Raw genomic sequence first — 144,179 nt, forward strand, 5'->3', positions numbered from 1 at the left:
CACTTTCTTTGAGTTCAGAGCTCTTTGTTCTAAAGCATCCAACTGGTTGTATCGCTCTTCAAACTCTTGCAACAACTCAGAAGCAACAAGACCTTTGTTGGGATGATAAACCCACTCACTAAATGTCTTCTTCATAGCAATACCATGATCCTCCAAGAAATATTCATATTTGAACACTTTCTTGAAAACATTCTAGTTAGAGTCTTAGACAAACAAATCTGTCACTCTAACTCGCAAAGCAGGCATGATAAGTCGTAGGAAATAGTTACTCTAGTTGGACGGAACTCCGAAGAAGCGCATCTGGCTTTCAAAGGATTTAAGATAGGCTAAAACATTGCGGCCATCAAAAAATTTGCACTCACTAAGCACAACCTCAATTGCCTTGGTTGCACCATGCGCATGCTCTTGTTCTTGATGCAACAGTTATCATTGATCCAATTGTTGCTAATGTAATTGTTGTTGCTGCTGCATAGATAATTGCATATGTTGATTCTGCATCATAATGGCTGAAGAAAGAGTTTGCAATAAAGTCTTCATCTCATCGGTTGAAAAGGAAGAAGCAGTCGATGAAATGGGTGGACTATTCGAAGAGTCTCCCATCTTGATGATCAGAAGTGACACTTTCACATTGGGTTACCAGATGTTGCAAGGAATTAGCGCGGGGTTTGTGAAAGTCACTCATCGAAAGGACGCTTTGTGAGATGGGAGCAAAGGAAGATGAATAGTAATCAATTCAAGGTAAATACATCAAATCTGAAAGAGGATGCTTAGATTGTCAATCAAGATAAGAAGCAAGGAATGTAAAAGTGAAACTTCGATTTTAAGTCCTAGGTTCTCTATCACAACATCAAAATCCCTTCACAAGATGATACTATAAGAGCTTTTAGCACATACCATAATACTCCATTGGAGGCAAGGTAAAGAGAGTAGGGAAGTATGTTCAAGGAGAAGGGAAAATAAGAACATATGTCGTCTTAGGGTGAGAGCACGGAAGCAAAACACAGCTACTATTATGCAAGCTTTCCACGAATCTTTGCAATTTAGAGTTCAAATACAAATCTCTTCGCATGTACTCCTTGCAGTTTTCTCTCATCATGTCAACTATAAAACGGGTCTAACTTCCTTTGTCTTCTCCTAATCATGATTGCCTCTCGTCAAGAGCAAATTCTTCTTCATGCTTTTTGTTTGACTGTATCTAATCGCACTAGATTCTAATGTCTTGTTTCTAAGGAGTTCGATGTTGAAACAAGACATCATCTTCAGAGATAAGGCTATCATCTTCAGAGATAAGGTTGATGTTGTTATCACCTTGCAATAGCACATGTGCAACAACCAACTCGTGGCCTCAAAAGCCTAACAACTCATATCCATGCTACGGAGGCCATTTGTGAGATTGAAGAGTGTCCAGAAGATGAGACAACGAAGCAACCAGGGAGAGAAGAAGTAGCAAGATCAGCACGTCCTACTGCTGGAAGGATCAATGGCACCTGCAGGAGTCAAGCCGATGCGACAAAGAAACCGCAAATCAGCTGCTACAAATACGCAAACATAGCATGTGTGCTCTTGGAAATAGCACTGGCCATGGTGATTATAACTCAAGTGTTGACAATGTACAGGTTGAGGAAGGCAAGGGTCCAGTTTGAGAGCATCAACCTAGAAGCTCTAACGACCGTGGTACAGCCAACATCAACAGTCATTATCGATAAGCATGAACTAGATGTTCGACTCCTTCTAAGAGAGCACCATGGTGGTAGTTGTGGCAGCATCTTGTGAGCAATCTCGGTTTGTCAAAAAAATGATCTACCCTCCAACTCCTCCCCCGTCTCTTTTGAACTTGTTATCCATGCTCTTAATTGATGCAAAACTTGTACTTTTTCCTAAGAAAAGCTTTCAATCTTGGACATCAGTGTTTACGTCAATCTTGTCGCCTCCAAAAAGCTTATTAAAGCATTCAATTTTTTGCCCCTGACTTACATCACGGATGATGCTTTATCAATACCTCTGCTTTTGCTTTACATTAGGATAAGAGCGCATGATCATTTAAACACTTTGATTGCCTTATCAATAAAGTCACATATGCCATTATCCATGGGTATAAAACACTATCCGATGACACGAAGTGCAATAGCAAGTTTGCAATGATAATTCACATCTCAATAGATGTCAAGAAAGGCCATTGTCCAAGGTATATGTAATCCCAATAAGCTTTATCAATACCGAATGTATCTTTTTACAATGTGGCAAGTTGTTTTACTGTGAAAGAAAGATACATGATATCAATGCTCACATTGAACACAAACAACATACTTCTTGTAGAGCTTGTTTTATCCTGACTAGTATTGCAAAAAGAACATTGACACTTTAGCCAAAATCGGTTTCCTTTCAGGATATCTTGTATCTGTATAAGCAGGATGTGTAATATGTAGAGGAACAGTTGTCACATCATAGCAAGTCTCCACCATCTTCATAAAGAATGCAAGTGTCAGATCTAGCAATATTCCACTTAAATGTCCCTGATATGAGCAAATAACTTTTAGCTTTTGTAGGCTAATAAATGTTGAACCAATATCACATATGAAGAGACATATTATCTACACTGGCAACATCTAAATAGCAAGTCACATGGAGAAAGTCCAAAGCCAAGTTGATCTTTTCCTTCGATCCTTGAGTCTTCAAAATGCATACCTTCTTATAAACCTATTTTTCAATGCAATGTGCCCTATCAAGAATATGCTTTGGAAGAGAATTTCATGCCCATCATTCATGCGGTTTGCAATTAAAAACCATGTAATGCAATCATTCAAATGTTGCTTCCACACAAAAATTTATGAATGCACTGGAAATAATGTGCCTAGCCTAACTATATGTGCTCATGTGTCATGCAAAATGCAAAAAAAAGACACACACAACGGAAAATAGATTCCTAATAACGCTAACTGATGTGCTCAAATTCTTGGCAAAAACTCCACCCTCAAATTTTCAATGGTGGACGTGTAGTGTCACGACACCATCCCCCTGGGAGGAGTGATGAAAATCCTTCCTAGAATTGGAAGATGAAGGGTGAAGGGCATGAAGCACATGTGTGCTGCGCTTTACTTCATCATGAGCCAATCATAGAAGTTTGTGTTATACTCCAAGTGGGCATTACAGTCCATGTCATGAGGTCTAATGCCTACATGTGTAATGTAGGTTAGAATATCGGTGAGGAAGTCATCAGAGTTCATCGTGCTAGCAATATGTAGTTCTTCCTCAGTCTCAGGATTCGATCAAAATAGGGGTGTGCCATGATATATTCCTCTAAAGATTGTTTGCATGTGATGGCCAAGACTCTGAATGAGGTAGGAGCCACATAGGTAGGGTTGTACTTAGTGTTTTTGATTGCATATCTTTGCTCGACATTGGTCATGATTTGGCAACCCTCTTGTTTCCATTGGAGATGCGAAGCATACCATTTTCACAGAAGGGAAGAGTCAGAGTCACCTAGCTTTGATATCTCTTCTAACTCATGAATTGCAAAGACTTTGCTTTTGCAATAGGATGTGATCAACTGTTGTGTGCAAGCTTGCTCTCGAGAGATCTCACTGTCAATCAATTCCTTGGCTACCTCAGAAGAATCTTGACGAATACGAATTCTTAGTCCTCCCAAGTGCATGGCAAGGAGCACACTTTCATTGCTGATGTCCTATGTTAAGGAGGCCTAAGTCCATCCATTCATGGTTTCTGGCTAGTGTGGTGAATGTGGCATCCAAGCATCTGTTAATCCCAACACGAAGAAAGTAAAAGGAAATAAAAAAGATGCAGGGAAAAGGCAGAAAAAAGGTAGCTCGGCTGAAGAAGGAAGAGGAGAAAAGGTCAAAAGCGCAAGGGCAACCTTAAAAATCCAAGGCACTGCAAAAGGGGAAAGGTGCATTTTAAAATACAAAGGCACACCTTGAAACCTTGTAAAAGAGTGCCAAGCAGTGGAAAATCCGGAAAGCTAAAATAAAAGACAAAGACAAAGGCCAAGGCAAGAGAAATGGAAGGCAAATGCGCACCAAGAAAAGGGCAAGACAAAACTTGTGTAAAAGAGTGCAAGCGCACCGCGGTTTAACTCAAGGAGCGCCGGGCTCTCACCCAATGCAATTTGTAAATATAGACGGGCGGTGGAAAGGAAGCTAGGAAGATAGAAGGATAATGGGAAAAAGGGCCTAGGCTACGGCCGGCCATGTAAAAAAGGGAAAAGGGGATGACCACCCAAAAGGGATTTAGGGTTTTGTATATAAAGTTGAAAAGTGAATGAGAAGCTCATTCTTGTGTGTGGCCAAAAGTAGCTCTCCTCTTCTTCTTCTTCTTCTTCTTCTTGCTTGCTTGAGCTTGTGCTTGAGAGAGGGAGTGTGAGAGTGTGAGGGAGTGAGTGTGTGAGGGTGAGGGACCGCGGGATGGAGAAGCTCTCCATCTTCTCCTCTCTTATTCTCTTCTCTTCTTTTCTCTTCCCTTGCTCGCGGTGATGGAGCTTGGAGCGTGGAGCTTGAGGATGGAGCTTCCTTGAAGCTTGCACTTGGATCGTGGAGCTACCGGAGTGTGCGGGAGAGGAGGTAACTTGATCGGCATGGAGGTAAGCTCACTACACTCGTAGACATGGATGGCGCGTCGGCTATGTGAGAGGTAGCCACCATTAGTGCTCAGCTTGGAACGCTTGAAACAATAAGCGGTCTGTGGGTCTTGGCGGTTGAGTGAAAGCTCCCACATTTTGGTTCTATTGTGCCGAGACCAACGGATTCAAGCCTTAAGCGCTTGCATGCTTCGAATAGAGTATCAAAGTAAGGGTTTTCCCCCGAACCGGTGCTTGAGATAGGTAGGAAGTGAGGGGGTTGACGATGGTATTCGATCTCCTTGGGAAGTAGGTTTTTTGCTTTTTTGAGGTTTATGTTGGGAGATGGAGTAGTGTAGATATTTATTTTGTGATTTGGATGCATTAGAGTAGGAGGAAACAAAGAAAAACAAAGAAAATAAGCACTAGGGTTTACTGTTGCAAAACAGGCAAGAATCGTGCAAAAGTGGTAAAAAACTTGCTGGTGATGCCTAAGTTCGGCAAGTGAGCCATTGGGGGCATCAATACCAACCCGGGAAGGGGTATAAGGGCCAAAAGTGGCAAGAAAGGCCACATTGTGCATTGCAGGGTTTCACGAGAGCAAGAGAGAAGAGGAAAGCTTGGTGAGGGGATCCGCTTCAATCTTGGCATTAGAGAGATATTTGGCCAGCCCAGGTAATTCTACACCTTCCCCTACAGTAGTAGGATGGATCTGGATCTACTCGACAAGGGGGAAGGCCTCCAGCACCTGACACGACGAATTTCGTGAGAGTCGACGAAAAGACGTGCGGTGCCCGGTGCGTCTGAGTAACGACGACTCTGGTCCGAGGCCCAGAATCGGCCCTTAGATTGCTTGACTCGACCGGATTGGACCCAAAAATGAATGAGGCAACGAATTAGAAAAACTCTGAAACCCCAAAATTGACCCCATAGGCTACATAGAGCGAAAGGTGCATCGTAGATCCACCACTGGGCTGAAACTTCGAGCAAGTGGTTCAAGATTTGGCTGAACAATCCTCCAAGCTGTGCATGGTGTTTACCGTAATGGCCTTGCGGGTCAGGGAGGGGATCGCCTCCCGGACCCCCGCAAAGGGGGCTCTGCCCCCTCTGCATCCTCCCCAAGTAGGTTGGAGAGAAAACGCGCGCCGTGACAGGCCCTCCAACTTAGACCCTCGAGCAGTAATGGCCCTACGTGTGCATGGATGCTCACTTGAAAAGGAGCAACCAGAAGCTCGCACCCGAATAGAGGCAAACAGAGACCCTAGAACCTTAACTGGCCAATCTAGCCATCAAGGGCAAAAAGGCCACACTACAAGGACACATGTACATTGTGTTCAAACTACGTCTAGTCAAAGCAGAATGCAACATCATCAAGCTACCAATGCGGAGATGACTAGACATGAAAGTCCTGACGATGGATGTACCCTGATCAGCGCTGCACAGACAACCCAAGATCTCCGTGGAGAATCCATGTCTGACTGTGCAGCTAGGGACTCAAGGGCATGTATCAGAAGGCTTGAAGCTGTAAACCAAGACCCGGATGATGAAGACATAGTACCACCTGCTTATCTTAGGGTCAAACTCACTGCAAAAAGAGAGCATAGTGTTAATGCTCTCATTGATGAAGGAGCAGATTTCAATATCTTGACTTACGAAGCATGGACTCTACTAGGTCAACTAGAGCTCAAACCGACTGATGCAACTCTTAAGCCTCACGGGGAAAACCCACAAGCACTTCTAGGGAAGTGCAGAATCCTTGTAACTATTGAAACAGAAAGCTTGCCAGTCTTGTTCTATGTTCCTCCAAATAGCGAGAATTATGGAAAGGAAATCCTCCTAGGAAGGCCCTTCAAAAAGGCAACGAAGTGTGAAGCTGACTATATAGCACAGAGGATACACCTAGCACTACCAAGTGTGAGGATAATCACGACTTTTAGCAAGGGTGACCTCACCAAACCTCGAGGGAAGGGCAAGGAGCATTCTGACATACGAAGCAAGCCTAGTAATGAGAGCAGGGAGTTGTTGAAAGAGTTGATATAAGTGCAGGTTGAATGGAGAGAACCAATAAAAAAAACTGAGGCCATACTTGAAACAAAGAGTTTAGGAGATAAGCCCAAGGATAGGGCTTGGACTCACAAATATCGTAGAAGATCACGAAAGAAGCCCAAGCCTTATAGACGAAGGCATCCATGGAGAGCTTGCACGACGCCACGATGGATATCCAAGGCGTTGCTTCATGCTCAAGGGTATTATGCAGGCAATCGATGGATTTGGGTACCGAAACCCCCTGCTAAACCACCTCGGTCAGGAGCCCAAATTAGGTCAAAAGAAACGAGGCATGGGAGGATCCCTAAACAAAAATCCGAGTCTCGGACCAAAAATATTGAAGTGATTGCGCCCCTCACGATTGAAATCAAGAAATCGAACATGACCCATCAAATACTAGATCCTCAGCCTAGCGTTCCTAGCAAGCAGATATCAGAGGGATCCGTCGAGTGTGCACGAGGTCCACTAGTGGCCAAGGAGCCTTTGACTTCCCAAGGGGACAAGGAGCACCACAGGCACAACGTCACTCATGATAGGGCTGATTGCTCAGCAAAGCTAACGATGGAATCCTCCAACAATCATAAGCAAATCATTCAGCCAGTGCTAGGTCTGCCTAAGAGTCCTAGGTCCCCTACATCCTCTCTTCCCAAACGGACCCAGGAGGCACAATGACAGCTGTCAATGGCAGGGGCTCACTCCCAATTTCTGTCTCCATTAAAGCTTCCAAACACCCAAGAGGGAAAACATGACACTGGCCGTAGCTCTTGGCCCAAGGATACTCCGTGTGACCCAATGTGACTTGATCAACTCAGGATCGATCTACACAAGTGAGTATTCAGAGGACAACAAAAGATACGACCACGTCCGATCGCCCCAGGGACTCCACACTGCGATCCACCAAGAGTAACCAACCCACTCGACTAAAAGCCACTGCTCCCAATCAGGGATCGCATCAGTCACAGCCCTCGACTGTGACCACACCCCTTGTAGAACATGTCCCTAACACTTCATCTGAGGAGGAGGTGCCGCAACCAGTATCCTTGACAACTACAATCCGTCCCAAGCACCTAAAGCCTAGGCTCGAGGACAAACCCCTCAAAGATGTGGCCAAGGAGATGATGCACCAAACCACTCAACCTAGCAAGGCTATTCAGCGAGCCGCGGCTATGTTCCATGAGGACACACTAGAGAAAGGAAATGCTAAGGCCCAACCAGGCACAACAATGGTTGAACTAGTCCAAGGACTTGAACCATTGAGAGATATGCCTTCACTGACCAAGAGAAAGAGGAGAAAACAGCGCAAACAACAGCAGCTACAGGTGGTCCTGGACCCTAAGAGCATTGAAACCAAGAGCACTGGAGAGCTGGGGAATAAAGCATCATGTCCATCCACCAATGAACCCATTGATGTCTCTCCTAATAGCAGTGAAACCTCAGACACATCCGTGTGCTTTGAAAAGTTAAAACAATCGTTGCCATCAACAGTTGCTTCCAACACTCAATCCACTGACAATAGAACTCTCATCGACCAATCAAGAGTGAAGATAACGCTGCCACAACAGGGCGACGAATTCATACCAGTCACGTCCAAAGAGAACCATGACGCAATGATGAAGCCTCAAGAGAAACATGGAAACCCCAAGCGCATGAGCACTCTTAGCATTGATCAATCTTACTCTTCTAGGCCTGAGCCCCCAGCTATGCTAAAGCCCAGGCAAACTCCTAGAACCTTGCGTGAGATGGCAACCGAGCAAGCCCTCGTCGAACATAGAGGTGTCAAAGAATGCCTACCTGAGTTGGATGCCAAGCTCAAGGTGTTCGCAAGTGTCTATGTCCTGGCAGACATGCGCGCATTCCCTAAAGAGCAGCTCAGAGACTACTTGCCCTTTCCTTTATCATGGGAAGAGTAGGAACACCTTGACAAGCACTATAGCAGGCTCCTACACGAACGCTTGCTACTCATCTCGGGCGAGGAAGCCGACGAACTGCGCTTAACTGTCACATTCAATGAGGTGCTTTGCCAACCGAATCTCTTAGAAATAGAGCAACTAAAGCAACTGTCAGCAGGCCGAAGTTGATTTGAACAACATTGGTGTGAAAGCCGCGTTGCAATGGCTAAAGTAGGAGCTCAGATCATGACAGTCTCTGAGGAGTGATTGGCCAAATGGCGATCCCAAAGAGACCCAACCTATGTGGCACCAACTTCCCTTCAAGTGCTAACTGCCATTCGGAGCAAGGACTTGCCTGAACTAAGCCAAGAAAACCCTCTGCTTGATAAGTTCTCACTGAGGAGGAGTTACATGTCGCCAGTAGACTCGAACAAGGTTCCATGCTACTCGATGTGGTGAAATATCTATCAGTATTGAGTAAGCTGCCACTTGTACTAGATGCGCGTGCCACGCTTCAGTACAATCCCGAGTTCTACAATTGGTTTCTATCCTCGTGAAGTGACAGGGATTCGAAAAAAATGTATATATATAAACAATGATTTTTGTGTCACCCTGTATAGACATTATCAACACACAAGCAATAAAAAGTCAAGCATAGACATAAGAATTGGGGCCAACAGGCTAGGCTAGGCCGGTCCCCCTTTCACCAGATCATGTCCACCTCCAGGCAAAGGGCATGCACCCTGCATTGCCACCATGGAAAGCCCTGACCAACATCCCTAATGATGTAAGCAGGGCGCAGTCCCTCTCTACACACTTTTCCCTTTCCGGCCTATCCTTCCAAGGATGAGCCCTCCAAAGGCAGGACCACCAACCGATGTAACTCGGTGTGAGTCAAGATCTGCTAGTAGTTAGAGGCTAGAGGGACACCATTATGAGGGCCATCCCTCTACAACGAGTACAACATGTTCCGCGCCTTCTCTTCTAGTCATATGTGTTTGACAACCCACACTGAAATTCCTCCTATGCGAACAATCTTATTTCGTATCAAGGCCTCACCCTTGGATTGCATCTTGCAGGCCCCCAGAAGGAAAACATGGAGAACCATGGATAGCTGGCATGCAGAGATGCTCTTCGCGGACGACGGGAGCATGTGGCATGCACCCCTCCACCGGTGCGCTATGTACCCACTCTTAAGAGATATGCAAAGAAATGCGGACCTAAACGGCACCGTCCCGGACGAAGGCCTAAAAATCCTTGGACCAGGAAAGTCAAAGCTCAGTTAAGCGTGCAAGTTGTGGCAACACCAGTTGCACAAATCCCCCACGAGCGCTCAAGCATCAGATGCCCAAGGACAAGAAAGGCGACCAGGGAAGGACAGGGAAGAGTTTGACAAATTATTTAAAGGCATTTTGGAAATGGTGGCAACCCGGGACTATACCATCCATGTCCCGGCCGGCATGTGCCCTGCCCAACCTCACGACAATCCTGCACCAGCACCAGCCCAGTCGCCCAACCAATTGGACTCGCCCCGCCTAGTAGAAATCGACTAAGCCCTATGATGTACAAGCAACTTGACAAGTTATCAGGACCTAACTTTTTGTCTTTTGATGGGTGAAAGGGAAACTCCCTACTTGTGCAACTTCCTCTACCTATCGCTAATGTATGTTGCATCTTTGACAAACGATCGCATGGGCAGTGCAATTAACATCATAGCATTTCGAAAAATCATGTTTTAACATAACTACATCTGTTGAATTACTTAACAAAGTCAAGCATGTGCTCTCACAACGCGACAAGTGGATGCAGGATAACACAGGTCTTCGTGCAAACATGTTCAACGCCTGGGTCATCACAAAACCACGACCGTGCACTAATCGCAACAAAGTCATGCTACTGAATGCGAACAATCACCCTCGCAAGTGCCCACATCGCACGAACCCACGCGTAGTCATGGGCTACACTCTCTTCTTGGGTCACGCTCTACACTCACGACGGGAGGCGTTGCAATCGTACCGATATCGCAACAATGGCTCCCCTAACAACACAGCTAGGGCAAATTCATCACGGTCATATCCATTTTCCGAGCCTCCGAGGCTTGACATGTCTTGGCCCACTGAAAGGCTCATAGCCCCCGCATATTGCAATGGTTGTACTATGGGAAATAAATAAATAAATAAATAAATAAGAACCCACGAGCACATCATCGCACCTAGGGGTCCTCAAATTAGGTGCATCCAGTGACCTTGGTCGGCTGGCTCCGTCTCTAGTCCCCTAGCCCCCTAGCATCACCCACAATAGTTCAGGGCACATCAAGAGCAGGACAGCCCTAGGAAGCTTGTCTCGCCTCTGGTTAAACCTGTCACCTTGAACCATTCCCACAATTCCCTCTCACACTCTGCCTTAGAACCATGGCAACCAATTGGGGCACGCACTGCACGAATGGCCATGAACAGTACCCTGTTCTCATCCACAGGCCCAATGTTGCCTACCTACGGCTCGAACACTACCCCCGTGCCCTATCCTGCTACGTCTACAATCACAATGCACAAGATGGCGCACCAACCTTCACATGTATTTCTTTCCACCATGGACCACTCTGCTTCATCCACATGACGTTATGAGCCACCAGGCCACAGTCTTCTACCTACATAATATCTAAGTATGCACGGACACTCACATAATATCTGCACGAAATTCTATACACAGTTTGGGTCCTCAAGTGCAGGACAATACTCCAAGCTTGCTTAGAGTTTGACATGTCTCCCAAACTCATCCAAATATGTCTTGTGCACGCTAACACAACTAGCACTACCCCTTAGGGAGAGACCACCTGAAAGGTTTTCCAATTGCAGGTATTAAAGACTCCAACGAAAGCACCGTCAGCTCGACATCAAAGCTCCACTCTAAACTCTTGTCCTTCACTCCCTCATGCCAATCACCAGAGAATCATCACGTCCAAACTCCACCAGGAGCATCCCATGCACACCAACCCTCGTGCTAGCTATGAGTGGCCATTCCCAACAAAGAGTCACCCTATCACCCCCTACAACAATCATATCACCATGCCACTCGGAACAGCCAGTGCCCCACCGACCTTCATCCACACCAACCTCAGAACTCCCCCAAAGCAGACCACAACCGTCCTTGACACCCACGTCTTCGGTGTATGCTGCTGCCTGCTACCTATGACGGTGAGTGCCATGGGATTGGCACTCATCTAGGAGCGGGTAATGTTAACCCCAACACGAAGAAAGCAAAAGGAAATAAAAAAGATGCAGGGAAAAGGTGGAAAAAAGGTAGCTCGGCTGAAGAAGGAAGAGGGGAAAAGGCCAAAAGCGCAAGGGCAACCTTAAAAATCCAAGGCAGCTGCAAAAGGGGAAAGGTGCATTTTAAAATACAAAGGCGCACCCTGAAACCTTGTAAAAGAGTGCCAGGAAGTGGAAAATTCGGAAAGCTAAAATAAAAGACAAAGACAAAGGCCAAGGCAAGAGAAATGGAAGGCAAAGGCGCACCAGGAAAAGCGCAAGACAAAACTTGTGTAAAAGAGTGCAAGCGCACTGCGGTTTAACTCAAGGAGCGCCGGGCTCTCACCCGTGCAATTTGTAAATATAGATGGGTGGTGGAAAGGAAGCTAGGAAGATAGAAGGACAATGGGAAAAAGGGCCTAGGCTACGGCCAATCATGTAAAAAAGGGAAAAGGGGATAACCGCCGAAAAGGGATTTAGGGTTTTGTATATAAAGTTGAAAAGTGAATGAGAAGCTCATTCTGGTGTGTGGCCAAAAGTAGCTCTCTTCTTATTCTTCTTCTTGCTTGCTTGAGCTTGTGTTTGAGAGAGGGAGTGTGAGAGTATGAGGGAGTGAGTGTGTGAGGATGAGGGACCGCGGGATGGAGAAGCTCTCTATCTTCTCCTCTCTTCTTCTCTTCTCTTCTCTTCTCTTCCCTTGCTCGCGGTGATGGAGCTTGGAGCGTGGAGCTTGAGGATGGAGCTTGCTTGAAGCTTGCACGTGGATCATGGAGCTACCGGATTGCACGGGAGAGGAGGTAACTCGATCGGCATGGAGGTAAGCTCACTACACCTGTAGACATGGATGGTGCGTTGGCTATGTGAGAGGTAGCCATTAGTGCTCGGCTTGGAACGCTTGAAACAATAAGCGGTCCGTGGGTCTTAGCGATTGAGTGAAAGCTCCCACAACATCTAATGTAGGTGACTAAGTCGTCCCCCATATTTGTGTCTAGGTTCAAGGCCAATGTAAGGATGGATCTCTACTTATAGGAGGATCTAAGGCTTGCGGGAGGTTGGGGTTTGGTTGGGGGTTTGGTTGAGCTAGATAGCTCAACTATTGATGCCTATCTTTTGGGCTATTCAATGGGGTGTCTATCGGACATTTTTGCAATGGATTGGTCCTATGGCTCAGTTGATATCCTGCTCTCGACATGTGGAGCAGTTGGGACTCTGGAAGTGTTAAGTTGAGTTGGCCTAGGGCGAGATATTTGCTACTTTGGTTGATATACTCATTGAGGTTCTATAGATTTGATGATTTTTAAGGCAATGGATTTCTCATTCCTCGCTGGCTCATTGCTTTGTGGAGATGGGCTAGAGGGCCTGGATTGAGGAGCTCCCATACCGCTCCTAGTCTTGGGTAACCAAATCTAGTTGTTGCCTCCGTAGTAGCCTTGAGTGTGTAATAGGTCTTTGGGTATTGTTGTCTGCTTTAGTAGCACTAGCTTTTCCTCTCCTAGGCATAGAACATGATGTTATATGGTCATGGGTTCATGAGGCTTGGCTTTTGGGTGGGTGTGGTTGTCATTTGGGCACCTTTTGAGCTGTTGCTTGGTGGTCTTGGATGTGTCTCCTTTCGGTTGCATGTGGTTTGTCTTGGTAGGGTGGGACAAGTTGTGAACCCCCTCTTTAGACCTTGCATTAGGTTCCTCTACCGGTGGCATTACAGGCTTTAATGGAGCTGCACTGCCCTTGCTAAAAGCCGTCACTATCCAAACATTGCCAATGGTGAGGTGAATGCACTGCGAGTCATAGTCGACATTGTAGTGTGCTTGTTTCTTGAATGCGTGCCCTAGCATCGATTCCTCACCAGTAGCCTTGGTATTAGGCATCACATAGAAGATCATAGGTAGGCTTTCAGTCTCGATAGAGACCACTATTTTGCACTTTTCTAGTAATGAGTAGGATTGTCCCCCAAATGGGCTAAGTTTGGCGTTGGTAGGCTACAATTGGGGCTGACCAATAAGGCCCCAATGATCATGCATAAGGATATTATAGTCAGCTCCCTCATCAATGAGTGTATCAAAGGCATATGTCATGTGACTAGTGATTGATATGAGTAGGTATGCAAGTGCCACTTCATCCTCTTCCTCTTCCTCAATCTCAGTAATAATGGCTACTTTACACTTACACAAAGGTTTAGCATTGGAGGCTCGTGTGGTAGGTGTACTACTATTGGTCGATTACTAGAGCTCCTAGCCATCATGCTGAGTGGTGATGATGGTGGGACCCTACTCTTCGGCAGCAGCTGAGATGATGTGATTTTTTGGGACTCACCAGTTGCCTTGGTAGCCTGCTTATAATCCTCCTCTTCATCTAGGAAAAACAGTAGATCGATGGTGGCTAGCACATACATCCAATCCCGCTCTTCCTCGTGGCAAGGATATACTTTGTTAGTGGCCCATAGGATTTGCTAACTTGTTAGTCTCCTTTCAACATAGCAGAGATGGAATCTAGGTCATCTGGAGTAGTCTTCCAAGTGTACATCTTGACTCTTACAGCCTTCAATCTGTCACCTAATGTGGGAGCTTTCGCTCAACCGCCAAGACTCATGGACCGCTTATTGTTTCAAGCGTTCCAAGCCGAACACTAATGGCTACCTCTCACATAGCCGACGCGCCATCCATATCTGTGGGTGTAGTGAGCTTACCTCCATGCCGTTCGAGTTACCTCCTCTCCCGCGCACTCCGGTAGCTCCACGCTCCAAGCTCCATCACCGCGAGCAAGAAAAGAGAAGAGAAGAGAAGAGAAGAAGAGAGGAGAAGATGGAGAGCTTCTCCACCCCACGGTCCCTCACCCTCACACACTCACTCCCTCACACTCTCACACTCCCTCTCTCAAGCACAAGCTCAAGCAAGCAAGAACAAGAAGAAGGAGAAGAAGATGAGAGCTACTTTTGGCCACACATAAGAATGAGCTTCTCATTCCACTTTTTGACTTTTATACATGCCCTACTCCTCCTTGGGCGGTCATCCCCTTTTTACATTACCAGCCATTGGCCTAGGTCCTCTTTTCCTATTTCCTTTCTATCCTTCTTGCTTCTTCTCCACTGCCCGCCGTCTATCTTTACAATTTGCACATGAGAGAGCCTGGCACTCTTTTACAAGATTTCAGGGTGCGCCTTCGTATTTTAAAATGCACCTTTCCCCTTTTGCATTTGCCTTGGACTTTTAAGGTTGCCCTTGCGCCTTTGGCCTTTTCTCCTCTTCTTTCTTGAATCGGGCTACCTTTTTTTCACCTTTTCCCTGCGTCTTTTTTATTTTATTTTGCTTTCTTCGTGTTGGGGTTAACATTACCCCCCTCCCAGACAAGTGCCAGTCCCATGGCACTTTTCGTCGAAGGTAGCATGCGGAGCTTGCACCAAAGACGTGGGTGGAAGGGACTGTTGTGGTTTGCCTTGGAAGAGTTCTGATGTTGGTGCGGATGAAGGTCGTAGGTGGCACTTTGCTGTTCTGATTGGCTGGTGATATGATTGTTGTAGGTGGTGATAAGGCTACTCTTTGTTGGGAATGGTCACTCATAGCTGGCACGAGTGTTGGTGTTCTTGGGATGCTCATGGTGGATTTTGCTCGTGATGATTCTCTGGTAGTCTTTCATGATGAAGTAAGGGACACGAGTTCAGAGTTAAGTGTTGATGTAGAGCTGACGGTGCTTTCGTTGGAGTCTTTAATACCTGCAATTGGAAAACCTCTCATGTGGTCTCTCCCTAAGGGGTAGTGCTAGTCTTCTTATCGTGCACAAGATATATTTTGATTAGTTTGGGAGACAGGTCGAACTCTAAGCAAGCTTGGAGTATTGTCCTGCACTCGAGGACCCAAACCATGTATAGGTTATAGTGTGAATATTAAGTGAGTACACGTGCGTATTTAGGTATTACTTAGTTAGAAGACTATCGGCCTGGTTCCTTGTATAGCAATGGGTTAGTGAAGCAAGGGGCTAAGTTAATGGAAAAATTTGTCGATGAAGACAGGGAGTACACTTGAAGATTGCTTGAGACATCATTATGGTCTTGTCAAGGCAATGTAGCATAATTGAGCTCCTTGTTGATGTTTGAGCTTTTGGTAGCTAGTAGCTACTTGTAGTGCTTGAAAAGTATGGTGTACTTTTCCATTGTCTTTCATGCCTTGCTTACCACTGTTGATTGTAATGGCATTGAGATGGAGTGCAAAAGAATTGTGCAAGTGGTTCAGGGTGACATGTCTAACCATAGGCGAGGCGAGCTCCCTAGGTATGTCCCGCCCTTGATGTGCCCTGAACATTTGTGGGGGATGTACAAAGGGCTAGGGGATTAGGGACGAAGCCAGCCGACCAAGGTCACTGGATGTACCTAATTTGAGGACCCCTAGGTGCGGTGCTGTGATCGTGTGTGTGTTTTTTTTTCCTTTTTTTTTCTTTTCTTTTTTCTTTCTTTTTTTTTTGGTGGAAAAAATGAATACAATCAATGCCATACATTGAGGCTATTAGCCTTTCATTTGGATTGAGAAATGTTGGGATCCAAAGGCTATGAAGAATGGATATTACAGAGATGATTGTGTCACCAGCCTTGATGCTAGAGGAACTATTGTTGAGATGAAGAGATACACTTGAGATTTTGCGAACCTCTTTGTAACATGTGAGACATCGAACAATTGAGGTAGCACTTGGAGTGAGCTGTGCATGGACAAGGGCAGAGCATCTTGCGAATTGAATCCTGGATGATGAAGAGACGTTCGCCCTTGTTGAGAGCATGGCTCATGTCCGAATATAGAGTTTGGCCAAGAAGGAGGAGGTAATTGATGATTATGCTTTGGCCATGCTCAGTTGCAATATGTGCTTTCTGCAGAGGTGTCCTTGGGTTCTCGTCCAGTGGCACTTCCGTCATGGCTTTTGTTTCTTGGTATTCTCACCACTTCCTCCATAATGGTTCTTTGTGGGGTTGGTGGTCTTGTGGTGACTTGGATATTAAACGCTTCTAGGCATTGACCTGTGTCATTCTGCATTCGCTTGGAAAGGCATGAGAGTACATGCAAGTCACATGCTTCAACCATAATGAAAATGTCCAGCTAAACAAGACATCGCTAACCTGAATCCCTTAGTTTTGACTTGATGCGTATCACCTACACTTGGTCATCATTGCTCATGGGGTGTGTTGGCCTTTGCTTCTTTTGGTATTATTTACACAGTCACAAAACATGTTGTTTATTTATGTACATGTTCATGAAACCATGCCACTCCATGAGGATAAAACCAATTGTAGAACTCAGGATTGTACTCGAGTGTGGCAATATCTAGCTTCTGTGGTAGCCTACTTAGCAATAATAAATATTTGGCAACATCAAGTAGCATGGTGCCTTGTCCGAGTCTACTGGAAACATGTAGCTCCTCCTCAGTGAGAACTTTATCAATCAAAGGGCTCTCTGGGCTAGTTCTAGCTAGGTCCATACCTCGAACTGTAGCTAGAACTCGAAATGAAGTTGGTACCACATAGGTCGGGTCTCTTTGGGGCCGCCATTTGGCCAGTCGCTCCTCTGAGACTGTCATGATTTGGGCTCCAAGTTTGGCCATTGTAGCGCGATTTTCAAACCAACATTTTTCAAATTGGCTTCTACCCTCTGATTGTCACTTTAGTTGCTCTACCTCTAAGAGATTTGGCTAGCAGAGCATTTCATTAAATGTCACGGTTAAGCGTAGTTCGTCAGCCTCCTCGTCAGAGATGAGTCGCATGCGTTCATGTAAGAGCTTGTCATAATGTCCGTCAAGATATTCTTGCTCTTCCCACGATAGCGGATAAGGCAAATATTCCTCAAGCTGCTCCCTAGGGAATGTGCCCATGTCTGTATGAACATAGACATGTGCGAATAATTTCAGTTTAGTGTCCCACTCGGTCAACCACTCTGCCACATCTCTATGTTCTATGAGGGCTTGCTCGGTTGCTATCTCATGTAAAGTTCTAAGGGTTTCCTTAGGCTTTAGCATAGCTGGGGACTCAGGCCTAGATAAGCAAGATTGATCAATGCCAGGATTGCTTATGCCTTCGAGGTTTTCATGTTTCTCCTGAGGCTTTATGGTAGTTGTGTCATGGTTCTCCTCGGATGTGACCGGCGTGGTCTTAGCATCCTGTTGTGACAGTGTTGTATCCACTCTTGATTGGTCAATGCGAGTTTCTCTATCTGTGGATTGAGTGTCACAAGCAACAGTTGACGGTAATTGTTGCTTTGATTTATCAAAACACATGGATGTGTCTAAGATTTCACTACTGCTAGGAGAGATGGCAATGGGTCTATCTATGGATGAACCAGACGCTTTGTTCATCATCTCTTCAGTACTCTTGGTCCCAATCTTCTTATTGTCTGCAGTAGCTTGCAACTGTCGTTGTTTTCGTTGTTTTCTTCTCTTTCTCTTGGGCACTAGAGGTGTATCCTTTAAGGACTCAGGATCCTGAACTAGGTCAGTAGTTGATGTGCTTGGTTGGGCCTTAGCATTCTCTTTCTGTGGCATGTCGTCATGGGATTTTGCTACGGCCTCACTAGGTTGAACAACCTTGCTAGGTTGCGAGGGTTCAACTACCTCTCTTTTTGGAGAGTCTAGTTGTCCAGCTAATTCTCCTCTATTTAGCCCCGCATTCGATTGCATTGAACAGTTGCTCCTGGTTAGGTATTTGCTCTAGATTTTTGTCCTTATCTATTAGAACATGTCTCCATTGCTTCTTGTCAAGGTGATGTTGTGTTTAGAGCTGTTGTTCTCTTGCTCTGGAGGTTTGGGTGACTCTAGTGTAGAACCATGAGACGATTTAGGGTTTTTGTCATGTAGGCTTGGAAGAAACCAATTGAAGAAGTCAGGGTTGTATTGATGGGAAGCATAGAGATATAGGATTTCAGGGTCTTGAGTGAGGCAGAAGACATATGCGCTGACATCAAGTACCATGCTCCCTACTCCTAGCCTGCTAGCCACGTGTAGATCTTCTTCTAGAAGCACTCTATCATACAAGGGATTTTTTTGGACAATGGTAGAAAGCTGGACATCATGGGCAGTTGCCAACACTCTCAATGAGGTCGGGGCAACGTGTGTGGAATCATGTATTGATGTCCAAAGGGCTTTCCTTTGCTCAGCAAGTGTCATTAGTCGATGGCTAATTTTGGTTGCCAAACTTTGGTTAGAGTACCAATTTTGTGCAAAGGTACCTTGTCCTTTCCCTTTTCATTCGATTGCTTCAAGCTTTTCCTTGTTTGTCTCACATAGAGCTGTATAAAATGAGGGTATCAAGCGCAATTCTCTAGATATGGCTTTTGGGATGTCCTTCATGACTTCTTCAACAGTAGAGCTGCATAGCAAAAACAAACATGTTGCTGCTCATACCAAGTCAGTGATTCAGCTATGAGCTTTGTGTGCTCTGGTGTTGGCCTTCCGATGTCCACATGGACGTATGCATGTGTGATGGCTGTCAGCTTGTGATCAAGCTTCACCATCCGCTTCATCTCTGGTTCATTGGTCAGATGCACCATTTCTTTGGCCAAGTCTTTGAGAGATTTATCCTCAAGCCTAGGCTTTAGGTGCTTTGGAAGGATTGGAGGTGTCAAGGATGTTTGTTGTGACATCTCTTCCAAAGGTGAATTACTAAGGACATGTTCCGCAATGGGTGTTGTCACGGCCAAAGGTTGTGACTGTTGTGGTCCCTGATTGGAAGTAGTGGTGGCTAGTTCAGTGGACTGGCTACCATTGGTAGACTACGGTGTCAAGTCCTTAGGCAGATCAGAAGTGGTCGTATCTTTTGTTTCCCTTTGCGCATTCACTTGTGTAGGTTGAGCAGCGGCACGAGGCTGCTGCTACTGTGCTTCCTGTGTCCATTTAGGTGAAGAGGATGTAGGAGATTTGGGACTCCTACATGGGCTTGGCACTGACTGTGGAGAATTTGCTCATGATTGTTAGACGAAACTGCCATTAGCTTTGTTGAGCAATCGCCCTTATCATGAGCAATGTTGTGCCTGTGGTGCTCATTATCCTCTTGGGAAGTCAAAGGCTCCTTGGGCACTAGTGGACCTTGTGCACGCTCGACAGTTACCTCTGATATCTGTTTGCTAAGCACGCTAGGCTGAGGATCTAATTTTTGATAGGTCATGTTTGGTTTCTTGATTTCAATCATGAGGGGCTCAATCACTCCAATATTTTTGGTTCGCGACTTGGATTTTCGTTTAGGTTTCCTCCTACGCCTCTTTGCTTTTGACATAATTTGGGCTTCTGACAGAGGTGGTTTAGCAGGGGGTTTTGGTACCCAAATCCATCGGTTGCCTACATAATACCCTTGAGCACGAAGCAACGCCTTGGATATCCATCGTGGCGTTGTGCTAGCTCTCCATCGATGCCTTCGTCTATAAGGCTTGGGCTTCTTTCATTGTCTTCTACGATATTTGTAAGTCCAACCCCTATCCTTGGCCTTGTCTCCTAACGTTTTTGTTTCAAGTATGGCCTCACTCATCACTGGTTCTCTCCGTTCAACCTGCGTTTGTATCAACTCTTTTAACAACTCCTTGCTCTCATTACTAGGCTTGCTTGGTATGTCAGGATGCTCCTTGCCCTTCCCTCGAGGTTTGATGAGGTCACCCTTACTAAAGGTTGTGACTATCCTCACACCCGGTAGTGTCAGGTGTATCCTCTGTGCTACATAGTCAGCCTCACATTTGGTCGCCCTTTTGAAGAGTCTTCCCAAGAGGGTTTCCTTACCATATTTAGCATTATTTAGAGGAACATAAAATAGGATAGGCAAGCTTTCAGTTTCAATTGTTGTAAGGTAATAGCACTTCCCTATAAGTGCTTGTGGAGGTCCCCCATAAGGGCTAAGAGTTGCATTAGTCGGTGTCAGCTCTGGTTGGCCTAGTAGGGTCCATGCCTCATAGGTCAAGACATTAAAATTTTCTCCTTCATCGATCAGAGCATCGATAGTATGCTCTCTTTTCGCGGTGAGTTCGACCCTAAGATAAGCACGTGGTACTATGTCTTCATCTTCTGGGTCTTGGCTTGTAAATTTAAGCCTTCTGACAAATGCCCTTGAGTCCCCAACTGCACGACCAGATGTGGATTCTCCACTGATGTCTTGGCTTGTCAGTGCAGGGATATTCAAGGAGCATCTATTGTCAGGACTGCCATATCTAGTCATTCTCACTATCGTAGCCTGACGTTGTTGCCTTCCGCCTTGACTAGATGTAGTCCGAATGCAACACGTATGTGTTTTTGCAGTGTCGCCTCCTTGCCCTTGTTGGCTAGATTAGCCCATTGAGGTTCTAGGGTCTCAATCTCTCTCGGTTCGGGTATGGGCTTTTGATTGCTCTTTTGCGAGTGAGGATCCATGTTCGTGTAGAGCCATTACTACTCTAAGATCTAATTTGGGGGACTTGTCACAGCGCGCGTTTTCTCTCCAACCTACTTGGGGGAGGCGCGGAGGAGGTAGAGCCCCCTCTGCGGGGGTTCGGGGGGATAGTCCCCCCCGACCCGCAAGGCCGTTATGGTAAACACCATGTGCAATTTGGAGGACCGTTTAGCCAAATTTTGAACTAATCTTCTAAGTTTCAACCCAGTGATGGGTCTGTGATGTGCCTTTAGCTCTACGTAGCCTTTGGGGTCAATTTCGGGGTTCAGGGTTTTTCTAATATGTTGCCTCGTTTGTTTTTGGCCAATCAGATTTTAGTTGCTCAACGTTTTGCATCTAGGTCTCTGGGTCTCGCTGCTGCCTACTTCAAGCTGCCAAGCGGCTGTTCCCTACAATTCCATCTATTCCATGTGCCAGAATCAAGTTCTGAGTGTCAAAATGACTTTCGACAGTTTGCGCTGCTGACAGCCGGGTCAGGTCAAATTTTTGAGAATTTGATAAAAATTTTCACTCGGCCGAGCTAGTCCCAATTGTAGGGGGTCCAAGTGGGTCACTCAGACGGGCCGAGGTACATGGGCCGAGGGTCGAATTCAGGACTCGGGCAGGGTAGACTCGAACGGGCCGAGGCACAGACTCGGACAGGTTGGCTCGAACGGGCCGAATGGTCAATTCGGACGAAGTCACTCGGACGAGGTCACTCGAATGGGCCGAATATGACACGTGGCTGAGGGTCGAATCCTATGGCTCGGACGGTTTGGCTCCAACGGGTCGAGTAGGTCTAGGTCGAGGGTCGATTAGGGTTTCGGGCCGAGTGGGCTGAGCGAAAGAGGGCCAAGGGCCAATTCTGGGACTCGCCCTAGAAGCGGCTGCTCGGACGAGCCGAACGTGGCGCGATGACAACATCGAGATGTCGATCTTACTCAATTCGTGCAATTTACCCAATCATAGCAAGCATAAATCTCCAAATCCTATCTAGGGGGATATGGGAAGGGATTCATATACCTGAATAGAGCAGTAGGCTCATCGATGGCGAGATCAGAGCGAATCGTGCGATGGCTCTCTCTCTCTCTCTCTCTCTCTCTCTCTCTCTCTCTCTCTCTCTCTCTCTCTCTCTCTCTCTCTCAAATAGTCACAAATGAGCTCTCCCTTGGCCTCTTGGCTCTTATGCCCCTTCCCGGGTATGGTTTTGATGCCCCCAATCACTCACGTGCCGATCTTAGGCATCACAACCGAGCTTTTTACCATTTTTTGCACGATTTTTGCCCTATTTTATAACAGTAAACCCTAATGCTTATTTTCTTTATTTTTCTTTGTTTTCTCCTACTCTAATGCATCCAATTCACAAAGTAAATACCTACACTACTCTATCTCACAACATAAATCTCAAAAAAGTAAAAAACCTACTCACCAAGGAGATCGAATACCATCTTCAACCCCCTCACTTCCTACCTATCTCAAGTACCGGTTCGGGGAAAGCCCTTACTTCGATGCTCGATTCGAAGCACGCAAACGCTCAAGGCTTGAATCCGTTGGTCCCGGCAATGGATCCAAAATGTGGAAGCTTTCACTCAACCACCAAGACCCACGGACTGCTTATTGTTTCAAGCGTTCCAAGCCGAGCACTAATGGCTACCTCTCACATAGCCAACGCGCCATCCATATCTATGGGTGTAGTGAGCTTACCTCCATGCCGTTCGAGTTACCTCTTCTTCCGCGCACTCCGGTAGCTCCACGATCCAAGTGCAAGCTTCAAGCAAGCTCCATCCTCAAGCTCCACATTCCAAGCTCCATCACCGTGAGCAAGAAAAGAGAAGAGAAGAGAAGAGAAGAAGAGAGGAGAAGATGGAGAGCTTCTCCACCCCACGGTCCCTCATCCTCACACACTCACTCCCTCACACTCTCACACTCCCTCTCTCAAGCACAAGCTCAAGCAAGCAAGAACAAGAAGAAGGAGAAGAAGAGGAGAGCTACTTTTGGCCACATACAAAAATGAGCTTCTCATTCCACTTTTTGGCTTTTATACATGCCCTACTCCTCCTTGGGCGGTCATCCCCTTTTTACATGACCGGCCATTGGCGTAGGTCCTCTTTTTCTATTTCCTTCCTATCCTTCTTGCTTCTTCTCCACTGCCCGTCTATCTTTACAATTTGCACAGGAGAGATCGTGGCACTCTTTTACAAGATTTCAGGGTGCGCCTTTGTATTTTAAAATGCGCCTTTCCCTTTTTGCATTTGCCTTGGACTTTTAAGGTTGCCCTTGCGCTTTTGGCATTTTCTCCTCTTCTTTCTTCAGTCGGGCTACCTTTTTTCTGCCTTTGCCCTATGTCTTTTTTATTTCCTACTCATTAGAAAATACACAATGCTTTTCATGTAAGTTTGCTAAAACCTTACATAGGACCAAAACCAAAGGAACCCATTACTGAAGATCCCCCAAAAGTTGAAGAAACAGAGCAACTCTTGGAACCTGAAAAGATTTTGTTTCTCAAGGATCTAACCACGAGAAGTGGCCTTGTGACACGAAAATTCTTACTAAAATTCAAGAATCTACCCATAGCAGATGCACAATGGGTAGATGAAAAATTCATGAAGGATTACCCAGATATTCTACAGCAATATCAAGAAGCTTTTCAGCTGAGGACAGCTGAATAAAAGTCAGAGGGCTGTCACAACTCTATAGAAACAAAATTTGTATCCTTTTTCATTAATTTGTCTATATAATGATTTATTAAATTTATTTCCTTTGCACTAATTAGATATAAAGAAAAGTGCATTGGAGCTGGCCACTGATGAGTGGTCACAGGTTATGGTGGACCCACGCGGTGGGTTAGAGAAAAGATAGTTCACACTTCCAGCTATATGGCCCGATTGGGCGCCTGTGACTAGAACTCACGCATATCAGGGTTAGACTCGCACACAGAAAGGATTGATGCCTTGAAGTGTGGGCTAGATCCACCAGAACAGACAGTTACAATCAACAAGATGGCATGTATCATGAAATGCTCGTATAATGTGTATGTGTGGGCTGAAAGCTTGAAATGCACATTTCTTTGCATAGGAAAGTCACATGAAGATTCGGATACCATTTTTGCGATGTACACGGAAAAAGCTTTCATATGACACCCATATTGGGGGGGTCCCTAAATTTTAGGAGATTTCTAAATTTTAGGAGGTCCCTAAATTTTAGGAGCCTCGAATTAGCCTAAAAATACTAGTCCTAAAAAATACGAATGTCAGTCTAAAAATAGTAAGTTCTGTACTCTGACTGTGCTTACTAAATTTGGTTGTTTCTATTCTTGACAGTATTCAACCCAAAAAGGAAGGCCATAGAGAAGAGACAAGTGTCAAGACACTTATCACACAAGTTTCCAAGTGTCCCACCACTTGTCACATCTCATGACATGTGGCTGGACACTTGTCTTGTGCTACTCCACTTTCCCCTTTTGTACTAGCTCTTCCCTATCCTATAAATAAGAGCTCGTTTTTCTTCATTCAGCATCATTTTTCTTTGCTGTAAACTCATGTACAGCACCCACAGATAGCCAGAAACTGGCCCCATCCATCCCCATCATCATCCCCCACTTCTCCATTATCAAAATCCTCCATATTCCCTCTTCTATCACTGCTGTTTTACAGGACAGCAAGCCTGTAAATTCATTACAGCACCTCCTTTTCAAGCTCTTTCTTCCATTTTAGCAACAAGAAGCAAGCCCTATCCATGTACTATTGTTCAACGATGGAGAAGGCTGATTTCCCCTTTTTCTTCTCTCATACTGTAAAGAAATCAGTTCTTATCATTGCATAATAGATAATGCATGTGTGTTTGTACATCTTTGCATGATCTTGTGAGAGTGAGAATTACTTCTTCTCACTCTCAGGTTGATTGTAACTGAGCTCTTCCCTAAGGGACTTGGGTTGAGCAGAAATACATTCCTTCAGGGGCGGGGGGGGGGGGGGGGGGGGGGGGGGGGGGTTGCCCATCTTCAACCCTCAATCTTGTCTCCATTACTTTTACATTTTCATGGCTATAATTTTGTGAGTAATTTTCATTTTCAGCTTTAAGTGTTCATTCTCTTTTATATTAAAATCTCAAAAACAAGCGAATATCATAATTGTTAAGCATACTACGTTGTTCGGGGCGTTTACATAACATTTGATCTCAATCCATGTAGTACGGCATATATACATCCATGTTAAGACAACATTACTGAGGCTATGGCTCAGTTGAACCCCAATTAGTTTAAGCTGTATGAATGAGTGTTTGCTAAACAATTTGTCTAAGGCTCAAAAATGCACCTTCAACATGTATAGAATATTCAACACCTAGTTAGTCCACATAGACCAAAATGCCTTGTTTTGAAGCTTCATGAAGATTCTTCTTTCAACTAAAAGTCTTTGTTTGGAATCACTATGGTAGTAGAATAAGTCAACCCCAAAATAGTCCACACCACCCCTTTGTTTAGGACGGAGAAGAGCAATAATCTCCACCCAAATCCAAGTACATCACCTTGTGCAAACTATGAGCAACAATAAATAATCTATTTGCCATGTAAAGAACATTTCACAGTAGTACAAGGATGTCTAGATCTATCCTCGTCATGCATATATCCACTTTACCCTCTTCTCTCCCTGTGGACTCTGTGCTTTCTCTTTGCTTCTCCTTGAGTTTATGGTAGCATACTATACTTTCCCCCCTACTGTTTGCCCCAACCAAGAGCAACTTGGAAGCATCCAGAATTTGCGGTTCAAACAATTGAAACATGAAGAGTGCACCTAAGGAAAAGGACATAGAGTCAATCCCATTTAGACTAGAGAAAACCCTAATGTGGCCTATGTGCTTTCTTATCTAGTTGTTGAAAATGCTAGTCTTTTCTCTTCAACCATCCAATAGTTAGAAATAAGTAACTAGAAAACATGGTGGAGATGTAAAGAAATTGCACATGCATAAGGGACTTCCTTCTCTAAACCCTCACGGAAAAAAGACTCCCTATAGCCTTGCGAATCATGGAAGTTAGACACTAAGATTCTTGAAGAGGAATTGCGACTCAAAAGGACCTTAATGATTTTCAAATTCCAAGTATACGGTTAAAGGACCAAAGGTTCCCAAGGAAAAAAACCAAAAACAATTTAAGGATACTAGGAACTACCAAAGGACCATAGTCTCTTCAAGGGCTAACATCTTCCCCTAAGTTCATGGCAACTCCATAAGACAATGGAAACTTAGGCTAGAAGGTTGATACATGAGACAAGTTCAAAGTTGCATAAGTTGCATCTCAAGATATTTTTTATATATTAGAAAAGATCATTTGTGCTTGTTTATTCTAATTAGAATTTGCATTAAATCAGGTTGAACTTGGATATGCACTAGGCCTCTCCCAAGGCTAGTCACAAGAGCCCTTCACCAAGGGGCTATTGTTGTCCCCTCTAGATCCTAGACCAACTCTAAACAAGAGAGCTCTCTCCATAGGGATCAGATGTTAGCTAGCAGATGATGAGGGTGCTAGGGGAGCTCTTGCCATAAATCTCTTAGACATCTAGGATTAGTCTAATGCTTGCAAACTCGGGATGGATGTCCCAGAAGGCCCTAATGCTACCGAGGGGCAGATTGGTGGTATTATATTTTAGTGGATTTCTATATACATGATTAATGTGATGTAAATGAAATAATTTCATCCAATTTTAAATAAAAATTCTTTTCTCAAAAGATTTTCTTTAACTTTCTTTCATATTATGTGACTACATTACATGAATGGACCTTGTGTCTAATGGGCTAATTAAGGAACCTATTTTATGTGTCGAAAAAATTTTGCTAGGTAATTAGATAATTAAGTAATCCTAGCACAAAAAAGGCAAGTCGTAGGGCAGTTCCCTAATAGATTCGTCCTATGATTGGATGGTCTCAATAAGTTGAGAGGTTCAAAATGATAGATTAGACACATAGGAACAGTCGAAATGTTGACTGTCATAGAAATATCAACTTAGAGCCTGATCTTGATTGTTTTAGGGGGCTGGGTTGAGACTTTGCCTTATGGGAAGAGGGCTCAACACGCTAGCCCCCCCCCCCCCCCTCTCTCTCTCTCTCTCTCTCTCTCTCTCTCTCTCTCTCTCTCTCTCTCTCTCTCTCTCTCTCTCTCTCTCTCTCTCTCTCTCTCTCTCTCTCTCTCTCTCTCTCTCTCTCTCTGAACCAAGTGCAACACATGTCTGCTTCGATTCGAGTTAATTTGCACTAACAATTGCACTTGATTGATGCTGAATAAACTATTAGGTGACCTTAGCATTTTTAGGAACATTATTTCTAGATTAATCCTCATGGGAATGGGACCGACCTTCCCTTGTGAGGTAGGCTCAAGTAATCCTAGGCAGCAACGTCTATGATATTCTAGGGGAATTATGGATGGCGTCAGCTAGATTAGTCTCTTGATGGATGACTAAAATCATCGTATCAAAGGAGCATTAGATAGGCACGTTACACATTATATTAAAGCGTAATAGAAATTGTAGTTACTAATGCTTAGGTAGAATTCTTTGCAAGTCCTAGGTTTCTTTTAATAATTGATCTAACGACCTCTTATACAAAATTATATATCACTAATTAATGGTGGAATTTTCTAGAGTGATGAAGACTAGCATAAATTTTTAGTATTCTAAGCTATGTTCACTTCACACATGTACTCTTTGAATTAAGTGAATTCAGTGGATGGAAAGTTTCAAGATTGTTTACTTATTTGTTTTTGAAGAATCTAAATAAAACCCTACCCTCCACATTATATATATGATGGATTCAACAAAATTGCTATGTTTATGAGCAAGTGATTTGAGCTCTTATGACTGAGTGTGCCAATATCTTTGACCGATCTCACACCCACAACTATCGTAAAACAAAGGTTACCTATACCTTCATTCTCAATGCAAAACCTTAGATATCTATGTTGAACCTCTAGTTTATAAACCCATTGATGTATCTGAATAACATGGATAAAGCCTTCTATTAAAAAACCTACTTTGATAAGAATAATCCCTACCTTGATGTATCACCTTTTTAAATATGTCACCATTTTTCCTTCCATTTGTGCATCCCTTGCGCAAGATCAACATTTTCTTAATTCTTTTTTGAGTCTTTTCTTATAGATGTGTAAAAACTTTAAACAAATCCTTGAATAAATTATGCAAGAGTTAACTATGTTCATTGCAAAACTAAGGTGTTGCACCTACCTCTAATCCTATCAAGATTTGGGAGAAGAAATTTATCCTTATGCAAGTAAAGGCAACCGAATTTCATGGCAAGGGCAAAGATGTAGAAATAGATGCTGAAGTTTGGATTGAGATGATGAAAGATTATTTTCTTTCTGTTAAAACTAGTCCCACAAATCAAGCCATGATAGCCAAGATTAATCTAATAAGGGAAGCTCAACTATGGTGGAAGCAATGGTGCAACGGTAATGGGACATCCCAGTTGGCTATCACATGGGAGCAGCTAAAAGAAGGATTGTGCACAATATATCTTATGCCATCATATTGCACCATGAAAATGAATGAGTTATTTACATTGTGCGAGCTACAATTAAGTTTGGAAGCCTATTATTCTTGGTTTATAATAATTTAGAAGTATGCCTCACCTATGGATACAACTCAGTGGTGTCAAATTCTACCATGTATTGAAACCTCTATTGGATATTCAATTTGAAGCATTATGATCTACAAATCTTCAAAATACCCTCCTCAGAGCCAATGCTCTAACTAGTTCAAATAGCGGCCAACGTCTTAAGGATAATTGCCTCTCAATGAACACCAAGGAGGACTTTCATGATCCGAAGGACCAAAGGAAAAAAGTGCCACAAGTGTGGAGAGCTCGGGGCACATTTTGAGGGGATGCCCCAATCACTGATGCTTCCATTGCAATGAACTAGGATACATCCAAGCCTATTTCCCTAAGTTGGATCGATGAGATGTGAAGCCAGTAGAGAACTGAAGCCACACAGGTTTTGTATTTGGTGCATCCCAAGAATCACATAACGATGAAGACCTAGAACCCATTATAAGCCTTGAAGATGAACATAACCCCTAGAAGAATATTTATAAGATGCAATAACCCTTATACTTGTAATTGGCCCTACTCTTCTAATGGCAATTGAGCCACGATGCATTGCAATGAAATTGTCTTTGAATTCATTGTATCACTCTCGAGTTTCAATGCTTGTGTGTAATCAAAGTATCATAGTGGAAGCATGGTGGGTCATAACCCACAAGTTCTATGATATAAATTACTAAAGAATAATACCCCCTATTTCTTTCAAGATGAGGATATCTCGATTCCTTTAATGAGGAGAGGATTGCATCATAAACATTGCTACGCTCAGCAATGATATTCATGTTGAGAGAGAGAGAGAGAGAGAGAGAGAGAGAGATGAGAATTTAAGAGGCAAGCCAAAGCGAGATCTCAAGTGTTGAAGTAACACTCATGTACCATCTTCATAACCCTTCTATCATCTCCCCTAGAGAATATACCAATATCTCCCCATATTGGTTCTTATTCTTCCCTCCCAAGTGGATTTTCTCCACTTCATTATCAATTCCCTTGTCTTAAAATACTCTATTTTCGAATTCCCACTTAACCTAAAGGAATTCCACTTTCCAAATCCATAATAAATTATATATCACCCCCTATATTGCTCCCATATACTTTCAGAGGAAGGGCTATCTTACTTCTTTGAGTCGCGTATCCCTTTATTGTGCAAAAAGTATTCTACAAATCTTAACCTTCCTAGTCGAGCATCACCTCCTCGCATTGTTCATGCCCTTGCCTAGCAATAGTCAAACATGTGATTTCAAGCCCATCGAAGAGCGCAAGGAGCAAGATACGCAACGCAGTTGTAGAGTTTGTGGACCATGGCCTCAAAGCAAAGAAATATGGGAGTGGGACCTAAGGTAGCACACATGAATACACTACAAGTAGGTCCATGTTCTCCCCATCATGCTCGTAATATGTTTTACATATTAGTCAAAAATGTGTTGCCACTTCGTGATAAGTTAAGTTACGCATGGAATGAAGCCACTAAGTTTTTGAACATCCTATGATCTCTCGTAACTTCAATAGAGGTGGATCATATTCTACGAGGGGTTTCCATAAGGAACATCCCCTCCCATGCTAGGAATCGAGTTAAATCATTGCATGATAAATTTATAGATATCGATATGAATGTTAGTGTTGAAAAACGATAGTATCAACTAAAGATAGTGAAGATTAGATAGCATGAAAAAATGTTAACATGATAATTAAAGAAATTGAGATTCTTTACGAAAGTCGGCAAATCCAAGGAGTACTATACCCTAATAATTAAGGGTACGGAGATATTGAACTACTTTCAAAGATGGATACATAAGTTAAACTCAACCAAGTTTACGTCCTTTAAAACTGTGGCATAATTAATATCATTTAGGCTAAAGAGGACCTTGATGTGGCTTACAACCTTTCCTATTTAGCCCTTGAAAACACTAGTCTTTTCTCTTCAACCATCCAAGAGTTAGAATCTAGTAACTAGAAAAATATGATAGACCACATGCATAAGGAACTCCTTTCCTAAACCCACATGGTAGAAAAACTCTCTAGATTTACAAATCACGCACTAAGCCTTCCCCAAGAGTGATCACGAACACCCTTCAGCAAGGGGCTATTGTTGTTTGCCACTCTAGATGCTAGGCCTAGCTTTGAACACGAGCTCTCTCCATAAGGATTAGATGTAAACAAGATAACAAGGGTGCTAAGCGAGCTCCATAAGGCTTAGCTTTGAACACGAGCTCTCTCCATAAGGATTAGATGTAAACAAGATAACAAGGATGCTAAGCGAGCTCTGGCTACAGATTCCTTCAATATCTAAGACCAATCTAATCCCTATAAGCCTAGGATGCCTCTCTCAAAAAGCCTTGATGTTAATTCAAGACAAACGGGTGGTATCACCTTTGGACGAAGTCTTATATAAATGATTAATCTATCATTAATAAAACATCAATTTCAATTTTAGAGTATTGTTTTCCTAAAAAGATTGTCTTCAAATTGTATTTCTATTATATATCTAAATCTAAATCACATTAACGAACCTGGAGCCAAGTAAAACATGTTTTTATGTATCAAATTAAATGTGCTAGACAATTAGACAATTAAGCAACCTCCTCACAAAAAGAAAAGCATAAGAGCAAATCCTCCACAAACCTACCGTATTGGTTAGGTGATGTTAGTAAGCCGAGAGGTTTTCCTCAAAACAATAGATTAGAAGAAAGTAGAAAGGGCCGAAATGTTATCCATCATATGAAAATCATCTTAGAACTCCACCTCGTATCGTTTCAAGGTGTGGAGTTGAGACTTAGCCTTACAAGCAAATGGGTTGACACATTAGCTTCCCCTTGTTTCTCACTCTTTGAACCGAGTGCAACATAACTTCACTTTGGTTCAAATTAGTTTCCACCAACTACTACCTATGACTAACATAAGAAAAACTATAAATTGGCCTTAGCATTATTGAGAACCTTATTTTCAAATCAATCCTCCTGAGAATGGGACAAACCTTTCCTACAAGGTAGACTCCAACAATCCTAAACAAGGTACACGATATTCCGCAAGTTCCAAATAGCATGGCCTATGTGATGGACTACAAAAATTGTACAATCAAGGAAGCGCTAAATAGGCACATTTTACAAAAATAAAGCACACCAATAGCAAACACTATGGCCAACAGACACATCAAGTCCTTGAAATAGTTTAACTCGATATTCTCAACACCTATGTGAGATTACAGGAGCTAACTTCCACCAAATATTGTTCAAGGAATCTTGCATTCTAACACAAAAAGTAGGTTACAATATTAACTAAGGGTACCACCTCACGCATTGACAAGATTTATATAATCACATCTTATCAAACAACGAGCACACAAAATAGTGTACAAATACATATGTACTAAATCGATATGCCCATTGGAGACTATTGGTGTAATTTAAACTACTACAACACCTTACACAATCTCATACACTAAATACATGTATAAAGTCTACTAGTGTAAATACTTTAAATAGTCTCATTCATTAACTGCATATATAGACCGCATCAAAGACGTGCCCACAAAGTTCTCAACATCTAAAATGAGACAAGCACCTCGTCTCACTTTAATTCATTTGCTATTCCATCTTTGAACATCATTCACGAGAAGCTAGCAAGCTCTTCCGCTAAGCCATCTTCCCAAGCTACAGTAAACACAAATATTTGGCCCATTAACACAAATATTGTTAGCACGCTGACCATCAACCATTCAATCTCATGAAGGTAATCAATATTTCAGTTAATGAATTCTATTGTGCTCAGCCTTCTGAAGAGTTACTACTTGATGTGTATAAGCGCCAAAGGTTATTACTTAATTTTGAAGTTCAATTTAAGAAACAGGATAGCATTAGAAATCAGCCAACTAACATGAAGCAAAAGCAAAGGAAAGCATTCATTGCATATAATTCCACTATCTCACCTAACATGGTCCAACAAAACTGTACACATTTCAAAATATGACAGATTATTAGAAAAACTTGTGCAATACACCTTGTATGTCCATACTCTTTGCGGCAAGTGGGTCTCCTCTGCCAAGCTGAATGGAATGCAAGCATAGCATTCGCAAAAAAGGCTAGCTTTCTAGCCAGGGCTTTTAACACCATTAATTTGAAAGCAGGTGATTTCCATTAAAATTCAATCTCAAAGATTGCCCACTATTTAACTTACAATGACAAAGAATTACTGTATCACAAACAGCAGAATGGAACTAAAGTACATCCATAAATGCCTCGGTCTGCCCCGAAAGTGTCGGCTCTGTCTGTTGCCTGCACACACAAGTCAAGACTTGGATGATTCAAATTGGCTCCTCCCAATCATCAATTTGCATGTATGTGCTTAATGCTGCATCTGCACTAGCATCCTGGTTAGACCTCCACCATTCCACACAAAAAGGAGGTGTTCATGTTGCAAGGTATCATCTGGTGCCAGGTCCTTTTTGCCAACCATATTTGTATCAAAAAGAGGTTATGTGACGTCCGGTTTCATTCATCATCCAAGTCCATTGCTAAGACGAGAAGGGTGCCCACTAGAAACCTGATAGACCAATCTGATACAGTTATTAATTTATGCTGGCATGTTCTACTTGGAAGTCCACTGAACACTCTGCTGGATTCCTCGATAGATAAGACCCAAGGATCTCCCAATCAGGATGACCAAAAGAAAAGAAATTCCCTCACTTAGCTTTGTGACAATAGTTTTCAAAAGAGGACCGGCAATATCTGAGAACTCCAAATACAAACTGTAGTAGTATCTCCTGGCACGGGAAACAAGTTAGTCTGATTAGCCTTAAAGCTATAGCTATAATGTCCCTTTCTGCTTATTGCTCTGATTTGCATGTCGTCCAAAAACTAATTAGAACCTAAACCTTGCTAGAAACATGCAAACTCAATAAAATATACACAAAATCTAAAATAGCACTGGTCTGCATGTTGAGAACTTCAAGAAATAAAAAGACTAATTAGAAGAACAGATGGACTGCCATTGTTACATGTTTCCACAATGTCAAAGGCAAAGCTGCATCAAATTCTTGGTCCACTTCCAATTAAAATAGAAGGCAATGGAGAATGTTTTCAACTTTGCTTTGTCCACCATGGAATATATTATGAAATGTGCACAAAACTAGATGGAGGTATCAATATGCTAGCTGCCGATGTTAAAGGACACCATCAATGGAGACACATAAATTGGTCGATCCTTATCAAATAAGATTTCAAGTTTTGCTTTTTCTCTGTTTTATCCAGGTTGCAAATCAATCAAGAAACAACCGTTGTGCCTCACTTTAGTCCTCTGTGTTAAAATCATCCCTTTAAATAAAACCATGGTACATTTTTTAAAAAACCAAGGCACATCTTAAGCTTTTACAGTGTGCCATTGTTAAGCTTTTACAGTTGAAGTAACAACTGTTATGGAGATGCTTGATGGGAGCTTTACTACTGGGCAAGATGTTAAAAAGAAACTCAATTGCCAAGTAGAATTTTCTCCCCAAGAGCTAAACAGTCCCAACTAAAACAATTGGCTTGCAATGATCAAAAGTCAATGTTGAGACATCATCAAATAGAAACTTGAGTAACATGAGCTAGTAACTAAACACACCTACTTACAGATTTCCCTTACGCACACCAACTGAAAAGCAAGTTGCAAGTCTGGAATCAATCAACATGTACTACGTAGCTAAACAATAATGAACTGTCATTCAGTGAGTCAGTCTTCCATACAGCTTCCTAGTGGCATTTTCTCATAGTTCAGAATTCAATCACTTCGGCTACATTATCTTTTTATCAGAAGAAAGTTGAATATAAATATGGATCACTTGAACCCACTTTCTTAATGCATGTTGGTGGAACCTTCAACCACCAAATCAAATAAAACATCACTAGAAGACTACATTACAAAATGAAACTGCAGATCCAAAGAATCAGAGGAGAAAAAATTACCAGCCTGATAAACTCCTCAGTTCCTTCATTCTTCGAACAGGTATTCTAGATTGAGAAAGGACCAGATCCAAGGATTTTGTCCTTTCCCTTTTCTCCATGTGTTTTCTGTTGGATCTCTTGCTAGCTTCATCCTTCTCAGAATAGCAAGTCTTCAAAGTCCACAAATCAAACCGATCCTCAAACATTGCAGTCACTGATTGGAAGTTATTGCTTATCCAGCTGTGTAATGCGACCTAAACAAGACAAAGCAGCTCTCTCTCTCTCTCTCTCTCTCTCTCTCTGTGCTTAAATTAAATGAGAATATTTACATCAAGGAAGAGATCTACTAAGAGAGTAATCCTCGAACACGAGCCAAATGACCATGGATACCCAAGGCTGAATCAAAAATAAAGACATTATTGTTAGGAAGACGTGAAATTTTATTGCTTTGTTTAGCACTTGATTAAAAATCAAATGTGCTAATGTCACTTGGTGCAAGTTAATTATTTCACAATGTGGGACCCAAGACCCTGAGATATTAGTAGGTGTCAAAGGCAAAAGTTGTAATAAGTTATGCCTGACAGGTACTAGGAGGTACGCGATATCAGATTGGGGGCCCATACTATTTTATTGGCCACTAATATCAATAGTGACATTAGAGATTAGGCATTAATTAATCAACTAATTAAAGCCATTCTAAGGGTCAGTAACTACTTAGGCATACTTGGAAGACAAATTGGCCTAGCCATTTTAATTATTAACTGGTGAAATTAATTCTCTGAGTACTAGAGTTACTACTAAATTAATTTTTAAAAATAATCTTTTGAAAATTAATTTAATGAGCTAGAAGCACATGTGATGCACACGACAGTTATTTCAACATGCCAAGGACCCCGAGAATGCAATGGGTATCAAAGGCAAAAGTTGTGGTAATTTATGCAAACTAGATTTTGTTGGTCAAGTAGAATTAGATTTAACTAGGACAATTGTTTGACCAATAAGTATTAGTGGTGACACTAGGGAGTAGCATTAATTAATTAATTAATTAATGCTAATCTAAGGGTCAACAAAGATTAGGGACCACTTCAAGTTGCAAATGGCCTAGCCACTTTATTTACGGACGGGTGCATTCAATTGTGGGCAAGGCCAAAAGAGCTAAATTTAATTTTCAAAATTACTTAACTTTAAAATTTAATTAAATGGTTGGATAATGCTAGAAAATGAGTTTAGAATAGGCTTGTTGGTCTGTTTTGACAACGAGAGGCACATGGATTAGCGGAGGAGATCAAAAGTTTAAGGATCTCAATTATACTCCTTCCATTTGTAATATAAGATAAAGAAATCCCACAAGGGATGCTAGCTTTGGGGTCAACAAGGTGTCCAATAAGCAAGTTTAAAGCAGTTAAGTGTGAATTTTCAGTTTGTGTGAATATTATGCTTGCTGTAATTAGTACTTAATCAGGTTATTTACCACTCTATTCAAGGAGAAAGACTGGTTTCAAGGTTCCATTGTTCGGATACCATCAATTACCTCGAATGGTGAGTCCAAGGCACCTAATTGAAGGTCAAAAGCTTTGCTCTAGTACTGAAATTGTATTGAGTTGAGCATTACAACAAGAATATCTTCAAATAGTGAGATGAGATTAAGCAAGGATGATACCTCTCAATTTGAAAATTCACAAAGTAATAGGGAAAATACAATGCCTGAGATCTTGGACAATACACGAAGCATGGGCAGCAAGCTAAGAATAAGGGAATCGGATAAGAGGTGGGTCCTTCTAGGTCTCTTGAAGTTGATGACCAGCGAGAGAAAGAAGAATTTGATGACCAATTTAAAGATAAGCTCAAGATAGTAGCTGAAATGTTTATGCAATTGGCAAAAGATACTCAATTCATGTGCTTCTTGAACCCCTTAAAGAAACACAACACAGGCAAGAAGAGGATATCGTCTTCAAGAGCTTCAAGATAGCACAAAGTGGCAAGTTTAGCAATGCATATATGCAATCACTATGTTTGGGATTCATGGTATTAACGTCGTTATGCAAATGCTTCGTATAGTGCTAATCATGAGGGAAATACAATTATTAATGCATGCAATGTATGAGAAAATGTATCTTGGTATGGTTGATAAAATGCATATTCCCCTGTACAATCACATTGCAATGGTCCAAACTATACAAACAAGAATGTTTTCCAATGCATTTGGTGCTCCTAGCATGTCACGTACACAAGAGGGGCTAGTCAATTGAATGCAACATTGCATATTAGTTAAGTTGAAATTGCAACAATGTAAAAGTATAAAGCATGACAATGCTTAAAGGGAAGACAGGCCTACAATCTAGTGGAGGTTTCGAGGCAACTAAAATTGAAAGTAAAGTTTTAATATACTTCTTTGTAAAACTTTAGCATTGTCTCACCATTAGATGCAAAATGGATGGAAGAGGATGACTTCACACGCCATCCATTAGATGCAAAATGGATGGAAGAGGACGACTTCACACGCCATCCTCAATTGTTGCAACTTTACCAAGATGCCTTTTAGTTAGAGCCGACTTCACTTCAAGCTCAGTCAAGTGCAACAAAGTAGGGGTCCAGAGCATTGCCTAATGCTCAAGGGGAAGGTAGCACTTCCAGTCCTCCAATTCTGGATAGCTCTCATATGTAGTGGATCTCGGATGTATTCAGCACGCATCAAAGGTACTTTGCTCACAGTATGTCTGCAATAGGGTCACTACTCCGTGTACTAGTCACTATGAAATGTATGCAGATAAGTATGGTTGTTACCACGGCTCTAAGACTATACTTTTGCATCACTTTGAAATCAGTTGATGATTAGTTTGACATGGACTTTTCCCTCACTTTTGAGATGAAATTTTGATCAGTTTCAACTTGGTTTTTTATCAATTTGAAAATTGTTTATGGTCATTGTTGAAACCAGTTTTACATCCATTTTTGCGATCAGTTTGGGTCACATTTGCACCAGTCTGTGATCAATTCTCAGATCAACAAATGATCGGTTGATGATTAGTTTGGCATGGACTTTTCCCTCACTTTTGAGATGAAATTTTGATCAGTTTCAACTTAGTTTTTTATCAATTTGAAAATTGTTTATGATCACTGTTGAAACCAGTTTTACATCCATTTTTGCAATCAGTTTGGGTCACATTTGCACCAGTTTGTGATCAATTCTCAAATCAACAAATGATCAGAGTATGCTCAGTTTTCGATGGTTTATAACTGATTCCATGGATACTAGCGTGTTAGTAAACACCATTGACAATTTCAGCCAAGCTTTATATCGAGAATATACTTTACTATGACTATGAAGTTAGAACAGTTGAGAAATATGAGTTATGGATGCATCCAATGGGTTTCTAGCAACAGTTCTAGATTGGTTTTCAGTTTTATGTTACATATATGCTAGCTGGAAATTTTCAATAGGTTTGGGATATATGCCATGGTTGGACAACAATGGCCTGTCAAAAATAACAGGTATGCTCTGATATCATGTCAAGTATAAGAGAGATGCTTTGATACCATGTCAAAATAAGTGACAAAGCAGAGAGACAATAGAGTTCACACGGAGTAACAATGTGCGCAGCAAAAATTGAGAGAGGAGAAACTCAAAAACACATGAAGAACACGGTGATGATACACTGAATTATACTATGAGAAGAAAAGTTGATACAACACAGCCGAAACTCAAAAGATAGTCTGCACAATAAAGGGAGCAAAATGCAATCCTCCAAGCAGTGGACTATCAAAGTAATCACCCTAAGGTAAAGGACAATTGTCAAGGTAGTGAACCGTAGTCCTTTGATACTGTCGGAGATGTGAAAGATTATCACAAGCTGTTGAGGAAGCAAACCACAATCCTCTAATGCTAGGAACTGACCTGGGCAGCAAAATGCAAGTCCCAAAGTGTCAAAGTTATCAAATGCAAGAAAAGCAGCCCAAATGCTGACGCCAAGTGAATAATAATGATGCCGAATGACGGAGGATGAGCTAGGCTGTAAAAACGCAAGTATCAACAGCCTCTATGACAGACGAGTAACGCGAGGTGATGGAGTTCTTTAATGCTGGGAAGTAACCTAGGCAACAAAATGCAAATCCCAAAGTGTCAAAGTTATCAAACGCAGAAAGAGCAGCCCAGATGCTGACACCAAGTGAATAATAATGATGCCAGATGATGGAGGATGAGCTAGGCTGCAAAAACGCAAGTACCAACAACCTCTGTGACAGACGAGTGACGCGACGTGATGGAGGAGGAGCCAGGCTGCAAAAATGCAAGTCCTAGTAGCCCCTGTGATAAAAGAGTTACACAGGTGATGGAGGAGTCAAGCTACAAAATCGTATGTCCCAATAGCCCCTGTTATAAGCGAATGACGCTAGGTGGAAGATGCTCCAAACACAAGGCTTGATGTTGGAATAGGAAGCATGAAGTAGAAAAGGAAGGGTGAAGGCAGCCACAAGCCACGAACTGCAATGTCTACTTGAAGGGGTGTGAGGGCAATGGAAGGCATTGGTGAGAGATGTGAAGGATGTCTGATCATGGAGAAAGAGGGGTGAAGAATGAATGAGGGGACTGCCTATTTATAGGCATAGGCTGTCTAGGGTGCCGCACCATTGTGTGGGCGCCTACTCAAAAAGTGGCTAAAATGTGGACACCAGCCCTTTTGGGACTATCAGGTGCAAAACCCTAAATCAAGTCTGTAAATTAAACAAGTGGTTTCTAAACATGGCCAATGTTCTGATTGCAATGCCTCATGGAAATTCCAATATAGTGGGCTTTTCATTTGCCACAATGTGGTGCAATTGAGGACGATTGTAGTAATTTCAAGGGGGTGGCACATGTAGGTGTCAAGGTAAAAGTTGTAATAAGTTATGCTTGACAAGTACTAGGAGGATCCGATGTCAAATCTAGGCCTAGACCAATTTATTGGCCTCTAATATTAGTGGTGATATTAGAGATTAGGCATTAATTAATTAATGCAAGTCTAAAGGTCAATAACTACTTAGCAATATTGACCTAGCCAATTTACTTATTAGCTGGTAAAATTAAATTTCTAAGCACTAGAATTATTATTAAATTATTTTTTAAGATTAATCTTCTATACATTAATTTAATAAGTTTGATAATGCTAGAAAATAGGATTAGAAAAGACTCCCACTTGGCAAAACTTACCCATGAAATTGGAAAAAACGTTTTTCGGGGTTGGTGGAAGTCTATTCCAACCATTGTGAGAAAGGAGCTTATTAGAGCGCAAGGAGATACTAACGATGTGATTTGCAACCACCATGGACCAATCCTAGAGCAGGTAACAGCAATTTAGAGCCCTCCAAGAGCAAGTAACAGCAACCTAACGTCCTTCTATTGCAACTAACAACGTACAGTAGGGGGCAACAATCTTTCTGATAGTCCTAAGCAATAAGTGACCATTTTCATGGCTATTTAAGCAAGGCAGCAACTATTTTCTAGCCTTTCTTGGGATTAAACTCTGAAATTTCTCTCTTTCTAGCATTCTCCCTCATCCCCCAACTATCTCTCAAGTTATATTAGCAAAATCAATCCATTTGAGTAATCATAGGTGGAGATATTGAAAAATCTATACTATAAATCCTAATTTAGAGAAAAAATTAGGGTTTTGACAACCACAAAATACATGCTCAAAATTGAGGGCCTAGGACTTAAATTCCAATAATTGAAATTGAGAAATTTCAAGAAGATTCAAGAGGCCAATAAGCCGATATCAAATTTGGAGCTAAATTTGTCTTTCAAAGAATAGAGTAAAGGCCAATCTCCAAGCAAACCAAGGGGCAAATTGGTTTGGAGACTTGTTGTTAGTTTTAACAAGAAGAGGCACTTGGATTAGTGGAGGAGATCAAAGGATCTAAGTTGTACTCCTTCCATTTGCAATATAAGATAAAGAAATGCTGCAGGGGACACAAATTTTGAGGCCAATAGGATGTCCAATGTCCAAGATTAAAGTGGTAAAGTGTGCATTTTGAGTTTACATGAATCTTATGCTTATTGTAATCAGTGTTTAATTAGATTATTTACCACCTTATCCAAGGGGAAAGGCCAGTTTCAATTATGGATGTGCCAAATATGCCAAATAGTAATCCATCAGAGAAAATGGAAAAGGCTTTGTTAGATGACACATGAATTAGGTGTGCGATCCCCAATACATGTATAGTATTTTTAGTTGAATATTCATTCATACTAAAGAATTAGTCTTTCATATAATAAAAAAATTCCACTACTTAACTACTTAGTCTAATAGAATACTCCACATATTTGTTGATGTATCACCATATTATACCTCATATTTGTATTAATGTAATATGTTATACAAATCTTATATTTGTATTAATGCAACGTAGCCCTAATTTATACCCTAGCTATAATCTCTTCGTAGACTAAGGTAGGTCCAAAGGCACATCTTTTCTATGATACTCATAACATTTTCTTAAATTCTAACACAAGGCAAGAGATGAAAAGATGAATCAGAGTCTTGTCACATGTAGTGCAAAAGATACAACCACCACGGGACATCTTGCAAGCACACAACACATCCCTAGTAGGAAGACCCCTAATAAATAGCCTCCATATGAAACCTTTTTCCTAATAAGCAAACTTGGACTTCCACAAATGAAGAATCTATACTGGTACTTCCCTTTGCTATCCTAAATATGCCATACTTTGTTGGCTTTCTCAATGACCCATCTCCTGTCCTCAACCATCTTATGGTAAATCCTGCTACTTCCCTCTGATATCCTAAACATGCAATACTTTGTTGGCTTTCTCAATACCCATATCTTATGCTCAAATATCATATGGTAAATCTAATAGCTAACCCTTTTATAAAATTGTCTAGTTTCAAGAACAACCAGTTCTACGAAGGGCAAAAAGGCTGAAAATCACACAAATGAGTATGTTGTTGAAGCTGCTCTTGCACGGTTGACTAAATCTGGTTGCACCTCTAGACACTTGGAAGTATTGACGAATGCAATGGAAAGAATAAACACAGAGCTAACCAAAAATGACAACATTACGTATAGTCTACAACCTCAATCTAGCCATCCGATGCGAGTCTTTTCAAGCCAACCTAGCAACCTAGAAAAGGCCAACACTTTTGCTTGTAATAAATTAACCTACTTCCATAGACCAGAAGGATATCAAACTGTAAAATGAAAAACCTCTTCCAAGAGTCAATCAAATGATCAAGAGAAAGAAAGGCATTAGTCTCCTTAATTTAAAAATTTTGCAATATCAATCCAAGGATGACTCTACATACATAGAGCTTGCAAAAGAGCCACTCTCTAAGCTATCGTATGGAAATTGACAACCAACAAAGCAGCTCCACCCAATCATTTTGAATAAGTAACATGCTTTTAAGATATCCAGACTTGACCAAAATATTGTTGAGATAGCAAACTCAACACGTGCGGACATTGCTAATGGACCGCTTGACTAGATGGGTCTGCACGTCTACACTTAGCATGTAAGTAGTCGTTATGATCCTCACATGGCCACTAACTTATCACTTATTATATTTAGTTTGTTATACCTACCTACAACTGGCATAGTTATAGCGCCAGTCGATTAGTATAGTCAATTATACATTGTTTAACTTAGTAGGCCACTTTCCTATATATCGTATCTTATCTATACTTTGTGTACATTATATTGTCTGTGGAAGATCCAAAAAAAAAATTAGCAAGAAAACGTTTTGGCCTCCATCTCTCTTCTTGTGTTCTTGAGTGAGCTTCCTCTTGTGTGTTTGGTGCCGCAACTCAAGCAAGTCTCCCCACCATGTGATTCTTAACATGGTATCAGAGCAGCACCACTAAGACAGGCTGGTTTTGAAGGTTGAAGTCTCCATCGCTCTTCTTGTGTTCTTGAGTAAGCTTCCTCTTGTGTGTATATATGTGTTTACCACAGCAACTCAAGCAAATGCCCCACCATGCAATTCTTAATATGGTATCAGAGCGACGCCACTAAGACAGTTTGGTTTTGAAGGTTAAAGTGAAGGAGAAGAAGCAAGGATTCGAGCAAGCAAGCAACAGGTAAGAAGCCCTCCATTTTTCCACTCTTTCTCTTAGTGCATGTGGAGACACCGAAAGAAAGGCATAGCCAAAATCTCTGATTGCTATGAGATTTGGTGTGTGAGCAGTTTCACGGTATACTGTAATTTCAGCTGTATCAGTCGAAAGTGGGTGCATAGATTACAGATTTCAAATCTACAAATTTTAAGGTGTTCACTAAGAAACAAGCATAAGTTTTATCTACAAACAAGTTGCAGATTACATATATTGTTGAGCAGCCACTAAAAAAGACTGCTTGGTGTATTGTTGTGTACTTGTGAAAAGTTGCAGAAGACTTCTTTGTTTTGTATTATTTTTGTGATAATGGTCCCATCAAAAGCTGAACAAAAATAACTACCCATCATGAAAGTTTCAGGTGATGAAAAGGAGCCAAAGCTGAATAACCCTACAACTGCAAATGAATTAAGGACGTAAAAAGAATGAAATGCAAAGGACAAAAATGTGATGTCTTGGTTATCTGCAATCATTGATAATACTATCTTAGGGCATATCGAAAATGTAGAAACTTCACATACAGCTTGGGCAATTTTTGAGAAAATATTTTCAGTAAATACAAAGTCATAAAAGATTCAACTCAAGCAAGAGTTCAATACTTTGAAGAAAGGAAAAATGTCCGTCAATGAGTATGTTTAGAAAGTGAGGAGCATTGCAGATACTTTGGCAACAATTGATACAATGCTTAATGATGATGATTTCGTTTCAACTTTGGATGGCCTTAATACTGAGAAAGCCTGAAAATCATTTGTCACTTCTCTATATGTACGGAAGCCATTTTTAGATTTTGATGAGTTGGTTTCTCTCAAAATCACTGAAAAGATTAACATACAGAGTGAATCATCTAAAAGAAGTAGTAAATAGGTCTAAGATTTTTACTTAGGTTTAGAAAGAAAATATAGTAAATTCTCTTCAAAAGGCCGCGATACGTAACGTGCTCGTGATAATCAACAAAACATGTTAAATTAGCAATTAGGTAAAATGATGGTTTCACGAAGCATGGAAACTTTATAGGTAAAAGAAGCTCTAGAGGAAGAGGTGGATGGTAGAACAAAGGTTCTGAAAATTCTAGTATTGTTTGTCATTATTGTGGCAAAATAGGTCATATTGTAACCCATTGCTATGGTAAGAAGAATAATATTCTTAGTTGTAAATTATACCAAGAAAACTATGTATCGTCTTCACAATAGATAGAAGAAAAAAATGAGAGTCTGATTATTATGCAGTATATGATAAATGTTATTATAAGAAAGAGGACACATGATGATGTATCATATGTCGATTCAGGTGCATCTAAGCATATGACCAATCATGCTAAATGGTTTATAAGAGATGCAAGATTTGCAAAATCTAGATTATATCAGACGGTTGATGATTCGTGTCATCTGATTTTACACATTGAAAAGATTTCCTTGTCCTTGCAAAATGCCCACACAAAGAGTTTCTCAGATGTAATACATGTGCCATTAATCACAAAGAATTTAGTGTTTGTTGGCCAAATGGTAGAACAAGGATTACACGTTCGATTCATTGCAAAAGATTGTTTTATAGAAGACTTTAATAAGAAGTGTAAATTGGTTGCAAAAAAAAATAGAGATAGCTAAATGTTTACTTTAGATGCTGGAATTCATGCAATGAATGTTGCTATGTATGCTAAACGTAAGAAAACTGGTTGGAAAAATTGAAATATGACATAAACGTATTGGACATGTAAATGTGCAGAGAATGAAACTAATGCAATCCAAAGAATTCATTATAGGGTTACATACTTTTAGAGTTACAAAATTCCATAAAGTATGTGAAGCATATCAATTTGGTAAGCAGACAAGACAACTCTTTTTGCATGACAGAGATGTAAGTAAAAATATACTTAATGATGTACATATAGATGTGTGGAGGCCTAGTAAGAATATATCTCTATGTGGCAGCAAATATTCTCTCACGTTTATTGATGATTGTTTAAGGAAGTTATGGATATTTCATAAAGGAAAAGAGTGATGTATTTGAGCACTTCAAAACTTTCAAGGCTGCTATTGAAACAAAAACAAGCTTACTAGTTAAATGCTTAAGGTTAGAAGAGGAAAACAATATCTTTCTGATGAATTTAGTGACTTCTTGAGATCTCATGAAATAAAGAGATAGTTTACTTACATATATACTCCACAGCAAAATAAAATTATAGAAAAAAAAATAGTCATATTGCAAAAGTTGCATGGGCATTGATGATTGAAAATGAAATACCAAAACATTTTTTGTCAGAAGCTGTTTATACTACTGTCTATATTATGAACAAAGCTTCCACAATTGCAATTCATGAAATTACCCCCGAAAAATGCTTTACAGGCAAAAAGCCCGATGTGTCACACTTGAAAGTGTTTGGCTATATTGCATATATTCATGTACTAGATAAGCTTTGAAATAAGCTTGATCCAAGGGCTGAAAAATGTTATTTTATTGAATACTCTTTAGAGTAAAAAGTGTATTGTTGTTGTAACCCTATCATAGGTGAGTTTAGAGTGAGCAGAGATGTTATTTTTTATGAGATGAGCAGTTACTATGCATCTAGTGGTGATGTATTGAATGATGATGATGATGATAGTTATATGCAAAAAGAAAAGCAAAAATCAATGAGCATTAGTGAACCAAAAACACCATCTGATACTATATCTACAATTAGTCCTTGGTTTGGGAGACTAAGAAGTAGCCCCATATCTTCAAGTGCATGTACAAGTATTGCAGGTAAAGAAAAAGGGAAGAAGAAAGTGTCAAATGGTAATGATACGTCTACTAGTCATTTGGGATTTTATGGAGATTCTAGTAGTTCAAAGATTTTGGATGATGAGCTTGGTATTCCTTTAGTCAAGACACCGGGTATACAAAGAGCACATTGTAATGTAAGGCTCCACTCAATGATCCAGTGGTGCGTAGGTCTAGCAGCATCATATATTCTATTAAAAGATTTGATTTTAAAGATTATGCAACTCACCATTATGCTTACATAGTAAAGGTGGTTGAGGAGATTGAGCCCACTTATTTTCAGGATGTTGTTGGTCATACTTATTGAAATGTAGCAATGGATAACAAGATGGTTGCATTAGAAGCCAATAAGACTTGGGATCCGGTATCATTGCCTAAGGGTAAGAAGGTTATTTGTTGCAAGTGGGTTTACAAAATCAACCATAATGTAGATGGTTCGATTAGTAGGTATAGGGCTAGGCTAGTTACAAAAGGCTATGCTCAAATATATAGCATCGATTATGAAGACACATTCGATCCACTTGCTAAGATAGCAACTGTTAGATGCGTTATTACTTTGGCAACAACCAAAGATTGGATTTTGCAACAAATTGTTGAAAAATAGCAGCCAGCTATGGAGAGAGAGAAAAGAGACAATGACAGCAAGAGAGTGAGCTGAAGCAAAAAGAGAACTGTGTATTTGCTAGGAATGAAAGATAGAGTGAAAGTACAATTTATATTTAGGTCAAGGGTTGACCTAACCAACCTTCGACCAACTAACTAGAGTTAGGTTTATTTTACTCTAGAGCCTAGTGTCACTACTTTAAGTTTCTAAGACACTAGGTGTACACTCCTTACATTAACACTTTAATAAGTGTCCACACCACACAAATTACATTAGGCACTACCCATAGAATCGGTAAATTCTAACACCCCCTTACAGTGCCAATGTGATGAAGTACAAGGATGGTCAATCACCAAAGGCTAACAAGTTTAAGGACTTTTGAAAAGCCTCAAACTTGTCACGTGGTAATGCCTTGGTGAAAATGTCTACAATATTTTTCTGTGTGAATACATACATCAAGTTGATCTCTCGTGCATAGCATCTCTCTCTGACATAATGGTAATGCACCTCTATTTGTTTCATGCGAGCATGAAACACAGGATTTCATGCTACTCCAATAGCACTCTAACTATCAAAAAGAACGGGTGTAGGACCCTCCAATGGTAAATGTAGATCAACCAACACTCCGCGCAACCATACACATTCCACTGTTGCCGTGAAGCCTGCCTTGTACTCAGTCTCACAAGACGAGATAGCCACTGTAGACTGTTTCTTGTCAATCCCATCAATGCCACAAGCATGGTTATTTCCAAGATACACCTTTCCATAACTACCTGCATTAAACATAGCAAAACACTCCAAGCAAGGAGTTACATGGAAAGAGGCACCAGAGTCTACAATCCAAGTCTGAGTGACACCATCATCAACTGCCAAGAGTGCATCAATCACATCAACCTTGGTAATCTGTATATCCTACATGTGACATACAAGGGCATCATAATCAACTGCACATAATACATCAGCCTCTGTATCTGAAAGCTCTTCTATGATCACGCTAGAGGCCACATTGGCCTTCTCTTTGCCTTTGGTTGTCTCCAACGCATCTATCTTTTCTCCCTTCTTCTTTTTATCTCCTGCATTTTTCTCTCTCTTGTTCCTTCTTGTAATGCCTACAATTAGGTTTCTTGTGGCCCTTCCAACCACAATGATAGCAAGTAATGTCACTCTTAACCTTTCCCTTGCTCTTGCTCCTGTTTCTGTGTCCTGCATTTACATTTTTCTTTTCAGCCCTACCTCTTACATTATAAGCTAAGTTGTTGCCTTCTCCACTAGATATACGTCTAATTTCTTCATTCAAGATAGAACCCCTCACCCCATCATATAAGAGATTGGGGTTATTGCTGAGTGAAACCACTAAGGTTTTCCATGAGTCCGACAGTGTCACGACCAAAAAGATCGCCCTCGACTTATCATCAAAATCCAAATTTGCATCTTTGAGCTGGTTTAGAATCCCTGTAAATGCACTCAAATGGTCAGCTACAAGCTTTGACTCATCTAGTTGCATATTCACCATTGCACATTAAATGCACCTGATTAACAGGTGTGGTGATCTCATAAGTAGTTTTCAACTTCTCCCATATTACATAACCTGTGTCTAAACCCTTAATGTCTGTCAAAATGTCGTCAGTGACACGCATCTTTATGTAGGCCACAGCCTTTTTATTCACTCTGGCCCAATCTGCATCAGACATTAGTGCAGGTTTATCTTCCTGCAAAGCATCCTCACAATCCTTTAGGAACAAAATGCCTTGCATACGGTCTTTCCAAAGGTCAAATCCATGACCATCAAACCATTTAATCTCCATCAAACTCTTCATGTCTGAACTGGAAGAAGTTACAGCCATTTTATCACGAACACAAGAGTAAATGCACTAATTTGCGAAAGCACAAGCTAAACCAGTAAAATACCTTGTTGTTTTTCCTCAACCAGGAATAAATCTCTACTATTTGTACATTAACCAACCACTGCACGGGCAAAAGATGCAGAAATTTACCAAATTCTGCGCAAATCTCCAAAATTTCAAGTCCAAAATTGCATGAATGTCAGTCAATCTGACCAAGCTGAGTAAAGCTCTGCCAATACATGAAAAGCCCCAAATTTCAATGCCAGGAAATTTTACCCAAAAAATATAAAATTTCGACAAAATTGGCAAAATTCCCAATTTAATTGAGATCACCGCTCGCAATGTCTACAATTTCTAACTCAATAGTCACTAACAAGCATAAATGATGCCAAATCTGGGAAAAGCCCCAAATTCTGTGGCCAATTTTGCACAAATTTTGAAATTGTGCCTCTGGTATGTGAGCTCCCGCCAAGGAGAAGAGATTCAAGAAAAGATTTTTTTTAATATTTGGGGTTTACGAAATGACGGCGAGAGGAGGGGGGGGGGGGAGTCCATTGACCCGTCACGTCGCATGTCCTACTCGCTGCCTGCTACCGTCAATCGCCCGCAGACGCAGGTCACGCCTAACTATGCTGGTCGTGGCACGTTGTCTTTGGTGTCCGCGTGCCCTGCAGGTCGCGACTGCTGGTTGTGCTGGCGCCTGCCACTGTCTCGTCTCCCACTGCAGGCCAATCATGTCATGCCTACCACTGCCTCATCGCATGCACGCCACGCTTGCTGCTGCACGTCTGCATGTGACCCCTAGTGAGCTTGACATGTTCGTGAGCTGATTGTCACCTGTCAGTCAGTGGTCTCGGGAAGCGTGCACAATCTGTGCTCTGATACTAGTTGTTGGAGCAAGAGGGCCATAGCTAGGAGAGATAGAGGTCGATCCGGAGTGAACGAGTGAGTGTGACGGCTAGAGAGAGTATGAGCAGAGTGAAAAGTCGAATCGATCAAAGTGTACCAACAATGTCTTGGTACACAAAGAATAAAATGTATTTATACTTAGGGCACATAAAGGGTGTGTTCACATGTACAATGTGCGTGTACTATACACAGAGGTTACTGGGCCTTTATATCCCAACGTACCATGCACGAGGAGCCTGTTTGAGACCATAAAAAGCTTTATGCAACTTGCATACCATGTGCTCTTTCCCTTTAACCACAAACCCTGGAGATTGTGACACATAAACATCCTCATGCAAATGCCCATTCAAGAATGCTGTCTTAATGTCCAACTGATGTACTTTCCAGCCATAGCAATCACAGATCTCACCGTACTCATATGGTATGTGGAAGCAAAAGTTTCTTCATAATCTATGTCCTTCTTCTATGCATAGCCCTTTGCTACCAACCGTGCTTTGTACCTGTCAATTGTACCATCAGCCTTGCGTTTGAGTTTTAAAACCCATTTTGTGTCAATGGCCTTCTTGCCAAGTGATAAATCCACAAGATCCCATGTAGGGTTAGTGACAATAGAGTCTAACTCATCTTGCATGGCCTGCATCCAATGTACATCTTGCTGAGCTTCGTCTAAGGAACTAGGCTCACCATCATCCAATAGTGAGCTCATAAATACATGCTCAAGACATTCTTCGTGCATGGGTCATACAAGCGATAGCCCTTGCTCTCCGAACTGTAGCCAATAAATATGCATTTTACACTTCCCACGAAGCTCTTTCGGAACATGTGCATAGGCAATGCAACCTGTTGGGAATAAAGGGCCATCGTGCCTTGTATATGTGCACGGGTGTGAACATACCCTTAGCACATTTCTACTTTTATATATATCTATCTAAAACCTAAAGAGGTACACACAAAAAGATTGTATCCAAGAACATCATGCATCTCTCTCTCTGACTCTCGCTCTCTACTCTTGTTCACGTTTTGCTCTCTACCTGACATTTTCATCGCAGGTGCGTATCACTCACTTCAAACTGGTCTCAGAGCTGCAACTAAGGTGTTCGCACTTCTCCGAGTACGTGCAGGTCAGCTCGTTATTGTTCTTTCACTGAATAGACAGGCGACAGCTCTTGCCAAAAATTTGGAAATTTGTCCAGATTTGATGCGAGCAAGACACAATAGTGATATTTGTCTCAGAAATCGCAAGAATTAGTGACATTTTGCCTCCTACATTTGGGGCTTTGCATGTACATGTAAGAATTGGGCTGAAATTTACACAATTTCTCGACATTGATGCACATTGGACCCTGTGCAATTTGAGGCTTTTGCTGTTTGGACAAAATTTGTGAGCCATTTGGTCATTTTATGTACATGCGAGTTTAATTCCATGCAATTTTGGACATCTAGCACTTGGAAAAATTTGGGGATTTTGCTGAAATTGCTCTATTTTGGCAAAATTGGCCTATTCTATGCATGTCAGAGACAGTGCAGATGTATGGTTGATCCTTTCAGCACAAAAATTTTGGGGCTTTTGGCCGTGCGTGCCAAATTTTGTGCCCGTGGGTGCATGCACAACAGAAATTGCAACTAAAATTTAGAACTTCTCATGTAATGTGATGTATTTGTCCTTAGAACAGCTATAATCAGTTGTGGAGTGATGTAGCACAAGGTTTAGTGCTTCTGAAAATTTATTTGCAGATCTGAAATTTCTGCTTTTACGTGGTTATTTATTGCTGATTGGTACTTGTTTATACCTTGGTCACTTGTGTGACATTTTGGGCCTACATTTGCTGAATTTTTTGGTCACGTTTGGGCTGAAAATCATGGCTGGAAACAGTGACAACAATTATCTCATGCACATTAAGAAGCTTGAAGGAGCACATAACTTTGCAGTTTGGCAAAAACAGTGCTATAATATCCTGTTGTAGAAGAAGCAGGCAAGGCCAATTAAGACCAAAGGGGAAAAGCCCGCAGATATGGAACAGGAAGACTGGGATGAGTGAAATGAGCTTGCGCATTGATTTCTGATGCCTTGCTATTTAACATTGAAGGTTTGGATTCTGCCTATACTATTTGGACTCGATTGGAAGAACTGTATGGCCAGAAAAATGCCACAAGCAAAGTTTACTGGCTGAAAAAGCTCATGGATTTGCGTATGAAAGAGGGTACAGCAATGTCTACTCACTTGAGCGAGTTTAACTCCATTTTCAGCCAGTTGGTTGCCTTGAAGTTCTTGATTAATGAAGAATTTAAGGCTACATTCTTGCTTTGCACTCTGCCAGAGAGTTGGGATACATTCAAGACTGCTATGAGCAATTCTAATGCGATACTTTTGTATGCTGATGTAGAGAGTGCTCTACTCATGGAAGAAATGAATCGGCAGAACAATGCATCCAGTAAGTCTTCCAGTGCTTTCCATACTAGGGGCAGATCACAACAGAAGGGCAAATCTAATAGCAAGGGACGCAGTAAATCACATAGCAAAGATGTTGAATGCCATCATTGTGGCAAGAAAGGTCACTTTACATGTGACTGCTACAAATGGAAGAAAGAGAAAGGTAAGGGCAAGAAGACAGGTGATAGCAAGGAAGAGAAGAAAGAGAGTCAGGCTAAGAAGAGCAATGTCAAAATTGAAGAGGTGAATGTAGTCACTCATGACAGTGACAGTGGGAATGACGTACTCTTTGTCTCTTCACATGTTAGTACACATGCTTTACTTGCACATACAGATGATAACATGCACACTTGGATTCTAGATTTAGGTGCTTCCTTTCATGTCACCCCCTCATCGTGAGTGGTTTTCTGACTATACAACAGGTTGACATGGTGTTGTCCATCTTGGGGACAACTATGCATGTAACATTGCAGGCATTGGCAGTGTGCAGTTGCACTTTCAGCATGGTTCTGTCTTTACACTTCAACATGTACGGCATGTACCTCAACTCAAGAAGAGCTTAATTAGCACAAAGCAGCTAGATGACGATGGATTTCATACCACCTTTAGTAATGGGAAATGGAAGATTTGTAAGGGATCTAGAGTGATTGCCAGAGGTTGTAAAAGTAATACCTTGTATCCTCTCCATGTATCTAGTGTGCGTGACCATGTTGTCGCTGTGGCCGAGCAGCCAAGTGTCTCTTTGTGGTATGGCCGGTTGGGACACATAAGTCAAACTCGAATGAAAGCGCTTTCTCATTTGGTTTAGTTGCCTTGTCTTCGTTATGTTGATTTTGAGCATTGTGATCATTGTGTTTATAGTAAATATGCACAGGCGTCTCATAAGAAGAGTCTTTCATCGAAATCTTCCCCTCTAGAGTTTGTACATTCCGATGTATGTCAAATGCCAGGTTATCTTTAGGGGAAAAGAAATACTTTGTCAACTTTGTTGATGATGCTACACAGAAGGTATGGATTTACCCTATTTGTAGCAAGGACAAAGTGCTTGACAAGTTTCAAAAATTATTGGCATTGGTTGAAAATCAAACTGATAAGACATTTAAGTGTCTTCGCTCTGACAATGATGGGGAATATGTGTCCAAGGCCTTTCAGACAATTGTGACAGCAAAGGGATAAAGAGGGAGCTCACTGCCCCTCATAATCCACCCCAAAGTGGAGTTGCAGAGCATAGGAATCGGACCATATAGGATAAAATCTGTACTATGCTGTCTCATGCTGCATTACCCCCTGGCTTTTGGGCAGAGGCTGTTATGACAGCTATTCACTTGATTAATCGGTCACCGAACAGGTCTTGGGAGGGGGATTCCTCAGGAAGCTTGGTCGGGCAAGCCACATTCATATGCTCACCTGAAAGTGTTTGGTTGCAAGACTTTTGTGCACATTCGTAAAGAAGAACACAGCAAACTTAAGCCAAAGTCCTCTAAATGCATTTTCCTAGGATATGGTAACGAGGGTGAAATGGATTATAGATTATGGAATCCTGAGAAAAGGAAAATAGTACGCAACAATGATGTTATCTTCGGAGAATATCGCATGCATAAACAGCTCGAAAAGACTGAGAAGGCCCGTAAGGTTGTATTCCGGAAAGAAATACCTTTTGGACAGCAAAATGTGCCTGCTGTAAAGCAACAAATACTTGCTATACATGAATCTGCAAATGCAAAAAATAATGCTGGAAATGATCAATCGGCCATTGCCCATAGCCACTGAATCTGCAAGAACAGCCAGGACAGCAAGCTGTTAATGCTGATTTGAAAGCTGAAATGCCAGGACAGCAAGCTGAAAATGGAAATTTGCAAGCTCAACAGCCAATAAACAATGATAATTGGGTTAGAAGATCGTCTAGGGCTACTAGACAAGCACATAGATTCGTTCCTCATGAAAACAATGTGGTTGATTATGTCATGTTGACAAACTATGGTGAACCGTCTTGCTTCAAGGAAACAATGGACAGACAAGACAGCAAGAAATGATATAAAGCCATGTTGTCAGAGATGGAATCTCTTGAGAAAAATGGCACTTGGGACTTGGTGCGATTGCCTAAAGGGCAAAAAACCCTTCCATGCAAATGGTTTTACAAGATGAATGTCACTCAGCAAGATTGGTTACGGAGTACAAGCAAGAACATGGAGTTGACTTTGATGAGATCTTCTCTCCTGTAGTCAAGATGACTACATTGAGAACCGTTTTGGGCTTGGTTGCAGCTGAAGACATGGAACTCTACAGATGGATGTAAAGACTGCATTCTTACATGGTGATCTGCATGAAGACATATATATGCAGCAGCCTGAAGGGTTTGTGGCAAAAGGGAAAGAGAAGATAGTATGTAAACTCAAAAGGAGTTTGTATGGGCTGAAACAAGCACCAAGAGAATGGTATCATAAGTTTGATACATTTATACAGTCTCAAGGTTTTCATAGAAGTCAAGTGGATCATTGCTTGTACACCAAGAAGGCAGCAGATGGCAACCTGATTATCTTGATTCTGTACATTGATGACATGCTGATTGCGGGTAGGGATACTTATGCGTTGGACTCACTGAAGCAAAGTCTTCATGGCAACTTCGATATGAAGGATCTTGGTGATACAAATCACATTCCTTGCATGCAAATACTCAAAGATAGGTCAAAAGAATTACTCTATCTATCTTGACAAGAGTATATCTCCAAGGTTTTGCAGTGTTTCAATATGGAGGGGAGGAAAACAATTGGGGTTCCATTGCCTCCATATGTGAAACTCAGTGCAGAGGACAGCCCTACATCTCATGATGAGACGGCTAAAATGGCCAAGATACCATATGCTTCAGCTTTTGGCAGTTTGATGTATGCTATGGTTGCTACACGTCTTGACATTGCCTTTGCAATGGGAGTGGTTAGTAGATACATGGCAAACCTTGGTAAAAAGCATTGGAAAGCAATGAAAGGTATTATGAGATACCTCAAAGGCACAAAGGATTTATGCATCTACTTTTGAAAGCAGAAGGCATCTATCGTTGGCTTTACGGATGCAGACTATGCTGGTCATGAGGACTGCAGAAAGTCCGCTTCTAGGTATGTGTTTACTTCACAGGAGAAGCAGTCTCTTGGATCTCCATGCTACAAAAGTGTGTTGCATTGTGTACTACAAAGGCAGAGTATATGGCTGCCACTGAGGCATGCAAGGAGGCTTTATGGCTTTCACGTCTGGTTGGAGAGCTTGGCATTACAGAGTTACTTGTTTTCCATTGTGATAGTCAGAGTGCTGTCATGCTAGCACAGAATCCTGTCTTTCATGCAAAGACGAAGCACATACAGATGAAGTATCACTTCATTAGAGATGTACTTGACAGCAAGAGCATTGAGCCTGTAAAAGTGCATATACAGATGATAATCCTGTAGATCTTCTCACAAATGGTCTTATAACAGAGCGGTTTGCTCATTGCCAATAGATGATGAAAGTTGTATAGGTATATGTATTTCAGCTTTGTACATACCTAGACTTAGCTGATTTTCTTCTCCTCTTAAGGCACATTGCCTTTAGGTGGGAGGTTATTGGGAATAAAGGGCCATCATGCCTTTTATATATGCACAGATGTGAACATACCCTTAGCACATTTATACTTTCATATATATCTATCTAAAACCTAAAGAGGTACGCACAAAAAGATTGTATCCAAGAACATCGTGCATCTCTCTCTCTGACTCACACTCTCTACTCTTGCTCACGTTTTGCTCTCTACCTGACATTTTCATTGCAAGACATTGCACCACCACTACGCATCACTCACTTCACAACCAACTACCCGAAAGTAGTCTACTTTGGGTTTCTTACCATGCCAAGCTTCGAACAGTATGATCGTCTTCAGTGCCTTAGTGGGTGCACGATTCAACACATGATTCGTAGACTAAACGCCTTCTAGCCAAAATTTATGAGATAGCCCCTTGCTTTTTAGCATACAACGAGTCATCTCCATAAGAGTCCAATTCTTCCTTTCAACAACACCATTTTGGTGAGGAGTCATTCTAACAGTGGCTTGATGCGTAATGCCATGATCAAGCAAATATATCTCAAAAGCACGAGACATGTACTCCCCCCCTCTATTTGGCCTTCAGTCTATACACCCATGTATACCGAGAGTAGTCATCAATAAATGTAACAAAGTATTGATGACCTCCAAGTGCACGTGTCCTCATGGGACCACAAACATCAGAGTGAATAAGCTGCATTTTTCGGACAACACGCACTACACCATCCTTTTTGAAGGCAAACCTATGCATCTTGCCCAAAATACATCTCTCACATGCATGAGGAGGTGGAGTCTCCACTGAAGGCAATGCATCTACCATATGACACCTCTGAAGGGTCATCAAACTCCCAAAGCTCATGCGCCCATAGCGGGCATGCCATAGCTCCATATTTTGCTTAACGCGTGAAAGAGTAGTGACTGCTAAAGCATCATGAGACTCTCTGTCATATGTATCCAACAAAAATAGACCCTTATGCAGGGTGCCGGACAGCCTAAGTGCATAATCCATCTCTCTGTCTCTAACAATGCACTTGTCATCCTCAAAGATGACCGGAAAGTCATGCTTATTAAAAGCAAAGATAGACAACAAGTTCGTTGTCATGCCAAGTACAAACAAGACATCTAGAAGCATGAAATCACATCTGCAGCAGTAATAGTGACTGTTCCAATGCTACATACATCATAACTGTTGTTGTTCGCACATGTAACACGCTTCCCAACAGGGGCTGAATGCAAAAAGGTAAACAAACACTTCCTACAAGTGATGTGCTTTGACGCCCCACTGTCAAAATACCATGTTTGTTGCGTTTCAGCAACATTAAATGCTGAATCAGTCATTGAAGAATCATAACTGAATGTGAGAAATGCATAGTCCTCCCTCTACAAAGTTGGCTGAAGTATCATCATCAATGGATTTGCTGGCTGATGTTTCTTGGATACCCAAACTAGAGTTCTTTTTCTTCTCTTTGGCGAATCTCTTTCTACATTCATCGATATAGTGACCGGGCTTCTTGCAATAATGGCATTTTCCCTTCTTTTTAGTCTTTTCTATGTCTTGGACAACCTTATTTAATGGCTGTCCAACATCACCCTTTTGCTGTTTTTTTACATTTTGCTTGACTTTGCCTTTGCCTTTGAACTTGGAAAGAATAGCCACATCACCTGAACGCAATGCCATATTCTTCGAGTATGTTCCTCTTGCAGCAAGAGGCCTTCCAACTCCACAGATGTAAGGGATTGCTACCCCCCCCCCTCAAAGACAATATCAAAGAGGTGTGGAAACCAAGATATGACTCTCGAAGAGAGTTCAGTGTGATGTTTACCGATTCAACATCCTGAATGACCTCATCAACATTGAGTAGTTGCTCCCGCAAATCCTGTAAGTAAGTAAGATGCTTTGTTATGCTATCACCTTCATCCATGGTCACAACCAACTCTCTGCGGAGATAGGATATTCTGGCCTCATTGCTGCTGCAAGCATACGCTCAAGTACATCCCATGCTGATTTTGAGGTCTTACAAGACCGAATGTGTGGAATAATTGGCCTTTTCACTGACAAGGCGATCAAAGAAAGTGCCTGTGCATCTTTTGAATCCCATTTCCTCTGATCCTCGGTAGGAGAGAGAGGAGGGGCAGCAACAGTAGCAGCACCAATACCACCACCACCACCAGCAGCAACTTGTCCTCGAGCGTTATGCTGAGATGTTTGAGGTGCAAGACCTTCTGGTCGCTGCAAATCACCTGTAACATAGTCCCACAAGTTCTTCGCCACAAGAAGGTTACGGACCATAAAACTCCATAGTGGGTAGTTTGAGCCATCAAGTCTGTCCTCCTAAGTGAGGACACCAAGGATGTTGCAGTAATCATTATTCCCCTAACGTGCCATGCTGTCAATGATAGACAAAAATCTGCAGCCAAATACTTCAATGCTAAAGTATAGAGTATACTCCTCAGAGTACCAAAATCCCCCACGGGATTAAGAAACAAGTACCAAATTGTCACTCAGATGCCAAAGTTTGCACAATGCCACCCAAATCAGCACTTAGCTAGTTAATTACAGCACTCTACTACTGTACCACACCCGCCTTGAAATGTGTGCCCACAAAAGTACAAAATACAGCGATTGAATGCTGATTCTTATCAAAATTTACGGAATTTTTCCAAAATTCTCTGCCCAATTTGACTCTAACAGCAATTAAATGTTGTTGTACTGCTTGTTGCTTGCCTTGGAGTGCGTGTCACGCAAAAGCCCTAAATTTCTTTCTAAAATTCAAAGAAATTGAAGAAACTTGTACCTTACAATTGGAATTTCTATAGAAATGTCACCTCGAGATGCGTGTCAGCAATGAACAGCAGCTGAAATCTGCCTCATGATGCGTGCCGGATCCAAAAAACTGAAAAGCCCCAAATTTTCTTGAGCCAATGTGGAAGAAATTGCGCAACGTCTATGAGTTTGGTAACAATTTGTGCAAAGGGCCTCCAATCAGGCAAAAGCCCCAATTTTTTGGTGGGAATGTCCAAGAAATTTAGAAATTTCTTTGAATTGGTTGTCAATTCAAACTCTAGAAGCAAAAATTAGCAAAAGCCCCAAATTTTTGGGCAGCATGAGCTGGGATTCGAGAAGAGATGACTGAAATAGAGTGCAAATTCCAGAAATTTTGAGAAAACCCCAAATCTAAAAATTAGGGTTTTTGCACTTTTTAGGGTTTGCAGAAATTGGCAGGCAGGACTGAGAAAATGGTGGGCAGAACTGAAAACAGCAGCAGCTGTTCCAAGTCAGCAGCTCCTCAGGCTGCGTGTAGGGCTGCGTAATGGTGGGCAGAACTGAAAACAGCAGCAGCTGTTCCAAGTCAGCAGCTCCTCAGGCTGCGTGTAGGGCTGCGTGTGGGACTGCGTGCAGGGCTGCGCACAGGCTGAAAACAGCAGATCTGGAGCAAATGACTGAGCTGGGCAGATTCGGAGCAAATGGACAGATTTGGAGCTGATGGCTGAACTGGACAGATCTGGAGTAGACAAGAGACGGCTCAACTACAGCTCCTCCACCTCAGCAGCACCTCACAACAGCTGAAAACTCTTCCTCGAGCTGAGAACCAAGCTGGCAGCAATAGGACCTTGGGCAGGATGGCACCGGCTGATGGTGGCTGAACGGAATCCGCACGTACGAGCTGCTCCGATACCAAATGTTGGAAAATGGCAGCCAGCTATGGAGAGAGAGAGGAGAGACAATGACAGCAAGAGAGTGAGCTGAAGCAAAAAGAGAAGCGTGTACTTGCTAGGAATAAAAGATAGAGTGAAAGTACAATTATGTTTAGGTCAAGGGTTGACCTAACCAGTCTTCCACCAACTAACTAGAGTTAGGTTTATTTTACTCTCTCTTTTTTTCTTTTTGCAAGTAAAATGTGGCTGATTATAACACTCAAATTAACTGATTACAACGGAGTGCTCAAGCTCAACAGACTAGCTGGAGCAAATGCAGAGTCACCAATACATCATGTATACAAGCCTCTCAAGGCGGTATGGGAGCAAGAAGCCATTTTGTTGGGGGGGGGGCAAACGGGGCTGTCTATCCGCATCATGAAAAATAGACCCTGGCCGCCCCAAGTGCGCATGAAGTGACATTGGAGCTCCTTACTCGCCTTGGACTCACCCTGCACCTGATCCCATCGACCACGGAGGGAGTGGATGATGGAGGTCCAAAGCTCTACTAAGGTCGCATGTGCTGAAAGTCTCTCTCCGCCGAAAGCCTCTTGACACCGCGCCTTCCAGATATGCCATCCCGTAAGACTCCCTATGATCTCCCATACCTCCGAGCGGTCTCTAACTGCCGGCCAACAGAACGCTCCCAATGAGATACATTCAAGGCTGCGTGCTATACAACGAAGGATGCGGCATGCTCCTCTCCACACGAGTTGCACCTCCTCACATGACCAAAGGCAATGCTTTGAGGTTTCCAGAGGCTACTGTGTGCAACGTTTACAACCTCCCTTCTGAGCAAGCCAACTTCCCACCGCCAAGTCTCCATGTACCACCAACCATAAGAAATACGACACCCTCCTCGGCCTCCAGCTATCCCATAGGCGGCGCCAGAGGTCCGTCGAATGGGCTCCGTGATGTTGTGCTCCGCCCAGTGTCTGCTACGTGATGGCATCTAGTCCATATCCTCCTGCATCAATACATGTCTGCCAATCCTGGCAGTATACTCTAGGAACCTGGGTGGCTTCTTGGCGATTGCAGAGGCCGACCATAGCCACTCTCCTGGATCCACTCCAACTCATCAAGTTTTCTGCCCTCCTAGATCCAAAGGCGCCACTCCCTAAGCTCCTTCCAGAGAACATAGGGGTCCAGTCGCCATGTCTTCCCCTGAAGGCCCACCACCCGAATCCTCCTCCATCAAAGGGCGGCAATCCCCTAAACTTGTTGCCCTCTGAAAAGGGTCAAATGTCCCCCCTCCTGAACGGCGAAGAAAGTCCCCTACAGGGCACCGCCCACTCTACTTGCCACCTGAAGGGGGATGCCTGCTGGTAAAAACCTAGTTGCACATACCTCCTCTGGCTCTATTGGCTCTCGTATCGAGGGAGCAAGCCACTCCGGAGGTATTGCTGCATCTATCTCCCTTCTCCTCAACTCCACTCCTCTCTAGCAGCCTGATACTTGCTGCAGCACCTCCTCATCCGCCATCCTGTACACCTCCCACCATTTCTTGATCGTACGAGTCAGGCCGGCCTTCCACCCAGCCCACTGAATGTGGGGACGCTCACCTATCTGTGCTCCTTCCTGATCTTTGACCTAGGGGATCCAGATTACCGGTTGACAGTCTATCTCCTCCTAGCAGGCTAGGGGCCTCTGGATTACGGCCTTACGAAGACCCTGCCACATGCGGAGTAAGCTATGAAAAAAAGGTGATCTAGGGGGGGTGATCTGGGCTGACGTGAAGATCCATCTCAGGGACGACCTCCACTCACCGCCGAGCCGTGGTCTAGAGTCCTGAAAACCCTCTTGCAATAAGACCTTCCAGATCTACCCGCCTAGTGTGAGACCGCAGATAACTAGCTTGCCCAAAATGGCCATACTCTGGTACTCTAGGTCTATGATCCCAAGCCTTCTCTCTGACCTATGTCGTATGATGGTCACCCACGCCACCTTGGCCCTGTAATCCCTGGAACCATCAGACCCTGACTAAAGGAAATTCTGCACTAGGCGGCGAAGCTACACTAGGCAAGATGAGGACAAGCACCAACATAAGGCGATGTACCAGGCCGTCGCTAGGAGGACCTGGTTAACCACTAGGGCTCGTCCGGCTAGTGACAGGCGAGCCATGCTCCAATAGGTCACTTTCCTCTGAATAGAATCAAGAACAAGAAGAAACTGCTGGGCAAGAGTGATGTCAAGTTCCACCTGCAACCCTAGGTACCGGACGGTCTGCCCTCTACTCACCCATCTAAATCCCAGGTGGACGCCCCACTTCGTGCTAGAGTCCGAGTCTGTGGTGAAACCACGGTTTAGGTATGATAGTATATAAGCCTCTTTCAATGCCATTGGAGTAAAATGTGAAGTTGAGTGCTGATGTTGGGGATGAGACTAAAGACCCTACTATCTTTAGGAGGATAATAGGATGTCTCATTTACATGAATATTAAAAGGCAATATTTAAATTATATTATTGGCCTTGTCAGTTAGTTTATACAAATATCTAGAAAACCTCATTTAGATGTAGTTAGATGCATATTGACCTGTGTGAAATCCACTTTGCATTATGGACTTTTTTATGAGACAGGTAAGGATATATATGTATTTGGATATATAAATGTAGATTGGGCTAGTAGCATGTCTGATAGAATATCTACCATCGGATTCATGTTTTCCCTCAATAGTGCAGCAATTACATGGAGTAGCAAAAAGTAACCTACAATTGCTTTATTATAACAGAGACGGAGTATAGAGATGTTACTATGGCAACATGTGCGATGGTATGGCTACAAAAGTTATTGGGTGATTTGGATATGCAAGGAGACAGTCCAGTTGTCATTCACTGTGACAACATGAACAACATACAGCTAGACAAAACACATTGAGGTGCATTATGTGAGAGAGGAGGTACTTGGAGGAGAGATTGACTTGGTATTTGTTACCACACAGCATCAAATAGCTCACATTTTCACAAAGGCATTGGATGCATAGAAGCTTCAAAAGTTTCGAAGCTTACTTGGAGTCATGAAGATACATGGCCACTAACTTATCACTTATTATATTTAGTTTGTTACACCTATCTACAGCTAACATAGTTATAGCGCTAGTCAATTAGTATAGATAGTTATACACTATTTGACTTAGTAGGCCGCTTCCTTTATGTTGTATCTTATCTATACTTTGGGTACATTGTATTGTGTATAGAACAAGAAGAAAAAAACCAGCAAGAAAATGTTTTAGTCTCTATCTCTTGTGTTCTTGAGTGAGAGCTTCTTCTTGTGTGTATGGTGTGTGTGTGGCGCAATAGCTCAAGCAAGTCCCCCCACCACGCAATTCTTGACAAATATTCCCTTTCTTTTCCCACAACATAAAGTGGATGAACTCCACTGATTCCAAGAGAGAGTTCTTGCTCCAAGAAAGTAAGGGTAAAAAATATGAGACCATACTAATCATCATTAGATCTCTCTCTCTCTCTCTCTCTCTCTCTCTCTCTCTCTCTCTCTCTCTCTCTCTCTAGTCCAGATATCATTTTGTACCTACTCAATTTAGTTCAACATAGCATAAATGCTAGCTTCACTGGGACTTTTGAAATCTCCCAGACATTTGTATGCAACATTTTGGTCTCTCATAGGCCAACTTGGCATGTTGAAGACGTTAATATAACTTTCTCTCTCTCTCTCTCTCTCTCTCTCTCTCTCTCTCTCTTTTTCGTAAAAGGTAATTGTATTAATTACGAAAAAAATACAAGATTACTGGATTACAAGATACATGATGACACAAAGCCATCATGTGAAGAGGTTTTCTCTTTCTCTCTCTCTCTCTTTTTTCTGATTACAAGATACACGAGGGCCCTAGGCCAACGTGTGGGGAAGCCCCGTAGTAATGCATTGAAAAGGTTACACCAATCATGGCAACGACCCAGAGGCAATTGCCATATGCCACGGATGCAAATCCTCCCGAGGGAGCAAGTCGGAGTGTCGGATGATATCTAGCTGCCAATGCAAGAGCCCTTTAAGCCTGGCAATATGTCGGGGTACATTAGAGGCCGAATCAAAGAGAAAAGCATTGCGTGTGGTCCAAATGTGCCAGCATCCCCAATATCTGAAAAAGTGAAATAAGATCTTCGCATGCAACTGTGGCGGTGCGGGATACTTCGGGTGCACAAAAACCCAGTCGAAAGGAGTTAGCGAGGATCCCACCACCGTGCGCCAAATGTGCGACAAGAGTGACCAGATATTCTTGGCGAGCGGGCAAGAGAGAAAACGATGTCGGGCCGATTCCGCCGGTGTGATACAGAAGAAACAATTGCCATTCGAGATACGACGCTTGGCAAGGGCCGAGGCCAGAGGAAGACCACCAATCATCACCCGCCAAAGAAAAACCTTGCATTTGAAAGATGTCTTATTTAGCTAGCCCTCCATCAGCGTTTTGTGCCACCATGACAACGATTTCCGCAGTCCCCAAACAGTGTTAGCTTTCTCTCCCAGCCATTGGTGATCTTGAACAAGAAGATGATACACCTGATTAGTAGAGGCCTTTTCCAGACTCAGGCGGCCTGCAAGGTCCCAGTCCTGCCAAGGGCGATCCACAGTCAAGGCAGTAAAGGATTGCCGACCCTGAAGCTTCGACGAAAGCTGCTCCCATAAATCACGGTATCCACGTTCTCTCTCTCTCTCTCGCGTAAAAGATAATTATATTAATTACGAAAAAAGTACAACATTACATCATTACAAAATGCAAGATGGCACTAGGCTATCGTACGTAGTCACGATGAAGGTACAAAGAAAGTAGAGTGACTAAAGGGAGACAACTCTCTCTCTCTCTCTCTCTCTCTCTCTCTCTCTCTCTCTCTCTCTCTCTCTCTCCGCGTAAAAGATAATTATATTAATTACGAAAAAAGTACAACATTACATCATTACAAAATGCAAGATGGCACTAGGCTATCGTACGTAGTCACGATGAAGGTACAAAGAAAGTAGAGTGACTAAAGGGAGACAAAAGTAACTATAGTGTGCCAAGCAAGCAAATCCTGTCTAGGGAGAGTATCTCTTAACTCAATGAAGTCTAGTTGCCAATAAAGAAGCCCTTTCAAGCGGACTATATGACTTTGCACCCCCGATGAAGTGTCAAAAGATAAATGCATTATTCATCGTTCATGTATGCCAACAACCCTAGAAGCGTAAGAAAGAAAACAGCACTTTCACGTCAACCTACATGGGGTCCACAAGCATGGGATGTCCATAGACCCAGTTCTTCGGAGACATGGATAGCCCAACCACTCAGAACCAAATGGTCAATAGTCATAACCAAACCTTCTACGCAACCAGGCAAGCAAGGAACCAATAGCGGGGGGTTTCGACCCATATCTGAAAAAAGATGCAGCAACCATTGGAAATTCTTTGCTTGGAAAGCGCCAAGGCAAGAGGAAGTGCACCAATTAACATTCATCAAATGAAGACCTTGGATTGGAAATGCATTTTGTTAAGCCAGCCTATCATTACATAGATTTCTACTAGGCTGGGCTTTTTTGCAGACCCCAAGTGGTATTGACTTTTTGCACAAGCCAGCCCTTATCACAAATCAGCAAGTGAAATATTTGATCTACCGAAGCACAACCCAAAGTAGCCAACCATTAATCATCCAATCCTACCAAGGGCCCTCCGGGTCCAAAGAGGAAAGATGTTGCATGGCCCATAAAGAGGTGGAGATGGCATTCCATAAGTTGCAATAGCTCAAGGAACATGAAAGTAGTGCCGAACCGACCTAAAGGATATAACAACCCCCCTAATAGGTAGAAGAGCATCAGCAACAATGACAGGCCCCAACTGTACCATCCTATTCAACATCGGCCTTTGTTTGTCTTTGCCTTGCTAGGAGAGAAGCTTCGAAACCACCAACACTTCCACTTTCAAGGAGTTTGCCACCTCTCGATCGGGAGGTGGCTGCTAAGAAGATTTAACAAGGACCAATCTCCATCTCCAAGAGTGGACCAAATGATTCAACAATACGTTGAGCTAACATAAGCATTACATACTGAATTAGCCACTTAAAAAGCCCCAAAATGCTTAATTAATGAAAACACTAAATCGGTGCGCGGTTTGAGAAAGTTTTGAAATGGTGCACAATACGAGGTCCCGAAACTTTCTATAAATAAGCAAGGCACCCTCCACCTTAATCTCATTTTTACAAGTTTCAAATGTTAGAACTTTATTGTCCACACCTTGTTCACGAAGGACATCAAGCTACCCCAAGCTTTCTTCACCCATCTGACGCCTGTTTCCAACCTCTACCTCGTAGTCTATACCACTTTCTACATTTTATCGCAGCATTTTACTACAACGTTTTACTGCGGTGCTTTACTGCGACATTTTATTGTTGTTGTACTGCACCATTTTACTATTGCCATTTTAATGCAGTAATTTACTATTGTGTTCGACTATGCCGTTTTACTGCTACCATTTCACTACGGTGATTTATTGTTCCGTTCTATTATGGTGTTTTACTGCTGCTGTTTATTATTGTGTTTTAATGTGGCATTTCACTATTGCATCTAACTGCTTTGTCTATCACATATCTGACATCTACTGCATTTGCTACTATCACATATCTTTGGAGACTGCTTTGCTGCATTTCGCAATCTATCAGGAGTATGATACTCTCTCTCACTCAGCCCCTAGTGTCACCATCATCTGCTTGGCATCAGCATCCTTCTCCATCAAGCTGCACCTTCACTTGCATTTTTCATGTTGGAGGCCTACTCCTTGCCTGGCATCATCATCTCCAAGTTGATGTCAATATCCTAGCCTCTGGTGACAGCCTCCATCAATCGAGCATCAGTGATTTCATAACTCGTCTATCACAGGGGTTGCTGGGACTTGCGTTTTTGCCACCTTTCTCCTCCTTCATCGCCTGGCATCACTCGTTTATCACAGGGGCTGCTGGGACTTGCGTTTCTACAGCATCGCTCCTCCTACATCACTTGATGTCACTTGTTTATCACAAGAGATGCTGGGACCTACGCTTTTGCAGCTTGGCTTCTCCTCCATCACCTAGTGTCACTGGTCTATCTCGAAGGCTGTTGGGGCGTGCCTTTTTGCAGCCCAGCTCATCTTCCATCATTTGGCATCATCATTATCCACCTGGCATCAGCAACTGGGGTGCTCTCCTTGCGTTCGAGTTTTTAGATCTCCTTCCGTGATCCATGAGTTTTTGGATTTCCTCTCTCATAGAGGGGACTTAAGAGAGAGACGTACTCTCTTTGCCCTTAAAGGGGGCTCCTACTTCAACTTCAGAGCGGGCCCTTGCACCTTCACCCTTAGCGAGGGTACTTACTCATCTTGAAGTTCATCACCCACCATTTACTCTTTTGGGATGGATGTCTTTGGACAATCATTTCTTCTATTGATACCCAAGATCTTCAGGTACCACCTAGATTGGGGCCTTGGAGGTTCAACCACGACATGGTGACAAGACCTTCGAATTCCTTCTAGCATGGAGTTACGGAGCTGGTGGCTTTTGTTTCAAGGTGGAGTCAGGTTCTATAGTTCATCCCGCCTACTGTTCCTTACTACAAGTTATCTTTCAGGTGGAAATCTTGGATCTTCGAGATCCTCTTCATTGTATCTTTCTTCATCCCTTTTTAAGCCTGAGAGGGGGTGTTGAGAAACCACTTCTTCAATTCACACACTTCATTTAGGATTTCGCACTAATAACCCCAAAAAGGATTGGTGTCCATGTTTTGGCCAGTTTTTTAGTATCCTCCTACACAATGGTGCGCCACCCTAGACAACTTGTGCCTATAAATAGGCAATCACTTCATTCATTCTTCACCACCCCACTACTCTTCAATCATTCTTCACCACCTCCTTTAGTCACCACCACCACTCCCCTTCTCTCACCACCCCCTTCCACTGCTCTTACACCCCTTCAAGAGGACATTGCGGTTCATGGCTTGTGGCCGCCTTCAAATGTCCTGTTCCAACATGACACCTTACGTTTGGAGCATCTTCCACGTGGCGTCACCATCATCTGCTTGGCATCAACACCCTTCCCCATCACGCTCCACCTTCACCTACGTTTTCAGGTTGGAAGTCTTTTCCTTGCCTAGCATCATCATTTCTCGGTTGGCATAACCAGCATTAAATGCTGACCGGCCTGATGCATTATTTGCATTCTTTTCTGCCTATTTATTCAAGCTCCTCCTCCACAACCAATCATCACTTGCAAATCCAATGCATGCCCTGGGGAGAGAGGGAGCCGGTGCCAGTGACCACGTAGCCAGTGACTCACTATTGTACGTGATTGTCTCATGTTTGGTATATGGATTCCATATCCCAAGCACATCTCTAAGTTCTTCTTTTGCAATGTTCCTGTGTTTTGTCTTTTCTCTGTCTTGTATTCAGTAATCTATTTCAGCATTCTTTCATGATTTCATTGCTGCATCCACTTCTGAAATGATATCAGATTTCAAGATCTATGCTCCTGTTGTTTTCCACTGATTACAGGTCTTCTACTACTGATCACTGATTTCCCCTACCCATTGCCACCTCCTTACAGCCTGGTGACACCTGTCTACTGCAAATGGCCTTGCTTTCATCCTTTGCAATCTGCATTTACTGCATTAATTGCTCGTACTTCCTGCATTTTGTCTCCAGCAGTCTAGCTTTTCAATTTCTGCATTATTTTATTGTGGTACTGCTGCATTTAATGCTTTTTTTGTTTGTATTTTGACTCCTACACACTGGACAATTGTATTTTCAGGTTTCATCAGCTGTAATGTTCACCTTCTAGCTATGCTTGATCAAATTTTGTCCTCTTGCAGCTGTTATCTTGTGATCAGCTATCTCTACATTCTGTGTGTCTCCAATCAGAGTAGTTTATGCTGTGCTTTGGCTATACTTTCTCTCTCCTCTTCTTTTCCTTTATTTTCTCTTCTGCTATTCTACTAATGACAAATTACATGGCCCTAATTACCTAGCATGGAGTGCTGTTGTGAAAGCATGGTTTGTGCAGAAGCAGTTATGGTACGTTGTGTCTAGAGCTTGTGAGCATCCTGAGCGTCCCACTCCTCTTCCAGCTGATTTTAACGAGAACAACTATGAAGAAGTTGTGCTCACATGGGATAGTTATGATACCCACACATCTTCTGCTCTTCTTCATTGCATCTCCAAAGAAGTTCTCCCAATGGTCACCTCCAACAGGACTTCTACCACGATTTGGGCGAACCTTCAAATGTTGTATGAGGCTCTGTCGCCTATGCATATTGTTACCCTTTATGGAGAGCTCCAACAGATGAAGTTCGAGCCGAAGGATAGTATTCAATCATTCTTGCTTCGGGTTACATAAGTACAGGATCAACTTCGACAAATGCACTCTGCCCTTCCAAAGACTCACCTTGTGGGTAGTGTGCTCTACAAACTCCCGCCAAAGTTTAATGGCATGGCCAACGCTTTGAGAGCTGGGACATCAACAGTCATTGATACCCGTAAGTTTTCTACAAATATCCTCAATGCTCCTTGAGCATGCGACGTCCTTGATGTTACGGGGGGGCTTCCATCACAATCCGGTGCTTCCAATGAGGCCTTTGTAGCTTCAAAGAGGGGTAACAGGAAGAAGTCGAAGGACCAATGTTATCATTGTGGTAACAAGAGACATTTGCGCAAGGCTTGCAAAGAGTTGGCAACTTCAAGGAAGAAGAAGGAGAAGAAGAAGTAGGATACAAACTCCTCCGTTGTGTCATCCGCCACCTCAAACTTCGACTCAGATCCTCTAGCCCAAACCAAGGCCAAGGCTCAAAAAGGGTCATCTTCTTTAGATTAAGAGAAGGGCTTGGCAGCCCCTCCTTCTTTTCCTTTCTAGCGCACGTGAAGCGGTCATCCCTCACAACTCTCCAATGCCAAAGAGGAAGTGTGAGAGGGTGGTGAGGTGGGGCCTGTGAGCCTCATCTATATAGGTGCAACGGTACACAAGTTCTAGAGAGGGACTTTCCTAACGCATCAACCAAAGTCTGGCGAGTTTGAAATCCTCGAGCAAGGATTGACTTCCAAGTTCATGAGGGGTTGTTACTTGATAGAGAGCAGGATTAGCTCCTAGTTTGAGCTCACGTGAGGAGACACTTTGGCGGTCTTGGCCAAAGGCGAGAAATCCATGTTCACATATGCTCAAAGACATTTTTGACAAGATGATCATGTATGCCACTACGTGGCATTGATGAAAAACACAGAACAGTGATATGATTCTTCTCTATTTTCATATACTAGTAATCGACACCAACAGTGAGGTTCTCTTCATGGCACCTTCATGGTTGCTTGATTACCCGCTGCTTGGGTATCCATGGTTCTATTATTATGTTCATTGTTGTATAGACTATGATGAGTCATTATCATTGTATCAAATCACCCATGAATTGAGAGAGGGTGCTAGCAATCCAGTTAGTGTTCGGAATAAAGGTCTTGTGCCTTTTAAATGTGCTCGGGTGTGAACACACCCTTAGCACTTGTACTTAACACGTATATATCTATCTAAAAACCTAAAGGTACACACTCCTCATTGTACCTGAAAACGTGCTCACTCTCTACTCTGCTCTCTCTCACTCTCTCTGTCTCTCTCACTGCGCGTAGGACAGTCTGTCTCGATCTGCGGTCCCTACAAATTGGTATCAAAGCTGCGGTTGAGGCATTCGTGCCTCTCGGAGTTCGAACAGGAAAGGCAAGCAAGAGAGTCATTGACGTGACGTGCAGGCAGTGGGCAGCGGTAAACGGCAATCAGTCGCAGCGAGACCAGACGATTGATTGCTGGAGACCAGGCGACAAGTGCAGAGACAGCTGACTGGAGCAGGTATAGACCAGGTGCGCAATGGACAAAGTGTGCAGCAGAGGTGACGAGGACCACCGAGCACGCGGCGTGACGGACTGGGTGACCAGGTGTCGTCGTGAGTAGGCCAGCAGACGTCATCATCATCACGCAACGCGACAAGAACTTCACGGCGGGCAACTTCACACTAGCGCGGCCAGTCTTGACCTAACGGGTCAATGTCAGACGTGACGTTTTTTTTTCTTCTCGTAATTGTTCTGGCAAATTCTTGGGAAAAAAATTCTCTTCTTCCCTTTGCTGAGCATTCGTACGCACAAGCACAAAAGGTCAGACTTATGCAATCTTGACCCAAAAATTTGGGGCTTCTCTAGACAGAGTACTGTTCATGCAAATTTAAGACATTTGCATCAGAAATTGCAGACATTATGCGCATTTGAATTGGGAATTTTGCCACAATTATTGAAATTTTGCTCATCTGAGTGAAACTTCTCAACATTGGACCCATAAAATTTGGGGCTTTTCCCAGATTTGGGGATTGTGATGCAGGACAAGCACATTTGTAACAGAAAGTGCAAGAATTTGTGACATTTTGTCCCCGACATTTGGGGCTTTTCATGTACATGCACAAATTGGGCTGAAATTTATCCAATTCCTCAACATTCATGCACATTGGACCCCGTGCAATTTGGGGCTTTTGCAATTTGGGCAAAATTTGTGCACCATTTGGTCATTTTATGTACATGCAACTTGCATTCCGTGCAATTTGGACATCAACACTTGGTAAAATTTTGGGGTTTTGCTGAAATTGCGCTATTTTGGCAAAACTAGCCTGTCCTATGCATGACAAAGGAAATGCAAATGTGTGATTGATGCTTTGAGCACAAAATTTTGGGGTTTTTGACCATTCGCGTCAAATTTTATGCCCATGGGTAGATGTACAACAGAAATTGCAGCTGAAATTTTGGGATTTCTCATGTAATGTGATACATATGCCCTTGGAACAGCTGTAATCAGTTGTAAAATGCTGTAGAACATGGTTTGATGCTTCTAAAAATTTAATTACAGATCTGAAATCTGTGCTTCTACATGGTCATTTATTGTTGATTGGTACTTGTTTGTACCTTGGTCACTTGGGTGATAGTTTGGGCCTGCATTTGCTGGTTTCTTTGTCACATTTGGGCTGAAAATCATGGTTTGCAGCAATGATAGCAGTAATCTCATGCACATAAAGAAGCTTGAAGGCGCACATAATTTTGCAGTTTGGCAAAAGCAGTGCTATAAGGCCCCTACGATGCTATCTCAAGCTACATTACCCCATGGTTTTTGGGCAGAGCCTGTTATGACAGCCGTTCACTTCATTAATCGATCACCAAACAGATCTTTGGAGAGGGAGTTCTCCAAGAAGCATGGTCGGACAAGCCACCTTCATATGCTCATCTGAAAGTGTTTGGCTGCGAGGCTTTTGTGCACATTCGTAAAGAAAAACGCAGCAAACTTGAGCCAGAGTCCTGTAAATGCATATTCCTAGGATATGGTGACGAGGGTGAAATGGAGTATAGATTGTGGGATCCCGAGAAACGGAAAGTAATATGCAGCAATGACGTTATCTTCCGGGAAGATCGCATACAAAAATATCCCAAAAAGATTGAGGAGGTCCGTAGGGTTGTATTTCGGGAAGAAATACCTTTTAGACAGCAAAATGTGCCCGCAATACAGCAGCAAATACCTGCTGTAAATGAACCTGTAAATGCAGGAAATGATCAGCTAGCTATTGCCCATAATAAGGAGCCATTGGATGTGCAGGAACAGCCAGGACAGCAAGCTGTTAATGCTGATTTGCAGGCTGAAATGCCAGGACAGCATGCTGAAAATGGAAATATGCAGGAACAGCCAGCAAACAATGCCATTGGGTTAGGAGATCGTCTAGGGCTACTAAACAACCTGACAGGTTTGTTCCTCGTGCAATTAATGTGGCTGATTATGTCATGTTGACAGACTGTGGTGAACCGTCTTGCTTCAAGGAAGCAATGGACAGACAGGATAGCAAGAAATGGTATAAAGCCATGTTGTCAGGGATGGAATTTCTTGAAAAAAATGGCACTTGGGACTTGGTGCAATTGCCTAAAGGGCAAAAAACCCTTCCATGCAAATGGGTTTACAAGATGAATGTCACTTCTAGTTTCTCGCCAAAGTACAAAGCAAGATTGGTTGCAAACGTGTACAAGTAGAAGCATGAAATTAACTTTGATGAGATTTTCTCTCCTGTAGTCAAGATGACTACATTGAGAACCATTTTGGGCTTGGCTGCAGTTGAGGATATGGAGCTCATACAGATGGAGGTAAAGACTGCGTTTTTACATGGTGATTTGCATGAAGACATATATATGCAGAAGCCTGAAGGGTTTGTTGAACAAGGAAAGGAAAAAATGGTATGTAAACTCAAAAGGAGTTTGTATGGGCTGAAACAAGCACCAAGAGAATGGTATCATAAGTTTGATACATTCATGCAATCCCAAGGCTTTCATAGAAGTCAAGTGGATCATTGCTTGTACACCAAGAAGGCAGCAGATGGCAGTCTGATTATCTTGGTTTTATTTGTTGATGATATGCTAATTGCTGGCAGGGATATTGATGCCTTGGATTCATTGAAGCAAAGTCTTCATGGCAGCTTTGACATGAAGGATCTTGGTGATGCAAACCACATTCTTGGCATGCGAATACTCAAAGATAGATCGAAAGACTTACTCTATCTATCTCAGCAGGAATATATCTCCAAAGTTTTGCAGCCTTAAGAGGTAAACACTCGTCATTGGACATGAAAACGTACTCACTCTCTTCTCTCCTCTCTCTCACTCTCTCTGTCTCTCTCACTGGGCGTAGGACAATCTATCTCGATCTCCAGTGCCTAACCGGTCCCTACACTTAGCTCATATCTGAGTTTAGGCTATGCCAAGCATTATTGAGTCTATTAGGTATTTTTCAGTGGTCACTATAGTCATTATTTATGCATTTATTGTTGGCCCACTAACATTAAAAGTTGGTCCACTTGATGCATTATTTACATTCTTTTTTACCTATTTACTCACGCTCCTCCTTCACAGTTAGTCATTCATCACTTGTTTGCAAATCCAGTGCATGCATTGTGAAGAGAGGGAGTCAGTGCCAATGCCCACGCAGCTTGTGACTCACATTGTATGCAAATGTCTCGTGTTTGGTATATGGATTCCATTTCTTGAGCACATCTCTAAGTTATTCTTTTGCAATGTTCTTGTGATTCTCTTCTCTCTTTTTTTTCTTGTGTTCAGCATTCTATTTAAATGCTTCCATTGTTGCATCCGCTTTTGACAAACTTTTTGTTTTCAACATACGGAGGCTGAGATGAATCTTCATTTCAACATTCATTGATTGGAGATTTCTGCACTCTTCTGTCTCTTTTCTCTCTCCCTCTTCTCTCGTGTTCATTACTTTAACTCTTATCCATGCACTTCTCCATTTGTTGCACTCTAACATCTTGTACCCTCATCTCTTGCCTGTGAGCCTCAATCTAAGATAAACAAGGACATTAGGAGCTATGACATTGTCTTTGTCCATCATTTTATATGCTTTGGGTACTTAAGATGGAGAGTACATTAGTGCATTTCTTTCTAGGAATTGTAGGCTTTCATGGATACCTATTTTATGGCCCTAGCTAGTCAATTACCAATTGTAGCCTCGATTTGCTTATTTATAAAGATTCTACCCTCACATTCATCCATCGCATGATTGTGATCATTCAGCCAACCCTCCTCATTCTCTTTCATCCCCCTACTACTACCTAGTGTTGAGCTAAAACACGCTTTTCAGCTGATTAGTAATCTTAAACAACCCCAAAACACACTTAATTAATGAAAAACTGTCATGAGAACATGCATTTTTGAAACCTCACTTAACATGTGGATTAATTTTTAATCGCGTGATTAAGTAAATGAAGCACATATGAGGTGCAATTGGGATTAAAGTAAATTTACGAGCCCGGGACCCGAAAAAATCACGAGATGTCAAAGGCAAAAGTTGCTATAAGTTATGTCGCACAGGTACTTGGTGGTATCTAGTGTCAGTTGTTAGCCCAGGTCATCCATTTGGCCATAAGTGTCAATTGGTGATACTAGAGAAGTGGCGTTTAATGCTACCTAACACCAATCTGATGGTCAAAGATGGCACAAAGACACTCGAAAATGGAAGTTACCTAGCCAATTTAATTATTGGCCAGTCAAATTATTTCTCACGGCACCAAAATAATTATTAGATTAATTTTTAATATTTTAAGACTGAAAATTAATATTTAATTATACAAAATGCTGAAAAAACCATTTGAGAAGACTGCCACTTGTGAAAAATGCCCATGCAAGACTAAAAAACGTCTTTAGAGGTTGGAGAGAAGCATTTCTATAAATTCAGTCTGCAAGAGAGAGGGAAGAGAGGCTGCTGGTCTGATTTGCAGCCATTGGAAGACCTTCTGAGGTAGCCAAGGGCAAAAGAAGACCAATCAACAGCGGGAGATAGCATCTACAGACTGTTGAGGCAGGGCAACGGCAGTAAATGACTGATTTTCTTCAATTCTTTGCATCTACATGCTGTTGTGGCAGGGCAACAACTGCACTTTATTGATTTTCAGTCATTCTTCACAACAAAACTCTGAATTTTCTCTCTCTACAGCTTTCTCTCTCATCTCCCAGCTGTTTCACAGCCTTGCTCCGAAGATCTCAGCATTTGGATCCTTGGAGGCTGAGAAATTACAAATTTCTCTGCTATAAACCCTAATTTACAGCAGAAATTAGGGTTTAGCAGCAGCCTTGGAAAGCATGCTAGAAATTGAAATCTCCTAAACTTAGATTCAACAAGGCTAAAGGTGAATTTCAGCTGAATTCAAGTGGAGGACTAGCCAACCATTGAATTTGGGGCATTTCCATCGTCTATGAAGTGGGTGTAGGCCAATTGAGTGCCTGAATCAAGGGGCAAAATAGATTGAAGACTTGCTGGTCACTTTGGACAGCAAGGGGAGTTGAAATACCGAAAGGGATTGGGAGAATCCCATTGTAAGTCAACTTTTTCTTCAATAAAGCTAAAGAAATAACGAAAGGGGCACTAATTTTGGGGCCAATCGGGTGTGCATTATCCAAGATCCGTAGATAAATTTGTATTTTCAAATTTGCATTTATTGTTTGCTACTGTAATTAAGTTGTAATCAGGGATTTACCACCCTATCCGAGGAGGAAAGCTGGTTTCAAAAACCCTAAAAAGAGAGCAGTTCGAGAGATTTTTAGTGGTCTCCCAAAAACCCTAACTCTTTGGGACACCCTTCAACATCTATAAATAGACAAGCTGTCCCCATTCAACCTTATCCCTTTTTGCAATTTTCTCACCCTTGTGTGCAAATTTCAGCCATCAGTTACCTCCACGTGGCTATCGAGCCTTTGTGACTGCTGTCACCTCTCCATCAGCTCTTGCAGTGCCTTGGCGCCTTCCTCGAAGTTGTAACCCACTGTTTGGCGCCATCTTCCAGGCTGCACATGACATCCACTTGCCATCCCAACATGTCCACCATCTCCTCGTACATATGTTTGACCCACATCAGCCAGGCGTCAATCTCCACACCCTCCAGCTGCCTGCATTTGGGCTCCCTCTGCCAAGCGACAATGTGGCTACTTCCCTCTCCATCAAACGACATCCTTCAGCTTACGTTTGCACCCTTCTGAAGCCGCTTGGCATCATCTCTCTCTTCTGCAGCTGTCGCCTCAGTCGCTCAGTCTCCTCAACCTCTTAGCATCAGTGTTTTGCATATTCCTCACTCCACACTCCGACTGGTGGTCACAGACTTGGGATCACTCTCCGATGGATATCACTCTCTAACACTTGCTCTGCCCTTGAGTATCTATACACTCTTACATTCATTTACAGTATCCATTCACTTCAAAGTTATGTTCTTCTCTTCCTTCTTCTATTTGTGTTTGAGTTTTGAATTTTGCATTTAGGGTTTGAGTTTTGCTTTCTATGTCTGTGTCTATGTTTGTCTCTTTGTGTTTCTGTTGTGGTCATACACTCTATATTTCCTCAGTACTATAAACCCTAGTAGTTTTCTTCACATGGTATTAGAGCCGATGCTCTTGTAAAGAGTATCCTGCAAATATTATGGAGAGCTTGGTTTTACACGAGGCACACAATACGACTCACAACTGAATCACACTGTCACAGACACCTTCTTCTCTAGTTCCTATGACGTCCTATCAGGCTTCTCCATCACTAGAGCCCCTGAGACCGCATTATGGACTCAGTGAGGAGGACGACACTCCACCTTCACTATCACCTTCTTTTTCTACTCCTATTCCATATTTCACCCACATGACACAGGAGGACTTTGAGGAGTACTATCGCAACAAGTACGATGATGTTTACATCTCTCCTACCACTTTTACTACCACATTTGGACCGGTTGGGGAGGCTGGCCACCTCTCCGATCATGGAGAATATACGACATTCGGAACATCTCGCGATCCATCTTCATCGTCTCATCCAAGTCGAGAGTTAGGTTTGTACAATCCTTTTGAGTTGCATGAATCAAGACCCTTGCTTGTTTCTTTTTCTGAGGTACAAGATTCGGATGGCTTTGCGTATGTGAACTTCAATCGAGGGGGCTCTCGAAGCAGACGTAATTCAGATGCACCTACAACTTCTATTTCATTTAAGCATGTAACACATACTTCTCAATTCCCTCCAATCCCACATCACACCTTGATCACCTCTCATCATCTTTCCAAAACATTGGATTACACTCCACATCCCCATCACACACAGTCAGGGTTGAATCTTTCATCTCCACTCCTAGCACTTTCTCCTTCTCTGCCTCACCTAGGATGACTATAATGGGCATCCCCCTCACTACCCCCGAATTAACATCTCATATGACCGTTCAGACGCAAGGGTTTCCATCCTCAACTTATGGTGCTTCATCACACTCTCCTTGGGTTACACCTGCGCAGGGATTCCCATCTTCTACTCCATGTGTTCCCATCCCACCTCCTTGGGTTCCTCATGCGGCTACCATGCCCATGCCTGATCGACCCATCCCTACCTATGGATCCACCTTGCACACTCACAGTATGTCTGGTGGGCACTCTGGGGCCCATTTCCAAGTGTACTCCACTCCCCCATCCTACCCACATTACACTTTCCCCCATTATCTATCACCTAGCACTACCACTCCTATTGCAACGGCCAAAAATACCTTCACAGATAAGACTCGTTTTAACGTGTCGAATTTTACCACTTGGTCAAATTTCATGCAACAAGTGCTCGAGTCTCAAGGTCTTTGGAACCTCATCATTGGTCTAGAGCCTATGTCGTGGACCCTCGACTAGCTCACCCTGACTACATCCATCAATGGAGAGCCCACAATGCCACAATCAATGTTGAGCTGATGCAGGGATTGCTTCTCCTGAGTTCCACTCTCTGTTACAACACTTCCCGCTCGCGTCAAAGCATTGGAGTCACCTTCTCAACCGCTATGCACCCAGAGATCGTAGTCGGCACATAAATCTCAACTTTGAGCTTCAAGATTTCTCTATTAAGGGGATGATCTGAAAGTCAAGTTCGTTGAATATAGGTAGTTACTCACCGAGTTCGCCACTATTGGCTCTCCGAAGCAAACGACAATCAAATTATATTCTTCTTGAATAATTTGCCCGAAAAATGCTTAAATTTCATCCAGTACCTCATCTCACAACCTAGACTGCCAACCTTCTACAAGTTTGTGTATCAATTCTTGCATTACGCAAGGCTGCATGATCAAGTCCAGAAAAAAGCCTCATCACAACCTTCTATAAGCTTGAGTGTCAATTATTGCATTACATGAGGCTGCACAATCAAGTCCACGAGAAATCCTTATCACAGCCTTATTCAAAATAGAGGGGGTTGGTTGCCTCTTCTTTGGAAGGGAAAATCAATAGTGGCAATAACTCGCAAGATGAGAAGGCAAGCAAATCCAAGAGTGGCAGCTCTTCCTCAAACGGAACCAAAGAGTCAAGACCTATCTGGCAACAACTCCCTAAGAAAAATAGGTTTTGCACACACTGCCAGAGATCCGGCCATATGGACGCGTGGGGCTGACTGTTGAAGCCTTGCGACTTTCAGCCATTGCACCCAATTTATTCCTTCTCTCCCATGTTCATTCAATCTCATCCTTCTCTCCGTGTTTGCTTTCCCTTTCCTTTCCACTGCACACTCTCACAAGGTATTAGAGCCTGTGTGGGAGCTGTAGTTTACAAAGAGGTCCACACTGTCTGAGAATCCAGCAAGCTTTTTATCAATTTTCAGGGCTGTAGACCTGCATGTTCAGATCAGGGTTGCATGTTTCCTCATCTGCCATAGCTGAACATCTTGCATTTGATCAGGACAATGTTCTTCCCTGACTAGCAACCCCATTTATTGTAGGAAAGACCTGCGTTTTGTGCAGGTTACCCATTGCAGAGCTGTATTTTTTTGCTTTACAAGTTATCATGTCAGGCTAGATGGCCTCTTCAACAAGCAGACAGACACCATTCATGCTACATTTGTGTTGGAGCCATTGTCATCTGAGCTGGATGACTTGTGTACTGCAAGGATGGGTCTTGAGCAACCTGCATTTCTAAGCAGGAGTACCCTGAAGTCTGCATTTTTAACTCAGCCTCATCCCTCCCTACTCACTAGGCAGCCTGCCTCCTGCATCAACTCCAAACACAGGCATCAGCAAGGCGTCAACTCAACTTACATGGGCAGCACCTATTCTTCAGCGAGATGGCTTCTTTCTTTTATCTGGGCAGTCCCTCTGAGTGCTGGGTGGCCTCAAATCAAACCTGAGCAGCACTTTCTACATCCCAACATCATCCATCTAGGGCTGAACTCTGCATTTCTTACAGAATGTGCTTCTTGTTTTTTCTGCCCTGTATCCAGACTCATTAAAGGCTGTGTTTTCTGCATCTTGCAGAGGAGCATCATTGCCCAGCATCTCCTCACCTCTCCCACCTCAGGCACTCCCCATCTACCCTACTGACGTCATGCTTTCTGCTGTACAACAGATTGACGGAGGCGGAGAACACCCAGTGCAGTAATAAGCATGTTTTGGGGCTATAATAGAGAGCTAATCAATATATAATGCATTTTTTAGCTTAACATAGGGTTGATACACGAGTAGACACCAATAACGAGCATGGCATCCACTTCTAGAATAGGTAAGCAAGATAGGAAAAAGGACTAGCTAAAGAAGCAAACTCCACCAAATCCTTCTGAAATAAACATAATGATCTACCAATGCCACTCCAAGGTTACGGTTTCCAATACTTCACACAACCCACGAGACGTATGAATTTTGGGGCTGATCTCTCCTCCCTCCCTCCCTCCCTTGTTTACTACACGTATTTTTAGGTGTGAGTCAAGAGATACTTTGACCTCCAATTCACTCATTCTACTAGTTCCTGAGGTTTAAATGAATAACACCTGCCCTAACATGATTTCAAGGGTAAACAAGATCCTCCACATATAGGTCTTAAGAATCTGCATTAAATAATTTGAACTGTAGAGCAAGAAAAAAACCTCATTTCTGAATCTCTCCAGCATGCGTGTTGAAGAAATGAGGCTTTCATCTATATTTGACCATTCACTATCTAGAACCATGTTGCCTGCAGATAGAACTTCCAAATAAAGAGCTGCTACCGAGTCAGCCACAGAGATGAGTATATCTTCTAACAAACCGTCGTAATGTTTCTCCATAATGTCGATGCTGCAGACACTGCCATACCTGCATTTAGCAGAATTACTGTCTAACAAGCCATAATGCTCAGGATTTAACATTTCATGTGATGCACTAGCAAGGCAAAATATATAATAAATCAAGTACCATTTCTTCTTTTAGTCAAAAGAATAAAGTTTCATCTCATTTGTCATCATTTATGATTATTTCAAACTGATTCAGAAAATACTTCTCCAGGCTATGGCTTTCCCCAAACATTAGAGTGAAAACTCACTACATCTCTTTCGGAGAATGCAGAGACAAATAGTGAAACGAAGACAAGTAGTGAAAGCATAGGAAACAGGCATCCAAACCTTTTACCAAAAAGCAGCTATACGCCCCAAAGAGTCAAACCACATTGAATATGAAGGCGATGAAAATAGTGTGACTACATCAAAAGAAGTTTTACAACAATAGGAGCAAAACAGATGTGAATCACTGCAAGTCCATGGACACAACAGCAGAGGCTTTATCTTATAAAATATAAGCAGTAGTAACTACTATGAGGTAACCTATCCAATCACAGAACAAACAGCACTGCTTATTTGGAGGACGGAAACTATTTGACACACACAAAGTAAAATATATCTGGTTCAGAACACATACACTGAAATACATCCGGTTCAGAACGCATACAGAGAAGAAGGTTCTAATAACTTCCAGTTAATAATCCATGAACTGAAACTAAAGTAAGTAGGACAAAATGAAAGTTAGTAACACCACGTTTGACATAAAATATAGTTAGAAAAGAAATCTGACTCCACCAATTCTGATACCTGGGAGATCTGAAGCAGACAAAATACAGATAATCAGCATAAAGCTCAACTTTTCCGGTAGCTTGCAAACGCCGCATCAAAAACACCTTTCCTTCAAAATTTTCCAGATAAGAATTGAATGCTGAGTTCCACTGTGAGTTTACTGTCTCTTTTGACAACTTTATTTTAGAATCTGTGGAATCATTTGAACCTGCTAGACCAATCAGCACCTCATCACCCAATTTCTCCATATTTATTTTCCCTCTGCTGTAGGAATCATTTATGGGCTCCTCACAAACCCATGTCTTACAAACTGGTATTACCAAGCCACAGAGCATTTCAATAGCATTCTTGGTCCAGTCTGACTCCAGTGAACCTCCATTTTGTCTCATTTTGCAAATCTGCTAGGACCACTGTATAAAAACTTAATCAGTAGTCAGAACACTTTCAGGAGTAAGTTACAGGACCTACACCTAATCCATTACTTCTAAAATATCTCTAGAAATATTACGCTGTGGCAAATCACTGAACCACTTCTATGAACGTGTCATCAGAAGCAGCCTATGTGCACTGAAAACTTTTGAGAACAGCATTGTGATGGTATTTGAAGAAGACATTGGATACCAAGAGAACAATCATTTGAGCCTTGGGGATTAAAGAAGAAAGAACACATGTTCTAATTTTCTGATGTGACATGAAAGAGAATGCCAGAGCATTATGATTTAAGAGTTGAACTGCAGTTCAATGTCTGAAAAAAATACTGCAAAAGATAATCATCTCACAGCATCTCATTACCATTCTGCCATTAGCTTTGAGACTGATTTATGCCTTTGGAAGCACCATTCAAATGTTAAAAAAAGGCACATTTCAAAACAGATCAATAGAATCGATGCTTGCCTGTTTATTAAGCTCCTCCAGTGCAAGAAGTAACAACTGCAATCGAGGACGTCTACCTATAGCCTGTAAACTGATCTGCCTGCATTCACCAGGAATCTGAGGCAGCAAGTTGGGAGTATTAACACACTTTGAGATCTTGTTATGGATTGCACCCCCAATGAAAGCGTGTTCATCATTATGACTGTGCTCGTCTTGCATTTCCTGAGAACTGTGAATGACATCTAAATCAGGATATCAAAAGCTGACCTCTGAGTCTTCAAAATATAAACATATACCAAACAATCTTACAGAGTTATTTCCAACAAAAAGTGACTGACAAATCCTAAGTTATAGCCTTTCATAACTTCACTTCTAGCCTGCTTTGATAGTTACACAGAAGAAATAACTATAGAAAATCAGGGTGTCATTTGGTGAGCCCTAAAAATGGTTAGATGAAAACAAGAAACCACAAACAAAAGGTACTTAAATGGTATACAACATTTCAGAGACTTGAAAAGACACCAAGAAACAGGTTCATCTAAGCAGCAAACCAGGTCAGAATAAATTAACAGCAAACTCCACACTTCTGGATGGTCTTAAATTGAAGGGAAAATATGGTGGATAGACTGACGCTGTTATCTGCAACCACTTCCTTTTAAAGTAGTCCCTGACAACCTTACAAGATTCTTCGAGGGAGCTGTTCACATATATGCAGCAGCTGCAGCAAATTTCTGGAGGACATACATTTTATCTTCTTAGCCTCTGGCTCAATGTTAGTAGGGCAAGCACAAAAAGTTGGCACAATTATACTCAACAAAGTTGCCCTATGGACAATTTTCGGCCAAATTCAGGTTTCAAAGCAGGCCTTACAAGTGTGCTCAAGTTTTGCTTTGTGGTTGGCAGGTAGACACATTGTTATTGAGCATGGTGGCCATTCACACTGAGCTACTTTGCTTGTTGACATTTGAATGGGAATTATTTTCCCACGTTTTATACACATCAGTGTTGCATGGTGCAGGGAGCTTTGTACCAAAGGGAGAGCTAGGCAAGTTAATGTTAACCTACATGTGTCTTTCATGGTCATCAGTCTAAGTCAAACAAGGACATTAAGAGCTCTGACACTATTTTTCCATCAGTTTGTTTGTCCAAAACACTTTAGGTGGAGATCCTTCCTACATTTGTGAAACCAGCCTTCCTTCTTGGAAAGGGTGGTGAAGACCTGATTGTGCACTTGATTACAGCAATTAAGAAATTCTCAAAACTCAAAATACAAACTTTGCCACGAAATATTGGACATTGGACACCCTATTGACCCCAAAACTGGTGCCCCTTGCAGTATTTCTTTATCTTATATTGTAATTGGATGGAGTGCAACTGAGATTCTACAATCTTCTCCGCTGATCCAAATGCCTCTTGCTGTCATAAATGATCAGCAAGCCTTTTGATCAATTTGCCCCTTGATTTTCACCTAAGACTTGTCTAAATTTGATCAAACACACAATTTGTGCCATAGGCATCAAACCAATGTTGCTATATATATGGTTATGCATATTACCAACCATTCCCAAATACATTGGGCCTTGCAAACCATGCATAGGTTGCTGCATACAATAAGGAGTTATGCCATACATTCCCGTATGTGGTCTCTGACCCACCATAGCATGGAAAATAGTGCCACCACCAAAGTATCCTGGCTGCCCCATCATTGCATGCATGCCTAGCTGTCCACAATCCATTGGATTGGCACTTCCATGATGGCCTTGCATTTGCATACTTTGCTCCATTGACACCAGTTGCTTTTCCTCCTTAGCATCATTGGGAGCTTCATGAGAAGGCTTTGGCATTTTCTTCGAAGCATCTTGCTATCCCGACAATGTAGAAGATCATTTCCTCTTCTTGCCCTTCTTGTCCTTCATTGGAGCATTCAAAATTTGAGTGAATTGAGGAGCCTTCGCCAATTCAGCAAAGAGATTACAATCTCCTCCACTGATCCAAATGCCCCTTGCTGTGATAAATGATCGGAAAGCCTTTTGATCAAGTTGCCCCTTAATTTTCACCCAAGACTTGTCTAAATTTGATCCTTGACTAGCCAAATGTAGCCCCAAATCAATTGGGATGGGCTAGCATATGAAATTACTAGCAATTCTACCAATTCCGGATACTGGTCATTCTTCAATGCCTCTAATTATTGATACGGGTCCCAAGGTGGCTGCTAAACCCTAATTTTTATTGTAAATTAGGGTTTACAACAAAAATTCCTCCATTGTCTACCAAATCTGGCTGAAATTTGCTCCAAATGGTTGAGAATATCAGAGCATGTGCTAGAAAAGAAGAGAATGGTGTAAAGAGAGAAATTTCACAGTTTCTTCACAAGAAACTCTCAAAAATTGCTGTTGGCGCTTCCAATTCAGCCTAGAAGCTGTCACCTGCTGCCCAAAAGGCCAGAAATGGCTGTTACCAACCCCTAGTTGCTATGACCAACTGCTGGAGAAGTTAATACTGCCATTGCCTGCCTCTAAAAAGATGTTTGCTGCTGTCACCTACCTCAAAAGGGTCTCCACAACTGGGAAAACTAATCAGCAACCTGTTCTTCCCTTCTCTCCCAGCTTGCATGCATTGAATGAGCCCCCAAACAGCCTTTTCCCCTTCCTTCGTTTTCCATTTTCCAACAATTTTCAGTCATTTAATAATTTTCAAAATTAATTAATTCTGAAATTTAATTCAGCCCATTTTGACCCTGCCCAAAATTAGATGTGCCCATCCACAAATTAATTGGCTAGGCCATTTGCAACCCCAAGTGGTCCCAAGCCTTCACTAACCCATGGACAAGTATTAACTAATTAATTGATGCCTAATCCCTAATGTCACCACTGTCACTTATAGGCCAATTATTTATTCTAGGGCCAAACTAACACCAACATTCACCTAGAACCTAGATGACATAAGTTGTTACAACTTTTGCCTTCAACTCCCACTATTTCCTTAGGGTCGCAAGCTCGTTGCCATGAAATACTTGCTTGCACATCACATATGAATCTCAACATTGTACATTTGATTATTATATTGATCAAATGTCTCTAGCATAAAGCAAAGCATCCAAAAATTTCACTTTCCCATGAAATTTGTCCCCAGGTAGCCTGGTTTGCCTTGTTCCAGGCAAGCATTTATTGCCACATGGTGGGGCGAACATTATCCAATAGGCGGGCAGTATTTATTTTAGCATTTTTGGCCCGGGTGGCTGTTCACACTAATCTGACCTACAGTAATGCAGGTCGGCAACTTTCTCCATGTGAGTCTAGTTATTGCTTCCCTCCCTACTTCACATCAGTTCATCTCATCATTGTCAGAACAGGTTGCAACAATGGAAGCATGCGAATCTATTGTAATAAACTACACAAACACAAGAAAGAAGAGAAACGCTACAAAGAAAGAACGCTACAAAAGAACTCAGAATACAAATGCTCATGAAATGGAATCATGTACCAAAACAAGAGACAATACAAAACAACATTGATTCATTGGCCATGTGGGCACTAGCACCAACTCCCTCTCTCCAATAGGACTTGCATGTACTGCTGTATACTCAAAATGACTGAAGGAGGGAGCGCTAGATCTATTGCAACAAACCTTTTGTATATCTATTGTTACAAAGACATATTAGCTCAATGATTCCAAATTAATTTGATGCTCATGTACTTTGAAAGGCAATTTATATTATTTAAGTGTTTCAAAATATGATTAAAATTCATCTTTCTATTTAAGGGTGGTCAATGGCCAGAAGGCCCTATAATTGTACTTGGGTCGTCATTGACGAGATTCCCAAGAGAAATTAAAAGTTTAGTCGAGCGGTCAGATTGACCAGAAAGCTCAAATGACTAAGACTTTTACACTCAAATAGTCACGTTGACTAAAAGCCCATGTAATGAGTGATTTCAAAAAGTAAAACTAGATTATCATGATCAAAGAAATAAACCATCAACTAGTAAACCTATATAATGTAAATGTAAGCTCTCCAAAAGTTAAATTTAACAACTCCTAAAATTTAAAAGATTACGATTTTTTTCAAAGTTGTCCAAATGGAAATTTTGTTCGCGCTAAAGGATCCGAAATTTCACAAGGAACAATTTTATCTTCAATAGCTATCTCAAATTCTTAACCATTTGAGAGATTTTTAGAGTAGGTTTGGAAGCATCTTTCTCTAGAAAAGTGATATGTGGCCTCTAAAATAAAACATGTGTCATTTTGAAGAGACCAACATCCCTTTACTTGTCATCATAGTTGTCTTCGTACACCGTACGGTACTGATCGTACCGTACAATCCGTACCATACGGATCCATACAAAAAAACAGGGCTACTTTTGCCACCACATCTACATGTCCTCTGGCATTCTGCCTCTACTTTAATCCCGCACGTTTCGCCTGCATGGCACTTTGGGAAGGGAGCCTTGGATACCTCATCTCACCCCCTTTTCCGGCTATGCACTCCCCTTCCTCAACCCTCCTTGGATTCCATCCAGCTGGCAGCCCTCTTTGATTGTTGACCCCTCTTTGACTGTTTGACCCTTCTCTCATCTACAAAAGGTGCTTCTCTCCTCCATGCTTCCATACCAATCCAGCAAGCATTTGCCATTCTCATCTTCCTCTCTTGGATCTTGAATTAACTTGTGATTTGTCATTCTCATCTCCCATCCCCTCTTTCCCACACCCTATCAAACCATTTATCATTCTCAAATCTCATCTCCCATCCCCTTATCCCACACCCTATCAAAGCATTTGCCATTCTCATCTCCCATCCCCTCTCTCTCACTCTTGCTCTTTCAACTTTACCCCAACCATCAGGCCTCTCTCTCTCTTCAACTTTCAAATTTCATGAGTCAAGACTCAAGCATCTCTCTCTCTCTCTCTCTCTCTCTCTCTCTCTCTCTCTCTCTCTCTCTCTCTCTCCGTCATCGGCACCATGACTCGTGAGAAACATGAGGCCTTCCATTTACACGCGATCCATGTGAAGAGGGACACAAAGAAGTCCAACTCCCACCATTGGACATGCAAGTATTGCGAGAAGCGCTATATAAATGATGCAACTCGACTTCTCCAACATCTTTCCAAGATTGGGGGGCAAGTTGCTCCATGCAAGGAGATCCCTCAAAACATCACGGAGGAGGATCTCTCCAAGATGAGAGGGGGATCCACAAGAGGAGAAGGAAGTGGCTTATCAGCACCAACTCCTATACCTACTAATGAGAAAGCATCGAATGTGGACGTATCTTCAACCAATGCGAGAGGTGGTGGGGGCTCACATCTGCATGCGGCTCCAGTAAAAGATAGAGTGGAGGCTCATGCGGCGTCAAAGAGACAATTCTCTCTCTCTCAAGCTCCCGGTCATGTGCATAGATTGGTTGCCTTTCTTGGAGAAAGGCAACGAGTTGCAAACATTGAAATTGCACGTATGGTGATTAAGTGCAATCTTACATTCAATGTCCTAAAGCAAGAGCAATGAAAGAAGATGGTAAAAGCCATTGCCAATGTGGGTCCATGAGAAGGATCGATGTCACATACAACGACATGAGGACAAAAAGGTTGATGAAGAGGAGAGAATTGATAGAGCCCTTGATCCTATTCGAGCCGCATGGATAAAATATGGTTGCTCCATTCTCACCAACAGGTGGAGTGATCGTAAGAAGCGGGGTATCATCAACATACTCGTCTCATGTCGACTCAACACTTACTTTTTGTGGGCCATAGATACTGGCAAGAGAGGGAGAAAAATGACGGGCACATTCATCTACCACCACATTCGGCAAGCTATCATTGAGGTATACAGTTATCATTGCCTTTTGAATTTGTTTCACTTTCTTTCATTATTATAAAAATTATGCATAACTATCTATATCCCTATTCTAATTTCTCTCTAATATCTATCGCAATTCTCTCTTTCCCCCCAAGCCCCAACCCCCATCTCTCTTTATTCTTAAATTTTGAAAGTTGAAACTTGAAAGGCTCACTCTCTCTCTCTCTCTCTCTCTCTCTCTCTCTCTCTCTCTCTCTCTCTCTCTCTAACCTCCAAGTATTATTAGTATACTTGTAATTTGAAAATTGTGATTGTAGGTGGGCCCCTTGAATGTGGTGCAAGTTGTTACCGACAATGCATCGAATTGTCGACGCATGAGCTGTTTGCTTAAGGCTGAGTTTTCCATGATTATGTGCACTCCATGTGCAAGTCATTGTTTGGACTTGCTCATGAAGGACTTTAGGAAGCTCAAGTGGGTAAAGAGAGTGGTCTGCAAAGCTACATCAATTGTCACCTTCTTCACGGTTAAGATAAAGGTGCTTGCGATGTATCCTGAGCATAGCACACTAGAGTTTAAGGAGCCTTCTTCAACTAGCTTTGCTTACATGTGATTATTGTTGGAGCACCTTTATGAGGTGCAGTCCGGCTTGCGCCAAACAGTGGTGTCCACTCTATGAAATGAGTGGGATGAGCATAACACAGAGAAGACCAAAGCCATGCAACGCTTATGCCTTGATGAGCAATTTTGGCAAAAAGTCTGTGTCGTTGTCATTGTCATGGCTCCCTTTTATAGGGTGTTACGTATGGCTGATTGCGAGGAATCCACCATGGGCCTTCTCGTTCACTTCTTTAGAACGGCATTGGTAGAGACACGTGCTTGTACAGTGATCACAAAGACACAGCATGCACATATTTTAGAGAGAGTAGAGAGGAGATGGGCATGGATGCATAAGCCCATCCATGATTTTGCCACATTGGTACATCTGGCCTGTAAGTCGCCATCGGTCATGGATAATAGAGAGTTCCATTCGGACCAACTTGCTTATTTGATTCATCTGGTCCATATGGATGACCACAACGCACTACTAGAGGAGCTAGGATACTATGCAAATCAGAGAGGGCATGTGGCTTTTGCTTCTCCCATTTGTTGGAGGAGAGAGTCACTTGTAAAGCCTTTATTTTGGTCGCAAAACTTTGGATATGCATTGGAGTATTAGACAGTCATTTCCTGGACAGTCGGTGGACAGCAGATTACGACAGAGTGCCACGTCAGCAGTACAGATGTCATCAGCCACGTCAGCAATCTGCGCAAGTGCCACATGGCAGCCTGCAGTCAGACAGGACAGGCTGCAATTGGACAGTTTTCTATTATTTTTTCTACAGTCGACTTAATGCAGCCGACCTGATGCTGGGCATTCTTTTCTTTTTGGCTATTTATAGTCAGTTTGTGGCACACTCCAACAGTCATTCAGTGATTTCTGATTCTGATCTTGAGATCTGTTGGTTGAGACAGACTGTGCTTGGGCTGACCGAGATCGAGGTCATCAAGTCGGAGACATACGCAAATATTTCCTCTACCCCCTTCTATATTTCTGCACTCTTATACAGCATACTACACCGCAGATTTTCTGCGTTTACACACACACACACACACACACTCTCTCTCTCTCTCTCTCTCTCTCTCTCTCTCTCTCTCGTAAAAGGTAATTGTATTAATTACGAAAAAAAAGGTACAAGTTTACATGATTACAAGATACACAATGGCTCTAAGCCATCGTGTGTAAAATTTTAGTACCAGACAAACCAAAAGTTACAAAAGTCATGGCAAAGACGCGGAGGAAATTGCCATATGCCAGGGAAGTAAGTCAGAGTGCCGAATGAGATCTATCTGCCAATGCAAGAGACCTTTAAGCCTCACAATATGTCCCGGAACATTAGAGGCCGAATCAAAAAGAAAAGCATTCTGAGTGGTCCAATTGTGCCAGCATCCCCAGTATCGAAGAAAGTGAAACAAGATCTTCATATGCAACTGTGCCGGTGTGGGGTATTTTGGCCGTACAAAAACCCAATCAAAAGGGCTTAGCGAGAAACCAACCACTACTCGCCAAACCGCTAACAAGAGCGACCAGATATTCTTAGCGAGAGGGCAAGAAATAAATCGATGACGGGCCGATTCCACAGTAGTGGTGCAAAAGAAACAATTGCCGTTAGAGATTCGACGCTTGGAAAGGGCTGAAGCAAGAGGAAGACCACCAATCATCACCCTCCAAAGAAAAACCTTGCATTTGAAAGGTGTCTTATTCAACCAGCCCTCCATCACAGTTGCCTTCTACCATGACCGAGATTTCCGCAATCCCCATACAGTATTAGCTTTAGGAACCAGCCATTGGTGATCTTTAATCAAAAGATGATACACCTAGTTAGCTGAGGCCTTTTCCAAATTCGACCGACCTACAAGGTCCCAGTCCTGCCAAGGACGATCCAAAGCAAGAGCAGGAAAGGGTTGCCTACTCTGGAGCACTAACAAAAGCTGTTCCCATAAATCACAGTATCCACGAGGGATTCTGAAAAGCATCCTAGCGGTACGAAACGATATCAAAACATTATGACTGGCAAGGGCGGCGTCTGCCAACTGAAGTCAAGCCCAAACGAGCCATGCGGTTAAATTTTGGTCTGAGCTCAAGTTTTCCTTCTCTCTCTCTCTCTCTCTCTCTCTCTCTCTCTCTCTCTCTCTCTCTCTCTCTCTCTCTCTCTCTCTCTCTCTGTGTTCACTCTCTCTTAGTCTTTGTCCTATGCTTCCGCAGCTACACTCTAACATGGTATCAGAGCGGTGAAGATAGACTAACTGAGGGCTGAACCTATCTAAAGAGGAGATTTCAGCGTGACACAAGGCTGCGTTTCCAAGATTCGAGAGCAAGCAGGGAGGCTCCGCATTCGATCAAGGATAAAGCAAGCGTGGGCATGCGGGAAAGGAGTCTAATCGGTGAATTTGCTACAGGTTATTGCTATTCAAGGGGGAGGAAGGCTGCGTTTGAGGCCTTCCATTGCAGATTTTACCTTTTCATCGCCTCCGGAGGGTGAAGAAGGTTTGGGCAGCAAAGGAACCAGCCCTAGAAGGCTGCATTTTCACAGTCAAAGGGGGCTGATTTTTGCATATGTGCAGGTATTTCAGGTTAACATGTCTACAGAGACTGATTTGGAGTTCTAGGCGATCATGGACATGAAGGTGCTTGTCCTACCGGCTCTTCTATCGGATCAAAAGCTTGATGGTGACAATTACCGCATCTGGCAGGTGATGATGTTGGCCATTTTGGAGTATTATGATTTGGCAGAACTGGTGATGGAGGAGATTAACAGGCCCTCCGTGAGGAATGAGTCCAAACTCTCTTCCAATGCTCGTGCGGAGTTGACCAAGGCCCAATCTCATTGGGACAAACTGAATGCCAGGATTCGATCTTTTCTGTTTATGTCTTGCACCACAGCCGTGATAGCTCACATCGAGCACTTGACGAGGAAGCCTATTTCCTCCAAAGTCATGGCGATCACTTTACTATCCCAATTGCCGCCACGATTCGGTACTTTTTATTCCGCTCTTATTGCATTAGGGCGGGAGTCGACTCTTCGGTTGGAAGAGTTGGTTCCTATGGTCTTGGACCAAGAGGAATAGTTGAAGGGACAGAATGCTTCCAAATCGGAGGCTTTGGTTGGTAAAGCCTCTGAGAAAAAGGGAAAGGACCAAAAGAAGAAGAAGGAGGACAACAAATTCAAGAAGGACAAGGAGAAGGAATCGACTTGCCATATTTGTGGAAAGACCGGTCATTGGAAGAAGGATTGCCTCGACAAAGACAACAAGGACACCAAGAAGAAGGACACAAAGGATTCTGAAGCAGTGGCTGCACCCTCATCAGCAGCTTTTCTACACTTAGCAGTCATTGAAGACTCTACACCGAAGACTTCTGATGTTGCGATGGCAGCTCCCCAGGCAAGTGAGTGGATCGTGGACAGTGGTGCCCCTGGCACATGAATCCTTCTCCCGTTGGTGTTGCCCATTTGCGACCTTCGCGTGGGCAGATTCTCATTGGAGACAGCTCTTCTGTGTCTATTGCTGCGCAAGGTGAGATACAGCTTATTCCAGATGGATGTGGTGATACCCACACTTCTGAGGTGTTGCATGTGCCAGGTTTGGGATATCATTTACTTTTGATCCATAAGATTTGTGCTCTTGGCCTCTTGGTGGAGTTTGACAGTGATATTGTTGGAGTCCTTGATCCTGGATCGAGGAAGGTTCTCTCTATAGGGTATGAGGAGAATGGCGTCTACAAATTGAAGTTTTCTTCAGCTTCTCTTCTTCTTACTTCTCAGACACAGTCCTAGCTATGGCATGCTCGGTTTGGCCACTTGAGCTACGAGTACCTTCGGAAGGCCTCGCAAGGGTAACAACGTTTGTCCGAGGATTGCTGGACATAGTGGTGAGCAATCAGCCATGTCTCTTGCATTCGTGGGAAACTACATCGGGATGTGATTCCCAACAAAGCTTCTAGGCGGTCTACTTCACCCAAAGAGCTTGTATCTATGGATCTTTGTGGCCCGACGAGAACCAAGTCCTTGAAGGGGAGCTTGTACTTCATGTTGATCGTAGATCACTACAGCAGCATGACCTGGGCCTATTTCTTGACTTTGAAGTCGGAAGCTTTCTCTCACTTCAAGGATTGGCTTCTCTTTGAGAAGAACTGTTCTGGCCGGCAACTAAAGACCTTGCATTCAGAGAAGGGAGATGAATTTATGTCTAATGAGTTTGCTCGTTTTTGTGCAGCACCAACACTCCCCAAGAGAATGGCATTTTGGAGCGGAAGAACCGAAGTGTGATCAAGATGGCACGCACCATGATGGAGCACTAACAGACACCTCAGTTACTGTGAGCCGAGGAAGTGGCTACCCCAGTTCACATCCTCAATCGATCTCCCAAATTCGGCTGTTGACAGGATGACACCTTTTGAGGCTTACTTTGGGACTAAACCTAATGTCTGTTATTTCAGGATCTTTGGGTGTGATGCTTATGTGCACATTCCGAAGACGCAGCGTGATAAGTTCAAGACGGCTTCCCGACGACAGGTTTTTGTAGGCTATAGCTCCCAGTCCCAAGGTTATCGTTTGTTTGATCCGGTCAAGCGGGATGTCTACACAAGCCAAGATGTGTGGTTCGTGGAAGTTCTAGCCACAAATGGGGGTGAGGATGTCAAAGTGCAGCGATGCGGAAGGGTAGGACAAAGACTGAGAGAGAGTGAACACAAAGAGAAGAGAGGGAGAGAGAAAAGGAGTTAGTGTAAATGCAGAAAATTTGCGGTGTAGTATGTTGTATAAGAGTGCAGAAATACACAAAGGGGCAGAGGAAATATATGGATATGTCTCCGACTTGATGACCTCGATCTCCGTCAGCCTGAGCACAGTCTGTCTCAGCCAACAGATCTCAAGATCAGAATCTGAATAATGAATATTGAAGTGTGCCACAAAACCAGCTATAAATAGCCGAAAAATAGGAAATAACTGCAACAGGTCGGCTGCGTTAAATACAGCCGACTGCAGTAAAAACTGTCCGACTGCAGCAACTTGTCCGACTACAGGTGCTGATGTGGCACCTACTGACGTCCGTATTGTCCAGGAAATGAATGTCTAGCACCCCCTCTCAAATCCTGGACGGGTCAAAAGACTGAGGGATCTGGAATGCTGCCGAAGAAGAGCCTGGGGAAGCGCCTTTGTAAACAAATCTACAAGATTATTCTCAGTCTTGCAATACTCCACATCAATGGTCCCATCCAGAAGCTTCTCCCGAATGATCTCAATGTGCTTCATCCGGGCATGGAATACACGATTCCTTACCAAGGCAATGCAACTCTCATTGTCGCACCGCAAAAGAGTAGAACGAGTCTGGGGACAACCAAGCTCCTCCAACAATCTCCGAAGCAATACAACCTCACATGTGGTGGAAGACGCAACCCGATACTCTGCCTCTGTAGAAGAAAGGGCTATCGTGGGCTGCTTCTTGCTACTCCAAGAGATAACACATGTACCCAAGGTAAAACAATAGCTTGTAGTAGACTGTCAGTGGTCCACATCGCCAGCCCAATCAGAGTCACTCCAACCTGCAAGAACCAAATCTGAAGCATCTGAACCTGCGGAATAAGAAATCCCTAAGTCAGAGGTCCCCCTCAAATACCGAAAAATCCTCAAGGCAGCCTACCAATGCACCTGTTTGGGGTTTAGTCATGAACCGTGCCAAAAGACCCACAGCAAAACAAAGATCAACACGAGTGTTGAAAAGCCAAATCAAGGATCCAATCAACTGACGGTAGCGTGAAGCATCCATCACGGGAGAATCTGAGTGTGAAATGGCCTTCCAATTCGGATCCATAGAAGTAATGGGCCGATAAGTCTCCATCTCAAAAGATACCAAGAGCTCCTGAATGTACCTCTGCTGAGAGATGAAAATCCCCCTCTGAGACTGATAACTCTCGTGATCCAAGAAGAAATGAAGAAGCCCCAATCCGTCATCTCAAATGCCTGATGTAAAGTTGTCTTTGTCTCTCGGACATTCTATGCATGATCCCTTATCAAAATCAAATCATCAACATACAGCACAAACAACACATGACCAACCTCGGAAGTATGCACATAAAGTTGCGGATCGGCCTTAGAGCGCCGATATCCCAACTTTGACTGAAGAAACAAGTCAATCTTCTCGTTCCATGCACGCGGAACTTGCTTGAGGCCATACAAGGCCTTCTTCAACCTGTAAACTTTCCCATCCGAGGATCCAAAGCCAGGAGGCTACTCAACATAGATCTTCTCCTGTAAGCCACCATTCAGAAAGGCCGACTTCACATCCAACTGATAAACAGGCCATCTCCTATGGCCAGCCAAGGCAAGAACAGCTCGAATAGTCGCCATACAAGCAGTAGGAACAAAAGTATCATGGAAATCAATGCCTAGGCGCTAAGCAAAACCTTTAGCAACAAGGCGAGCCTTGTGCTTGTCCAAAGAACCATCGCTAAGGTACTTGGTCTTGAAGACCCACTTGACACCAATCACCTTCTTGTGAGAGGAACGAGGCAAAAGAGACCAAGTGCCATTCCTCTCAATAGCCTCCAACTCGGCTTCCATTGCCTTCCGCCAATGATCAGACTGCAAAGGCTCCTTCACCGAAGTGGGCTCTCGATCTTGCATAACACGGGTCAGCAAAGAATAGTTGGAGAAAACAAGCTCCGAAGAATGTGTCTGGTTTCTCCATGACCTCCGCGGTCCATCCTGCGGTTCCCACTCCTCAAGGACCCCCTCGATCCCTGAATCTCGGAGGGTGTCACGGGCCCAACGACAAGAAGGATGAACCTCCCCTCGTCACTCTCCATCTGCAGAAGACACAAGAACATCCACCGGCGGAAGCTCCTTGGGAATGGCCGCTGGAAGAGAAGACTTTGAATCCGAAGAAGAATCTCCATCAAGAGGCTCTCGCTCCAAAGAAACTGTCTCAGGAGCCCAACTCTTCCCTGGATCTCCAAGGACGGGGTGCTCCTCACCCCCCTCTGTGGCCAGTACTTCCACGAACCACACATCTCGGCTCGTGTAGACATGCCGCTTAACGGAATCAAACAAACGATAACCTTGGAATTGGAAGCTATAGCCAACAAAAACCTGTCGTCGGAAAGCTGTCTCGAACTTATCACGCGCGTCTTTGGAATATGCACATAAGCATCACACCCAAAGATCCTGAAATAAGAAACATCAAGCTTAGTCTCGAAGTAAGCCTCAAAAGGTGTCATCCTCTGAATGGCCTAAGTGGGAGATAGATTAAGGATGTGAACTGCAATAGCCACTGCCTCGGCCCACAGTAACTAAGGTGTTTGTCGGTGCTTCGTCATGGTGCGTGCCATTTCGATCACACTTGGGTTCTTCCGCTCCAAAATGTCATACTCTTAGGGAGTGTTGGTATTGGCAAACTCTTAGTGAATGCCCCTATCTGCACAAAAATGAGCAAACTCATTAGACATAAATTCACCTCCCTTCTCTGAACGCAAGGTCTTCAGTCGCCGGCTAGAACGGTTCTCCTCAAAAAGAAGCCAATCCTTGAAATGAGAGAAAGCCTCCGACTTCAAAGTCAAGAAATAGGCCCAGGTCATCCTGTTGTAGTCATCTACGATCAACATGAAGTACAAGCTCCCCTTCAGGGACTCAGTCCTGATCGGGCCACAAAGATCTGTAGATACAAGCTCCATGGATGAAGTAGACCGCCTAGAAGCTTTGTTGGGAATCTCATCCCGATGTAGTTTCCCACGAATGCAGGAGACACATGGCTGATGGCTCACCACTATATCCGGCAAGCCTCGGACAAAGGATCCTCGCGACGCCTTCTGAAGGTACTCATAGTTCAGGTGGCCAAACTGAGCATGCCATAGCTCGGACTGAGTCTGAGAAGTAAGAAGAAGAGAAGTAAGAGCCGAAAAAGACTTCAATTTGTAGACTCCATTCTCCTCATACCTTGCAGAGAGAACCTTCCTCGATCCATGATCAAGGACTCGAACAGTATCACTGTCAAACTCCACCAAGAGGCATAGAGTACAAATCTTATGAACCGAAAGTAAATGATATCCCAATACTGGCACATGCAACACCTCAGAGGTGTGGGTACCACCACGTCCATCTGGAATAAGCTGCATCTCACCCCGCGCAGCAATAGACACAGAAGAGTTGTCTCCAATGAGAATCTGCCCATGCGAAGGTCGCAAATGGACAACACCAACGGAAGGAGTCATGCGCCGTGAGGCACCACTCTTCACAATCCACTCTAGAGCCTGGGGAGCTGTCATCGCAGCATCAGAAGTTGTCGATGTAGAGTCCTCAATGACTGCTAAGTGTAGAAAAGCAGCTGATGAGGGTGCAGCCACCGCTCCAAAGTCCTTTGTGTCCTTCTTGGTATCCTTCTTGTCTTTGTCAAGGCAATCCTTCTTCCAGTGACCAGTCTTGCCACAAATATGGCAAGTTGATTTCTTCTCCTTGTCCTTCTTGGATTTATTGTCCTCCTTTTTCTTTTGGTCCTTCCCCTTCTTCTAAGAGGCTTGACCAACCAATGCCTCCGATTTGGAAGCATTCTGTCCCTTCAATTGTTTCTCCTGGTCCAAGACCATAGGAACCAACTTTTCCCACCGAAGAGTCGACTCCTGCCTTGAAGCAATAAGAGCGGAATAAAAAGTATCGAATCGTGGCGGCAACTGGGGTAGTAAAGTAATCGACATGTCTTCAGAGAAAATAGGCTTCCCGCATTTTAAACATGCATATGAAGCTACCGAAGCTTGTTGATGTGTTCCCGAAGCGAAGAGGACTTATTCACAGACAAAGTCCGCATCTCCACCTCCAAAGAAACCCTCTTCATCAGAGACATCCGATTGTACATCTGGTCGAGCTCCAGCCATATCTCACGAACCACCCTCAAGTGCTCGATGTGAGCTATCACGGCTGTGGTGCAAGACAGAAACAGAAAAGATCAAATCCTGGCATTTAGTTTGTCCCAATGAGATTGGCCCTTGGTCAACTCCGCACGAGCATTGGAAGAGAGTTTGGACTCATCCCTCACGGAGGGCTTGTTAATTTCCTCCATCACCAGTTCCGCTAAATCACAAGACTCTAAAATGGCCACCAACATCACCAGCCAAATGTGATAATTGTCACCATCAAGCTTTTGATCCGTTGGAAGAGCCGATAGGACAAGCACCTTCCTGTCCATGATCGCCTAGAACTCCAAATCAATCTCTATAGACATGTTAACCTGCAATACCTACACAAACGCAAAAAGCAACCCCCTCTAACTGTGAAAACGCAACCTTCTAGGACTGATTCCTCCACTGCCCAAACCTTCTTCACCCGCCGGAGGCAATGAAAAGGTAAAATCTGCAATAGAAGGCCTCAAATGCAGTCTTCCTCCCCTTCGAACACCAATAACCTACAGCAAATTCACCGATTAGACTCCTTTCCCGCATGCCCACGCTTGCTTCAGCCTTGATCCGATGCGCAGCCCTCCCGCTCGCTCTCAAAACCTGGAAACGCAGCCTTGTGTCGCGCTGAAATCTCCTCTTCAGATAGGTTCAGCCCTCAGTCAGTCCATCTTCACCGCTCTGATACCATGTCAGAGTGCAGCAATGCGGAAGCGCAGGACAAAGACTAAGAGAGAGTGAACACAGAGAGAAGAGAGGGAGAGAGAAAAGAAGACAGTGTAAACACAAAAAATCTGCGGTGTAGTATGCTGTATAAGAGTGCAGAAATACACAAGGGGGCAGAGGAGATATCTGGTATGTCTCCGACTTGATGACCTCGATCTCCGTCAGCCGGTGCCCAGTCTGTCTCAGCCAACAGATCTCAAGATCAAAATCTGAATAATGAATACTAAAGTGTGCCAGAAAACCAGCTATAAATAGCCAAATAATAGGAAATAACTGCAGCAGGTCGGTTGCATTTAATGCAGCCAACTGTAGTAAAAACTGTCGGACTGCAGTAACCTGTCTGACTGCAGGTGCTGACGTGGCACTAACGTCCGTACTGTCCAGGAAATGACTGGCTAACAGAGGAGCACCCCGTCCTTGGAGATCCGAGGGAGAGTTGGGCTCCCGAGACAGTTCCTTTGGAGCCAGAGCCTCTTGATGGAGATTCTTCTTCTAATTCAGAGTCTTCCCTTCCACCGGCCACCCCCGAGGAGCTTTCTCCAATGGATGTTCCTGAGTCTTCAGCAGATGGAGAGCGACGGGAAGAGGTTCGTCCTCCTTCTCGTTGGGCCCGTGACCCACTCCGAGATTCAAGGATCGAGGGGGTCCCTGAGGAGTGGGAACCACAGGATGGACCGCGGAGGTCACGGAGAAACCAGACACATTCTTCGGAGCTTGTTTGCTCCAACTATTCTTTGCTGACCCGAGTTATACAAGATCGAGAGCCCACTTCAGTGAAGGAGACTTTGCAGTCTAAAAATTGGCGGAAGGCCATGGAAGCCGAGTTGGAGGCTATTGAGAGGAATGGCACTTCGTCTCTTGTGCCTCGTCCCTCTCACAAGAAGGTGATTAGTGTCAAGTGGGTCTTCAAGACCAAGTATCTTAGCGATGGTTCTTTGGACAAGCACAAGGCTCGCCTTGTTGCTAAAGGTTTTGCTTAGCACCCAGGCATTGATTTCCATGATACTTTTGCCCCCACTACTCGTATGGCGACTATTAGAGCCGTTCTTGTCTTAGCTGGCCATAGAAGATGGCCTGTTTATCAGTTGGATGTGAAGTCGGCCTTTCTGAATGGTGACTTACAGGAGGAGATCTATGTTGAGTAGCCTCTTGGCTTTGGATCCTCGGATGGGAAAGTTTATAGATTGAAGAAGGCCTTGTATGGCCTCAAGCAAGCTCCGCGTGCATGGAACGAGAAGATTGACTCGTTTCTTCAATTGAAGTTGGAATATCGGCGCTCTAAGGCCGATCCGCAACTTTATGTGCACGCTTCCAAGGTTGGTCGTGTGTTGTTTGTGTTGTATGTTGATGATTTGATTCTGACAGGGGATCATGCATAGAAGGTCCGAGAGACCAAGACAGCTTTCCATCAGGCATTCAAGATGACGGATTTAGGGCTTCTTCATTTCTTCTTGGATCACGAGAGTTATCAGTCTCAGAGGGGGATTTTCATCTCTCAGCAAAGGTACATTCAGGAGCTCTTGGTGTCTTTTGAGATGGAGACTTGTCGGCCCATTACTTCTATGGATCCGAATTGGAAGGCCACTTCACACTCAGATTCTCCCGTGATGGATGCTTCACGCTACCGTCAATTAATTGGATCCTTGATTTGGCTTTTCAACACTCGTGTTGATCTTTGTTTTGTTGTGGGTCTTTTGGCAGGGTTCATGACTAAACCCAAACGGGTGCATTGGAAGGCTGCCCTGAGGATTCTTCGGTATTTGAGGGGAACCTCCGACTTAGGGATTTCTTATCCCGCAGGTTCAGATGCTTCAAATCTAGTTCGTGCACGTTGGAGTGACTTTGATTGGACTGGCGATGTGGACCACCGACAATCTACTACAAGCTATTGTTTTACGTTGGGTACACGTGTTATCTCTTGGAGTAGCAAGAAGCAGCCCATGATAGCCCTTTCTTCTACTGAGGCGGAGTATCGGGTTGCGTCTTCCACCACATGTGAGGTTGTGTAGCTTCGGAGATTGTTGGAGGAGCTTGGCTGCCCCCAAACTCGTCCTACTCTTCTGCGGTGCGACAATGAGAGTTGCATTGCCTTGGTAAGGAATCTTATATTCCATGCCCGGACGAAGCACATTGAGATCCAGAATCACTTCATTCAAGAGAAGCTTCTGGATGGGACCATTGATGTGGAGTATTGCAAGACTGAGAATAATCTTGCAAATTTGTTTACGAAGGCATTTCCTCAGGCTCTTCTTCGGCAACATTCCAGATCCCTCCGTCTTTTGACCCGCCAGGATCTGAGAGGGGGTGTTAGACATTCATTTCCTGGACAGTCAATGGATACCAGAGTACGGCAAAGTACCACATCAGCAGTACGGATGTCAACAGCCACGTCAGCAATCTATGCAGGTGCCACGTGGCAGCCTGCACCCGAACAGTTTTTTATTATTTTTTTTTGCAATCGGCTGCATTTAATGCAACCGACCTAGTGCTGGGCATTCTTTTCTTTTTGGCTATTTATAGCCAGTTTGTGGCACACTCCAGCAGTCATTCGGTGATTTCAGATTCTAATCTTGAGATATGTTGGCTGAAACACACTGTGCTCAGGCTAACGGAGATCGAGGTCATCAAGGCGAAGACATACACAGATATTTCATCTGCCCCCTTGTGTATTTCTACACTCTTATACAGCATACTACACCGCTGATTTTCTGTGCTCTTTCTTTTTTTTTTCGTAAAAGATTTTGTGTGCTCTCTCTCTCTCTCTCTCTCTGTGTGTATGTGTGTGTGTGTGTGTTCACTCTCTCTCGGTCTTTGCTCTGTGTGTGTGTGTGTGTGTGTGTGTTCACTCTCTCAGTCTTTGTCCTACACTTTCGCATCGCTGCACTTTGATAGACCCATCAACCTTTAGCCATGAGGATCCTTACACAAGATTGCTCTTCGGATGTATATAAGAAAAACTAGAGTGTCTATTCTCTCATTCACACAAAGATTCGCAATCAACTTAGCACACAACAGTTAGAGCAGCTAGTCTATTACTGCACTAACTTACGCATGATGAGGCCTATGATGAGCATGGATAGTCCAAAGCAAGTAAAGTTTAGACACTTAACCATAAAATTTAAGATGTGTTATTTTAAGCTTTGAACTTTGAAGTTTATACTTTACAATTTAGACTTTAGCACTTACAATATTACGTGCATTGTGTAGATGAATGTTGATACATTCAAGTTGACGGGTGACACTCTTTCAAGTATACATCAAGAGGTGGATGAGGAGAAGATTTTTGCAGAGCTCTATAGAGAGTTTATAGCAGCAAATACTCATGACACTCGCAAACAGCATGCTCGTAGGCAGGAGTTCGAGTAGGTGGTAGTAGGAGCACAGTCGTTTGACACCCCCCAACATCGAGGAGGGCTGGTTTAAGTGGCTTGCAAACATATGTAAGGCGCGGCTCTAGTAGCTCACACCTTCTGCCTCGTGATGGCATCCCCCCTTTGCCTACAGAGCCGCCAACTAGGGAGCCATCATTTAATGATGATGATAACCTCATCAATGAGGATGAGTATGAGTGTGTCTCATCATCCAATGTCGAGGAATCATCTTCAGACTCTCTTGATGAGCACTCAGATGGTTCTGATAATAATGATAATGATGATGATAATAGTGATGTCTCATCATAGATTCATAGGTCTCTCTCTCCTTTGTATCTACTATCATTGTATCCACATGCATGATGCCACTATGATACACTAGACTGTAGTTGTATCGTATGTTTTACGTAGCTCATGCGACGGCGATGGTCACCCTCTCTCATGTATTCATCTTATTTTGTAATGAAATGGCTATCTTCACTTTAAATGTGTATTCTATCATTTAATGATTTATGAAGCAAAGGTCTTTGAAGATTTCCGTATTGAGAAAGCTCTTGAGACAGATGGTGTTACAACTATGAAGGCCTCCCTTAGTATTAAAGGTATCAATGTTATTTATGCAATTAAGTCTATGAAAGCTAACACATCACCTATCATTCTAGGATCCACCCAAGTCGTGACTTCAAAGTCTTATCATACACAAGCTGCTTTCAATGTCATCCCTCCATGGAGAAGGGTAAGAAGAGAGTCGAAAAACCGGCCATTTCCATGGTGACTGAATCTCCAAAAATACTTTTAGCAAAGGAAAACAATGCTAAAAGAGGCTTTAATCTTGGAGAGAAAAGCATCAAGTTTGACGTTTTCTATGGTAAGAGAGATTCTCAAAAAGCTATATCTTTTACCAAACAGTTTGATGCTACTTTTGGTGGTAAAGATTATGCAAAAATATCAAAAGTTAGAATGGTTAAAATGCATCAGAAGGATGTCGCTTTGAGTTGGTAGCTCAAAGTTGGTCAAGAGGGAAACGAACCCAAGTCTTGGAAAGAGTTTAAGGAGATACTAAACAAGAAGTTTATGCCTTCATCCTTTGAAGCCGATATGCAACAAGAATGGGATGAGCTAAAGCAAAGCCATGGAGACAATGTTGAAACATATATCAACAAGTTTGCAATTGTTTCTCTTAAATTTACATCTCTTAATAAAGTTCCTTCCAATGTGGAGATGAAAAACTTTATCCATAGATTAGATTACATATGCCATGGATGCTTGGTAAAGTGTCAAAAGAAGAACCACAAAGGAAGAAGACCAAGATGTTTGACCAAAAGAAGTTAGATAAACAAGAACCAAAGTATAACGATGGTGGTACATCACCTTTGCCATCCAAAAAGAAACTAACATATCAACAGTTTGCAAAATATACAAGAGAAAGACGATGTTTCTCTTGTGGAGAAAAAGGACACATGGTTGGTCAATGTCCTAATAAGGCAAAGAAGAAAAACCAACCCCAAAAGACATCTCAAGCAAATGCTATACCTAAGGAATCCTTGCAACAAGATGAAACTTTGACAAAGAAAAAGAAGCTTTTTATGGATTGGAATAAGATTACTAATCAACATGTTCTCATGCATTTTGATACAAGGACTACATATCATTATATCCATCCTTGGATTGTCGAAGCTCTACATCTAGCAAAGGAGAGGTTTGAAACACTAGAAATATCAGGTGTTGCTTTTCAAGGAATGAAGTTTAAAGTTACTCCCATTCTTGGGAAACTACAAATTGAGATAGGAGATAATGTAGATCATGAGAGTTTTGTCACTAGATTTGCTTACATGTTTATTATGTTAGAGAGGCTAATACCGATCCATCAAAATTTGATACAAACCACAGCATGTCAAGAGTGGCTCACATGGAGTGAGAGAGTCTACAAAAACTTGCATTTAGGCGTAACGTTTTGAACGAGAGTTGGTGAGGCAAAGATATTGCTAAACAGTCTCACTACTCTTTACATTGTCTTGCATATCACTAATATGGAGGGAAGTACTTTGAGTCTTCTATGAAGAAATACTCTAAACGCAAAAAGCATGAAACCAATCGTACGACAAAGCACAGACTAATAAACTCAAAACACAGTTAGGGTTAGAGTTAGGGTAACTCAAAGACAATGACACATGAATAATAAAGTGAATGAATAATGAATATACAATACTCATGCAACAAACACACTATGTAATGAATACTAAACCTCCAATTATTGTATCTCTAGGATCAAGGCAGAGATTATGAGCTGTAGAGTGTGTCGTACTCTGAATGGATCCCAAAATCGCAGCAAAGGCAACCTCCAAGTGTCGAACACCAGCAAACACAGCCAAGGAAGGTTGGATCTGATATAGACAGCCATATAGGAGAGAGAAAGACTAAATACGCATGTACTTAAGAAGAGAAAATTTGCACAACAATTGTTAGGTACAAACGCAACAAACAATGGTGAGAGAATATCGAGGCAATAGCCAAAAAACCAAAACGCAGCATTCAGAGGAGAGAAGATGATAGTGATAGATACCAACAGGTGGCGACAACATCCAATTGTAGGCAATGGCACCCAATTGTAGGCGACAGCTCCTGGGACTTGGCAACAGCAGCAAACATGCAAAGAAGGCTGAAACTAGGCGCCAGATGATAGACAACCCTACGACGAGTACCCTTGGTCTGATAACCCTGACCTCTCTAGGGTGATCACTTGGGCTCCCTTGGCAAGACAACCATCGCCTTTGTAGTCTTTGTAGGTCATTGGGCAGCTGAATGTGTACCCTTTTGCTTGATACCTTGGTTGCTTTGGGGTGAGATGCCCTGGGATAAAAGAATATATATCTCAAGGGCTTATTTCTCCTAGCTCAGTTTTGGGCCTAAGATGGAATATTGAGCTAAAAATGCATTAGCCTAACTGAAACAGCCCCAAAACATGCTTAATTAATGAAGAGAACCTCTTATTTTAAATGTAGGCATCTAAGGCTATGAAATCACCAGCTGCACAAAATGTAAAATATTTCCTTGGCAACTTGTTAAGAAACAAGATAATCTTATCGTCAGAGGACTTAGGAGCCCTAGTTGTTGAGAACTCAGCAAGGAGACACTAATATTCAATCAACTCGACTTTCAAGTCATCCTTGTCTGTGATTTTAAAATTTTGGAGCTCATGATCCAAATTAATACGATGGCTTCTATCCCGAGCCGCACAATGATCAATCAAGTATACCCAACGCTCAAATGCTAAGCCGAAATGCTAAAGCTGAGAGTGAAACTCAGACAACAAGCCCTACATAAGCTCGATAATAACGGAGGCATTATAGGCCTTTCATGAGCAGACAACCTCATACGGAACAAGGGCGAGATCAAGTTGGGGTTCCAACCTTTACACTAAATCCCATATGTTTTGAGAGTCTAAGACATGTCTCATTAAACTTGACCAAGTGGTGTAGTTTGACCGGGTGAAACGAGTTGTGTCATTAAATGCATGCTTAGGTGGATAAGAAACTAGGACCATGAGGTGTCTCAGAAGATGGATAGATGGAATAAGATGAAGGATAAGACAATGGTGATGGTGGTGGATAAGGAGGGGGTAAAGACACATAGGCAAAAATAGATTGTTGGTATCCAATGAGTGCCGATTGCTGCAAAGGTACCGAAACAGACATAGGTCCATATGATACGATAGGTGTAGGTGGAGAGACTCGGACATGATAGCCTTATCCAAATGTCAGCTAGAGCACTACAAAATGATCAAATGGTCCACTAGGTAATGCCATTGAGGCAAACTGCAGTACCAAACGATCCACACTCGAGTATATCTGGGATATACTCCTAGAGAAATAGCCTGAAAGTCTGTGTGTGAAAGGTCGAGCCTCCGTTACATATACACCATCCAAAATCGAGTATGTAGAGATCCTAAAGGCTGTACCTAAATCTACAGAATCCCCCAATGTGGTGTATGGTGGTGGATAACGTGGTGCACTTAATGAAAGTGGAAAGGAAGGTACAGGGGAAGATGAGGAAGGGATGGGTGGGAACCCAAATGGATTTGTGATAGACGTTGTGGGAAACATCATAGGGTCCTTTTGTCCATTAAATGCACTAGATGAAGAAGCATCTACTTCATATTGACCATGAGAAAAAAAATCATTTGAAGGAAAGGGAAGGATAGAAATACTTAAAGTTATTCTTTTAGCTTATTACCTAGTTTTGAGTTTATGAAGAAATATCTGTCTTCCTCATTACTCACAACCCAAATCTTCTTTTGAAGAGTTACTTCTTGATAAGCATCTCCCAATCCAACAAAAAATACATAATCAGTTGGTATGGAATCTAAAATAATAGGGTTCGTACCTAGTAGTGGAGATTCCGAAGATCCTACGAGATCGTTAGTTATATGCACCGAATCTAAAGGAGAAAACTCAAGTTTACCTTCAACCTCCTCCTGAGCCCTATGCATAAGGATAAGATCATGCTCAGCGGCAAAAATTTGATATGGTCTGTGGACTCCATGGTAGTCCGATGGTTCTCCGCCCATGTCAGAACAGGTAGTAGCAAGATGGAAGACCCACTCTTAATCATTTCTGTCCATGTTTGATTGTGGAGATTCGAGCAATGACTGAATGTGTTCGAAGTCATTTGACCCTTCTGTTGTTCCTACTTTCGCAAATGAGCTTTCTAATCAAAGGCCAAGGTTTCTCAAAGACTACCTAGCTCTAATACCATGTAAAGAAATACTCTAAACGCAAAAAGCATCAAACCAATCATACGACAAAGCACAAACTAATAAACTCAGAGCACACTTAGGATTAGGATTAGGGTAACTCAAAGACAACAAACACAATGAATAATAAAGTGAATGAATAATGAATATACAGTGCTCATGCAACAAATACACTATGCAATGAATGTTGAACCTCGAACTCTCATATCTCTGGGATCAAGTAAGAGATTATGAGCTATAGAGCGTCATATTCCGAACGGATTTCGAATCATAGCAAAGGCAACCTCTGAGTATTGAAAACCAGCAAACGCAGCCAAGGAAGCCTGAATCTAATGCAAACAGCAGTGCAAGAGAGATAAAGACTATAAACACAGATACCCGAGGAGAGAGAAAATCTACACAATGTTGAGAAACCCATTCTTCAGTTCACACACTTCATTTAGGGTTTGCACTGACAACTCCAAAAAGGGTTGTGTCTACATTTTGACTACTTTTTTTGTGGGCAACCACATGTTGAGAAACCCTTTACCTGTAGTTTGCATTTTTGTGTTTCTGTGTTTTGCGTTTAGGGTTTGCAGCCCCAAAAAGGGGCACCATCCTAGACTAACTATGTCTATTTATAGGCCACTCTCATTCATTCCCCACGGCTTATTTATTCAATCCGTCACCTCTTCTCTCTAGCCTCTCCACTACCCTCACACCCCTTCAAGAGGACATTGCGGTTCATGGTTCGTGGCTATCTTCATCATCTTCCTTGCGCTATGGCACCCTTGTTCCCTTGTATCACATTCACTCCATGATTCGGAACTTCATCATTCCATTCATCAGAGTTTCGTCTCTCTTCTCTTCTCTTCTTCATGTTTGCCGAGTTCACTCCATGTTCCTTCCCGCAAACCCTATTGTCTTGCTGATACATCATCTTTTGACATGGTATCAGAGCTGGATCTGCTCAAACTAGCAGCGAAGATCCTCCACTCCAGTGAAGGCAAAGACCAGTGGCAGGTTCGGCATCCACTTCTCTTCTTCTTGCGCTACATCAAAATCTCGTTTTTGTAGATTTCAAGTGTTTTCAGCTTGCTACCCACACCCCTTTTACGGAGGACATCGTAGTCTTAGCTGTCCCTTGCTGTTATCTACAGTCTAGCACATGTTTCCAACCTTCCACCCGCAGTTTGCAGCTGTTTACAGCAAAGTGACTGTTGTTAATCACTCTCCATTCAAAAAACAATCTCGTTTTTGCATATTTCAGGTATTTCAGCTTGCCGCCCACACCCCAGACGCGGAGGACATCGCAGTCCAAGCTGGCCATTGCTGTCTACAACAGTCTGGTACCTATTTTCAGCCTATCACACACTGTTCGGAGCTGATTTCAGCATATTGACTGCTGTTGCTGTTTTTTCCTGTGTTTTTAGTCTTTCTCTCTCCTGCAGGCTGTCCTGCCTGCGTTTTTAGTCTTTCTCCCTCCTCACCTGCGTTTTTCAACTAGTTGCAACCTCTTACTGCTGGTCACATCCTCCTCCCACAGGCAGCTCACTTCCAGCCCTTCCACTGCCCTTCTACCCCTTGAGGCAAACATTGCGGTCCGTGTTTCACATTGCCCTCACACCCCTTGAGGCAGGCATTGCGGTTCGTGGTTTGTGGTTCGTGGTTCGTGGTTCGTGGTGGCTGACCTCTTCCTTCTTCAGCAAGGCACACTGGTATCCATGGCTTCTTTACCAACAGATGACCAGACTACTAGGTGCTCCTACTGTGGCATCATCGGACGCACCACCGATGCTTGCGGACTTCGAACTTTGCTTCCCACCCCTTCGAAGTACATGCATCTTCTACTAGGCACTCCTTGTGCCACCTCTTTTTGGGCCACAGAGATCGTTCTGCATCAGCTATCACAGTACTATGCTCAAGGCAATAAGACGCATCCGATGCGCACTAAGCCCTTTCGAGCACATGGAGGATTGATTGGAGCTAGGACCTCCTGAAGATCATTGCAATGCCAACGGCAGTCTTCTCCCACTTATTTTCAGGTGCAGTGGCTTTCATGACCTACGAATCTGCAATCCGCTCCATCTAGAGACAGTGATTGTTTGATGTCGTCTCCTCGTCACTCTGCTCCTTCGAGAGACAATGGCTGCTCAACTCCTTCCTCTTCTTCGGCTACCCAGTCTGCTCCACTGAGAGACAACGACTGTTGCCCACCTCTTGCTCATTCTGAGCCCCACCCTTCCCTACCCTTGACTACTCAGGTTCAAGAGGCTACCTCTGGGAGCTCTTCGGCACCCCAGATACCTTCTTCGGCACGACCGGTGGCACTTCCTTCATCATCAGACATTTTGGAGTCCGTGATCCATGAGTTTTTGGATTCCCTATCTACATTAGAGAGGGATTCTGAGGGGGATGTTATTTCTTTGCCCTCAAAGGGGGCATCTACTTTTTCTTGGACTTCAACGGGGGCCCCTCCACCTCCCACCTCAGAGGGGAAACCTACTCCACATGAAGTTCTTCACCCATCCTCTACTTTCTTAGGGTGGCTGTCTTCGACCAGTCATCTCTTCTACTAATACCCAGACTCTTTAAGTATCACCTTGATCGGGACCTCGGAGATTCAACCGTGACTTGGTGACAAGGCCTTCGTATTCCTTCCAGCATGAATGCACGGAGCTAGTGGCTTCTCTCCCAAGGTTGAGTTTTGGGTTCTCCAGCTCACTCTGTCTACTGTTCTTTATTGTAGGTTCCCTTTCCATGGAAATCTTGGATCTTAGGGATCCTCTACATCTTCTTCCTCCTCTTCTCTTCTTGCCTTCGTCCCTTTGTCAGCATGGAGCCACCTCCTGAGATCGAGTACGGGCATTTCCTTATGGTTCTCGGCACCACACAAAGTCCGGCATTCCTATCCATTGCATGTTTTCTTTATCTTTGTACTAGGGCGCTTGGGCAAGCGAACAATTTCCCCACGAGGGACACTGTCCAAGTGGCACCTGCTGCATGAGTATTCTTCCGCATGTAGCATTGCATCTCCACCTCACTCCTCTTGTTCCCCTTTTTGGGCTTGAGAGGGGGTGTTGAGAGACCCTTCACCCGCAATTTGCATTTTTGCGTTTCTGCATTTTGCATTTAGGGTTTGCGTTTAGGGTTTGCAGACCCAAAAAGGGGCGCCATCCTAGACTGACTATGCCTATTTATAGGCCACTCTCTCGTTCATTCCCCACGGCTGATTCATTCAGTCCATCACTTCTTCTCTCTAGCCTCTCCACTACCCTCATACCCCTTCAGGAGGACATTGTGGTTTGTGGTTCGTGGCTGTCTTCATCATCTTCCTTGTGCTATGGCACCCTTGTTCCCTTGTATCACATTCACTCCATGATTCGAAACTTCATCATTCCATTCATCAAAGTTTCGTCTCTCTTCTCTTCTCTTCTCCATGTTTGCCGAGTTCACTCTGTGTTCCTCCCCACAAACCCTACTGTCATCTTTTGACACCACACAGTGGCGCGCCATCCTATACAACTTATGCCTATAAATAGGTAGTTACTTTATTCATTCTTTACACTCCTACCACCACTCTTCATCCATTCTTCATCCCTCTTCCTCCATCATCAAACACCCTTCCCTTCACAAACCCCTTCCACTACCCTCACATCCCTTCAGGAGAACATTGCGATTTATGGCTCATGGCTAGCTTCACCATTCCTCTTCTACTTCAAGCGCCTTGTTCCATCATCTTCCACCTGGCGTCACCATCATCTGCTTGGCGTCAACACCCTTCTCTTTCAAGCTCCACCTTTACCTACGTTTTTCATTTTGGATGTCTTCTCCTTGCTAAGCATCATCAACTTCAGCTTGGCATCAGCTTCCTAGCCTCTAGCAACAGTCTACATCACCAAGCATCAGTGATTTGTCAACCGTCTATCACAAGGGCTGCTAGGACCTGCGTTTTTGCGGCCTCGCTCCTCCTTCATCACCTGGTGTCACTCCTCTATCTCAAGGGCTATTAGAACCTGCGTTTATACAGCCTCGCTCCTTCTCCATCACCTAGTGTCATTCGTTTGTCCAAGAGACTACTAGGGCCAGCATTTTTGCAACCCAGCTCATCTTGCATCATTAGCATCATTATTATTCGCCTGGCACCAGCATCTGAGCTGCTCTCCTTGCGTTTGATAGCTTTGACACTCTAGGATTTGTGTTTTATTGCCCACGTCACTCCCGAGCATCAAAGGGCTATGATTTGCTCCCTCAACAGCTAGTGATCATCTTCCACATCTCCGATAACATCAAAGGAATGCGGTTTGCTTCCTCAACAGCTATCCTTCACCTTCCTGCGATTACTTCAATAGCCCACTGCCCACAAGTTTGCATTTTGCTCATTCACTGTGCAAATTCCCATAGGTGCTGCCACTTGATTCAGATAGAACCGTGCAGTTATCTTTTGAGCTTCAACTCCGATGTATCAGCTTTTCTTCTCATAGCATGATTTAGTGTATCATCACTATATTCTTCTTGTGTTTCTGAGTCTCTTTTCTCTCAGTGTTTGCCATATGCACTCTGTGTTACTCCCACAAACCCTACTATCTCTTTGCAATGTCGCTTATTTTTCACATGGTATCAAAGCATACATGTTATTTTCGACACACAACAACTGTTAGGTGCAAATACAACAGATAGTGGTGAGAGAATGTCACGATAATAGCCAAAAAACCAAAACACAGTATTCAAAGGAGAGAGAAAATGATGGCGATAGCTGCTAAAACAGGTGACAACAGCATTTAACTGTAGGCGACAGCACCCAATTGTAGGCAACAGCTCCTGGAACCTGGCGATGGCAACAAACACACAAAGAAGGCTAGAATCAAGTGCCAGATGGTGGCAAGTGGCTAGTGGAAACTCCAACCACGATATCCTCCACAAACCAGGTGTGGGTAGCAAAGTTATCGCTCTTGAAACCTACAAAAACGAGATTGAGGGAGAGTGGTGGCTTGCATGCATATTTATAGAAAGTTTGGGACACCAAAATTATGGTTTTGTATGTGGGACACAGTGACTCTAGGATCACATTTATTTTAAAATAAGAGGTTTTTTTCATTAATTAAGCATATTTTGAGGTTGTTTAAGTCAAGCTAATGCATTTTTAGCTCAATACCTTCCATACGACTATATGGATAAAATTAATGAGACCTTGCTTTGCAATTGCTTCTTACCGCAAGACAAGCAAGTTGCTATTTAACTTCTATATACAATATAGATAATTGTTTAGTATTAATGATGATTATTCATTCATGATTGTTCTAACTTGCTTTATCTATAATCCATCATTCATCACTCTCAAGGGTTGATAAGATACATGCAGTGTGAAATGCACGATGGGATTGTTGTGCATATATTGCATCTCCTTTGGCACAGTGAGTAGCAGTGCACTGGTAAGGAGTTCGGAGGCTTCATGGAGTACATGAGGCGTCTCACACGGGATGATCTAGATATGATGAGGAGAGTAGAGGATGATTTGCTAGCATTTTGCAATCATTCTCTTCATTTTGACCAACCTACAACTAGACTTCAAGAGACGCAACATCAACTCATCTCTTAGTAAGAGAAATATAATAATTGTGCTCTTACTATGTTATGTGAGTCATGGCTTGTATATGTTGATAATCTAATACATTATGCAACCTAGGTTTATAATCTACTACCAACTTAAATGTTAATTTTGCGGCTTGCCTATTACCTAACCTCAATCTCTTAAATTTAAATAGAAACGCCTTGATATTCGTATCCTCTCACAAGATTGTAGATCAAGGCCTACCAAGAGAAACTTGAATCTATGGACCCTCTTCCGTACCAAAAAGAGAAACAAGCTCACAACCCCCCAGTTGGAGCGTTTAGCGCTTTTAATTGTAATCTTCAACTTCTTAAGAAGAACAGCTCTATCCCCTTAGTCTTCACAAATAATAAATTGTATAACGCATAATGTAACTTTTTAACCTTATCACTACTTGAAAGTTTAATTATGAATTGTAATATATATGAACATTAAACATGTTGACACTTCTCTCATGTTTTTGTCTCGTTCATCTATACATGTAAATGTTGACAAATTTGACATAGAAAACTTAGAAGGTGAGTAATATCCTACAAATACCATAAGAGCAAGATATTTACTCTATGCTCTATAAAGAGCTATCAACACTAGTCCATGAGACTCGTATAAAGAGGAGAGCTATAGCTACAAAAGCGAGGCTACATGAGGTCATGCAACAAAGCCAAAGTCTAAGGCTAAGACTAAGGCTACTTCATCATCTTCTCGATCAAGGTCCTCAAAGTCGGATGAGGAGATAATACTTTAGAAACTAGAGTCATCATATCTCTAAAGTCCATTTAGCATTGCAATTACAAATCGCTATAGTAGCATTATACATGCACATGATGATATCATGATTGTTCAATGATGTTGATACTCGACAATTACTAATACTCACTAGACTTTGGATAGATTATTTACATGACACAATTACATGTATTTTAATTTTACTTATTATGCATCTTGGTTCCACCATTCTTGATACCAATCTTCAGATGATTCATGAGTTATAAATTAAAATTCATTTTATTATTTAAAGTTTTAAAAATTGAATTTTAAATGTCTTAACCATTGAGTCTTCATTCGTGACACATATAATGAATCGTGATTTCAATCATATAACATGAAGACTCAAAGTTTGGTAGAATCCGAATGAGTCATGACTCATGAACTTTAGATACTAGAGTCATCATATCTCTCGAGTCAATTTTACATTCCAATTACTAACGGCCATAGTGACATTATACATGCACAAGATGATATCATGATTGTTCATTGATATTGATACTTGGTAGTTACTAATACTCACTAGACTTTGGATATATTATTTACATGACACAATTGTATTTATTTTGATTTTACTTATTATGCATCTTAGTTCCACCATTCTTGATACCAATCTTCAGATGATTCATGAGTTATAGATTAAAATTTATTTTATTATTTAAAGTTTTAAAATTTGAGTCTTAACTATCTTAACCATTGAGTCTTCACTCGTTACACATATAATGAATCGTGATTTCAATCATATGACATGAAGACTCAAAGTTTGATAAACATCGATATATTTACATACCTACCGTATTTATTTTAGTATACAATCTGAAACAATGTTCCTCTATTTTTAAATTTTTACCAAAACTCCAAATTTTCTCGTTTCTAAAATTCCACCGTACTATACACTCATCCAAGAAGTAGTTTTTACTTAGCCTAATGAAGTTCAAGACCTTTTTTTTTTTTAATCAACTTGTCCAAAGTATACAAAATTAGTATTTCAAAACCCTAATTTTTTGAATTACAAGAAATCAATCTATTGTATATGATTCAAGCACTTAGTGCCCATGATTCATTTCAATAAAATCCTATAAAGAGGAAGAGGTCAGTTCCCCTCTCAACATGGTATCGAGACTTTTTTTTCTTTCTTCTTTTGTCTTCTAATTTCCAAGGTGAAAATTAATCGGGTTGATTAAGTTCAAAGTATTGTCATTTTTACATTTTTTCCCACACTTACATTGGTATCAAAGCAAAAACTTTTTTGTAGCAGCAAGATATTTGAGCTTCACATTCTCACATGTCAAGAGACAAAAAAGAGAATTTTGATCAATCGAATAGCTCCTAACACTCTATATATGTATGTTTCTCTGATTATGATATCAATCCTAAGCCAACCATAGAAAAACATTGCTATGGATTTTTTCTTTAGTGCAAAGTACATCTTGGATGAGTGCTAGATAAGCATGTACAAAGCATCATGTGATTAAAAATTCAACAGTAGATCTTGTTTGAAATGAAAAGAAATACCTTTAGTATATAGGTGTGGAGCTTGGGTGCTTAAAAGTGAAAAGTAGAGGCTAACATGTTACTTTCCTAGAGAAAAAAGCTTCTAAGCCTTCTACTCTAAAAGTCTCTCAACTGGTTAAGAATTTGAGATAGCCACTAAAGACAAAATTGTTTCTTGCGAAATTTCGAGCCTTTGACACAAACGAAATTTCCATTTCAACAACTTTCAAAAATAATAACCTCCTAAATTTTAAGAGTCCCCAAATTTAGATTCCGAAGAGCTTAATAGTATAGGTTCACCAGTTCATAGTTTGTTTCTTTGATCATGAACACCTGGTTTCGCTTTCAAAAACTATTCATTATATGGGTTTCTAGTCAATGTGACTAGCTCAATGTAAAAATCTTAATCATCTAGGCTTTTTAGTTAATCTAACTATCCAACTACACTTTTAATTTCTCTTGGGTATCTCGTCAATGGCAATCCAAGTATAATTATAGAGTAATCTAGCATCCTTGAATAGAAAGATGAACATTTAGCCATATTTTGAAATACTCAACTAATGTAAATTGCCTTTCAAAGTATATGAGAATCAAATTAAGTTAAATCATTGAGCCAATACATCTTCATAACGATTGATATACAAAAGGGTGATTGCATTTCTCCCAATCATCTCAACCCTAATATTCTGTAACTGTTCACATAGAATCACAGCTCACATGGTTAACAAAGCCTCGTACATAAACTAAAGCTTCTCCCACACCTCTAGAAATGTATTGCAAAACATAGCAACTGGAAGGACTTTCTTCGAAATGCAACGAAATAAAAGCAAAGTATGCCCGAGTATTCTTATTGTTCCAAGTAAGAATTGCCTCCTCATGGTTGTCTTCGTCCAATCATCTAAAATAGAAGAGGACTTTTGGGAGAACGAGGCTGATCTTGAAACGCAAAAACCAAGCTTTCATAACACCACTCCAGGTGAGATTGTCAAGTATAAGCCTATTATCAAACGTGAAGAGAGTGCAATGACAAAAGCACAACAACCAACATGTGTGATTCTTTCTCTAAAGGGAAATGAAGCCTACAAAAAAAATACAAATCGATTGCACAAACAACAAAATGTTAGCAACTAAGACCAAAACAATGACAAATCCCAAAAACATAGGCTAGAACAATGAAAATGCAAGTACAACAACAAAACCTAGGTATAGGCTGTGAAATGTCAAAAACAAGCCACCTTTATGCTAAAAACTATTTCCCGACTGAGAAAATTGTCACCCATGTCTACCCAAATCAAGATAGCTGTAAATGCAAGACTCTAGAGCAGTCTAAACACTCTCAGACGTAAAAATAACAGTCAAACACAGCAACCAGCATCAAAATTAAGATTCGTGGGCTTTGATACCAAGCTAGAAAAGTGTGGAGCAGTAAAAGCAAATCAACACCGTAGACAGATCTGTTGTGAACACAAAGAATACAAAAGAACGGCAAGAACACAATGACCCAAAGAGAATAGAATCAGGAAATGGAATCCATATATTGAGGCTCAAGAGTGTGTACAATGGCAAGAGATATGGACAACCAGCAGAATGCAGCAGTCTCCCTCTCTCCACCAAGAAGCACACATGCTGAACGGACAACTATGATCATAATAATGACAGTGGAGAAGAGATTACCTATAGATAGGCCCAAAAAAAAAGATTATTTAGCAATCTTAGGTACGTTACGAGTAGTCCCTGTGATTCTCACTTTTTTGACCTCACAGGTAGATTTTAAAAAATAATGACCAGTTGGCCAGCATCACCATGGGCCAAAAATACCAGTCTGCCAGCTGGAATGCACCTCACATAAAAATGAAATGCACTCTAGTGGTAGACTCTATCACCCAGGAGATGCACTCTGCTAACAAATCAAGCCTAGATTATCTGAAGTTGCAAACCCCCGTTCATTTGATAAGTCCAAAGGCATTATGGTGTCCAACCAAGAGCTGGCCATTTTAGAACCAAGACACAAAATAGCCCATTCACTTTGACTATGACATGAAAACTCTTGCATACCATTGTACTAACTCAAACTAGTACACATCACAAAGTACACACAAACAAAAGCGTGTGTAAAACATAGATGTTGAGCATGATGAACTATACGATCACAGACAAACTAGCTATCTCAATATAAAGGATAGACTTCCAAGTGTAAAGCACAAAAATGTCCCGAACCAAAAACAAGCTAAAACACTATGCGTACATGGCTATCTCAATATAAAGGACAGATTTCAAGTCTAAAGCACAAAAATGTCCCAAACAAAAGTTGAGCCAAAATAGCACGTGTGCACACACACTCACAAGTACATGATCCAACTTTGATGAAAATACCGCCAAGAAGTTTGAGAGAAAACATAGAAACAGTAAACACTTCGTGAAGTCTGACACAAGCTATTCTATTTTGAAAAACGATGTGTGTAATACCATCTGAACACATTTAAAACTTAAAGTAAGATATTGATATACAACTCACTCATTAGGGATTACAGATGTCCTTTTCCGTAGATTTTTGCGGCGAATGTTAATAGCAGGTGCAAAGGCAACTGGAGCTGCTGGTGTGATAATGCCTGCAAGATATGCAAGGGCAATGCTTGACACCAAGAGGAGGTTGTCTACAGCAGGCTTCCACTCAAGAGCTGCTGCATTAGCTAGTTCCCCAATGCTACTACTGCACCTGAGGATACTTGCTTCCCCCCTCAAAAACGGTATACATTGACTGAAAAGCGTGTTCCTTGTCTTGCACCGCAGTGAGGTACCTGCATTGATTTGCCTTATGCTTGAATAATCCACGAACGTAAAAGCAACCTGAGAGGATTCCGAAATGCTGCATCCATTAACCGACGTTCTTAGTCTCCTGCTGGCCTTGGATGATAATGTCAAAGACTGCAGTGGCACGCTAACAAGGCCTGTTTCCAGAGAATACTGCAACTCGATACTTCCACGGGAAGAAAGATAGGGCAACGCCATGGAAGGGCCTCTTACAAAGGATCTATACAAAGGACGGTAAAGATGACACAAACACACACGCACACACTCTCCCGCCCTCGCGCCTCCCCCCACCTTCCTTTGCAAAATACATAAGCGGAGAAGTCCGACCTGCAAAGCGATGTGTAAGGAAGGATGCGCGCACAGACGACATGCTATGCTTTAGAGTCGAGTTCCTTACTGAGGACAAACAGCCTAATGCTTTTTGGGTTTCTAATTTTTCAATAAGTCGCTTCGCTTGGGCCTTATCGCCAACTTGCATGTAGCCTTTTGGCCTCATTTCACATTCTTGTTTGGCCTCTCCTCTCATTGCTGCCACTTTTTTGGAAACCCGTCATTTACAATTAGCTGTCCTCAATAAAAACTATCAAAACATCTCCAAATTTTTTCCTATGTAGTATATAACTCATGTGGATAAATAGATTAACATGAGATCTTTAAGTGTCACTTGCCTACTAATGCATATTAATTGTCACTGACTATTATTGCCTTTATTTCTCATTAATGACCACTAACTTCCATTGCTACATGGCACTCAACTACATGCATGCAGCAAGCTAAGCACCTTGCATATGTAGCCTGTGGTGACACACCTCGAGAGTGGTCATGGAGGGGAGAAGCAAGTGCTAATAGGGGCTAGGAATGTAATGAAAGTTGATTATTGGGGCATTTTTAGGGGGGAGAAATTTGACATGACTGAGCTGGAGAAGGAGCTCATGGCATCAGCGTGTAGATCCAAAATGAGAAGAAGAAGAAAGAAGTTGGGTCAAAGAAAAAGATCTTGCAAGCGCATGCAGCCTTCTCACTATCAAAGCTCCAAAGTTGTTTCTCTCTCTTCTCTATTGCTGGTATTTATATATATTTTATAGAACATGTTCCAAGCAAGGCCGAGTTTGAGTGATGGTTCAGCTACACATACTGCCACAAGCCTCCCTTGACCAATATAGGTTTGTCATCAAAGGTCTATTTTTTGTGCTATTGGGTTTGATTGACAGGGACTTTGTGCTAGACAGTATGGTATGTCCCATTTGGGTTCATTTCCAATCTATGTTGGCATAACTGGCTAGGCAATGAAGTCAAGTAGTCATAAAAGTCCTTGGAAGAGTTATATATGGCCATTGCAATAGTGCCACAACCATGAAAACTCAAAAACATGCTTACATCTTATGGGATAGGTGCAAAGAAATCCCTAAAATGCTCGAGTTGTTTAATGCCAATGGACTGGAAATTGTTATAGAAGTCCAGTTAGCTACATTTTCTAATATATGTTATGCATGCACATTTTATGGACTTTTTGCCAAATCATGCCCTAACAAACATGTAGCAAAGGAAGTGCACTTGAAACTATCGAGGGGACAGAGTTGAATTCACAACAAAATGAGAATGAGAATTAAGCAAAGAAGCAAGCTCTATTAGCCAACAATCACATAGTTGTTGCTTAGAGGCGAAAATTGATGGTCGTGCTATGCAAGTGACCAAGGCTACCTCGACATCAAATATGTAGACAAAACAACCAAGTAAATTGTATCAAATCCCATGCACGGTATTATGGAAACCAATGGGGATAAAGAGGACGTAAAAAATCAAGAGGGCAAAGTCCGCAAGAAAGGGAAGTCAAAATCTTCAAAAAGCTTGCCAAAAAGCCATTATTTGAAAAGGATGTGTATGCATGCTAGGTTGAACTTAATCACATCAACCTCTATAAGTAGGAGATACACCAAGAAGCTCAAGGTCCTCACATGGAATGTCAAAGGATTTTGGAGTAAAGAATGTAGATTGCAATGTTTGAGGATGGTAAGACAAGTCAAATTACATGTGCTCTTGGCCCAAGAAGTGAAGACAACTATGGATCATAGTGAACATTTTACTCTACCATGCTATGACTGCTCAGTTGAGGCATCCATAAGGAGGTGGGGAGGCACTATAATATTTGTTAAAGCAAATCTAAATGCATCTCAAGAGTGGGTTGATGGAAGTGGTTTCATTGTTGTTGCTAGTGTGAAGTTTAGTTGGTTTGGTTAGGATAGGAAGAGACCTCAATCATCTCAATATATGCCCCCTAATGTGTCTAGTGAGAGAGCCTTATAAGCTATGGGATTTCTTGAATCAATGAATCCAAAGGAAACCTACTATTTTAGCTATGGATTGGAACATGACTTTGCAATAGGAAGACAAATCTTATGCCAATGGCGATATGGTATCTACAAGAGCATGAGGTCTAGGGCACATTTACCTTAAACTATCAACTCAAAAGATGTTATTAAGCTATTAGATCATGACTCTACCATTTACACATGGCATAATAGGCATGCTAGAGCAACTTGGCGTGAAACAAGGCTTATAGAGGTACCACATGAATGGTGATGGTTGGTGGGCAGAGGCCTTGGTAGTACATTCTTACCATCATGGAAGTTGTTAACTTTGACCAAAGTCCTATTTTACTATGTTGCGTTATAATTAACAATAGGTGACCTTACCATAGGCCCCCTCTTTTCAAATTAAATGTTCTTCTTTAAGTGAAAATGCTTACTACATGGCTGTTGAAAGAATCATGTGTCATGAAAAATTTCCTTGAAGTCCTCTAATCTCTTGGTTTCAAGGGGTTCTATAATGCAATCCAAACCTTATTCACAAAGGTCTCCACATCAATGGAGTATTGTCCAAGGGATTTGCTCTTGTGCACTCTATTATGTAGGGCTACCCACTTACTTTGTTGTGTTGTTCACAATTGCTAATGGAACTCTTCTCTGAGAAATCTATTGCACGATGGCGAGGGGACTCATTTGTAGAATCATGCTACCACAAGAAGGTTATTTCATCATGCAAATGTTTGTGGAAAATAACATTAATGCAATCGAAGAAAAGTATGGATCTTTTTTTGAGATTTTACTAAGCATGTATGATGACTTTTCTATTGTATCGAGATGTTGCATCAACACCCATAAAATAGAACTTATCATGGAATGATCCCCGAAGTGGCTACAAGATAATCAAACATGGCATCATGATTCCCTATTTGGAATTCCCACTAGGAATGGACATTTTTGTATCACAAGGATTTGAGCGGTTCTTTTGCAAATTAAGGATCAAGTTGCAAGGGTGGATTAACAGATGTTGTGGGCTTGCAAGCAAAATCACCATGCTATAAAATGTTTAAGCCGCATACAGAATGTTTGTTGGCTTTGTATTTCCATTCACCAAGCCAATGTGGTGCAAGGTGGAGACCTTGTTTAGGAAATATTTGTGGAGTTTTGATGGGAATAAGCAATGGGTTGCTATTAATTGGGACTAGGTCATGGCATGCAAAGATGAGGGATGCTTTGGCTTGGAGAAACCTCATGATATACCCAAAAGATTAGTATTCTAGTCATTGAAGAGAATGGAAGTTGATCAACCTTGGACTTAGGTTGGCAAGAACCTAAACCTCTTTATAGGGTGGTCTCCACTCATGTACACCAAAATGGAGCTAAAAACGCACCACTTTGATGTAGTATGTGCACTTGTAATGGTATGGAGGCAGGTGATAGGAAAAGCAAAATGGAAGGGTTGCAACAAAGGGGATGCCTTGGTCCTCCAATCTCTCTGGTTGCAACACAAGGATTGCAATGATGATTTTGTTTGTGCTACTAGCTCGCCTAGATTTGCCTCTTGAATAGTAGCATGAAGGGTCTACTAAGGTGGGAGAATCTGTGGGATGTTGGTGCTCTAGCTTGGAAGCTATGGGAGCTAGTCTACAAAGAGTTTAGCCTCGTAAGCAAGGAACTCAATTGGCTACAAGAAGTTGTTGGTGGGCAGACTAAGGATGCATGGCCCACTTAAAACCTATAGCATATACACAACTTAGAGAAGAAGAAGCTTGAGAGGGTACAACTCAAAGTATATTGATAAGTATCAATAGAGAAAAGTTATAAGACTAAGTATGCCCTAAAAGTGAATAAATATATACACAAGGCGGGGGGGGGGGGGGGGGTGTGGGGGGGGGGGGGGGAAACCTCTTAGAGAGGGAAAAAGGTACCCTCATGGTCTTAAGTTGTTCACACACATCACTATTAAAATATGGAAATACCCATGATATCCAAAGAATACTTATTTCTAGCATATAGCCAAGTGAAAACCAACTTGATGCATGACCCTCTCAAATTTCCTCCATATTTCCTTGACTTGTGAGCAATTCCAAAACAAATTTAAGACATATTATGTGCTCTTCTCGCACAAGATGCACATGAGGTTACATTTACTAAACTTCGTGAATTAGTCTTCATGGATAACTTCTAAAAAAGCACTCCTCACAATAGTAAATTTAGGTGACTTAATGGTCTTGATTTCCATACCATGCGGCTTCTATGCTTCCACACCTTGATAGTTTCATTAGGGAAGGGCTTAGCCCATGAGCTTTGAAACTTAATTAGTGCCTTATTTTTAAGAAATTTGAAGCATTTCTTGCTCTTTACATGCTTCAAATTATGCTTACAAAATAGGATAGACCCAAGAAAGGGAGCTCAATTTTGATAACATACCTGATGCTAGAGTACCACCACCACCTACTCCTAAGTAAATTAGTTTGAATAGGAGAGATGCAAAGCCTCATTATTTGATTGCAATGTTTGTTAAGTATACCAGGTTCCACATATTTTCTCATATAAGACAACTAAGGATTCTTGGGATCCTTTTGCATGTTTGTATTAAGAAATAAATAAGGCCCATATTGCTTACATTTGTAATGTTGAGATTTCGAGCTCTACATGAGCTCTGGCGGCATGCACTACGTGCCTAGGTGATGTGGCAGGATATTATTCACTAGCACATCAAGTGACCGATATGAGGATACACTAGTGATTCTACAGCATGACTATGCCCACATAGTCCACCCTTGGTCATGGCACATTCATTATACCACCTCTTCTGTCCTTAGCAGATTCACACTTAGTGATCACATGTCCATATGTTGTGATACTTTCACATTAGTCTTTTATTATATTTTAGATGGTTCTTTTGTATGGAAGAAGAAGAAGAAGAAGGAATAAGAAGAACATTTCAGCCCTACGTCTCTATGTGCTCAAGTCTCCATTGCTTTTGTGTGTGTGCTCTTGGTCTCTTCACCTCTCTCCCCTCTTGTTTATTTTCATGGTATCAGAGTCATTCCACAACTATGTAGAGCCTGATTAAAGGCTAAAGTGAAGGCATTGAAGCAGAAAAGCAAGCAACGAGTAAGAAGCTCTTCCACCTTGCTCGATTTGTAATAGGTTATAGCCACAAGAGGCTCTTAATGCTGGTAGGATTGCAATCTCTAATTGTAGTGATACTTAGTGAGCACGAAGAATTGTGTATATATTGAAGATAGACCCTTTAGGGCTTTCTTGCTATGATTTTTGGCATTTGAGGTAATGTTGGCCTCCGTTTTGGACTTATAAGTGAACCTGACAATAGTTTTATGTATATTATAGTTTCGATTGTGTTGACGGTCATTTACAAGTACACATGTTATAGATTTCACATCTATAATGTTTCAAGTGTTTGTGAGGTTGTAGACATAAAAGACATCTGTATACAAACTTCAAATTGCAGTTCACTGAAAAAGATTGTGTGTTTAGTTGTGATGCACATGGTATCAACTTGCTTGTATATTGTAGTTTTTTGCAAGGTTCTTTGTTTTGTTATAATGTTTAATAACTTCGACCAAATTGTTAGCGAGAAGCTTGATAAGAATAAATATCATGCATGGAAGTTTAGGACAACAAATTTCTTAAAGGGCAAATGTGTTTGGAATTACATTGAAGGAGACATGGTAGTAGCACACCTGAAGTTCCTACATGAAATGCTATTGTAGAAACTATAAAGGCTAAGAAATATTGGAAGTAGACATAGAGTAAAGTCATGTATTGGCTATCTATCAATGTCACAGATAGCATGATGGATTATTTGTAGGAATTTGAAACCCTTGCTATTGGACGAAATTAAAAATGTTCGAAGTAAACACAAAGGCTTGAAAACTGTAGCTCAAGTCAAAGCTAAACTAAGTAAAAACAGAGAACCTATCCATTAATGATTATGCCTTGAAGGTCAAGAGTATCATGGAAGCTATTGGATCTATGAGTGTGATAGTTGATGATGATGATGTTGTGCATGCATGCTTAGATAGACTTGGAGATGATATAAGAGCTTTAGGTCATCTATGAATGCAAGGGGTGATATTCTTGATTTTGCAAACTTGATTTCTATGCTAATACTTAAGGAGATGAACCTCGGCTTGGATTCCTCTTCTTCTCAAGGCAAGAACAAGTCTAAACAAGTATTTTACTCTACTAGTAGAGATAGAGGTTGTGGCAAAGGCCAAGGTGGTGGTTGTGGTCAAGGTTATGATGCACAATAAAATAAAGGAGGACATTCCCGAGAAAGGGAGAGTTAAAGAGGGCAATTTGCAAGTTCTAATAGGCAACAGAATTTTGCTGATAGTAGAGAATGCATGCATTATGGTTAGAAATGCCACACTACTAAAATTTGCTTCAAAAAGAAGACTAGAACTAGAAATGGAAAAAAGTAGCAAGATAATTATGCATCTAGTAGCAAAAACAATGATGATAGAAGTGAATAGTTGTTTGTTATGCAACACTTTATGAATACTATGACTATAGATGGTTCGTCAAAGAATGGTAGATGGTATGTAGACTTAGGTTCCTTGAACCACATGACTTCTCATGGAGAGTGGTTTAGAGAGATGCACAGTCCACAATCTCCAAGCTATATGGAGACAGGGGATGATACAACCCATTCCATTACTCATATTGGAAATGTTTCTTTGAGTATGCAGGATGGCAAAACTAAGTACTTGGCTCATGTGTTGCGTATACCAAATATTACAAAAAAAATTATTTTAAGTTATTATGTAGAAGATCTCAAAAATGATTGTAAGTTGATTGCAAAAGGGAAATGTGCTGGCAGATTGTTTACTCTTGATGTAAGTCTATCTGAAATGGATGCTGTCATATTTGCATAAGATTCAGGTGTTATGGTTGATATTGAAATTCGGTATAAGAGAATTAATCATGTGAACATGCAACAGTTGAAAGACATGCAGTCAAAACAAATTGTGGATGGCTTAACCAAGTTTATGATTGATGGGATGCATAAAGTATGTGAAGCATGTCAATTTGGAAAGCAAGCAAGACATACATTTCCACATAAAAAGCATCTATACAAGAAGCCACTTGAATTGATAACCCTATTACACATGAGGTGAGAGTTAGCATGGATGTTGTTTTTTATGAAATGAATAATTGGTATAGTAATGTGTAGAATGCAATTGGGGTTGATGAGCATCAGAGTGTGGCTATGCAAAAAACATGTCAACAGTTACAAATATTGAGCGGACTACAAGAGTCTCCTAGTTATGGTTATGTTAATAGAACTTGGAGTGGTAGATTGAGGTCAAAGATTACTCCACTATGCACATCAGATATGTAAAGAAAAGGTAAAGAGAAAGTTGGAGACTCACCTATTATGATAGATATATTATCGCGTTTCGTTTGCTGATATTAATTCAGATGGCTCTAAGTAGAGCTTGGATGAGGAGTTTGGGAATCCATCTATCAAAACACCTGGTGTATGGAAGGCACAAGAGGATGCTAAAGCACTTGGTAGTCATTTAGATCCATGTAGGTCAAGTAGAGTAAGAAAGCCAATGTAATGATTGATATATGATAGCTACGTAGCTCATCGCTATGCATATATGGCTAAGGTTATGCAAGATGTAGAACCCACTTGTGGATGAAGAAATGGATGTACTTAAAGATATTGATACATGGGAGTCAGTGCATTTATATAAAGGCAAGAAAGCTATTAGTTGCAAATGGATTTACAAGGTCAAGTAGATGGATCTATCGAGTGCTATCAGACACGACTGATTGCCAAAAGTTATGTACAAACTCATGGTATTGATTATGAGGATACGTTTGCTCCAATGGCTAAAATAGCCATTGTAAGGGCTATCATAGTAGCAGATGCATCAAAGGGTTGGATCATGCATCCAATGGATGTAAAGAATGCCTTCTTGTAGGGGGAGTTACAAGAGGAAGTTTATATGCAACATCCACTTGGTTATGTGGATGAGAGTCATCTAGATTGTGTATGCAGGCTTCATAAGGCCTTGTATGGGTTGAAACAAGCACCCAAGGCATGGCATGATAGGATTGCAAAATACTTTGTCAACATTGGATTTCATAGAGCACAGTCTGATCACTCACTCTATGTATGTGTGTGGCCATTACTATATATGCGGATGATTTGATCATTGTGGATGATAGTGAGATAGAGATTGACCATGTGAAGGGTATCCTCAAGATTGAATTTGAGATGAAGGACTTGGGAGAGTTGCACGATTTACTTGACATAGAGATAATCAAGACTTCAAAGGGTATATTATTGCCACAGAGACAGTATGTGTTTGATATATTGAAGAAGTATGATATTGATGATTGCAAGCCTATTTCTATACATTTGGATATTAATGTTAAGCTTAATGCACATGAGGGTGACTTGATTGAGGATGTCACTATGTATCAGAAGATTGTGGGTAGCTTTATCTATTTGATGATCACTAGGCTAAACCTAAACTACATAGTTGGTTTGGAGATTCAATTTATGCAGCTTCCACGAAAGCCACATTTGGATGCAATGCATTACACATTGCACTATATCAAGTCCACATTGGATTGTGCCTTATTCTATGGTGTAGGTGTACCATTGGACTTGCATAGATGCAAATTTGGCTAGTAGTATTTCAAATAGAAGGTCTACTAGTAGTTTTATGTTTTCCTTTGATAATGTTGCTATTACTTAGAGCAGTAAGAAACAGTCAACAATCTCATTGTCTCGTATAGTGACAAAGTATAGAGGTGTTGCAATTGTAGCATGTGAGATAGATTGGTGGTTATAAGATATGCCACAGACAAAGACCACATAGCCAAAAATAAAAGTGGAGGAGAAGGCAAGCTTAGAAAAAACGTAGAAGACTACTAAATATTCTAGCAAGGCTCTCTCAAGGATTAAGGATGTCCTATCAAGGATGAAGGAGGTCCTCTCAAGGATCAAGGATGCTCTCTTAAGGATGAAGGGAAACCTCCGAGGGCTCTCACAAGGAAAGTGCGAGGCACAATGTAATTCAAAGAACACAAGGCTCCCTTCTGTGCAAGTTGTAAAGTCTAAACGGACATGGGTGAAGGGATAAGGCAACTAGAAGGGAATAGGGAAAGAGGGCCTTGGCAAGATGAATGGCCATGTAAAAAAGGGGATGGGTGCCCAATGGATTCAGGGTTTTGTATATAAACTTGAAAAGTAAATGAGGAGCTCATTCTTTGGTGTGTGGAAAAAGTGGTCTCTTCTTCTCTTCTTGTCTCCTTCTTACTTGCTTGTGTGTGCTTGAGAGAGGGAGTGTGAGGGAGTGAGGGTGAGGGATCTTAGAGAAGAAGCTCTCCATCATCTCCTCTCTTCTTCTTCTTCTCTTCTCTTGTCTTGTGTGTGGCTATGGAGGATGGAGCTTGAAGGAGGAGGCTTGAGGTTGCTTGAGCTTGCATCTCGAATCGTGGAGCTACCGGCATGCTTGAGGGAGGAGGCTACTCATTCGAGCATCAAGGCAAGCTCACTGCACCCCATAGGATTGAAGGTGTGTTAGTTAAGTGAGAGACAGCCATTTGTGCTCGCTTGAAACGCTTGAAGTAATAAGCAATCTATGGGTCTTGGTAGTAGAGCACGAGCTCCCACTACATTGGTTATGTGAGCTACTTCGTGATTTGGGGATGCAGGTGGACAAGAGGTTAGTTTGCTGTGATAACCTTAGTAGCATTCAATTGGCTAAGAACCCAATGTACCATACATAGACCAAACATATAGAGGTCCATTACCATTTCATTCAGGAGTAAGTTCTCATAGGTGATATTGACTTGGTTTACATCAACATAGAGGATCAAGCTGCTGGCATTTTCACCAAGGCTTTGGGAGATGAGAAGCTTCAATGTTTCAAGACTATGCTCGGAGTTCACAAGCTCATGCTAAGCTCAAGGGGGAATATTGAGATGTCAAGCTCTATATGAGTTGGCATCCACTATGCACCTTGGTGATGTGGTAAGATATTATTCACTGACATGTTAGGTGATCGATGTGAGGATATGCTAGTGATTCTACAATTAGACTATACCCATGTAGTCTACCCTTGGTTATGGCACATTCATTGTGCCGTCTCTTCTTTCCTTGGCAGGTTCACAGTTAGTGATTGCATGTACATACATTGTGATTCTTTCATATTAGTTTTTTATCGTATTGTAGACTTAGTTTTATTGTGTGAAAGAAGAAGAAGAAGCTTTCGATCATATTTCTCTGTGTGCTCAAGTCTCCATTTCTTTTGTATGTGTGCTCTTGGTCTATTCACCTCTCTCCCCTCTTATCTGTTTTTTACGTAACTAGTTAAAGAGTAAATATATGGATGAAGATGACTCCATGGATAGTTTTTTGATAAAGATCAAAGATCCTAAGGAGTAGTTGATTGCTGTAGATGAGATTTTGTTAGAAAATTTACTTATATAGATTATTCTCAATGGTCTTTCTCATTCTAATAAGAGTTTTGCATCTATTCTTCATTTTAATACTAAAAAACCTTGAATGCTTTGTCATTTGATGAGCTGATTTCTATTTTGCTATAGGTAGAACAATCTAGGCAAAACAGGCCCATTGTGCACGTTGCTGATCAAGCTTTTGTGCGTAGTAAATAAGATAAAGGAAAAGCTTAGTTTTCTATTGGTAAGCAAAAACCTGCATATGTTGCTCAGACAAAGAAGACTAATAAGGATAAGAAGAAAAAGGAGAGTCAAATGTTTATCATTAAGGGCTGTCCTAAATTGGTTGTGAAAGAGGCTAAGAAGAAAGAGGCTAGTGTGGCTATTGTAGATGTTTTTCCTTTTAAGTCAAAAATTGTAAATTTTGTATAAGATACATAATGGGCATTTAGTACGCAACGTAGTAATAATCCTTTTTTACATGATTCTTGCATGTTCATTATGAATTCAAATTCATGGTTCTTTGATAGTGGTGTCATCGCAAAGCATACTACCTCTTTATACAGTCTATTCACTTCTCTTGAGCCTACCCCTAAGGAAAATATTGTGATACATGCCAATAACTCCTTTTATCCAGTCAAAGAAGTTGGAAAATTTGTGCTAACTATTGTTAATAGCAATACTTTCACATTCATGGATGCTTTGTATGTACTAGATATCATTCTACACTTGCCAAGATTGGCTTGATTTTTATGTATAGTTCAATATCTATTTTATGGTGATATGATTGTTACATTTGGTTCACTATACTGTGGGTTGTGTAAGCTCGATAACTATGGGAAATGTGTGAAAGGGACATCATGTATTGCTGTAGATTTGGTAGCAATTTTTGATGCAAAACTTTGGCATTTGTGTTTTGGTTAACTAAATTATGTTAGTCTACCACATTTGTAGAAATTTGATATGGTCTATTCATTGTCTACTATTGAGGCACCTAGAAAACACATTTGTAAGGCTACATATTGGGTAAATGTAGTGTGCTTCATTCCCAAAAGATGGTTTAGCGAGAGTTTGTTTGCAAATTGCAACTTGTACATAATGATGTTTATGGTTCAATGCAAATAATATCTTTTGGTAATTACATGTACTTTTTTGTGACTTTCGTTGATGATTACTCCAAGCATGCATGGGTATAAATGTTAAAAGCTAATTCTACAATATTTTTGTGCTTCAAGTGACTTAATGCATATCTAGCTAAACATGGGATAAAACACATATGTATAATGCTATATACACCCGAACAAAATGGTGTAGCTAAGAGGAAAAATCGATCACTCATGGAAATGGCATGATACATGATTAAGAGTCAAGCTTTGCCATAGTTTGTGGCTTGAAGGTTTTTTGTGTGCAACCTATGTACTTAATGAGTGTCCCACTATGGCTTTGTGGTCTATCACTAAACAACCATCTATGGCTCACCTACATGGTTTTTGATGCTTACCTTATGCTTTGGTACCAATGCAACAATGTATATAGTTGGATGACAAGACTGTAAAATGTATTTTTGGGGGGTACAATGATGACAACAAAGGTCATAAGTTATGCCATCCACAAAGTAAGAATATCTTGGTCAGCCTTGATGTTGTCTTTATAGAAGATGCTATTTAGCCTTTACTTTCATGTACAAAAGAGAAAGATGTATGCTCACCTATGATACTTTGTTGCCTCTTTTCAATGGTATGTAGTCACATGCTCACCTGCATGGTTTTTCTTGCTTAGCTTATGTTTTGATACTAATGCAACAATGTAAAAAGTTGAATAACAAGGTTGTAAAATGTTATTTTGGTAGGTACAATGATGACAACAAATGTCATAAGTTATACCATCCACAAGGCAAGAATATATTGGTTAGCCTTGATGCTGTCTTTGTAGAAGATGCTATATAGCCTTTACTTTCATGTATAAAACATAAAGATGTATACTCACCTATGACACATTGTTGCCTCTTTTTAGTGGTGTGTAGTCACATGCAATGCCAAGCGAGGCAAATTTTCAGCCAATGCATGCTTCTCATCATAATATAAGTTAGCATATTTTTGATGCAGATATTGATGAGAGAGTGGAGATTGAGAAGTCCAGGACTATGCCAAAATGGTTGATGCAAACATCACGTGACAATAAGTTAGATGCATCATTGGCTGTTCATACTCATTCAAGCTCTCATAATGTCTCATAAGCACCAAATTGGTATGCATTGGCTATTTTTAGTTTGTGTTATAAGGATGACCTTGTGTCTTTTGAAGAGACACCAAAATTTAGAAAATTAGATGGGTGCTATGCACTCTGGGTATGATGCTATTCTTATGTGATTTGCCTCGTGGTAAGAAGGCTATTGGTACCAAGTGGGTTTACAAGTTAAAGCGAAAGTCAAATGGTAGTGTTAATTGCATTACAAAGCTAGACTACTATTGATAGCATTTATACATTGGTAACTCATAATGCCCACTTATTGTATGACTACTATTGATAGCATTTATACATTGGTAACTCATAATGGCTGGAATATATATCAATTTGGACATCAAATTTGCATTTTTGAATGGTGATCTACATGAAGAAGCTTATGGTTTTAAGCCTCATGGTTTTGTGTAGAAAGAGGATGAAAATTGCAGGTTGAAAAAGGCTTTGTATGGTTTGAAGCAAGCACCTGGGGCTTGGTATGAGAAGAGACATGCATACTTGATTGGATGTGCTTATCGAAATAGTTCAATTGAAAAAGCATCAATGTCCCTTTGATAATTGTGGCTTATAAGTCGAAAACATGTTGTTCATTGGTCATCATAACGAGACATATATTTTTAAATCGGAGGCCAGACGGGGAAATGGGAGTGCCTGAGGCCAAGACCAAAGAAGTTAAGTGTGAAAGGACTAGAGAGCGAAGGGGGGTGACCCTTGGGGCCTCCCACACCCCCACTTTTTCACGCGATAGGGGGGGTGTTTATGGTGATGAAGGAAAAAACATGGGGCGGCAGCAGACGATGGAAAATGGGGGAGAGGGGGGGCTATAAGCCATTTGCTACCTCAATGCAACCCCTTGAAGTGATCATACCGGTCGGATAACGAAGATCTTTGCTCCCCATCACCGTTCTTGGCTTCAGAAATGGTTTGATCAGAATCTAGACCCAATGGTGGTTCATGTGGGAGAAATCAAGAAGAAGAGGTGTTGAAGGATGCTTGTGCAACGACGATCGGATTGCTCCAAGATCAAGAGGAGGCTGAGGGAAGGTATTGCATTGTGTTGAACAAAGTATATTAGGATATTGTTACGGAGATTCGATCTTATGGATTGCAAGCTTATTGTTACTCCTATTTTGAAGTTGAGTATTTATGATGCTGGAGACTATTTTGATGTCTTTCTCTATCAATAGCCTATTGGATACTTGATTTATGTATGCATTATGAGGTTTGACATTCAAATTTTAGTATCGTAGATGAGCATGTTTATGCATAGCCCAAACCTTAAGCATTGGCATGTAGTAAAGCAAATATTTTGCTACTTGACTAATACTTGGCACCTTGAGCTATTTTATCCCAAGGGTAGGGTAATTACCACTAGATTTACATGCTACTTGACTAAGCATTAGCAGGTAGCAAAGCAGATCTTTTGCTACTTGACTAATACTTGGCACCTTGAGCTATTTGAACCCAAGGGCAAGGTCATTACCACTAGATTTACATGTTTTTTTGGATTTTGGCAAGGCTAATTCTTATGATATTGATGTATCCACAACTAGTTTTTACCTCATGCTCGGTAGCTCATGCATATCATGGTTTAGCAAGAAGCAGCCTAGTGTGGCCACTTGTAGTTGTGCATATAAGTATAGGGTAGATAAGGTAGATTTCACAACTACATGTAAGTATGCTTGGCTTGGACACATATTGGCTAATTTGGGACTTGGATAGTCATTTGCCACCACCATCTTTATTGATAGTCAGAATGCATGGATAGTTGCATGAAATCTAGTGTTTCATGCATGCACTAAGCACATTGAGGTGTATTGTCATTATGTTAGGGAGAGAGTCTTTGCATGAGAGATTAGCTTGATTTATGTACCAACAAAAGAAAACCTTACAAATTCATTCAGAGAGGCTTTATCTTGTGAGAAATTCAGAGCTTTCCATAAAGCTTTGGGCTTATATCCCCTTTGTGGATTGATTTAATTCACTGGGCATGGTCTACATTTTTAATCTAATTCTCTTTACTTACTTAATACAAATAAAATATTGTCTACATTTTTCATTTAAAAAGAGGGTCACTCTATTGGCTGCTCTATCCCAAGGGATCTCATATAATTCATCTACTTTCACAAAAACTCCAATGGAAGACTATTAAGTGGCACTCTATTGGCCCCTTTATCTTATTGGCCTTCACTTATCACTCAAATCATCATGTGTTACACAGTTGTGCACACATGAAAATTTGTATTTTCTTCACAATAAATAATTAATTCCTAAGAGCAAAAAAGCTGACATATTGCAAAAATCACTTTTAAATGTTTAGATCCAAATGTCTTTACAATTTAATGAGGCTAAATGGAGTTAGTACATAATTCATTTATGGGTCACACACATTCATCATTATAGTGATAAGAAGAATGCTTATAAGTTCTTATAATGTTTGATGTGATGTAGACCATCATCATTTTGTGCAAATCATGCTTCCAATGGTATAATGTCATCGCATTGTGCATATATATAACCCATTACTTGAAAGTTTTTGAAATACATTATTCCACTGTTTGATAAATTTTATCGATCTGCCATTAAAGCATTACAATTGATTTAGGAGTTAGTTAACTTGGTCCAACCTTCTAGTAGAGCCTCCATTATTTCCTAGCCTTTGGAAATGGCTTTCATTGGATGGCTTATGAACTCAAGTAGGACCTCATTGGCAAGGTATGAGGGGTTTTTATCTTGCTAGTTGCAAGAGCTCAAACATATGGGGAAAGAGATGGAGGGAAGATGGTGTTGTGAGAATGCAATACCTTAAGTATTATGACTACTCTTTTGAGGAGTATTATTCACTCAAGTTGATTTTATTATGTCTCAACCTTGTCTCAAAAAACCTCAAATAAACCATTATCATCTATTGAAACATTCATTTAAAACAATATTATTGGAATCTTAACCTCAGTATGTTATTCGTGCTAAAACATGCACTTGGAGGGCCCTTAACATGATATCATAATTTAAATCTTCTTTGAATTTTTGCACCACCATTTCTCATATGAGACCTTTCCTTTTTTACAATAATTTACTAATAAAATAACCTTGGAGGTTGGAATATAATGAGAATGCAACAAAAACTAAGGTATTTAATTAGACTTCATAAAAACTTTTAATATGAGAGAGTCTTTATGTGTGACCAAGTTTATGAGAAGCATAATGGTTTTTTCAATATGGCAACTTTAACACATTATACAAGGGTTTTCTTGATATTTTTTCTCTTCTTTATCTTGACTTTGTGTAAATCATATTCATATTGAGACAAAGTACAATACTCTTGATGATATCATGGTGTGAAGTGGGAGTAGTTTGGATCTAGTATCTCAAAACTTAGACATACACCTTTGTAAGACATAAAAGTCTCTTACAAGTTCACAAATTTAGAAAGAGTAAAACAAAGAGGTCCAACATCTTCAATGATACAAGACATAAATTGTCATCCTCTAGCATGGGAATATCATGTTACATAGTCATATATCCATTATCATGCTATATGCAAAGGACATGTATGACTAATCAAAATAAAAGATTGAGAACCTTCTTAGAGCTTGTTGCTCCAGTTGTTCCTTTAGTTTGATGGCTTTGGGAACATTTTATAAGGCCTTTTTGTCTGGTTCAACTCTTGGGATCAACTTAATCTCATGATCTACTTCAGGAATATGAGGTAAATTTGTTAGATCTTTAGGAAACACATTGGCATACTTGCTAAGCCATGAAGCCTTTTCATGGTCCATGGGTGGTGCTACTTTAGTTAACTTGATCAAATAAATGGGTTGTTCTTTTCTTAGACCCTTAATTAGTTAGCTTGCTTTTGCTAACTACAACCTAGCTTTTCCTAACTTTCCTTGAGTCTAGGACTAAGGTTTCCTCAATGTTGTTAATTGTGATATTTCCTTCTCCATTGTAGATACTTGCTTGATTAGGGACTAGCCAATTCATACCTATGAGATGGTCATAAGTTCCTAGGGACAAAACTACAAAGTTTACTTTTTGTGTTGGTTTCTTAAGTTTAGTTCTATATTTTTGATTGTTTGGGTTGAATAGACTTCTTTTCCATTTGCTAGTTTGACTATCAGTTTCCTAGTTGTAACTTCTTTATGCACTTAGAAGACATGGCAGAGTGGGTAGCACCACAATCAATGAGATTTTGAAATGATTTATCTTGGTGCTTTGTAGGCACTTTTAGGAAAATATATTGGTGTTAGACTTCTTGATTATCGATGGTTGTGTGGATGATATCACTTTCCACCTCTTCATAAATAACATGGTTTTCTTCTTCTTTCCCAACCATGAAACAAGTTTGGCCACCTAGCACTTGTCCTACTTCTCATCCTCGCCCTTAATTATTGAAAAGTTCCCTTATTTGAGGGTTACAAAGAGGATAGTTGGCATTGGTGTTGTTCACTCCGACAAGACACTAGGCTCTAGAGTGGCTTTGTTGATTATACTTGAAGCAATAGGATTGGGCTCTTTGGTTGGCATTGATAAGATAGGGTTATTGTTGTTGGTTTAGTAGTTAGGGGCATTGTTGACAAGATTGAGATGACCCTAATTTTGATTTTAGCTAGAGTAGTAACTCTCCATTGTTAGAACTTATTGTCTCAAACTAAAGAGCTCCTCCATCTTTCAAATTTGGTATGCTAGGTATAAGAATCATCCTTGGAAAACTACCTTAATCTACTCCCAAGTTTTGGAGGTCTTTGTGATGGCTTTATCATGACACCACTGCTTCCAACAAAGATGGGCCTCTCTAGTAAGATGAAGTCTGAAAATCATAGCCTAATTGGCTATGCTTATCCAAATTGTAGAGAAGTACTCCTCCATTGTTCACTTCATGTTTCAGTGTTAGTTTCTATTTTTAGTCCCTTGCCATTGAATTTAAGAGGCTTTACTTACTTTAGTAGACTTCTTTTCTTGGTGATTAGCAAAAGAGACTCGTGGTGGGGGGTATCTAAACGTTTTTGTCAAATTTTAGATACGTTATTCACATCATAAAAAGCTCAAGTTTTATTGTATAAACATGCACGCTTCAAGCTTTAGGAAGAGCTTTATAACACACTGAGTAAGGCTTTACTCATGGTACTTGGCAAAATGTATTCCCTTACACACATGGGCTTTTCATGAACTTTGAGAAGGTGATATTGACTTGCCTATTCGGGAACCCTTTGATGACATAGTTGTTTCACTCTTTAACTTGACTAGGCGGGTTATTTTATTAGGGGATATGATATCATTGACTCGATCATAAATGTACTGATCTCGGCATAAATTACTGATCTTGATAGACATTGTGATCATTTACATTTATGATGCTTTGACTCTTAGTTCCTCGAACAGAAATATCTTGATAAGTTTTAGTTTCTCCATCCATCGGACTCTTTTAAGATTAGTTTTGAGGTAGGCTAGCCTCTCGATGCCAATCAAGTAGTAGTGCCAAGTCCATTGCCCTCCACATAATATCTAGGAGGACAATAAAATTTTTTCAAGATCATCATGAAATCCTTGCTAAAGCTATTTGGTGAGGGCAAGACTGATTGGTACATATAGTGTGAAAGACTAGGTAATCGTGCCACAATTTGCTTCAGATCTATACATAACAAGATGAGGTAATTTAAACCACAATTCTTTATAAAGTAAGATTGCTCATGGAAAATAAAGGAAAACCAACTATATTATTTCATTATTTATACACAAAGACTTTGCTTGGAAACCATATGATATACAAGATCAACCATGGAATTCTTTAAGGGAAATAGTTTTATGTTTAAATGGCTCGCTCATAATATCTAAGGCTAAGTACTCAGAAGGAGATCAGGGAATCCCTCTACCTAGTACCTAGAAGCACAAGATCTATGAGGAAAACACAATGTGGTTGGATTGGATGACTTTGGTAATCCTCCTATAGATCCACTAGGTTGGGCCTTACCCTCATGATACTTGATAGGACTAAGGGGACTAAGATAAAAGGTAAAAAGTCAAACAATGTTGAGCCTCTCAACCCAAAGATCCTCCACAGCTCATACTTGAGGTTTCTGATACAATCCATGCACGTATAGTAGTTGGTAGAATTCTTGTACCAACCCATGTATTGCATCCACTAACAAGTGTGAAAGAACTAGTAGCGGGGTGGAACAAAGATCTAGTCCATCAATTAGAAAAGGTGCTCTCGAAAAGGTACACTGCACTATAAGTCTGCCTGATATACTAGGGGAAACATCAAATGAAATTCCTCATGCATAAGTATCTAAAGTGTAAGAGAGTGCCTTTACAATTTACTACACGTTTAATTATTAAGTTCCTTCTAGTTGGTGACATTAAAATGATCCTTAGAATATTCACAACTTTATAGAGATTCTCTCCTTCATACTTTTACATGGTTACTAGTCAATGCATCAAGTCTCGTATTTCTTTCAAACCTTGGAAATTTCCTTTGCTTACAAAGTATTAGTTGACCTAAATTTATATTCTAGTATGTATTAGCAATGGTGTTGCTAGGTTCAATTATACATCTGCTAGGAGGACCTGTATTTATATCCATGACCATAAGGGGATAGTCAAGGTGACTTGATATCTTTATATTAGGAATGAAAGAATCATAGGGTCACATTCCAATGCACTTAGGATTTATAGCTTTTATGAGTTGTGAATACACATATTGATTTTGGTTGATCAATTGATTATCTACACAAATAAAAGCTTCAGAGTCTTTGGTTTTGAAGAACAAAAAGACTTCAACCAAACTAACTTCTTCAAGGATCCGAGCTCTCATTACATCATCCTCAATGTGACTGACTTTATTAGCATCTGCCAAGCAATTTTCATTTTGCAAATTTCAACTTGCATATTTGATTATTGACCAATCCAGTCCAAGGATAGCCTTGAAAGTAACCAATACAACATTATGTCTAAACCAAAAATTACAAGATCCATGAGCCACAATGTACATTACTTGAAACACCTCATGGCTCAAGAGTTGGTTAAAGAAACCCTTGAAAAAATTCCTACCTTTATTCAGATGTCCAAAAGCATTGAATTTCCAAGTTAATATGTTTAATTACATTATAAAAATAAATATTTATTAACTTAATATCGTATTAATGGTGAAATATACTAAAAATTATGCTCTAATACCATATGAAATTGTTTATTGTAAAGTAGAGAAAGCGGAAAAAGAGGCATCAAGGGGAAAAGCGCAAGGCGAAAAAAAGGAAAAGGCGTCTCACAAGGGAACGGACTAGGGAAAAATCGAAAAGCATGGGAACAACCAGCAGGAGTCTAAGGCACAACCATGGAAGCCGCAAAAGAGCCAAAAGTGAGAAGGTGCGCCTCCAAATATAAAGGCATAGCCAAAATCTTTGTAAAAGAGCGCCAGGCTCCCTTCTGTGCAATTTGTAATCATGGACGAGCGATAGGACTATGCTAGGAAGTTGGGACAAAGGGAAAAAGGGCCTAGGCCACGGTTGGCCATGTAAACAGGGGATGACTGCCCAAGGGAAAGAGGGCATGTATATAAGCCAAAAAGTTAATGGAAACTCTTATTCTTGGTGTGATGCAAAAAGCTTATTCTTCTTCTTCTCTTCTTCTTGCCTTATTGTGTGTGCTTGAGTGAGGGAGTGAGGGAATGTGAGAGAGTGAGGGAATGAGTGTGTGAGAATGAGGGATCGAGGAGAAGAAGCTCCCCCTCTCCTCTCTTCATCTTCTTCTCTTCTCTTGTCTCGCGCGGGTATGGAGGATGGAGCTTGATGGAGAGAGATTGAGATTGCTTGAGCTTGCATCGAGGATCATGGAGCTACCGGTGTGCACGGGAGAGGAGCGTACTCGATCGGAAATCAAGGTTAGCTCACTATGCCCCATAGGTGGGGAGAGCGCGTCGGCTATGTGAGAGGTAGCCATGGCTGCTCGGCTTGAAACGCTTGACCAATAAGTGATCTGTAGGTTTTAGGGGTTGAGCGAGAGAGCTCCCTTCATTTTGGTTTCATTGTCAGGACCAACGGATTTGAGCCTTGAGCACCGCGTGCTTCGAATTGAGCATGGAAGTAAGGTTTCATCCCCGAACTGGTACTTGAGGTAGATAGGAGATTTATGAGTGTTAATCATCGAAAACAAGTAAGTATTTTTGGGTTTGGATGTGTAGATGAGTAGTCTAAAGAAGCATGAACATTATCTTGTGATTTTTGCTTACATTAGGTAGGATAGGATCAAAATAGTGTGAGCACACAGTAGGGTTTTTGCTACTATATAATAGACTGAAACAAGGAAAAGAAGGGCAAAAAATGAAATCTTGGGTCAAATGTTGGTAAGAGGAGGAAGATTAAGGTGAATGTAGACTTGGGCAGGGCAATAAGAGACTAGGAGTGGCAAGGAAGACCTCATTTTGCATTTGAGAGATTAAGGAGAGCTTGAGAGAGAGAGAGAGCTGTTAAGCAAAAGAGATCATGCGCGGTGTTTGATTCAAGTATGTGTAATCCTTCCTTGTATGCTACTGTTGCTATTTGGAAAGTCGTGTAGGTAGCTGCAACCACTATATGGAGAAATCAGCCAAAAATCATCGTGTTGCACCGTTAGTTGTAGTTGGACCACTGTGTCCTACTCCGACTCCCAGGATCGGATAGTGGGACCGTTCAATTGGGAGAGTCGAATCATACCATTTGGTCGAACACCCAATTGCCAGTCGGACACCCATTCTAGTCGGATGTGCACAGTCGGACTAGTGAATAATTAGACCACACGAAAAATCATACCAAACTTTGAGTCGAACTAGCCTAGTTCGATTGGACCATCCAATCGGACGCCATGCTAGGACCATTCGACTCCCAGATGGACCACCCAGAATCGGACAGTCCAATTTTGGGAATCAGACCACTAGGGCAGAACACAAAAATACTAAACCAGGACCACTTGCCCAGCTTAAGTCCACTAGCTCAAGACCAGTAAAGGTACATCCAGTGCACCCCTAAAAACCCCACCCTGGCATGCCAAAGCCAGAAACTAGCGAAAACCGCAATTGAACAGAGGCAACCTCTAGCAGCTCGGGACTAGACTTGTAGCCCAAAGTTGGCCTCTAGACTGTAACCCAGCCTTTTTAGAGCATAGAGGGAGTAGCATAGACCCTAGACAATCCTTAGGAGCAACCAGAGACTGCGCTTAGGGCCATACTAGGTCATAGACAAGCCAAGAGGGTAGCCATACCTGTATGATTGTTTTGTTTTGTTTGCGCACCCCATAGTGATTTCTTTTACACAAGTGCGCCAAAAGAATAGAAAGCCTAATTTTGCACCATACACACAAAGCACAAGCATTGAGTGTACACAAGTTGAGCATTGTTTTCAATAATAAGGAACGCACTCAGATATAATAACTTGAAGGAACCCACCAGTAGGAGGCCCTGGAGCCCCATTGATAGGACCTTCGGAGACGGCGGCAGGACTGAAAGGACAACAAGATTAACAGCAAAGCGCTACCAAAGCTGCTCGGATTGATCGACAACCTCGTGGAGCGGGAAGTAGGAATGATGTTAGGAGCAAATGCAGACCAAGGAAATGATTAGCTAGACTTGGGTGAATTCCCAATCACGGTTCAAGATATGGTCCAAGAGTATGACTTGCTAACCACGATGGTAATCCATGGTAGGCTAGTAGAGGAGGTAGTGGCAAGCCTAGAGGAAGAGAGGAAAGCAATTAGGAAAGCATTGCAAGGCATAGCCGCCTATAACCACGAGCAGAGAGCTAGGAAGCTGCAGCAGGACATAGATGTGCATGGGCCAGACGTGTGCTAGCACTAGCTGGCAGAAGCAAGGCAAGACCAAATGGAGAGAGAGAGAGAGAGAGAGAGAGAGAGAGAGAGAGAGAGAGAGAGAGAGAGAGAGAGAGAGAGAGAGAGAGAGAGAGAGAGAGAGAGAGAGAGAGAGAGAGAGAGAGAGAGAGAGAGAGAGAGAGAGAGAGAGAGAGAGAGAGAGGTAGACCTTACGCTAAGTGAGCTTGTGACCAAGCAGCTCATGGACAACACGATTGCCAAACAGAGTGCAGCAGCGCTAGCGACCTTGCTATTCTTAGGCCTAGGAATTACTCAGGGGGCAAAGAGCTAATAAAAAATCCATACAGTAGCTAAGCAGTTGGACAAGTACCAGCTTAGTAGACCTTATGCTAAGCAATCTTGTGACCAAGCGGCTCATGGACAACACGACTGCCAAATAGAGTGCAGTAGCGCTAGCGACCTCGCTATTCTTAGGCCTAGAAATTACTCAGGGAACAAAGAGCTAATAAAAAATCCTTGCAGTAGCTAAGCAGTTGGACAAGTACCAGCCTAGTAGTGACTTATAGCTTCGTGGAGTAGTTCGAGCGAGGCCAACAGTCTGATGGACCTTGCTCAATGCTCCTAGGCTTTTGGGCTTCGCTTAGGTGATAAAGGTAGGATGTGGTATACCAGCTTAGACGCAACAGAGTGAGCGAACTTTGCCCAACTAAGAGATCTCTTCATAAAGAGATTCTCGGAAGTAGGGTACTCCCAGGACTTCATAGTCCGAATGATGAACATCAGCCAAAGGGACAAGGAGGAGGACATAACTGACTACGTCACTCATGTGCGCAGCCTCTTCAAGAGAATCCCCCGCGAATGAGCAACCCAATGAAAGAGCTATCTCCACCGTATTCATAAACAAAATCTGTAGCGAGATGAATTGTACAAAGCCTTAGCAAGCAACTCCAGCTTGCAACGAGATGTGCTAGCCAGGGTCTTTGACGAAGCAATTAGGGTGGATGACCAGCTAAGAGAGAGGAGCTCTTGAAGCTCAAATCGCGATAATTGCGATAACTCTAGTCATAGGACCTCGGACTCGGAGAGGACCACAATCTCTAGCGAGAGATCTGCCCCTAGCACATAAGACAAGGGAAAGAATATAGATTAAGGCCAGGAGCTAGCCGAGGTGAGAATGGAGCTAGTATGACTGTAGGATTTGGTGAGGAAACCAGCACAACCACATGTCCAATGTGTTCATTGTGGCAGCAACCACCTTTCAGCCAAGTGCCAGGGTCCTAGATTTAGGCCTTGCACAAATTGTGGTAGGTTTGGCAATGATCCCATGCATTGTAGGTTGCTTAGGAGATTCCCCTGTGTTGAGTAGTACAATCCGCCGTACCTAGGGAACAGGCCGCTAAATTTCTTTGGAAGAGGAGCCCAGTTGGCACTTCCAACAGCAAACAATGAAAAACTAGCCATCCTTAGGATGGAGATCAATTCGACAGGCATATCCAGGCCACCGTGACCCTACATAACCCATCCACCGAGTGATGCTCCACAGTCCATTACATGGAGGGGCCTAATGAAGACAAAGCCTACATGAATCCTTATGTCTACGAAGAGGGCAATCCAGACCTGATGGACTATCGACCAGTATCGATGATGGCGTTAGGTAGAGGTAGGGACAAGGATTCACAGGGTCGACCCACGATCCAATCTTGTGTTGGACTTGCGATCACCCAGGCCATATCTCATCACGCTATCCAGAGAGAGAACAAGCGAATAGGGAAAAAGCCAACCTCAGATGTGTTGAGTGCAAGGTCACTCATCTCTTTGCCGATTGCCCTAGACAGAAGCCATCCTCTAGCTTGGCAATCGTGCTATCAGTGCCATTGGGGCCATTCGAAGTCGAGACATTCAACAGTGAGGACACACACATCCCGCTGCATGTCATGACCAGAGCACAAACGAAGCAGACATGCATATCATTGCTTGGGCCTAGCAACTTAGACACATCCTCAATAAGAAAGAAGAGCCGAAGGAGAAGAAAGAAAAAGACTGACGCAAAGGTCACACTTAAGACTGAAGATGCGATAACGCTAGTGAACTAGTGAGAAGGTCACGGATGCAGAGGCAGAGACCACCGTCCCAAAGATGGTAGAGAAAGGGAGTGCCAAGGTGGGAGAGTATCCTCACCCTAGGCACCAACTCGAGGCAATAGCCAAAGTCAAGGAGTGGGTAAAGGAAGCCTAGGAGCACCTCAAGGGCACTGAGCCTATCTTAGAGGATGAGATCGAGGATCTCTCTAGCGTAAGCATGCTTGTCTCACTTGCATGACCAAGGTCGAGAGACGCATCCATGCCACATGCGGTGCCACCTAGGCCAAGTTTAGATGTCACGGGCCAGCCAGTCAGCCAAGACCATTGCCCAAGAATCACAAACCTAGGAGAGAGGTAAGCAATCAACAACCTCCTCGCCATGACGTTAGTGACCACCCCAGTGACTCTGAGTTTAGGAGACTTGCTCAGGCAGCACCCCAAGCTATGGCAGGATTTGAAACACTGGGTGAAAGAATCGATGGAGCATGTTGCCGCTGACTTGCAGAATCATGATGCAATCATGCAGATATCCAGCTTGACACAACGATCAGTGCCAAAGTCACTACACGTCAATGCCTTTTGGGAAAGCATTGAGATGCACGCAATCTTGCCTATCCTAGACCTAGGAGATGTAACACGGAAGGGAATCATAGATATTGGGGTGGGAGTGAGTGTGTTGAGCCATGCTATGCTCCATGCTTGGGGAAACCTGCCTGTTGAAACTGCTAGGTTCAATGTCACTCTAGCTAACGGAATGAAAGTTAGGCCATTTGGAGTCTTGAAGAATTGGCTAGTGAAGATCGCGGATGTCTAGTTCTATGTGAACTTCATTGTTATGAAGGGAGTGGACTACGACATTCTGCTAGACCGACCGTAGATGAGGAACACTCAATTTGTCAAAGACTGGGACAACTATCTAGCGAGGAGAGCAAAGAAGAGATAAACACCATAGAGTATGACATGGAAGGAAGGGTGATAGAACAAATCAAAGCAAACTCCAAGCCCCAAAGAGGAAATGCCTACATGATCGAGAGAGGAGTCATGCAGATGGAGTGCGATCGCTCATGGTTGGAGCATGTGGGAGCAATAGATTACGAAAGGGATAGCCCAACCACCGGCAGCGCCCTTGCTTAGGACGGATGCTCCCATCGAGGCATGAGTGACTAGGAAGAACGACACTAGGACCACAACAAAGTTCTTGTGGGAGCATGTTATCTCACGATTTGATTACCCTATCAAATTAGTAAGTGACCAAGGCACTCACTTCATCAATGAGGTGATTGTCCACATGCTTCAACCTTCTTAATCATCTATAGGAAATCCTCACCCTACTACCCTCAAGCTAATGGCCAAGCAGAATCCACGAACAAGATCTTAGTCAATGTCCTTATGAAGGTAGTTTCTACCTCACAAAGTGACTGGGACAATAAACTTATGGCAGCATTATGGGCTTATCGGATAGCCTATAAAAAGGTTGTAGGACAGACACCCTTTAGGCTAACCTACGGAACTGATGCAATCTTGCCATTAGAATTCTTTGTCCCAGCTTGAGGATAGTAGTATAGGAGATATGGGAAGGAAAGGAAGCTTGGACCGACCGTCTCATGGAATCGGCTCATAGCCACCCACACCCTAATTTGTGAGGAAGCACGAGATGGAAGATGTGGTTCGACAAGCACGTCAAACAACACAACTTTGAGCAGGAAGACCTTGTTTTGTTCTACTCGGTAAAGGGTCACAAGCAGAAAATAAAATTCCAAGGATTAGGACCTTTCCGAGTATTAGTAGGATGGGCAACGTAGAACTTGAAACCCCTGAAGGTAAGGGCATAGGCTTCTTTAATGGCAATCGCATGAAGAAATACTACCCTCCCACACATCCACTGCATGAGCTCCCTATGCTAGAAGCCCCTGTCAATGTCTGCATAGCCACCATCACCGAATTAGAGGATGAGGATGAGGAGGTAGTAGCACCAGCATACCTGCGCATCACGGCCACGGCCCGGTGCATGCACGCATTGTTGGGGGTAAAGGCACCTCTGCCTAGTCACCTGCCAATTACCACATTAATAGTACCCACCACTACACATTGCAGGTAGTGGGTGCCCATCACTGACACTTTATTCTTCATTCTTTTAGTGACAAATTGAATAAAGGAAGGCTCGATCACATATTGTGACTGTTGGAGTTTCCATTTGTGTGTCTCTCTCTTCTTGCTCTTGCTCTCTGCCATAGCTTAGTTCCAAGCAAGCTTCAACTTTCTCACATTTAACTGGTATCAAAGCGAGGCTTCCCGACTTTTCGAGCTTGGTTCGTGGCATTCTTAGCTTCCATTCAAATACCTATAGCATTGGCTCTCCTTCCCGGCAGCCATAGCCGACCTTCCCGAGCTCCCGTTACTCCCCGGCTTCCCGAGCACCTTCTCAGCCTATTGAGGCACCTTCAGGGCATTGCTATAGAGGTATTGAAGTGTTCTTTAAGTGTTTTTTATTCAGTTCTCGGGTTGCAATCAATCAAGGCAGCCATAGCTCAAACCCTTGGAGCTTAGATCTTGCTCCCTCTTGGATTTGGGTACTTGAGGCTTATTGTATGCCTCCTTGGGCACCCCTTGGAGCTTCTTCACCATCCTGACCAACACAACAACAGCAGTAGAAGTCCGTAGTAGATCAGCTTGATTTGCGCATTATCTACAAGCTCCTTGGACAGCTCATCTCCCACTTGCTAAAGGTCATGCACTGCTCTTGGATCAATATGGCACCTTTTGGCATTCATGCTTGACATGCTTTGAAGCTTCCCGAGCCTTGGACATTGATCAGAGGTCCTATAACACTGTTTTGAAACAGTTTACAAAAGCCTACAAACATTAAATGTTAATGCTACACTAGTAGTTGATGCTTATGCTTGTTTGGTACTTCCTAGTTAAGCAGTTTGATACCTATTGATGACCGATTATTTGGGGATGCAAGGCACATGTTATGCCATCATTTTGGATTGATCTTCTTGTTGAAAATACTCCATTTTGAACAATAAATCACTGTTGTACCACAGTGGGCTAAAGCCTATTACCTCATGTTTGGTTATGCCTATTGGCTTCAGGCTATGTCTTCGGGATATGCAATGAAGTATTGACCTTCGGGGAACGATACTGAGCTTGTCTTTGGTTTCGGATCTTTATTTTCACTTGAGCTCGGCTTTGGAATGCATTTGATGGCGCGTCTTGGATGTACATATGGCATGTATGTTACCTATATCTGACCGGTCTTAACATGCTTGGCCTATGCCACTACTACATGCTCATTACCTTGTTTGGAGCCGATTGCTACTAGTGCCTTGTCTTGGCTTGCATCTGGCTTCTCGAAACGTACTTGGGATATTTTTTGGCTTGCCAGAGTTGTATTTGGGATACAGTTAATGTCTATGGATGCTATACTTGGAGGCTATAGAGCCTATATGCTCATGATGTCTTGTTGATGTCTGGTCTTGGATCTTTCATCACTAGTGCTCTCATATGCATTTCTTGAGCTTCTTGGATTGATCCATACGGGTTTTGTGCCAGTGGGAGCATCGTTGGATGTTTGACAGACATTGAGCAGGTTTATGCTATTGAGCTTTGAGTCTTCTAAAACTAGGATCTTCTTCACTTGGATGTTGCATGGTTGATATGCCGTGGTCCGTATACATGTACTTGGGCTGATTTGGGCTTTGCACTTACTGAGCATACACCTCTTCGTGTTAGGTCTTGCCAGTGTTGTGT

The 144,179-nt window shown here is 42.0% G+C and overlaps 1 protein-coding gene across 1 annotated transcript; it reads right to left on the reverse strand.

The window, feature by feature from the left end:
• Positions 1–32,669: 32,669 nt before the first annotated feature.
• On the reverse strand, positions 32,670–115,943 carry LOC148025958 (phosphoglycolate phosphatase). The gene is made up of 6 exons (XM_087693204.1): positions 115,251–115,943; positions 80,791–80,998; positions 79,915–80,294; positions 78,943–79,147; positions 34,650–34,882; positions 32,670–33,469 (listed from the first exon to the last, which is right to left on the reverse strand). Exons 1-6 carry the CDS (start codon positions 115,742–115,744, stop codon positions 33,295–33,297), a joined length of 1,695 nt encoding a protein of 564 aa, XP_087549330.1. The 5' UTR covers positions 115,745–115,943; the 3' UTR covers positions 32,670–33,294.
• Positions 115,944–144,179: the final 28,236 nt, after the last annotated feature.

Source organism: Lygodium microphyllum, chromosome 14 (assembly GCF_053477565.2).
Source record: "Lygodium microphyllum isolate KBCC chromosome 14, Lygodium_microphyllum_v1.1.10, whole genome shotgun sequence".
Taxonomy (NCBI): Eukaryota; Viridiplantae; Streptophyta; class Polypodiopsida; order Schizaeales; family Lygodiaceae; genus Lygodium; species Lygodium microphyllum.

What these genes read in the sequence shown, in the direction of transcription:
- LOC148025958 (XM_087693204.1), bottom strand. Translation starts at nt 115,744, where the DNA reads ATGGCGTTGCCCTATCTTTCTTCCCGTGGAAGTATCGAGTTGCAGTAT. An exon ending in TGGAGGAGCTTAATAAACAG is followed by an intron (nt 80,295 to 80,790) that starts GCAAGCATCGAT and finishes TGGTCCTAGCAG; the next exon opens with ATTTGCAAAATGAGACAAAA. An exon ending in TGGAGAGATTCAGAAATGAG is followed by an intron (nt 34,883 to 78,942) that starts GTTTTTTTCTTG and finishes TGTCTTGTTTAG; the next exon opens with GTCGCATTACACAGCTGGAT.